Raw genomic sequence first — 124,030 nt, 5'->3', positions numbered from 1 at the left:
TTATTAAGGTTATGCTCAGTCTGGGGCGGTGGTGCACGCCAGTAATGCCAGCGACTAGGGAGGCTGAGGCAAGAGGATCACAAGGTCAAGGTCAACTTTGAGACCCTGTCTCAAAATAAAAAAATGTAAAAAGGGCTGGGGATGTGCCTCTATAGTAAGTGCTGCGAGTTCAGTACCGGGGATGGGGAGGGAGTCTTACTCCCTCATTCCAGGAAGTTTGGCACACACACAAACACACACGCGCACGCGCGCATAAGCCTCATCACAAGAAGAAAGCTAAGAAATCTTGGATGATCAGGTGGAACAAAGAAGGACCTTCTGGTACCCCCAGACATTTTGGGACTGGGCTGACGATGAACCTCCTTGGAGGCATTGCACTTCCTGGCGTCTCTTGGAGATTACTGGAGCATCGGGCAGATACTCTCAGTAGCCTGCTTGACCTGAGTGAGTCTCAGTACGCGCTGTCCGGGAGGTTGGCTTTTGACCCATCAGTACAAGGTCCCTCAAATGGCTCCTTCTTGTAGACGCACAATCTTTTTTTCTTTCTCACTTCCCCACACTCCACCCTCCCAAACTGGGGTTGAACTCAGGGCCTTGCACACGCTGGGCCAGTGCTCTACCAATGAGCTTCACCCCCAGCCCCACCCAATTTTCTTTCTCTGCACTGGTGCCCACACCCTTACTCTTGCCTTGCCTCCTTTCTTAATTTTTCACACATGCACTTTGTGAGCACATTGGCTTCTGCCACATCTCCAGGTGATATTATACCCTTTGGACAGAGGAAGGCATTGAGGATGGAGGAGGATCTACTACATGGCCAGGTCTTTGCAGCTCAGAAGCTCAAATGGGTAAGCCTAGATGCTCTGCCCTCTGATCCAAATGTAAGCAGCTGTTAAAGCAACAATGCACTGCAGTCTTTAGCCACCTGCTCTTCCAGAAGACACTTATTGTTTTTTTTAATTTATTTTTATTGTAAACAAATGGGATACATGTTGTTTCTCTTTGTACATGGAGTCAAGGCATACCATTTGTGTAATCATACATTTACATAGGGTAATGTTGTTCGATTCATTCTGTTATTTTTCCCTTCCCCCCACCCCTCCCACCCCTCTTTTCCCTCTATACAGCAGAAGACACTTATTAAGGTGAGGTTGGTAAATCCCAGCAGAAATAAAGGGGAAGGAGTGTTCAGCAATGTGCTCAGTAGAATAACCTGAAGTGTACATGCAACCACTGACTCCCTTCTAGATCTTTTTCTACACAAATATTCACCCAGGGGCTCAGGGAAATAAGTGTGAGGATGTTTGTGGAAGTACCATCACAGCAGGAGAAAACTGCAGGTAGTGTTTGTGGAAGGGGAGCCCTGCGCCCTACCCTGGATGTTTCCTTCCTCTGGAGAGCAACCATTGATATAATCCTCCTGACTTCTTTTACCTCTTTGTTAACATGTCCACACGCACACAGGTGTCCACGCACACATGCACACATGCACAGAAGTGAGGCCAGCTCTGCATGACTGCTGCATTTGGGATAAGGAACTGGCAAGAGTTCTGCCCTCTCTTTTCTCATGCCTTGGACAGCTCACCTTCCTACAAAGACCAGTAACTGGATTACACAAGCTGAGACTAACTGGTAGTCAAGGCTCTGCCCTGTCCTTTTTTCCCAGTTATTGGTCTAATACCCTCAGAGAAGGATGGCTTGTCTATCTAATTCTTGGATTTAGTGTTAGATACCCTGCTTGCCTACAAATATAAACTACACCCTCCAAGACTAACTTGGTTACTAGTAAAAGTGATATTTTGTGCTAGGTGTATAGGTCAGTAGTAAGTAGAGCACTTGCTTAGTGTGCACAAGGCCCTGTGTTCCATCCCCAGCCCTTCAAAAATGAAAAACAGAAAAAGAAAAGATCTTTAGCCTCATCTGTCTTACTTTTATTTCTGAATTGATTCAAGATAAAGACTGGAAAAAATATTATTTTCTAGGCTCCTTGTATCCCAACCCCCAAATGTGCATCGAAAGTACATGAGACAGAGACTTGCAAGTTGTATATAGACTTCTATAGACTTGAATGTTTTCTGTAACAACTCTGGTTATCAATTTTTCAATTGAAATAAATAAAAAGGAAACACCACCAAAATGTAATCTTTGCTCTACATCATAGCCCTATGATGTCTCATAAAAGAGCAAAACAACATTTGTTCTGGACAATTCAATAAACATTTGGCCTGTGGCAAGCCATTCATCCTTAAGCAGGAAGCTCCATCTCTCAGAGAGTTGAGAAAAGGTTTGATGCACTCTGTGAAAGTCCCTTCTACACACCGTGGATATAACCAGTGACTTTGTAAAATCTGCCTGGGAAAACAATTTCATCATAAGGATAGAAGGGAAGGAGTGGGATGCTAAGAATATATTTACCAACCATCATGTGCTAGGGAGTCTGGAAATTTGGGTGTGTGTTATCATATCCGGTCTTCCAAGACTATGGTGGGTGGGAACTGGAGGATGAGGGAAGGTGAGCACTCACCCCACTAGCACAGCTAGCAAAGAAAGAGGCCAGATTTGATCCTGGAATGAGACCCAGTCTGTGTCCCACACACTGCCCTAAAGTTCCCCTCAATCCTGAAGACGACTTCCTGGTCCATGGGGCTTCCAAAGTGCTTTTGCATGAATTTTCTCATTTCATTATACCTGCTGGTAGGACCAGCAGTCAGGGGCCTGGAAGAAGAAGGAGAAACCATTGTTCATATGAGTTAATGAAAGTACCAGGCACATAGAGTAGACAGGAACCAGTGAGGGTCAGTGAGGCACCAAGAGTCACTTATAACATCCCTGAAGAGTGACAGAGACTCTGCCCTTAACCAAACTTTAGCCAGGCTCCTGAGTCATCTTCCCCAGTGGGCCTTCCCCATAGCCCCTTCCTGTCATCATTCTCCCCAGCCTGGTCTTAGCAAGAATCCTACTAAGTTAATTAATAAGAACTCCAACCCTACACTCGATATCTGGTCACCATAACTGATGATTGCTCCTTATCTCTTTGTATACAAGTGCTTCGCAGGATGCTATTTAGCAGGGTTAACAAGAATCCCCCCACCAGCTGTGATATCTCCTCTCAGACAGTTTCCATCCACTGACACCCTGCCCTGCTCCTTGGCTATAAATCCCCAGTTATACTATTGTATTTTTAGTTGAGTCCCGCCTCACATCCCTATTGGAAAACCTCCATTGTAATAGTCTTGACTAATCTAGCAAGTGTCAGAATAAATTTTTCTTTAACAATGGGCAAGAAGCAAAATCAGTGTTCCCAGAAGAACTGTCTTTGAGAGAGGGGTCACCCATAAGAGCTTGACCATAGATGAATGAAGCCACTGTCAAAAAAGTGTCACTTTATTCTAGCAAGTGATAGAATAAATAGCTTTTCTTCTCCTGGGTAGGCTTCTGTGATTGTCTTGACAGGTTTTTTTTGTTGTTGTTGTTGTTTTTCTATTTTTGTAGTGCTGGGTATTGAACCCAGGACCTTGCAAATGCTAGGCATGTGCTCTGCCTCTCATCTACACCCCCAGTCATTTTTTTTTTCCTTGACAAACACAAAAGCCTGCCCAGGTTCAAGGATGTAGACTCTGTGTTAGTCAAATTCCCATTATTATAATAAGTACACAGGATAATCAATGTATTATGAGACTCCCAGTTCTGGAGTGTCCAACCCATGATCAATTGGGCCTGTGACAAAGCAGCTCACCATGGTGGGAGCACATGGTAGAGCAAAACTGCTTACATTATGAGCCAGGTAGCAAAGGAGAAAGAGCTCAGGGTCCTACAACCCCTTCAATGGCACTCCTGCAATGACATAAAGACCTCTCACTAGGACCCACCTCCTAAAGGTTCCAATTTCTCCCAACAGCAATAAACATTTGTTGGAAGTCTATGTTCATTTGATGAATATTTGCTGATCACTTGCTCTGTTCCAGGTGCTGTGCTAGGATGACAGAAGCCTATGGAAGTTGCCTTTCATAGCCTCAGCCCCATGCACAAGGCCAAGGTGCTGTGTGCACCACCCAGGAGGCCCAGAGGCCCAGAAAGATGACTGGGCTGCTACGCAAGACTTGTATCACCACACATTGAACAACCTATTGCTTGGCTGACACAGCAACTGCAGAATATATGATGAATGATGTTGCAAATTGTGGTAGACTCTAGAAGAGCCTACAGTAAAGGACTAGACAGGTGAATTGATGCATAGCTTGAGTCCTTTCAGTCACCATGCTTGCAGGCCAAATGCATTTTAATATCAACATTTTTAAAAAGGTCAAGCATATAGGCATGTGTTGGTTTTGCTTGTCTAGCCTCTGTTCCTTCTTCTGGTACAAGAACCTTCCCTGCCCACTCTCAGGCCACATCATTTGGGTGAGGATTTAACCAAGAAGAGTCCCAAGTGAACACATGACCTAGACCTGGGCAAGGAGAGCCACCATCACCCCCAACTAGCCATAGTGATTGGTTCAGGGATCGGCATGGGACTCGACCTGGGTCAACATGAGTGACACCAACAGAACCTATATGTTGGCATTACAAACAGGCTAATAGCAAGATGGCAATCTTTCCACAGGGTGAAGACCCTGACTGAGCATGAAGCCAGCTTGGACTGGAAAGATTCAAGAGACAGAGAGAAGCAAAATTGTCACACCAGTATCTGGCACCTGAATGCAGCTGTAACTGAGGTCTTGAAGAAGCCTCTTTCAATCTCTCTCTCCACCCGCCTTGTGTTTGACTCTATTTCAGACACTTGCAACTGAACGAGCTCTGTCTTGCACTTGCTGACAGCTTCCCTGAGGAAGTAATATTTGAGCTGATTTGTGGGTGTGGAGCCAAGGAGAGTCCTGGGGGCGGGGACTGGGTGTCTGAGAGAGAATTGCCTCTGGGTGTCTAAGGTTGTCACCAAATGACCACACAAATATGGATAAAGTGCTGTGCCCCTTCGGGTATGGAATAAACCCAGCAAACAGCCCCGTCCTTCCCTAAATGTCAGTTTTACTGGGAGGTGAACTAATGTATTATTGATGAGCCATAAATAATGGGGCAAGAGTGATTTCCTATTCAGTCCTGAAGTACAAAGGTATAACGCTGACATTCTAATGAGGTTTTTATGGTCCAGGCTCACTGTTTACACTCTGGAAATGTAGTCTGGCTTTCTCAGGAAAGCAGTTATTTTCTTTGCTTTTCATATTTTCCTCCTTCATTTGTCAGCATCCTTTTGAATATTTATATTATAGTTAAAGCCGATCAAATAAAAGAGAGCAAATAAAACCATATCTGAAAGACGATGTTGCTAATGTTTCCAAGGCCTTATCTTCACTACATGGAGCAAAGGAAGGTCAGGTGCACCCCAACCTTCCAGAGGCTCCTCCCATTTCTGCCTGGTAAAGGCATTGACATAAAGAAAAGAACGCTGTCAAGAGACAAAACTGAGTTCAAATCCTGAGTTAATCATCAGTTAACCTTGTGACCTTGGGCAAGTTACTTGAACCCTCTAAGCCTCAATTTCTTTACCTATGTAATGGGGAAAATAATACCCACCTTTCAACATTGCCATGAGATTGAAATAATTCAGAGCATTTAGATGGTTGCCCAAAAGCCTTGTTCAGGATTCCAGCTTAACATCAACTCTCAGATGATGCCTTCAGATGATGCCTCCAATTCTTCAGATCTTCCAACTGGAGCCCCAGACATCAGGGAGCAGAAATAAGCCCTCCCTGTTGTCATCTGAATTCTCCTATCCCTAAGAAAACACAAGATAGAAAAACTTTTTATAGTTTTCTCAAGTTGCTAAATTCGGAAGTCATTTGTTATGTAGCAATAGATAAGAAGTGCAACAGCTGGGCATGGTGGCACCCACCTGTAATCCCAGCAACTTGGGATCACAAGTTTGAGGCCAGCCTCAGCAACTTAGTGAGGACCTAAGCAACTTAGTGAGACCCTGTTTCAAAACTTTATTAAAAGGGGGCTGTAATTTGGTTCAGAGGTAAAGAGCCTCTGGGTTCAATCCCTGGCACCAAAAAAGAAAAAAGAAAGAAATGCAACATAATTTTTTTTAATTCTGCAATTCAAAAACCTCTAGCAGTGCAGTCAAATGACAAACCTGGAAGGAATTGAGAATTATCACAGAACAAATGGCTAGCATCCCTAATATGTAAGGAACTCCAACAACTCAATAAGAAAAGACCAAGAATCCAATGGCAAAATGGGTAGAGGATAGTAGGAGTAGAAATTAACACAACTTATTGAGGATAACTTGGCAATAATTATCAATACTACAACTTCACAAACCTTTTGACCAAAGCACTTACACTTTGGGGACTTTTCCTACAGATATATTCATGTTTATGAATAGACATAAGCACAATTTTGTAGAAATGTACAAACTTGTATAACATACTTAAATAACATACATTGTTTATAATAATAGCATAAGATAAGAAAATAAATATCTAACAATAGAGACTGGGTAAATAAATTATAGAATATTATGCAGCCATAAAAAAGAAAGAAGAGGTACTTTATGTACAGATATGAAATGATCACCCAGATAAATTTTTCAGTGCATAAAGAAGGGTCAGAAGAGTGAGCTATCGGGCTATTGAACAAAGGGTAAAGGTCTTACAAATACAATTGTTCACATATATATAAAACATAAACCTAAAAGATAACTATAAATCTGGTAACACAAATCACCTCTGAGAAAGGGAACTTGATGGCTAAGGGACAGATGAAGAAGGAAGGGTTTTTTTACTTTTGGAATTCTGAATCATATGACTAGCTTACTCCTATTCCAAATACACATTTAATTTAACATTTAGGAAGCACTGGACATAACTCAATGACTTGGTTCTATAAATATCGCGTCCCCTCTGGCCGCAGAGAGAGACACGACAAATGTCTGAAGCTTTGGAAGTTTATTGTGCACAGTTCCTCTCCTACGCTTCTCTTACCCCTAGCTTCTGCGCACTCCCAGCTTCCCTTCTCCCAGCTTCTTCCAGCTCCCGCGTACTCCCTGCTTCCAGCTTGGCTTCAACCTCCGCCTCCACCTTCGCCGCTTCTTCCGCTTCTTCCGTCCCCGCCGCTTCTGCCTCTTCCTCAGCTTCTCCCCCCTACTCTCCCACCCACCAGGCTTATATACACTTCAACCAATCAGGGGAGAGTACACGAGATAAACGCGGACAGCTGCAAGCATAGGATGGGTACACGAGGGGGGCATGCTCTAGCCTCATCGTTAACTAGCCAATCATTGGAATTCGCTGGTTGTTTACTGTATAGCTGGCCGCCTCTGGCTCAGCGTCAGGCGCCATCTTGACCATGCCCAAGGCTGGGGGTCCCGGGAACCCCCACATATAAACACCTGTGAGGCCCCCGTGTGTGGCAGGCAGCATGCAAGGTGATGAGTGCATAGTACTCTGCTGGCCATAATGGTCCTTCATTGACCTTACAGTCCAGGGAGATGGAGGTCAAAGAGGTCAACTCACCAGTTATGCCCTCAGTGTATATTCCCAAAATCCTTATGCTGACATCATGGTCCAAAGGGGTTATGATTAGGTCATAGGGACAAAGTCCTCATAAATGGAATTAGTACCCTTATAAAAGACTCCCTGGAGTCTTCTACTCCTTTCCACCATGTGAGGACCCACAAGAAAACACACTGTCGATGACCCAGGAAGTGAGCCCTACCAGACAAGGAAGGTGCTGGTGCCTTGTGATCCTGGACCTCCCAGTGAAAACTTCTGTTGTTTTATAAGCCACCCAATTTAAGGTATTTTGTTATAGTAACTACCACAGCTATGCAGGGAGTGAACACAGTACTGTGAGAGAGGAAATAGATGGGACCCAACTTAGAAAGCAAGCCAGGGGAAGCCCCTCTGGGGAAGGACTCCTTTGGCCAACTAGGAATTGGCAAGTTTCTGATTATTTATTCCTGCAGCCATAAGCTGCCATACCCAAATATTGAGGTTGAAAGAGCAACGCTTTCTCTATGTCTCACAAATGTTGGGGTCTGAAATTCAGATGGAACTTAGAGACTCATTCAGACCCAAGGGGAGGGACAGGGATCCCACTTCTCCAGGAGAGCAGTGCGTGCCAAAGGATCTGCCATCTGTCTACCCACCCCAGCAGGCAAAAGGGAGGTGGGGGACACAGTAGAGTAGGATGAGAAGGTGGATGGAGGTGCTGGCAGCCAAGTCTCACCAAATCCTCAAAGTGCACTAAAGACTTTGAATTTTATTTTCTGTACAATGTGAAGCAGCTGAGGAGTCTTAAGCATGGAAATTAACAACTTCCCCCATTCTACTGAAGCTTACAGCTTATAGCTTCCTTGCCTGTTGTCACACACATGTCATTGCATTCATTTGGAGGAGGTTGGGATAGCTACAAGTCCTACTCATTGCAAATGCCAAGTGAAATAAATGTGGAATATGTACATCAACACATTGATTTAAAACAATATACTTGAAGAGCATCCATCAGTTACATGATTCTCAAACTTTCATGCACCTATGAATTGCCTGGGGGAATCTTATTAAAATGCAGTTTCTGAATCAGTGGGTCTAGGAGAGCTGGAAAGTCTGCCTTCCTAACAAGCTCCTGTGCCAGAGTGCACACTTTGAGTGGTGACTGTTCAGAAATGTCAGAGGTTTTCAGTTGCAAGAAAGAGATAATGAAATACAGGTACAAACAACCATAGGTGAAATGATGTCATCCAAGCCCACGATCCTATTCCTATCTTCTTGCTCTTTTGTCCTTGCCACCACTTTCAGTCTAATGCTAGCACACCTTTGATGGCTGCTGAAGTTTCATGAATTATTCCAGACACTACAAAATCCAGAAAGAGAAAAATACTCTATGTGTAGCTTCTTTGCAGGGAGAAAGCATTCCTCAGAGGTCTACCAGAAGTCTTTCAGAAGTCTGCCTGATGTCTTTGTGGTCAGAATAGGATTATATATTCAGCCCTGAATCAATCATGGGCAAGGAGGGCTGGGGGATTGGAAATTCCATATTGATCTAGATGAATCTATGGCCAGAACTGGCAAACAGGGGAGAAACTGAGCAAAGCTAGGGTTCTGTTAGAAAGTGGCAGCAGGCAACCAATGGTATACACAAAGTATGATGTACAATTTGGTTAATTGCTTATCTAGAGCTCTATGTAGAATCTTCATAAAAGAGGGAATTTTTTTTCTTAAGAAAAAAGTTAAGTACAAATTTGAAAATGTTACCCAACACCCATTAAAAGGCATATGGAAACAAACATGATCATGATTTGAGCTGGTGTGAAAAGGTCTGGAACAATGGCAAACGTGGTACCTGTTCTCCTGAAATCTACAACCTTGTTGGGATAACAAAGCAGAAATAACTAAAGCAACCTACTAGAAAAACGAAGTTTTTCACTCCATTGGTCAAAGGTTACTGAGGAATTGCTATAGACGAAAAACTGTGTTGAGGGCTTTGGGAGACGAAGGTAGAGTGCCTTCCCACTAAGAGTCTTGCAGTTTAAGACACATATGTAAATAATGATGGGCGCAGCCTATAACAATATAAGTACTATAAAGATGGTGGAACGCTCCACCTTCTGTTCTGGAAGGTTATGAGGAAGGTAGAGGGTGTATCTTATCTAGTGGTTCACTTGAGAGAGGGGGAGGTTTTTCACAGGCAAAAACGTTGGTGGTGAGGGAGGAGTCAGAGAATGAAAAGATGGAAGAGAAGAACATTCCCATTTGGGAGGGGGTATACATGCAGCATCGATGACCATGAAGTAAAGCAGTCAGTCCCATTAGACGCCCATTATAATCTCTTAACAATATAAAGCCATAAATAATATCAAGTAAATGCCGAGTGATACACGGAAGGAGCAAGATGATGTCTGAAATTTTCTTCAAAATAATAGAGCGAAGGAGAGATGCTGATGAAATAAGATGGGACATGATTTGATCATGGTTGCAGCTGGATGGTTCATCATACCATTCCACCCTGCCTTTGTATAGGTATGAAATTTACCATAACAGAAAATATAAATCAAACTGTAAAAAAGTGGGGCAGCGGGAAGCTCCACCCACTGCGCTGGAGGCCCCGCCCCCTCCCGTCCTCGCTCCCGCGATCCGCTCCTGCAGGTTCCAGTTTATGGTGTTTGCCGACTTTCCCATTCCTCCTCGAGAATCCATCAGCTCTCCCCTCTTCCCATACTATCAATCTCTCTTTAGATTCTGCCCCGAGCCCGGTAGACGGCTCCGCGGTCCCCGAAGTTCCCCGCGGCCTCCTGACCTCGAGCCGCTGCTGCCCAGCTCCCCCACGTCCCGGCAGAGTTTGGTCGCGTCCGCCGCCCACCCGGGAGCGCGTCCGCGTCGTCATGGCGACGCTGCGAGCGGGTGCGGGCGCCGGCCGAATCCGGCCCGGGAACCACCTCCTGTGAGCGGCCTCTGACCTGGGGCTGGGGGTGACTCAGAGTCCACCGCCGAGCTGCTAAGGAAGCTGAGTCCCGAGCAGGTGTCCAGCCCACCTCAGTGACGGCCAGGGTCCTAGGAGAGGTCGGGACGGATGGCTAAACGATGATGGGTGGCGCATGGGGCGGAAGGCTGGAGTGAAAGGTCCCTGAGGGAGGAAGTGTTTCTCCTGGGTGGAAGGGTCTGGACGCTAGAGGAGGGGCTCAGGCCGTGGGGGGTGCGACCATAGAGACAAGTTCAAGAGGGTGGGAGAGCTGGCATGAAAAGTGCTTCTCTTGCACCTGCCTGAAGTACAGGCGGGGAATTGGAAGAACAGGAGGAGAAGGAGGGTGAACTTGGGGCAGGAGGACCAGGTTGTGCTGAGGAGTGGGCAGCCTTCAGCGATGATGCTAGCGAGAGGGGATGCAATGGGAGGGGAAAGCAGAAACTTCTATCTGAAAATGATTAACCCGCCCTTCAGAATATTCGTGTCTTTTGCTTGACACTATACCTGGAACTCCAAAGTCACGGGCCTTCTGGGGGTGGGGGAATACACACACACACACACAAAGATACACACATGAGTTTACAACCAGTTTCAAGGACTTCACAGAGCAGCCCCCTAGCCCCAAGTTTAGAGAATAAGTTGTGGAAGATATAAGAGAAAGTGGGATTTGTAAAGTACTGTTACAAGACAATAAATTACTGGAGGTTTTTTGTACTGATAAATTTATTATGATTTAAGTTAAGGTTGAGTTAAAGAATTTAGGGAACATAAACATTACAAGGCAATAAATTATTCATGCCAAATGAGCAGTAGAAGCAATAATTGCTACAAAAATGTTAAAGGATATTGGGATCAGCATGGACTTCATGAAGAAAGTAGAATTTCAAATGAGCATGTTAAGGGAAGGCAAGTCTGACAAGATGTACAACCTAAACTGAGACCCACAGAGGAATGCCCCCAGGTTTCTATATCTGGCAGAGTATAGTCTTCACTATCTCCTCATTGCTCCCTGTTAGCAGAGAGTCCAGCCCGGGAAGGTGACTCATAATTGCCACACCTGCAAACAGTTAATACAAATCTTGAAGAAATTCATGGTCACATACCTCTGAGAAACTGCTTTGGTGAAATTTCAGAAACAAGAGTCCTATTTAACTGTATACTTTAACATTTTCCAAACTTATTTAACTATGAAGGTCTTTACTTCTCCCTTCAGGTATGCAAGAAGCATCTCAGTAGAACATTTTAGAAAAAGTGCTTGAGGCTTACACAAGGGTTTGGAGCCAGAGCACCATTACTGGGTTATGATGGGTGATGTAAGAAGATTAATGGGACAGCCTGTGTGGGAATGTAGTGGTCAGCACAGACTAGAGACAGGGAGGGCCTAAACCACAGTAAACCATGCAATGACAAGAGGTACATTTGTCAAGAATGGAGAAAAAAAAATGTGCGTGGTTTCTCACGGATGATTATACTACTGCTGTGTTCTCATCAGGAAACGACCTTTGGTTCTAGAAGGAAGACTTCATTTCTCATGAAAAAATGGCAGTGGTGAAAACCCCCAGACAAGAGCAGAAGAATGCTGAAGAACCCTTTAATAATATATCGCCCCTTCTTTTGAAGAGCCTAGTAGAGGAGCCCAAGAAAAGAACAGAAGTGCCTAATCACCTCCTTGAATCAAGTAAGCAGTTAAAAAACAGTTTTCTTTACAAAACCCACATCTTCTCAGTGGATTCAGAGTCCAGAAAGCATAATGGAATTATTGGTGATGTTTTACCTGTATTGTTTTATAGGCTCAGCATAGTTTTTACTATTAAGAACAATCATCGTATTTAGATCTAGCTGCTCCACTGGTAGATTTTGTGGTGTAAATTAGTCAGCAAGTTCTGTTACTTCCGCTTCCTCCAATGTCTTCGCTGCCTGTCCCGGCTGCCTATGTCTCGCCCTCAGCAGTGTTCTGCTGGTAGAACCCCGGGTCCAGCTCTCCGTCATGTTCATTTGCCCCCTACTCATCCCATCTTAAATGTTAGTAATGTAATATTTTGGTTTGACTCTTTTGTCACTATAGAACAAACATGACAATTGCAAATTGGTATAACTTCACCATTTCTGGACATTAGCAGAAACATGCTAGTTTTACATCTACTTTGTGACCCTAAAAAAAAAAAATCCTTTGGCATTAAAAAATAATCATTGTATAATGGTAATTTGAATATTTGAGAAATGATCAAATAATAACCTACAGAGATCGCTAGTCCCCTTTCACACCATCCTCACCCTGTTCCAACCCTTCGATTTGGCCCCAACATTGACAGCTCCCCTGGTCAGAAAAAAACAAAGGTGTCACACCCACTCCAGACATATCACAGAACCACAATGGGCAAAGACTGGGATGCAGGTGTCTGTGGCTCACAGGATTTGTATGTGGCCAAAGTAAAAAAGGTTATCATTTGTGAAAAATGAGACAGTACATGCATTCTGAGGGAAGCAGGTGAGTGGTTGGAATCAGAGAGACCTGGGCTTGATTTTTGACTACCAATCGGGGGCAAGTTACTTAACCTTGTTAAGTCTCAGCTTCCTCCTCTGCAAAGTGGAAATAATAAAGCACAGGGTTGAAACAAATGTGCGTGGCACACTGACTGACCCAAAGCACCAAGGAAGGCGTGGACTGGATCATGCAGTGGGGTCTCAGCCCCTTCTCCACATGCCTGCACTCTGGCATACAGAGAGAACAAAGTTCTACAGAGCTGAATGTTTTTAGGAGCTCAGCTGTTTTAACTTTGTCTTCAAAACTTAAAAGAGAGAAAGAGACAGAGACAGAGACAGAGGCAGAGGCAGAGAGACAGGCCCTCACATTACAACAAAAGCAATTCAAGGCTTTACTGTCCAGAGCCTCAGGATTATTCAGTGTCATGTTGTAATGCTGTGCAGAGGAAATCAAATAATAAAGTTAAATACACAGTAATAAAATTAAATCCTTGGTGTTTGGATACTTTGAACTGGATAATTATCATTTAATAAGTAATCTCAGCATTAGCACAAAGATAGGGTGTGTGGGCTTTACCAGTTGATGTCTTATGAGAAAGACATGTGCAACATGTGTAAAGAGCAAATTATTTTAATGGTAATACGTACAATGTGAACTTGTTGTGATAGGAGCATCTCCCAAATGATGCTTGAATACAGAAAGGAGAAGCAGTCCAGCTTCTTCAGAGCAGACAGACTTGTTGACAGCTGCATCCTAAATTAAAGAAAGCCCTAAAAAGTCCGTGTTTAATAGGATCTTGTTTAACATAATATTTCCTTTGAAGTCTCATGATATTCTTATCTACCTTGTTTTTACAGAAGTTTATGCCAAGCTTCTAGATAATAAAGTCATACAGGCCAGACCTGGTATAGTGCATTTCGGAGGCTATCAAATAGAAAAACAACACCAACAGATTCTGGTAGGTACTTTTTAAGAACGATAATTAATCATAATAGTAAAATGACGTGAGTATTCCACTCTCATATTTCTCATTTACCTGAAGAGCAGCATAAACCACTGAAGTGCCTGGCCAGAAGTGTAGTTTCATGATGGAAAAATTCTAAAGTTGCATCAGCATGCTTAGACAAGTAACTTCCACTCTGCCAGAGGCACTCTTCCAAATACATGTCCCTGCTCAGCCACTCTTAGGGAAGATACTGAGCTTCTTGTTTACAGTACTGCATCTAGTCCTCATATCAGCTTTGTGAAGATTGTGTTAGAGCTCTCATCATATAGATGAGAAAACTGAGATTCAAGCACATTGAGCTACTGAGAGATAGAAACAGGACTTGACTCTTAGGCTGCTTTTCTCCACTGTGGTTCCAATTCCAGGAAAGGGGTCTGCCTTTCCTAAGAGGTCCCAACCAGGATTCAATTTAACTTTTGCCCATGCCTCCCTCAGTCATTCTGGACAAAGAAGATTTGTCGACCTCTAGGGAGGCAGAGGCAGCTCCACTGAACAGGTTCCTTAAGAGACAGAGACGGGACTGAAAAGTAGCCAGAGCCCTGGAGAGCCATGTGGAAGCTCAGTCTTTCTGGGTCCCTTTCATCGACCTGAATGTTGACCAGGGTGGGCTTTGTGTGACTTCAGGGTCCTATCTGTACAAACCTATATGAAATGTATTTAAATCAGCTTTCCAATCTCAGTCTTCACCACTGTCCCCTAAAGTCACAATGGACAGAACATCCCAGACCTGTTCCACACTGAGTCCTAGATCTGACCCATACAGGTCTCTGAGCTGTATTGGGTTGGGAGCAGAGGTAGGTTCTCTTCCTGTGGACCCTCTGAGAGCCTGCCTTTGCATGTGATATTCTCCATCTGGCACTGTCCCCAACCACCACACAACTCTACTTTTAGATGTAATATGTTCTTAGAAGTCATGCCTTAAAGTGGATCATTTAAGAAAGTGTTCTGATTACTGTGTTAGATTTTTCAGTGTGAGGTTGAATCACTGGAGGAAATTGACAAATGGTGAAACTGTCAGAAAGTAAAATTAGATTTCTATCAGGCAGTCCCCAGTGAACAGGGGAGAATGCAGTTTCTGTGAATCCTTAATCAACAAAGTGGGTAGAGAGAGAACAGGTCTGAAAAGGAACCTGTTAGGGGCCAAGTATTTTCTCTGAGGAAGAGGGCTAGGATTTAAATGTGGTTAGGCACTTCACCCACCAACCTCCAAGGAGACCTTTCTTAGAACATGGCATCAAAGACCAAAGTTAATTATTAATTTTGGGGACTACTTTTCCTTGTTGAAGTTTGCTGTTCTAGGTTAGTGTAGGATAGTACTAAGGTAATTATTATTCAGAATTACTGTTCATTTACTAAATCATACCAAAAGCTTCAATAGAATGTTATTACTTGCTTTTTTTGGGTTGGTGGGGCAGTACCAGGAATTTGATCTCAGAGGCACTCAACCCCTGAGCCACATTCCCAGCCCTTTTTTGTATTTTATTGAGAGACAGGGTGTCACTGAGTTGCTTAGGGCCTTGTTGTTGCTGAGGCTGGCTTTGAACTCGTGATCTTCCTGCCTCAGCTTCCCAAGCCACTAGGATTACAGGTGTGTGCCCCTGGACCCAGCTATTATTCCCTTTTTTTATATTTTTATTGAAATAAAATTCACATGCTGAAACTTCACCCATTTATAGTATACATACAATTTAATGATCTTAATAAATTCATAGATTTATGCAACCATTTCCACAATCTAAGTTTAAAACATTTATCACCCCAATAAGAAATCCCACATTTGCTATCAGCCACTCCCTATCTGACTCCCTCATTTCTCCCATACCCTCACCTGCCTCTCCTCCACCCTCGGCAACCCACTCACATACTTCCTGTCTCTATAGATTTATCTATTGTAGATATTTCATATAAATGAAATCATATAACATGTGGGTGTTTTAAGACTGCCTCCTTTCACTTAGTGTATTTTCTATTTCATCCAAGTAGTTGTACAAATCTGTACCTCATCCCTTTCTAAGACTGAGTAATGTTCCATTGTATGAATAGACCACATTTTGATTATCCATTCATCAGTTGATGGGCATTCAGATTGTTTCCACTTGAGAACTGTTGGGAATAATGCTGTTCATGTACATGGTACATGTTTTTGTATGAAACTTTCAGTTTTCATGAATATATATACCTAACAAGTGGAATCGTTGGAATCTGTGGTATGTAAATTTTGGATTGCTTCCATAACAAATTACCACAAATTTAGGGTGTTTAAAAATCAAAATTGACTAGGGATATAGCTCAGATGGTAGAGTGCTTGCCTTGCAAGCACAAGGCCCTGGGTTCAATCCCCAGCCCCACAAAATTAATTAATTAATTAATTTAAAAATCAAAATTTATTCTTTCTCAGTTCTGGAAGCCAAAGTCCAACCTCAGGGTATCAGCAAGGTTGCACTTCCTGCACATCCCTATGGGAGAATCTTCCAGGTTCTTGTGGCTCCAGAGTTTCCTTGAATGGGGCCTACATTACTCCAGTGCTGCCTCCGTCTTCACATGACCTTTTCTTATGCCTCCCTGTGTCCTCTTCCACTTGGAAAACAATACTTGTCATTGGATTTAGTGCCCACTCAGGTAATCTAGGATGATCCCTTCTGACATCCTTAACTTTACATCTGTAAAGACCTTTTTTCCTATAAGGTCACATTCACGGTCTCCAGGGATTAGAATCTGGGCATATCTTTTTGAGGACACTATTCACCCATTTTATTTGCAATTTTCTAGTGCCTAACTCTGTTTGGTGCCTTTTTATGAGCTTACTGCCATTTGCAAGTTCCTTAGAGAGATATCTCTTCAAATCCCTTGCCCATTTTATAATTAAGTGCTTTTTTTTTTCCATTGGTTTTAAGAGTTCTTTATTCTAGATACAAATTATTTATGAGACATGTGAGTTGCAATTATTTTATCCCATCCTATGGGTTATTGTCTTAACTCTCTTGATAATGTCCTTTGTAGCACAAGTTTTTAATTTTGATGAAGTCCAATCTGATTTTTCTCTTGTTACTTCTGCTTGTGGTGTCACATCTAAGGACACATTAACAAATCCAAGGTCATAAAACTTTACACCTGTTTTCCTCTAAAAGTTTTATATGTTTAGCTCTTAAATTTAGATATGTAGTTCACTTTAATTTTTGTGTATTGTGTGAGGTAGGGATCAACTTTAATCTTTTGCATGTTCACTGTTTTTGTTAAAAAAGGCTATTTTTCCCCATTGATTGGTCTTGACACTTTTGTTGAAAAATCAATTGACCATTGAAAATCAGTTGTGCTACTCCACCAATCTTATTCTTATGCTAATGGCATCACAGCTCTCGGTAACTGTAGCTTACGGTAAGTTTTGAAACCTGGCAGTGTCAATGCTCCAACTTTGTTCTTTTTGAAGATCAGTTTGACCACTCTGGTTCCTGGCAATCCCATATGAATATTGGGACTAGCTTGTCAATTTCTAAGGGAAAAAAAAAGCATAATTCAGATTTTGATGAGTCACATTGAATCAGTTTGGGGAATATTGCAATCTTAATATTAAGTCACAATTCTTTTTCTAGATGTTTCATAACTTTTGTTGCTAGCTTTCCACCTTTATGCATGCTATAGGGCAAAAGGCTTCACCTTCTGTAAAATAGAATCACATAAAGGCTAGTTAGTTTGCCAGGATTCCCCTGGTTTCAAGAAATATTGAATTTCCTTACTGCATGACATCATGAGAGTTAATAATTACCTGGTAATTTAAAAAGTTACTATTCCAAAAAATTAACAACAACATGATTCTTTTAAGTCATAGAACAGCATTTTTAAACTGACTTTGTATGTGGGCGAGGGGGTGTGTTTAGAATAATGTCAATGATTCTAATAATGTCACTAAATTTAAAATTGTTTTGCCCTCTTTATAATTTTAATCATATTAAGTATATACTTTAATATTCATTTCTCCGATTGATCTTTTTGCCTATTACTTTATCTCCAGTGAAGTTTTTTCTGTTTGGAGTACATAATTATGTTTTTAGTAGAATTGAAAATTTTCTTATGTTTAATTCCACATGTAGTAAGAGCATCTGTTATATGCTAAACAAAGTATTGCACTATTATGGGGAAGGTTAAGATGCACAAAATCAAGTTTTCCAAGTGGTAGAAGGTATTAAGAAAACAATGAAACAACTTAGTAGCCAGGCAGCAAAATGAGAGTGAGGGGAAGACATTCAGGATGTGGAGAAAGACGTGCAAGAAGTTTAGGGTGAGCTAGCGTGTGGCATATTTGGAGGCCAGTATACAATCTGGTTTACCTGAATTTTAGGATTTGTGGAGAGAAGTAATGATGTAGAAGGTGGGGAATGTGGATTTGGAGGAAAATAGAAATAAAGAGTATGATTGTAATTTTTGTAGGAGGGGAAGTTAAGTATTTTGAGCAGAGAAACAATGCACTTAAGAAAATTGAGATCAGTTCCATAGAATTTTAGAGATGAATGTGGTTCTCAACATTTTCCTTCATTATCATCCCCCAAGGAGACATTAATGAGAGAAATGAAATATTAAGGAATAAGATTTTGTCAGGTAGGGTTGAGCTTTGGAAGATCCCAAGCCACTGTAATATTTACCTCCCAAGGATCAATTTTTACTCCTCTTGTGGGTGATCTCACTCCCACTGAGAATGCCTGGGAACCAAGAGAGTATGATTTAATTGTTGAAAAAGATGAACTCTCAACTCTGCTTCACTCTGCTGAACAGAGGCCATGTCCCTCTTCTGTATTGTGACTTCCCCAGTACCCAGAACAGTGCTTCACGCACAGAAGGCAATGTACCCTTGTGAAGAAATGCTATTGAACTCTTTTTCTTGGAAGAGATTTATTACCCTGTAGGGGTGCTGGGTTCCTTGCCTCCATTCAGCAAAGAATTGAAGAACAGGACACAGAGGTAGCAAATGAGCAGTAGGTTTATTGCAAAAGCCACAGAGACAGACTTCTCTGAAGACAAGGGGGCCCAGAGCTGGGAATCTATTCGGGGAGCTTTGACCTGTTTTTTTTATGGCCTCTGGAATTTCCTCCTTTGCTTATTTCCTCCCCTGTCCATGCTCTCCTTGCTATTATTGATTGGTCCCTCTGTCCATGCATCTGTTTTAGTTTTTCTAATGGATCCCCCACTTAGGAGAACAAGTATGGAAGTGTCTGTCTTATTGGGTCCCCAGCTTGTATCCATGAGTACTTTCATCAACCAGGAAGTTGACCTCATGAGAAGACCCTCTCCATGCTCCCTTGTTCTGACCCTGTCCCCAACCTCCTCATGAGCCATCTTGCCCTGGCTGCCCAAGCCCTTCTACATCTCCTTAAATGGACTTGGCAAAGGCTCACTAATTCCTAGCAAATATAGTGTAAAGTCTAAATGATCTTACCTCTTGTATCAGACATTAAAACAAACAGAACTAGGTAATGGATACAAGTACAAAATGACTTCATCATAATAACATTCTGGGAGATATTGGAACTGCAAGCCTCCTATTTCCACCAGCAAAGTTAAGAGGAAGCCTAAGGCAATGACCTTGAGAGTCTCCCCAAACAAAGAGGAAAATCCAACAATTGTGCTTTTATCTTAGTTTTCTAAAGGAAACTATGCAAATTGCCTGAGACTGGAATGATTGAATGTTTGTTTAAAATTCATACTAAATTGTTCATTAACAGTTTGAGATCCATGCAGATCTGGTTAAAGGATTTGAAACATCTCATTAGCTTTCATATTGAAATCAATGCTTCAATTTGCTTTGAAATTTGAAATAATGGTCCCAGTTTTCTTAACACCATGACCCTTTTCATTCTTTTTCCTCTCTGTGGAGAGATTTTTGCCTGGAAAATTATACTTATGAAGTAAACAATCCATCAGTTTTCCTAGCAGACTACTAGTGTTCCTGTTGCCAGCCATAAACAAAATCCCTAGCTTATAAAACCCCATCTTAAATAAATGAAAAGTTCTTTCTAGAATAATATTAGTTTTCAATTTCCTATTACACAGTCTTTAAAGATACCTACCCCCAAGCAAGATCTTGCTTCTCAAAGTTAGGGCCATGAACCCCAATGGCTTCTCCTCATTTTATGGGGATAGAGAGTTTTGGAGTCACAGAAAAACAGTCCTTTCTAGAGTATGAATTTTACTCCCACAGTTTATAGAGAAGTACAGTATGGAACAACACGCATTTTAAGATAAAACACCTTAAGAAACTTACAAGACTGCTTAAAATTGGCCCCAGATCCCTGGGGTGAGAAGCTTTGCCGCAGAGGAAGTATAAAATGACCCTATCTTGGAGACTGAGAGGTTGTGTTTAGAAACATTCTTCCAGAGATGCTTAGGGTTGAAGGTTAGCCTCCACCCACCCAAGGGCAAGACTTTCCTGGAGGGCAGGTTCTTCTCTTCACTGCATTGGGAGAAGCACAGACTCCTGGATGGGATGCAGAGGGGACTGTGATGCAGGTGAAGGAAAGGGAGTGAAGAGAGCTCTGAGCCCTTCTGGGCTGAAGAAGGATGTCGCTTCCCCTTCCACCATGGCGGTCTGCTGACAGCCAGCCCTGTCCTCTACCAAGGAAACCCTGTACCAGACCCTTCAGTCTCAACTAGTTTCCATTCCACTTTGAATCTCCAGAAGCTGAATTCTTTCTTCCTCTTCCTGCATGCCTTTTACCTAAATACTAACTTTTGAGTTTGTTGTTTCTTTCTCTATTGATCCAAGTGAATAATTCCAGATCAAGACTCCCTCAAAGGTAAATATGGGAAATTGTAGTCAAGTAATGTATCTTTTGCTACCATGAGTGGAATCTATATTTTTTTTTTGAGAAAATCATCTAGTGTTTTCTTATTGCTATTTTTTTCTAACTTGCTTAATAGTACAGATATCATCATCTCATGAATCCTAATGTCCCACCTTCATCTTCAAGGGGTAGTGGGTGTATTTGGATTTGCTGTGCCACACTCAGGCTGCAGGAAGGGTCAGGTGTTTTTATTTTTCTAAAACAAAACTTGCCCATCAGTGCTGGCTCATCTCCAGTCTCAGGGGCCCCAGTTCCTGCCTCCCTTGGGACCATTCGGGAATACTGGGATAATTGAGCCAGCCCAGCAGCCTTGAAGACAGATCTCTGTTCTTTACCTGTGATGTCACTTGTTGTAAACTGACCTAAACTGGTAAAGTTACTTGTGATTGTTGTGTAGATATTGGTAGTCTGACCCTGAGGGGAGGGTTATAGGTCCCCTCTGCAACAGCCTTGCCACCCAAGGCTCTGAGTGTGATGGGCCCAGACACCTGTCCTCCCAGGCTCTCTTGGAAGGACTGCTCTTGTGTGTTGGCCCCTGGAAGCCCACCCTTCACCAAGACTGTTCCCTCTGCAGGCCTCTTGAAACTCAAGAGAGCCATAGGAAACATATTTTTAGGCACTGAGCATGTTTTAAAAAGAGAAAATATGACAAAACAGGGTCAAAATTGTGGCACTTGAAGGATGTTCCCATGTAACAGGTAACCATCTCTTATACCATTGTAATCTTGTCAGAAATAATGTCTGATTTAGGGCCTTGATAAACATGAGGACTCAAGCAATGGGCTTGAGAGCCCAGAGTCCCAGTGACAGGCCAAACCTCTGACTTAGACCTTGACCCCAGAGTCAGTGGCATATAATTAGGCAACCTGTGCGAGTTGGTGCCTGGCTTCTCTGCTCAGGTGACTTCTCAGGACCAGACTGAGTGCAGCAGAGAACTATCCAGGATTAAGGGGATGTGTAAAGGACAACACATCTCAGGGGCTGCAGGTTCTGCTACTGTTCCTAAGTGGGGGCGGCAGGCACATTGTCCTACTTTATTATTAAATGGTGTATGACGTATTTCGAGTCTATTTATTTATTTGTTTGTTTGTTTTGGTATCAGGGATTGAACCTAAGGTGCCTTAACCGCTGAGCCATATCCCCAACCCTTTTTTTTTTTTTATTTTGAGACAAGGTCTCACTGAGTTGCTGAGGCTGGCTTTGAACTCACAATCTCCCTGCCTCAGCCACCCCAGCTGCTGGGATTATAGGTGCGTGCCACCACGCCTGGCTATGTCTTTTTAAAAGTCAAAAATATATAAGTCCTCAAATCTCCTTAAACAAGATGAGGCATAAGTAATCATAGAGATGGATATGCAATAAATGAAACACTGTCCTAACTGCCCTGTCTCTCGCCAGCACCTGGTCAATGTTTCTGATGAAGACACGCACGTTCATATTTTACCCCCACAAACCAAATACTTCCAGATCAGCTATGTGAAAAAGGTAAGCACTGCATGGTCACCTGCCCTCCCCACACTCTTCTTTGCCGGGTTGCCATTTCCTGTCTCTCTAGCTTGCTTGGGAGGAGCATAGCATGTTGTCAACATGGTGCTACTGTCTATGAGGTCTGGTATTTGTCCCAACAAGAGCCCACCTGATTTCTAGGAACACCGCCTTGTCCCTGGCTTGTCCCTCATGGTCACCATTACCTTTTCTCCTGATGAGTGGCGATACTATTATGACTGCATTCGCATTCACTGTAAGGTAAGTTTCTTGAAATTGCTTTTTTGTTGGGATGGGAAGGGGTCAACATTTATATCCTCAAAAGAGGAAGAAAGAGAAATGCAGTGACCAGTCAGAGCTTTCTCAGCCTCAGGTGGGCAGCCCAACTGGCCAGGAGGGAGTGTGGCCCAGTGATGGGCACCCCAAGTGGGTGGACGTGAGGCCGCTGAGAACCTGGGCAGGTCGAGGAGACACACGCACTCCCATGGCCTGTGTAGAAACCTCGCTTACTGTGTGGGACTGGGAGGTGATAGAGACTTGAACATACTCTTGAAAGTGCTAGGCTGAAAAATTAGCACACGCCCAAGTTGTGATCATAAACCTTGGTGACTGGCTGGAGTCTACATAGGCAGCCCTGGGGGCCTGTGGGGAGGTGCAGCCTGGTGGCCTGACCCCCAGGTGGCTTTGTGGTTTGTTCATATGAACCTGTTTTAGGTCTTCTCATTCACCCTTTGGCCTCCAGCCAGAGCCAGCTCTGCATGTTGTCCATTCTTTTAAAACTCGCCTCCATCCTACTCTTTTTCTATACTGCAGAGAATCCTGGAGCTCGGAAAGACTCAAGGTTAAGAGCATTCTTCATGTTTCAAAAGTAAAATGGAAGAGTATGATTTGGTAGTGTTGAAGTTCCTTCTTTTTGTTTTTCCTTTTTAAGCAACATTTTTATTATTTACTATCTGTACCAAAAAGTGACTTATCTTTGGTTTTCCTTATTGAAAACAGAATGAAAATTTGCCAACTTAATTTTTATAAATGGATGACGTTACCTCTTGAACTCACGTCATCATATTGGAGAGGATTTCCCAAGGTGGGAAAAAGAACCTTAGACCCAAGACACCACAAATATTTCAAGTCAAATATTTTAAATCAAGAAACACATTTCCTTAAGATTGTGACAAACCATTGCTGTTCTTTGGAGTTCCATTTAAAAAAAAAAAAACATAAAAATGAAGCCAGAATATTGTTTTCAGAAGGAATATTCTGTACCCAGCAGAAGAAAAATTCCTAGAATGGGCACCTTACAAAGTGCTAGGGCACATTTTCTGCCACATATAATAATGCTAATAATAATACCTCATATTTATGTAGTACTCCTAATTTTGAAGGTTGTCAAATGCTTTAATTCTTAGAAACACCTTTGAGGAGAAGCACAATTGTCTCCATTTTGCACAGGAAGAAACAGATCTGGAGAGAGTAAAGATCTTGCTCAAGGTCAAACATTATGCAGAACTGGAAGCAGGTCTCTGGGCCTTCTTATCAATAAATTGCTTATTATTCTGTAATGTTTAGATCAGAAAATTCTGTGCTGGTTTCTTTTTCTCTTGGGCTGCCAGGGAGTGCCTTTGCTTATAATTATTTTGAGCTAGAAGCAGACAGGTTATTGTCATTATTTCTGTGTGAGGACATGATTATCTTTAGCTTTCTTGGTAATAATGAACATCATTTCAATGAATTTCCTATGCTTTGTTTATGGCTAAAAAAAACTCAGTATTTCTAATGTTGCACTTACACACTGAGGTTTCTTAAGGAATTATTTTAGATGATAAAAAATGAAGTAGGAAATAAAGCATCTTCAAGTCTGTCTTTAAAGGTTATAGTTTTCAGAATGTCGAATTTGACTTTCTTCTTGTTAATTTTAGGGGGATGACACTTTGCTTGTCCCTATCCATGCCTATCCTGTCATGAACACACTGGACTTTCCCAAGTTTATAAGTCTATCAAATGTTCTCCTTGGTAACAGGTGAGTTACGAAAAGGAACCAGCAAAATGTCATACAGTTGAAAAGTTAAGAGATGCTTACAAAAAGGAAAACTTAGACTTGTGTTGTTGTAGTGGAAGTTCATCTTTCTACCTGAATTAGACTGAACTTTTAGTTACAAAAAGCGAGAACAGACCAAACCCAAAAAAAAAAAAAAAAAAAAAAAGTCAAATTATTGTAAGAAAGAAAGGGAATGCATTGGGTCATTTAACTGAAAGGTGCAGGGGGATTTTCAGGCATGGCTGGATCTAGGGGTTTAATTTGTTTGCAGGAACCTGTCTATCCCAATGTCCTAGTTCTGTTGTCCTCTGCTTCCTTCTCAACAGGCTACCGCTCATGGGGGCAAGACAGCTCCTGATCCTAGCCTGATAACAGGGGAGATTGGAGGGGATACAGGAGTTGGGTTAGTCAATCAGAAGCTCAGGATTGAGTCTTATTGGACCAGCTTGGATCATATGCCCAACTATTAACCAATCTGCTTTTAGATGAAGGGAAGGCAGAAACAACAGAAATTCACTATAGGAGCCAAATCTCAAACTCTCCCTTCTTGTTGGGAAAAATGGTTAGTGATTCTACTTGTAGTTTAATTATGTCTCATTTTCAGTAAATACTTACTAAATACCTACTACCAAGCCTAGTGCTCTGTCTCTAAGATATAAAGAAGATGGATATTAGCTGCTGGATATTGATGTATAATGGCCATGCCAGTTGCTATAATATCAAAATGCTTCTGATACTAGTTGAAAAATAATACTGTCCTGAGTCCCCATCTTTTCACCCAGCTGGCAGCCTCTCCCCTGCCCCCCTACCTCCCAATGATTCAGCTACTAAGGAGTTAACGCCTTTGGGGGAGTGACTTGAGGACAGGGGCAGCGTCTGCAGTGCTGGGCTCCAGCCTTAGATCCACTCTGACCCGTGGCTGCCAGTGAAGTGCTGATTGGTTGATATTTGAATATTACCCATGATAAAAGAATGACTGTTCTGAAGGTCTCTGAGTCTAATAGAAGCGAGACCTGTCGTCATTCGATCATGGCATGCCAAGTGCTGTGGTAGAGACACACATAGGGAGCTGTGTGGGCCGGAAGAGGAAGCACTCAGCCGACTGAAGAGATACAAAAGTCCTGAGTGGTACAGGAAGTGACCTCTGGGTTATCCTAGGAGTTCCCCATTGGCTGGCAATGCAAGGATGGTTCTCCCAAGTAGGGCCAGAGCATCTATGAAGCCATGGTGCTGCAGAGTATGGGCCACATCTTGTAGGTGATGAAGGGCCCTGAAGGGTTATGATTCATCCTGTGGTTGGTCACAAGCCTAGAGGTGGCCAAAGTCTGTGGGCTTCAGCAGGCCTGGGGGACGGAGCAGAGACATGTGAGCTGCAGCATGGAGAAAGTACTAAGCACTGAAGGCCTGGGGAACCCATTAGAATGAGGAGCAACGGACCCCTGTGAGTGGCGGTGGACTTCTGTCCAATGCACATGAACCGTAGTGTCCTTCTTACTTTAGTACCACCTGTTGTGCTAAGTGGAACGCCAGAATTTAGCTCTTGTGGGATTCTCTTTTCTTCCCCTACCCTGCACCTTCTCAGTGGGTTTCTGATTTAGCATCTCTGTTTACTTTTGTTTTAAAACAACTCCTTAAAAATTGTTAAGTGAGGGCTGGGGTTGTGGCTCAGTGGTAGAGCACTTGCCTAGCATGTGCAAGGCCCTGGGTTTGATTCTCAGCGCCACATATAAATATGTAAAATAAAGGCCCATTGACAAGTAAAAAAACAATTTTAAAAAATTAAGTGAATAATACATTGCAAGAGTATGATAATCTGTATTCTTTAAAGAATAAAAAGAATGAATACTTATTATTAGGCATAAAACATGACCAGTAGCCTTGTAGTCACTATTTTGAATCTTGTGATTCAAAATCTTATGTTCCTGGAATTTACTTCAATAGTTTTGACACGTGTGTCCCTAATAATGCATTTTTTAGCTTTGCCTGTTTTTTATCTTTCTGCAAATGGAATTGTACTATGCATAAGTTCTTCAGTAACTTGCAGTTTTCATCCATTATATTTTTGTGGTTTAGCTACATACATATGCATAGCTATAGTTCACTGTGGTATAGTGTCACCTGTATGAGTCTACCACATTTTTTTCCACTCTACTGCTATAGATTATGGTTTGTTTTTCACTGTTTTTTTTTTTTTCTATGTTGAACACTGATCTTGTGTACTTTTGCACGTGGCTTATGGGGCACATGTTCTGGAGTTTCTCCAGGTCATATACCTAGAAATGGAATTGCAGGTCACAGCACAGGTTCACTGTAGGTGTGCAATGCCACTGTTTTCCAAAATGGTTATGTGCATTGATACACCCACTCAGTACATGAGAATTCTCATCATTATAACATAGTTACTCTGTTGGTCAGCTTTTTATCACTGAGACAAAATACCTGAGGAAAGCAAATTGAAGGAGGAAAGATTTTCTTTTGGCTCACGGCTTCAGAGGTTTCAGTCCGTAGTTGGTCAGCTCCACTGCTTTGGGCCTGAGTTGAAGCATATCATGGTGGAAGGGTGTGGCAAAGGATTGTTGCTCAGCTGGTGAAGCCAAGGAACAGAGAGAGCAAGAGTCAAGAAGAGACTGGGACAAGAAAGACCCTTCCAGGGCATACTGCAAGTGACCTACCTCCTCCAAATAGACCCACTTCCTGTGTTTGCTGCCACCTCCCAATAATGCCATTAGCTACAAAGCCATCAGTAGATTAGTCTATTGATGAGGTCAGAGCCCTCATGATCCAGCACTTCCCAATAGCTCATCTCTGAACATTGCTGCATTGGACCAAGCCTTTAATACATGAGCCTTTGGTGGACATTCCAGATTCAAACCATAGCAATCGCCAACAGTGAGTATGATCAGACTGTCACAGGCCTGGTGACTTATATGTTCTTGGCTCCATACTCTTCCATTTTCTATATATTCCCCCAAAAACATTCTGGAAGAACTCTATCCCACTACTTCCTCCATCCCTCTCACCACCCTTCCTGTCTTCACCAGCTCCTTTTCAGGTTAAATGATCTCTATAGGAATCCAAAGAACCTAAAAAGGTGAATCTCTCCTTGCAGGACCCATGTAAGACCAAATAGCTATTTCCTTAAAGTGAATAAATACAGCAATTTTTTATTAAAATTAAAGTTTCAGGAAACAACTGACTTCCTAGTTCATTAATTATTCTTTCTTCTTTTTTTCCTCTCCACAAAGTACTTTTTGTTTAGGTCTTAAGCCAGGCTTATGAGTTGGAAAAATGGTTTATTAAATTGGTAAAAATAATATGACTTATAATGCAGGCGTCATCAGTCTCAGGCTCTTAAAACAAAACTGCCCACTTCCTTGGGACCTTCCCCAAGCTATTTTGTACATAATATTTTTCACTCGTTATCAGAATGAAAATTTCAGCTAAACAGTTTATTTGACTAAGTTACTATTTATAATGGTGTAATATTTTAAAAAAATAAGAACAAAAGATAAGAACACCACATTTTTCCTCCAACCATTCTGGCAGAAGGCAGCTGAACCCAGACTTCATGCCCTTTACATAGTGACTCTTCATCAACTTTTAACTACTCAAACCTTTCTATGCTACATTCCATCCAAAATGTGTGGGAACGGAATGGGCAGTATTTGAAACAACTTTCACCTACAATAGTACCTATTAATCCTTGGGGGTTGAAGGTATTGTTTGGATGGTTCTTTATTCAGCATTCATTTCATTCATTCTCGCATCAAATGCTTGACATGGGCCAGGCACAGTATTAAGTACTTTCTTAGAGCCTTTTCTGTTACTGTAACAGAACACCTGAGACTGGGTGAGTTATAAAGAATGGAAGTTTACTCTGACTCAGATGAAGGGAGGCTGTCCAAGACATGGCACCAATATCTACTAAGCTTCTGTCATGGCAAATGAGCAAGAGTCTGCACATGGAAGAGACAAAGCAGAAGGGGTCCCCTTGCTTTATAACAACCCACTCTCATGGGAACTAGCCAGTCCGGCAAAAGCAAGGACTTGACATGGTGAGAATTAACCCAGTCCCACAAGGAAGACATTAATCTCTCTTAACAATCTATTCACTTCTTGAGGCCCCATCTCCCAATTCTGCCACAATCAAATTTCAGCATGAGTTTTGGAGGGGAAAAATGGTATTCCAACCATAGCAGTTACCAAGGATGCAGAGAAAATTAAGACCTGGACCATATTTAAATGGGCAGTTCCTATCAGTCTTCTGAGAAAGGATGCTTAACCAGCCTGCTTGAGGTAAATTGGGGGCAGGGGGATAGGGGCACTCAGACAAGATTTCCAGGAGGAGAACATGTCTGAGCTGACTTTGTAGGATAACCAGAATGGAGCCAGCCAAAGAAGAGAGTGGAGGCGCAGTGAAGAACAGGTGTTCCAGGCAAAGCAGTAGCATGGGCTGAGGCAGAGAGATGAAATGGCACAGCACGTTTGAGTTTATCCAGAACATTCTATGCTGAGGCATGGGAGGTAGGGAAAAGGCTGAGTGAGGAGGGCTTCGTAGGCTTTTCTGGGAAATGCAGGTTTAACCCTGAGCCCATCACTGAAAGGTTTAAGCAGAGAATTAGCCCAGGCTTATCTGCATTTTAGAAACCTCTCTCTGATGACTCTGTGCATAGAATTGATTTGGACCAAGTTATCAGAAGTCACAGAATTTGTGTTTAATATCACTAATTTTGCTGTCATATTTTGGAGCTGCTGGCAGAGCTCTTTGGGGATGGGTGGCACTTGGCTCCATTTTCTATAAGGTCCTGAAGTAGATGAGTTTATATTCATCAACTGCAATTTCTGTGGTTGGATCTGATGGCTGTACATTTTTCTTATTGAGATAAAATGTCATATGGATACTTGCCAGCTACCTATAAACAACTTTGGCGGCTTCAGATCTGGTAAAATGTACTTTGACAGCCTCTATAAATAACAAAACATTCCATTCCATTTTCTGTTCAACAGCTCTGAGTCAAACACAGCATGGTGGGGGGTAGAGGACTTGCAGTTCTTGTTCCCTTTTGCAGGCTGAAACTGTTTTGTAACTGAATAAGCCTCACCATGGAGGCTTGCTAAATGCACTAAAAACGCAGTATCTTAGAGTGTATTGTAGATAAAACACAATCTCACCTTTCCTATATATTAGAGGTAAACAAGAACATGCTTACATGAGATATGGAAATGTTATATCATTCCATTCCCACAGTTTTGAAAAGACTTGTGCTCACCCATCTTGCTCTCTAATTTCTACAACAGTATCTCTCGGTACTAAATAACTAGCTGAAATCTTCAGCAAATGCAGTTAGTTGACCAGTTATTCCCCCATCAACCGATCTCCCCTACACCAAAGTAACTTTGGTGATCAGCTGGTTAGTGTGATATAGACAAGTGCACTTGAAAGTCACCCAGGGAGGGGAGGACAGTCCAGGAGGGGACCCACTCTGAAGCTGGTTCATGGACCCCCACAGCCGGCCGACCATGCACCATCTCAGGGCAGCAGTAGCTGCTTAGGCCACAGGGCCATATTAACATCACTCAGAGAACGTCTCTGGCTACTCCATTCCAAAGCCAGAGTATTTTGATTCCTGGAACGTTTAAGTCATATATTTAGGAATTTACCAAAAGATGCTTTTCCTTGAACAGTGAACCTGTGGCTCATTTTAGAAAGCATGGAAATCACCAAGATCAGAATGTGATGCTGGAATTCCACTGAGTTCTCTTCCTGCCCCTGAATTTTAAACAGTTGGGCCACATGGAAATGTGCACTCTTAACTGGCGCTGAGAGGGAAGACTGATGGGACGTTCTGCAGAGCCCAGCCCACATGACAGCCCAGCCTGTCTTGCACTGTGCCGACTGTGAGCTTTCATGGGAGGGGACTGAGAACCAGCTGTAACTACAGTACAATGAAGGCATCGGGAGAAGACTACAACATTGATACGCAAGAGTTTTTCAAGGCCTCCTGATGTGAAGAGAAGTAATTGACATTTTTCAGTTGGTCAAGGGAAGCATGCTTCTTACTCTTTTCATGTGTTCCAAACTCAAAGTTGATTGGAAGAGCAGCAGCAACTTATGAAGGCATGCTAACAAGGGTGATGTAAGCTTATCAACACCCTGTGCTTCACTTCATCTGCTCCCTGGGTCTGTGCAGCAGTAGTGAGCTTGTCTTCCAAAATTACTACTTGAATAAAACCATCACTGTCACTGAACATCAGCCTGAGTTTTCTCTATATGAAAAACTCTCCCATGCTTTGTAGTTAAAATTTATTTAATATCTTTTTGCTGACCAAGTGTATTAGGGTTCTCTAGAAGAACAGAAGCAACAGGAGAGGGACTTATCAGATTGGCTAATGCAACCAGAAGCTGGACAGGCCCATGATGGCCATCTGCATGGTGGAGAGCTGGAGGAACTAGTAGCTGCTTGGTCCTGGTGGTTGATGCCTTAGAACAAGAGGGAGCCACCTCAAGCTAGGACCTTTGGCCTGGGAACTACCTGGAGAGTCCCTTTAGAAGAGTGAAGGAACTGGAGTCTGATGCCCTCCGTTGATCACAGCAGCAATCAAGGCCCCATTCAAGAAGAACGGAGCTTGCGAGCTTGTGTCTGCAGCTGCTTCCTTGTTCTTCCAACTTTTATTCCATCCAAGCCTCCTACCTACTGGACTGTGCTTCCCACACTTAGGGAGGGTATCTGCTTCAGTTTGCTGTCCCACATGCCAGTCATCCCTAGACCTCATGGAGACACCCAGAAGCCTCTTAATCTTAGGCATCTATTAATCCAATCAAGCTGACAGTTCAGATTAACCATTACACCAAGTATCCATCCAGTCAGTCATCTCCACCCAGTCTCTTTTTATGAATTTTATCAGGAAAATGAGATCATCCAATTTCTAAACTGTAGGGATCTATATTGATAATAATGAAAGGGCATAAATGCCCCCTTTCATTTAGCAGAAGTGGGTTCCAACTTGAGCTGGTCAGCAAAGGGAGTTCCATGGAAGATCTGGGTTAGTTTATGTTCTTTTTGTCTTCCTCACAAAATTCTAGACTTCTCACTCTTGGAGAAAGCAATGGAAAGACTGAAAATGTAAAGTGGGGAAAGCCATTCTTGATCCTATGAAAGCCTGGCTCGAGCACAGTAACGCTCGGCTTTTCTCCCTTGGACTTTGTACAAAGCTTTCAATTGGTCTGCTTGCAGAGTGGAGTGGCACAGATGTATGATTGGCATCAGGAGCAAATTAATGTATGTATTGGGAGTTAAAGGCGGAGCATTCTTGTATAGGGTCTTCTGCATATGAATTCTTGGAATGATTCATTGCATTCAGCAGCATATGCATATTTTGGCTTATATGAAAACACCAAGCTTGTAGCATGTACTAAGCAGTAAGAAGTTTGAAATTATTGTTAGGAAAAATATTCTCAGATGGATTTCCAATTCCAGTACTTAAGGATATAAGATAATAAATTTCAGTATCTATCCAGCATGTTCCTGGGAAGAGCAAAGGCAAAAATTGTGGATTGTTTTTGGTTCTGGAGAGACACTGCTAACTTGAGAGTGCTTTCTGGGTGCTCCTCTGCCTTGCTTGGTTTACACAGCTGTCCAATCCAGCTCCTAACACCACACAAGAAGCCATGTATGGTCACTGCTGCTGCTGCAGCATGACAAGTTTGTGGTACCTCTACACACATGCACAGGCACATGTACACGCACATAGGTGCACACTCACATGGTCAGCTTGCCTTTTTTTGGTACTAGAGATTGGACCTAGGGGCATTGACCACTCAGCCACATCCCCAGCCCTTCTTATTTTTTATTGAAACAGGGTCTTGCTGAGTTGCTTAGGGCCTTGCTAAGTTGCTGAGGCTGACTTTGAACTTGCAATCCTCCTGCCTCAGCCTCTGGAGACACTAGGATTACAGGCATGTGCCACCATGCCCGGCTTCAGTGTACTTTCTATAATATGATCATGTAATGCTTGTTAAAATACTCAGCACAGAGTAACTAGCAACCAGTCAACAGAATTGTATAACTTCTTAAACAACTGTTCTCCATTAAATATGTCAATTTCTCACCCAAATTCTTATATGTTACAATTTCAAAACCAAAAGTGTTTGAATTTAAGTTGATTTGCTTTAAAAAATTTATTCCTTATTTCACCAAAAAGTGAACTTTTTGTATTAATAATTGCTGGTGGGGATCCACAAGGTCTGGTACACTGGCCGCCGAGTGTCCTGCTGGCTGCTTCAGGCCAAACAGTATTAAAGGCCATGCTGGGAGGAAGTGTGGTTTGAATCTGGTCAGCATGTGGTTTCTTCAACGCCCTGTTCTAAAAGAATAAGAGGCTGTTGGTAGCTTTTCTGTGTCCTCTGATCGTCCTCCAATAAATGCTATATTTTTCTCAATTAAAAAAAAGAAAAAAGAAAAAAGCAGCCAGGCTGCAGGAGGTTTTTTCGGTCTTCACATCACTTTACCTGCTTTCCCTGGAATCAGCTCCATTCTGCTGCCAGCTCGTCCTGTTCTCTGGGCTCCAGCCACAGGCCCTGCTTGCCCCTCCCAGGAGCCATCCCTGAACTTCACTCTTTACCCGCACTAGTGCACATCTGCCACGCTGGGAAGAATAAGGAGCTATTTCCTCTCGAATATTGTTTTTTTTTTTTATTATGACAATACCAACAAAAGGACTTTTATTTTTTAGAAATAGTTACATAATTTTTCTTTTCAATTTCTTTTTTTTTTATTGTAAACAAATGAGATACATGTTGTTTCTCTGTTTGTACATGGAGTAAAGGCATACCATTTGTGTAATCATAAATTTACATAGGGTGATATTGTTTGATTCATTCTGTTATTTTTTCCCTTCCCTCCCACCCCTCCCACCCCTCTTTTCCCTCTATACAGTCCTTCCTTCCTCCATTCTTGCCCCCCTCCCTAACCCTAACTCTAACCCTAACACTAACCCCTCCCACCCCCCATTATGTGTCATCATCCACTTATTAGCGATATCATTCGTCCTTTGGTTTTTTGAGATTGGCTTATCTCACTTAGCATGATATTCTCCAATTTCATCCATTTGCCTGCAAATGCCATAATTTTATCATTCTTTATGGCTGAGTAATATTCCATTGTATATATATATACCACAGTTTCTTTATCCATTCATCAATTGAAGGACATCTAGGTTGGTTCCACAATCTGGCTATTGTGAACTGAGCAGCTATGAACATTGATGTGGCTGTATCTCTGTAATATGCTGATTTTAAGTCCTTTGGGTATAGGCCAAGGAGTGGGATAGCTGGGTCAAATGGTGGTTCCATTCCAAGTTTTCTAAGGAGTCTCCACTCTGCTTTCCAGAGTGGCTGCACTAGTTTGTAGCCCCACCAGCAATGTATGAGTGTACCTTTCTCCCCACATCCTCGCCAACACCTGTTGTTGCTTGTATTCTTGATAATCGCCATTCTAATTGGGGTGAGATGGAATCTTAGGGTGGTTTTGATTTGCATTTCTCTTATTACTAGAGATGTTGAAAATTTTTCCATATGTTTGTTGATTGCTTGTAGATCTTCTGTGAAGTGTCTATTCATTTCCTTAGCCCATTTGTTGATTGGATTATTTGCATTCTTGGTGTAGAGTTTTTTGAGTTCTTTATAGATTCTGGAGATTAGTGCTCTATCTGAAGTATGATTGGCAAAGATTTTCTCCCACTCTATAGGCTCTTTCTTTGCGTTGCTGGTAGTTTCCTTTGCTGAGAGAAAGCTTTTTAGTTTGAATCTATCCCAATTATTGATTCTTGCTTTCATTTCTTGTGCTATGGGAGTCCTGTTGAGGAAGTCTGGTTCTAAGCCGACATGTTGAAGCTCTGGACCTACTTTTTCTTCTATAAGATGCAAGGTCTCTGGTCTGATTCCGAGGTCCTTAATCCATTTTGAGTTTAGTTTCGTGCATGGGGAGAGATATGGGTTTAGTTTCATTCTGTTGCATATGGATTTCCAATTCTCCCAGCACCATTTGTTGAAGAGGCTATCTTTTCTCCATTGCATATTTTTGGCACCTTTGTCTAGTGTGAGAAAATTGTTTTTATTTGGGTTTGTGTCCGTGTCCTCTATTCTGTACCATTGATCCACCTTTCTATTTTGGTGCCAATACCATGCCGTTTTTGTTACTATTGCTTTGTAGTAGAGTTGAAGATCTGGTATTGCGATACCCCCTGCTTCACTCTTTCTGCCAAGGATTGCTTTAGCTATTCTGGGTTTTTTATTCTTCCAGATGAATTTCATAATTGCTTGCTCTATTTCTGTAAGGTACATCATTGGGATTTTAATTGGAATTGCATTGAATCTGTATAGCACTTTTGGTAGTATGGTCATTTTGACAATATTAATTCTGCCTATCCAGGAACGTGGGAGATCTTTCCATCTTCTAAGGTTTTCTTTAATTTCTTTCTTTAGTGTTGTGTAGTTCTCATTGTAGAGGTCTTTCGCCTCTTTTGTGAGATTGATTCCCAAGTATTTTATTTTTTTCGATGGTATTGTGAATGGGGTAGTTTTCGTAATTTCTCTTTCTGAAGATTCATCACTTATGTATAAAAATGCCTTAGATTTATGTGCATTGATCTTATATCCCGCTACTTTACTGAATTCACTTATGAGATCTAAAAGTTTTCTGGTGGAATTTCCTGGTTCCTCTAAGTATATAATCATATCATCAGCAAATAGGGATAGTTTGAGTTCTTCTTTTCCTATTCGTATTCCTTTAATTTCTTTGGTCTGTCTAATTGCTCTGGCTAGAGTTTCAAGGATGATATTGAAAAGAAGTGGTGAAAGAGGGCATCCCTGCCTTGTTCCAGTTTTTAGGGGGAATGCTTTCAGTTTTTCACCATTTAGAATGATATTAGCCATGGGCTTAGCATAGATGGCCTTTACAATGTTAAGGAATGTTCCCACTATCCCTGTTTTTTCTAGTGTTTTGAGCATGAAGGGATGCTGTATTTTATCAGATGCTTTTTCTGCATCTATTGAAATAATCATGTGATTCTTGACTTTAAGTCTATTGATATGGTGAATTACATTTATTGATTTCCTGATGTTGAACCAACCTTGCATCCCTGGGATGAAACCCACTTGATCATGGTGCACTATCTTTTTAATATGTTTTTGTATGCGATTTGCTAAAATTTTGTTGAGAATTTTTGCGTCGATGTTCATTAAGGATATTGGTCTGAAATTTTCTTTCCTCGATGTGTCTCTGTCTGGTTTAGGTATCAGGGTGATATTGGCTTCATAGAATGAGTTTGGGAGGGTTCCCTCTTCTTCTATTTTATGGAATACTTTGAGAAGTATTGGAATGAGCTCTTCTTTAAGGGTTTTGTAGAACTTGGCTGAGAACCCATCTGGTCCTGGACTTTTCTTTGTTGGTAGGCTTTTGATGACTTCTTCTATTTCATTACTTGAAATTGGTCTATTTAAATTGTGTATGTCCTCCTCGTTCAGTTTGGGCAATTCATATGTCTCTAGAAACCTGTCGATGTCTTCGAAATTTTCTATTTTGTTGGAGTATAGATTTTCAAAATAGCTTCTAATTATGTTTTGTATTTCACTCGTGTCTGTTGTGATATTTCCTTGTTCATTCTGAATTTTAGTGATTTGGGTTTTCTCTCGTCTTCTCTTTGTTAGTGTGCCTAAAGGTTTATCAATTTTGTTTATTTTTTCGAAGAACCACCTATTTATTTTGTCAATTTTTTGTATTGTTTCTTTTGTTTCAATTTCGTTGATTTCAGCTCTGAGTTTAACTATTTCCTGTCTTCTGCTACTGTTGGTGTTGGTCTGTTCTTCTTTTTCTAGGGCTTTGAGCTGTAGTGTTAGGTCATTTATTTGTTGAGTTTTACTTCTTTTATTAAATGCGCTCCATGAAATCATTTTTCCTCTAAGTACTGCTTTCATAGTGTCCCAGAGATTTTGATATGATGTTTCTTTGTTATCATTTACCTCTAAGAATTTTTTAATTTCCTTCCTAATATCTTCTGTTATCCATTCATCATATAATAGCATATTGTTTAATCTCCAGGTGCTGGAGTAGTTTCTGTTTTTTACTCTTTCATTTATTTCTAACTTCAATCCATTATGATCTGACAGAATACAAGGTAGTGTCTCTGTCTTCTTGTATTTGCTAACATTAGCTTTGTGGCATAATATATGGTCTATTTTAGAGAAGGATCCATGTGCTGCTGAGAAGAAAGTGTATTTGCTTTTGGTTGGATGGTATATTCTATAAATGTCTGTTAAGTCTAAATTGTTGATTGTGTTATTGAGATCTATGGTTTCTTTGTTCAATTTTTGTTTGGAAGATCTGTCCAGTGTTGAGAGAGGCGTGTTAAAATCACCTAGTATTATTGTGTTACAGTCTATTTGGTTTCTAAAATTGAGAAGGATTTGTTTGACATACATGGATGAGCCACTGTTTGGGGCATAGATGTTTATGATTGTTATATCCTGCTGATTTATGCTTCCCTTAAGCAGTATGAAATGTCCTTCTTTATCCCTTCTGACTAACTTTGGCTTGAAGTCCACATTATCTGAAATGAGGATGGATACTCCAGCTTTTTTGCTGAGTCCATGTGCATGGTATGTTTTTCCCCATCCTTTCACCTTTAGTCTATGGGTATCTCTTTCTATGAGGTGAGTCTTTTGCAGGCAACATATTGTTGGATCTTTCTTTTTAATCCAATCTGCCAGTCTATGTCTTTTGATTGATGAATTCAGGCCATTAACATTCAGGGTTATTATTAAGATGTGATTTGTATTCCCAGTCATTTGGTTCTTTTTTTAAATTTTATTTATTTATTTATTTTTTGGACACAACTTGGTTCCTCCTTTATTTGACAGTTCCTTTAGGATAATTCCTCCCTTTGCTGATTTGCTTCTTTGTTTTTCATCTCTTCCTCATGGAATATTTTGCTGAGAATGTTCTGTAATGCTGGCTTTCTTTTTGTAAATTCTTTTAGCTTTTGTTTATCATGGAATGATTTTATTTCATCGTCAAATTTGAAGGTAAGTTTTGCTGGGTATAAGATTCTTGGTTGGCATCCATTTTCTTTCAGAGCTTGAAAAATGTTGTTCCAGGCCCTTCTAGCTTTTAGGGTCTGGATTGAAAAATCTGCTGATATCCGTATTGGTTTCCCCCTGAATGTAATTTGGTTCTTTTCTCTCACAGCCTTTAAAATTCTGTCTTTATTTTGTATGTTAGGTATTTTCATTATAATGTGCCTTGGTGTGGGTCTGTTGTAATTTTGTGTATTTGGAGTCCTATAAGCCTCTTGAACTTGATTTTCCATTTCATTCTTCAGATTTGGGAAATTTTCTGATATTATTTCATTGAATAGATTGTTCATTCCTTTGGTTTGTTTCTCTAAGCCTTCCTAAATCCCAATAATTCTCAAATTTGGCCTTTTCATGATATCCCATAGTTCTTGGAGATTCTGTTCATGATTTCTCACCATCTTCTCTGTTTGTTCAACTTTGTTTTCAAGGTTAAATATTTTGTCTTCAATATCTGAGGTTCTGTCTTCCAGGTGTTCTATCCTATTGGTTATGCTTTCTATGGAGTTCTTAATTTGGTTTATTGTTTCCTTCATTTCAAGGATTTCTGTTTGGTTTTTTTTCAATATCTCTAACTCTTTATTGAAATGATCTTTTGCTTCCTGTATTTGCTCTTTTAACTGTCAATTGGTGCTATCATTCAATGCCTGCATTTGCTCTTTCATCTCATCATTCAATGCCTGCATTTGCTCTTTCATCTCATCATTCAATGCCTGCATTTGCTCTTTCATCTCATCGTTTGCTTCCCTGATCATTTTAATTATGTACATTCTGAACTCCCTTTCTGTCATTTCTTCTGCCGTACTGTCGTTGGATTTTATTGATGTAACATCTAGATTTGTTTGGGACATTTTCTTCCCTTGTTTTCTCATATTGTTCATGAATCAGTGGGTCATTAAGATTTTGCAGATTTCCTCTATTGACTTATAATGTCCCTGAAGATTGCTAGTATATCCCCTCTTATCCTTCAGTAGCCTGCAGTCTTGGAGGAAGTTGATAATGCGGTGCTCCACAAGGAAGCTGCCTCTCTAGGGTTGGTGACCTTCAGGTGGGGTATATTCCCTGATAGTGGGCAGAGATGCCTCCACTTGTTGACCAATGGTCATCCAAAGGGGAACTAGGCTGCGGGCTGAGGCAAGGCCTGTTTGAGCCTGTGTCTCTGGTTTTACCGTCCTTGTGGGAAAACCTCACCCAGCAGGGAAGACTCACCCAGTGGGGAGGTCTCGCTGGTCAGTTCCCCTCCTAGAGGTTCCCCTCAATCTACAACTACCGCCTGGGCTGGGCTGTCTTCCTCTGCAACGTTCCCAGGGGCCCGGCCCTACCTCCTGGGCCTGGGAGCCTCACTCTTCACAGATGAGTCTCCTTAGGCTGCCTCTCCTCAGAGAATCTGCCCGCAGTCCTGGAAACTTCGCTCCGCCCCTAGGCGTGTCTCTGTGCGGCTCTTCCAGCAAGAAGCCGCCTGGGTCCTGGGACCCTGCTCTGCACCTAATCACCTGGCTATGCGGCCCCTCCTCTGAGCCGCCACCTGGAGCCCTGTACAATAGCTCCGAGACCCAGAGACCCGCCACATACCTCCTCCTCCGGACAGCGGCCCGGTTTCCAACGCAGTCACTAGGAGTCCAAGCAACTCACTTCGCGTCTCCTCCTCCTGCCAACTGCCCGTAGCCCTAGGCAGTCACTCTGAGTCCAAGTGACCCGCCCTGTTCCTCCTCCTCCTCGGGGTAGCCCCCTGGGTGTTCAGGAGCTGTCGCTCGGAGACCAAGTGACCCACCGTGCTCCTCCTTCAGGCAGGCCACCGGTGTTCAGGAGCGCTCGCTTTGAGTCCAAACAACTCACCACTTGCCTCCTCCTCTGGCAACCTCCTGTGGCTCTGATGCAGTCACTCCTAGACCAAGTGACCCGCCAAACTTCTCCTCTTCCTCCGGGCAACCCCCCAGTGTTCAGGAGCGCTCGCTCTGAGTCTAAACAGCTCGCTGCACATCTCCTCCTCAGACAGCCACCCGGAGCCCCAGTGGTTGCTCCGAGTCCAAGCGCTGTGCTGAGCCGCCTCCTCTATGATGATCCCAGTTGTCCGTGTTTACCGCTCCAGCAGGGGGAGGGACGTCTCGCCGGGCAACTCTACTTCACAAAGTTCCCTGCGTTATGGGACTACCACTCCATCCAGGACGCCTCCCCAACGGGAGAGACTCACCCGGCAGCTTTGAGTTGGTCCCAAGTCTCTCACTATCTCCTCTTTTGAATCCTGCGTCCTGGAGCAACATGAAATGCAGCCACCCTCTAGTCCGCCATCTTGAAAAAACCCTTGAATATTGTTTTTATTAGTACTTTTGTGTTAATATTTAAATTAAGGGAATTTTATACTGTATGATCCCAGTGATATGAAGTACCTAGAGTCATCAAATTCATAGAGACAAAAATCAAAGAGTGGCTGCCAGGGGCTGGGGGTGGGTTGAGGAACAGGGAGTTAAGTATTTAGTGGGGACAGTTTTGCAAGATGAAGAGAGATTTGTGGATGGGTGGTCGTGATGGTTGCAGGACAGTGTGAATGGACTTAATGCCACTGAACTACACACTTACAATTATTTCAGTGGTAGTAAATTGTATTAGAGTTTTTAGAGGGTGTTTTCTGTTCTGTTTTTGGTGCTGGGGCTGGAACCCTTGACCTCACACATGCTAAGCACCTTCCGAGCTACATCTCCCTGCTAAAAGGGGACTTTTCAAACAGGAACTGGCCACATATTATCTCTACAGATGACAGATATGTTCTCTGGTCCCTTCTACCTTTTTCTGAGGCTGATTCCTTTCCAGCCCCCAGAGAAGTGCTTTCCCTTCTGTTAGCAAGAATGGAGATGTGACCTCACGGCACTCAGGTTCCCTCGTGTTTTCACTAGGGTCCTCCTTTTCCTCACCTACTGGGCAGAGTGAGAGTGAGACTGGGGCAGCTTCACCCACAAGAAGGACCAAGTAAGGGTGAAGAAAGAACTGAACCAGGGGCATGGAGGTAGCTGAAGGCCGGCCTCCCTGACACGGCCATTCCCTCACCTCTAACGTGGGTCTAAACTTAGTCTAAGATGCAAGTGGTGTTTATTCTCTAAGTGCAAATGATAATTACATGCCTAATATTTGATCCTATCGCCATGTAAATTTGTTTTGGTCTTTGTGCGACGATGTCATTGATAATCATGGTTTGAGGTCCCAATTCCAGTGACATTAATTATGTCTTTGAAAAAATCATAATCAACTTTTGGAAGTTCAAAAGAACTTAAAGTATTTGAGATAAAAGAGCATTTTTTTGAAATTTGAAATGTAATTTGCCCTCAGTTCTTTATATCTTTTCAAATTGTTGCCTGTTTGGAGGTTGGAAGTTCGATTTATCAGACAACTAACAATGTGTCTCATATCCATCTGTTTGGTTGGATATATTTTAAGTATAGCAATTTATATCTTAAGCTGAAGTGAAAATAACCTGCCAGTTCCCAGTTTCCTTCTTTCTCCCTGTATGCATGCCAAACTTCAGAGGAGATTGGTAACATTTAGGAAAAATTCTTGGAATTTGTCATTGCTGAAGCTGCTATAAGAAATTACCAGAGACTGGGCAGCTTAAACAACAAACGTTTCTCACAGGTCTGGAAGTCCAAAACCATGGTACCATCAGGTTCTGTGAGGTCCCTTGTCCAGTTTTCCTCACATGGCAGTGTAGGATGGTGGTGGTGGAAAGCTCTGGCCCCTTCTTCCCTTTAAAAGGACTCTAATCCTATTCAGGGCAGCCCTCCTGACCTCATCTAAACCAAATTACCTCACAAAAGCCCCATCTCAGTCATGGAAACCGGTGTGTTACCATATGTATTTGGGGGACACAAACAGTCTAAGTCTAGCAGGAGATGTTACACAGGACTTTCTTGAAAATTGCTATTGAAAGGAGATGACTTCTAAAAAGCTCAACAACAACAAAACACAGAAGGATCAGTTTCAGGGAAGGCCAATAGAGAAGAGAACTATTGCAAACAATGTGATGTCATTAGCTGTCCCTGAACATTGGAGGGGTGATGCAGCATAGCAGTTAAGAGCTCACAATCTGGAGACCTGGCTTTAAGTTCCACTTCACCATTTATTAACTGTGTGACCTTGGCCTTCCCCAGAGTTCAGTGGATGTATCCATAGGTGGGGATGACAGCGTTACTTACCACGGGTGGTTAAAATGTAAACAGCTGTAAACATAATGGCCGGTATATCCCAGGGCTAGTATAAGGAAAACAAAAAACAAAACAAAAAAAAAACTTCAAAACTGCCAAATTAAGATAGTAAACAGAATGGAATAAAATAATCATTCTCTGAAGGATAAATGATGTGGGAAAGAGAGAATGCTATTTGCTTCTATTTTTTTCTGTGTAATAAACCACCCCAAAAGTAGGGCTTAAAAAAACAATAATCATTGATTTTGCTATGGATCTTCAACTTGGACTTTGTTTAGCAGGGAGGGCTCTCTCTGCTCCACGCAGAGTCAGCTGCTCTACTGGAGGCTGGAAGATACACTGCCAAAATGTCACGCACCTGCTGGCTATTATCTGGGAGCTCAGCTGACCTGAGGGCCAGGAGCCTCGGTTCTCACCTTGTAGGTCTGTCACAGGCCGCTTGAGCTTCCCTCCTTGGGGATCAGAGTGGGTATCCCAAGAGAAGAGGAAGGCACCAGTTTCTTAGACTTTGTCCTTAAGAAACAGGTACAGCTGGGTTCAGTGACTCACACCTGTAATCCCAATAACTTATGGAGGCTAAGCTGGAAGGATCAGGAGTTTGAGGCCCATCTCAGCAACGTAGCAAGACTCTGTCTTAAAATTAAAAGAACTGAATGTAACTCAGTGGTAGAGCACCCCAGGGTTCAATCTCCAGTACCATGAACAGAAGGAAGGAAGGAAGGAAAGAAGGAAGGAGGAAAGGAGGAGGGAGGGAGAGAACGAAGGAGGGACACACCATCATTTCCACAGTGCTCTATTTGTTTGGTAGTGATGGAGCCCAGGATCAAAGGAAGGAGGCATAGACTCTACCTGGTAGTGAGAGAATGTCAGAGTTTGTAAATGTGTTGAAAACTGTCATAGTGTGTAACCCAGCAACTTGCCCAGACTCGGGGTTGTTTCAGTAGTTTTGGGTACATTTGGAAGGGAAAGATGATACACAGATATATCACTTTTGTCCACCTCTTTCACTCTGTGAATGATTTCCATATCAATGAGCAGTTGAAAAAGGAAAAGTTCCTACTAAGTTGACTTCACCCCAAAATGATTCCACTGGGCGTCCTAGCTACAGGCCTCACTTGGCTTGGATCCCACCAGATGCTATTGCCTGTGTTATGCTCACCTTACCCCTACATCCCTGCGGCAAGGATTCCCTTTATCTTGATCATCTTTCCCTCAGATTCTACACAAACATAGTAACTAATGGTTAATGTATTGTGGCTCCCAAGTCAAGTCATCTTGGAAGTAGCTAGCATTCATTGTGCTTTTTGTCCCTTACCTTTCATTCTCCAGAAAAGGAGCCAGAACCTGTTACAATCAGGTAGCCTGTTCACCACACTCTCCAGAGAGTAAGGGCTTTGAATTAGAAAGTATATTTGATTTTATGTTATCTCCAATAAGTTCACAGAGCACTCAATCTCTCAGAAAATCAGAAGGGACAAGGAATAAATTGAAATTTATTTCATTGCATTTACTTTCTATAAGGCAAATTTATGATCATAATATAAAAGTTTAGGGGCTAGGGTTGAGGCTCAGTGATAGAGTGCTTGCCTAGCATGTGTGAGGCCCTGGGTTTGATTCTCAGCACCACATACAAATAAATAAATAAAGGTTCATCAACAACTAATAAAAACAAAGTAACATAAAAGTTTAGTATTTAAATGGTTTGAACTGAATTTTATTCAAAAATAAAGAATGATTCTTTAAAAGTAGTTAATGTGTCTCATACGTAGCCCTAACATAATTGATAAAATATTTAAGTAATAAAGTGACAGGGATAAAAGTTGTGGTTACCTCCAAAAGTACTAACTTGTAAGTACAAGTTTACTTTTTAATTCCTATAAGTTAAAGAACTCTAACTTAAGCTCCTCTTTGCTTCTGAGGAAAAATGGGCGCAGCTATGGATTTTAGTGTTTCCTTACTGTAGATCTTTTTTTAAATATTTTTTGTAGTTGTAGATGGACAAGATACCTTTATTTTATTTATTTATCTTTATGCGGTGCTGGAGCTCAAACCCAGGACCTCACACATGCTATGCAAGCACTCTCCCCCTGAGCCACAACCCCAGCCCCTGTAGATAGTTTTTAATGGAATGTAGCAAGGAGAATTCACTTTAGAATTTTTATTTCCATACAGTTCTTAGTGAGATTCTCTTTCTTCAAATATGAGAACCTTCTAAATAAACTTTGTGTTACCTAAACTTCCTGTTGATCCAAATCCATCTGAACTGTCCGTCCATCTGGACTGTGTGGTCCTCACCAAACCGACATCCGTGGTAGGAACAGAAGCAGCGAGAGCAACGCCCAGCCGTTCCGCTGAAATCTGGAATTAGGATGCTTTCTGCCATTAACTCTCCCTCTGAATCATGGCACTTGGAATTCTGTGCCCTCAAGGAGTTGTTTATTGTTCCAGACTGGTTAATGCATCAGAAACTTGGCTTCATGTAATCATTAAACAAAGAACCTTGACACCTTTTCTATAGGAATTATCAGAGCCGTGAAGTTAATTGAAAACCGTATTTATGACCAGTGGGAAAATCTCCACGAGGGTTTTTTGATTTATTTTAGTCCAGGAAAATGCAACCATGCAACTTTTAGCAGAAAGTCCTGAGCATAAGACTGCACTTTGCTGGGACAGCTCTGACAGAACCTTGGGGATGCTGACCCGCAGGTGACGCAGCCCAAGAGTCTGTGCGAGGCCCCCTCCTAGTCTTCAGGGAGCACACTTGCGCAGGTCAGGGCTTTGCGTTGTCCGTTACCCATGCATACTACACCTTCAGGGCTTATGTAACTTGTGAGTTTAATCTACCCAGCTTGGGTGAAGTAGCTGACGCCAGTGAGGCCTGAGTGTATTAGGTTGAATTGCCTTGAACATGAATGACCTTTGTATACTCTGCTTTTCAGATTTAGGGTGCATCTCAGAGAGTTAAAATTGACTGGCTCCCTCTATCAGAACCGGATTTAGGACTATGAACTTGGTAGAAAAATCTATGAAGTGTTCATCTCACTGCCAACTCAAAAGAAAACTCCATCGGTAACCCTCACCTAGAATTTGTATCAGAAATGTCGGACCTTGGGCACGATCGTATGAAGTCTGGAGTAGGCCTCTTGCTTATTGGGGATCTCAGGTGCTCACAGGACAGCCACCCTTGGCTTACAGAGATATCGCAGCTAAGGAACACATTATATGACAAGTGAAAAATGAATAGAGGCAGGAGATTGCCTGGCAGGCATTAGGAACTCTGCATTCCGAGTGCAGGTCTCTCAAAAGTGTGTGAGAGACATTTGGTCAAGATGAAGCTGAGAGTTTGTGCAGCCCCTCTTCTATTTCAGACACCTATTACTGACAAATAAAATATCAAAAAAGAGACCTTCAGAGAGACACTCCCAGGCTCAGTGACAAGGCAAACAACTCTGTGGAGCAGGACAGAATAGAAATGCCAAGAGGGGAGCAGGGTACAGTCACAGCCCACAGGCTGCAGGTTCTGAAGTAGGCAGCAGCCGTAGAGCTCACGCACGTGGGGTCAAGGAGGCCACGTGGCTCATGGATTCAGGGGATAGCACCTGGCCTGCTGCTTGAAGCCAGGGGGAGAATGGGGCACTCCTCCTTAAGGCCCCATGGAAGAGAGGGGAAGTCCACTGCTCACCCATTGCCCAGGCATGGGCTTCATACCCAGCCATGGACAGAGGAAAGTGGAAGACAGTAAGAGCCAGCTTGTGACATGGAACGGAGCCACGCTGCCCACTGGCACAGTGACTGACTGCACAGTGGCACTAAAATAGCTGCCTGGTAGGAACCCCAATTTACAGTCACAAAACTCAGCGTGGATTAAATATTTTCACTCAAAATGAGCTTGCAAATTCCAATTTTGAAACACCAGACTAAACGTCATGATAACAAAGGTAGCCAAAACCCAACCATCAGAATATAGTTGAGCAGATGAATGGATAAAGAAACTGTGGTACATATATACAAAGGAATATTACTCAGCCTTAAATAAGAATGAAATTATGGCATTTTTAGGTGAATGATTGGAACTAGAGAATATCATACTAAGTGAAATAAGCCAATCCCAAAACACCAAAGGCTGAATGTTTTTTCTGATAAGTGGATGCTGATCCACTGGGGGCAGGGGGTAGGGAAGAATGAAGGAACTTTGGATTATGCAGAGGGGAGTGAGTAAAGGGGTGGGGAGGTGGGGATGGGAAGGACGGTAGAATGAGACAGACATTATTACCCTATATACATGTATGATTATTACACTACCCAGTGTGACTCAGCACCATGTGCAGCCAGGGGAATGAGAAGTTGTGCTTCATTTGTGTACAATGTGTCAAAATGCATTCATGTATAACCAATTAGAACAAAAAAAAAGCTATAAAAAAGAATATAGTTGAGAACACAATATAATTGAAACTTTAAAATAGGTACATTTAGGATCCTCAATGAGATAAATGAAACAGCTTCCATCTAAAAATGTCAAGAAATTATAAAACAAAAATAGTTGGAAAGTTTAAGATCAAGTATATATGAAGAATCCATTAGAAATTGTAGAAATTAAAAATACAGATGTTGAAATTTAAAATCTCAAACAAACTCTACACTTGAAACAGTTAAAGAAAAATTAATAAACTGAAAGATAATACTTAGTATTTTACCCAGAATTTAGTATAAAGAGATTAAATGTAAAAGGAAAGGAAATTAAAAGGTATGGAATCTAGACCAAGAAACTCTGACATATATATGTAATAAGAGTTCTGGGCCCGGGGCTGGAGCTCAGTGGTAGAGCACGTGCTTAGCATGCACAAAGTCCTGGGTTAAACTCCCACCTCCACAAAAACAAATAAATAAGGGGTTCTGTCAGAACAGAGTGGGGGGAATTGCAGACAAATAATGTGTGCTGTTAATAGTTGAGAATCTTCTGGAATTGAAACTAAAGATAAGTATGAAGCTTTAGAACAGTGCACTCAAGTATCAAGTAGGATAAAGATAAATTCCCACCTTCATACATAGGAGTCAAACTGCAGCGCATCAAAGATGAACCCTCAAAAGCAACCAGAGAGAAAAGAGGGAATATAGAATCTACAAAAGGATGACAATACCAATTCTTCATCAGCAAGAGACAATTAGGGAAAGATGTAGAGTAAATATTTTCAAAATGTCAGGGGAAATTATACAGTAAACCTTAATTTTTCCCAGTTAAATTATTATCCAAGGAAAGAAATAAAAACTAATTTTATAGACATAAGCATTTTTCACACCCAGCTCTCACTGAAAGCAATTTTAAAAGACATGGCAGGAGGAAGAAAAGAATATCCAGAAAGGACCCAGGGGAATCCAGAAACAAAGGCAAATGCCAAAGCTGACCCTACATGTCGGTGAAATTAATTAACGATGAACTGTTTCTTAAATCAGTGTTTTTTGTTGTTTGTTTAAAATAAGTTAAAACTAAAACTCGACATAGAATGACGATGGAGGGGGAAAGAAGAGCCCTCAGCTGGTACCAGGGCCACCGTGCTGCCTGGACGTAGGAAGACACGCCAGATGCACTGAGAATGTACTGGAAACCTTGTAGTTAGTGACATGTATTTTTTTCCTAAATGAAGGGCAGTAATTAAAATAATAGAAACGCAGTCTATAGCTGCCAAATCATAGGAGGGAAAAAAGAAGAAATGTAAAAGCAATCAGCCCAGCAGGAGCCCAAAGGACAAAAATGAAGCAAAGGTGGTGTTTAGGAAACACAAAATAAGATGGTTGAAATACATTCAAATATATGTATTTGAGTACATTAGAGTATTTTCAACACAGTCAAAATAAGAAAATGCTTCCCTCTGTCCTCTCCCACTCAATATTATACTGGAAGCCATCATCAGGGCAAGGACAGGGCCGGGTGGGCGGGGGTGAGTTATATGAATTGGAGAAGTCAGCAGGTAAGATCCTGTGTTTGTTTCCATATCACCTCATTTCCCCATAGAAAAATCTCAGACAACCTACAAATATGCTTTTATAACTCATAATAGACTAACGTGGTTTTAGATCAATATCAAAAATAGTGTTACAACACACTAGTAAATACTGAACTATAAAAGGGAAAAAAAAACATTCACAATAGCAAGAGAAGCTATAAGATCCCTGTGCTATGATCTAAATATTTATGTCACCCCCACCCCCAACAAAATGCATGTTGCACTATAATCCCTGAAGTGACGGTGGGAGGAGGCAGGCCTTGGGGCCACAAGAGCAGAGCTCTCATGAATGGAATTAGTGTTCTTATAAAAGAGACCTGGGGAAGCTCCCTGGCCCCTTCTGCCACAGGAGGACAGTGAGAAGATGGCCATCTGATATGAACCTGGGAGCAGCCCTCACCAGACATTGTAAATCTGCCAGCACCTTGATCTTGGACTTCGCAGCCTCCAGAACTCTAAAAAATGAATTTCTGTTCTTTATAAGACACCCAGTCTGTGGTACTCCATCACTGAAACACTGAAGACAAGAGATCTAACCAAATGAACAAGCCTTATATGGAGAACCTTATAAACTTTGAAGGACTAAGTTAGAGGCAAACCATATTCATAAGTTTGGAACAGATTTCATTCCCTCCAAAATAAAGACTGACAAAGCTGACTACTATAAAATTTAAAACTTCTATTCAACAAAAGGTACTATAAATCAAAAGATAAACTATGGGTTGGAAAAGACATTTGCAATGTATGTAATTGACAAAAATTAGTATTAGAATTTGCAAATGAGTACCAGAAGAAAAGAACCGAATCAAAAAAATGGGTACAAGATCTGCACAGGCAATTTGTATAAGAGGAAACCCAAATGGTTACACAGTGACAGAAACTCAACTGCGAAGGAAAGAGGTTTAAAATAAACAACTGAGGTTGGCAGAAGTTCAAATGTCTGAAAACCCTAAAAGTCGTGAAGCAGCAAAATTCTCCTGTGCTACGGATGACAGCATAAATGTGTGAAGGGCTTTGGAGAACACTGGCCACACCTGCTAGTTGGTCTTCTCCCTTACTACCAATCATCAACTCCATCTTTCAGTCCTACTATAGTAGCTCTGCTACAGATGCTGAAGAAGTCATGCACAAGGATTTCCACTGCCACCTTGCAGTAGTGAAAAAGTGCAGCAGCCTCAATGCCCACCTGGGAGAGCAGATGGATAGTGTGCTACAGTCAGGTGGTGGCATGTGACGCGAGGTGATTTGCTAGTTCAGATCAGTGGCCAGAACTTCAGTGTCATCATAGGTAGACCTCAGAGTGTTGAGCAAAAGTAGCAAGATTCAGGAGCTGGGGCTCTAGTTCAGTGGTAGAGCACTTGCCTAGCTTGCACAGGCCCTTTGATCCCCAGCACCACACACACACACACACACACACACACACACACACAGCAACTTTAGAACAAGAATATTGAAAATAAATAATACAATATTATGTACTTTCTGAGTATATACAAATGCAATGATATTATCAAATACTTGACAATGAATATAGGGTATGGCTCATCCCTGGGAAGAAAAGAAGGGATAGGGGTGAACAGGGAGCTTCAACTTTCTGTAACATTTTATTTCTTTGAAAATATAACATTAATGTACCCCAGGTGAAAGGTTTAATATAGCTTGGTAATGAATAAAATGCTCTTCATTTTATTGATGTTAATGATGTTATTGATGTTATTTATTTATTCATTCTATTTTGTGACTTTGGGGATGGAACCCAAGGCCTCACACATACCAGGCAAGCACTCAGCCATTGAGAAACACCCCCAGCCCAATACTTCCCTTTATATTTGAAATATTTCACAGGTTTTTAAAAGGCAATGAATTTCAAAGCCAAATAAAAATGCTTTGGGCACAATTTTTTAAAACCACATTTATAATCCCCAAATTTCAGAAAGGGATTATTATTTCACTTTGCTCCAACAAATATTTGCTGAGCGCTTAGTCTGTGTGGGATTCTGGGACAGTGCTCAGGTTACTCTGGAGACACGAGTGGAGTCAGACTCTGCCTTCACAGGACTTGGTCTCCAAGGAAGACAGGCCCAGGCAGGTGAGGGAGCAAGCTGCGATGGCGAATCCACAGGCAGATAAGGTCGGGCAGGTGCCTCCCAAGAAGGGAGGTGCCAGCTGGCCCTACAATATCGCTTCAACTGTATTGCAGTAGTGTTCTCCCAGGAGCATGACCTGGGAGAAGCGAGGGGATCCTCGTGGGCAGAGAGGCCACCATCTGACAGGCGAAGAGGTAGGGACCAGCCCTGAGACGAGAAGGCCATGGCGGGCTGTGATGGGCCATGAGGGCTCGGGAGGTATAGGGTAGAGAGAGAGGAACAGAGTTGAGGAGAAAGAAGCCCGCTGGTGGCTGGAGGAAAAGGGCAGAGGTGAAAGAAAACCAGGGACTCCACTGCCTGCTGTTAAAAGGGGACCAGATAGCCTGTCCCAAGGGCTGCATGGGAACCAAGTGGTCACGGAAGAGCTTGGCTTCCCCAGGTCTCACTCATCTTGCAAACTCCAGCTGACTTGGGCTGGCCCCATGGAAGGACCACACTATGTGAAGTAGAGGACTACCTAAGAAATGCCACCTCTGCCACAGCTCCTGTGGTGCTGTGAGTGACAACCCCAAGCTTGCTTGGAAGTCTCCTTGTATTTGGGTGACAGGGCATTTCCCTTTGTGGGCCCTCTTGAGGCTGCCAGACCACTGACCAAACAGAGGCTCTGGAGAGCTCAGCCCAGAGCATGGTTTCTTCAGCACTGAGGGTTCCAGGCTCTGCAAAGGCCCAGGGCTTCACTGGCTTTCTGTTAGTCCTGGCTATTCCCTGTTCCCCAGGTTCCCTGAGCCTAGTTATGTGATAGGGACTTCCTCTTCCCCACCACTAAGTCTCTAGGAAAGCCCAACAGCAAACTCCAGGCAGCAAAGACAGTGGTCTTAGGAGTCTGAATGCCAAGGACTGAGGACCTGCCTCACATCTAGTTCTGCCACCAACTAGCGATGCTGCCTTGTATGGAAGGCTTGGTCTCTCTTGTGCCTCAGTTTCCTCTTCACAAGAGGGGATAACCATAATGTCAAAACACGCTGATAGCATCAAAACAGTCAATGATGCACAGGACAGCTAGCTCCTGGCACACAGAAGTGCTACATCAGGGTTGACTGTTGCCATTGTTGGTGTTTATTATGCGACTTGCATAATTATTCCTTGCTACCAAAAGAACTAGAAAAATATGTTTAAAATTCTCTCTCTCACTCTTTTTTTTTTTTTTCAGCAAAACTTACATTATCCCTTTACAGTGCAGCTGCCCTGTGGATTTTGAATTCCACATCACTTTGTCTCAGTCTCATCAAGCCTTTTCTATTGAGCCAACATCAGGTAAGGACAATCAAGATTTCAAGTTTCTAATTTCCTTAGAGTTCTCAGATCCAAGTCAGGATTTGGAAAGTAGGTCTCCAAGAAAACAGAATACACCATATTTGAATGTATGATCATATTTTTAAATGTATAACAATAACAAACTTTGCATATCTGACATAATGTAAATTGAAATTGGACACTTGGGAATAAGGACACATTGGGATAATTTGTATCATGCAGATAATTTATAATAATGTCCAGGTAAATTTCTTCTAAGATCAAAACTTGAAATCAGAAGTTAATCAAGTCTAATTCTACTTTTGGCTCTTGGTACATCCTTGATTTCATATTCACCATCTAATTCATTTTTAAATAAAATAGCAATATTGTGAGGTGTGGTGGTACATGACTGTAATCCCAGCAACTGGGAGGCTGAGGCAGAAGGATTGCAAGTTCAAAGTTAACCTCAGCAATTTGGTGAGATCCTGCCTCAAAATTTAAAAAAAAAAAAAATTTAAAGGACTGGGAATGCGGTTCAGTATTTAAGCAACCCTGAGTTCAATCCCTAGTACCAAAATAAATAAGTAAATAAATTACAATATTATTTCTTCCCAAGATTTCAGAATCTTAATAAAGGGTTTTGTCTAATAAATGCATTTGTCTAATAAATGCATTTTGTCTAATAAATGCATTTGTCTCATGTGTGGTATGAACAATCTGTCTTTACATTCCCTAAAGGACATAGATCTGTCCCTTTAAAAGTGGCATCCCTTATATTTGAAAGTTAGATTTTACACCAGAAATGATTTCTATTTCCTAGTTTCTGTCTCTTGATATTTGGGTTTGGGATTTAAGTATTTGTAAACAATAGTGTTCTGTGAGTGCTAAAATAGTTCATTTTTTTAAGTTTAGATATTTATTTATTTATACCTCTTTCATCATCACAAGTACATCTTTTGTCTAATATGAGTGTTTAAGGCAGAAATTTTGGAATTAATTCTAAATCATGACATGCATATAGATTCTTTTTATTTTCCTTTTTTTTCTGTACTAGGGGATTGAACCCAAGCCTCACATAATGTTGATTATTTTCTATAGAACTAGGAACAATTTTGAAATTTGTAATAAGGTAACTATACTTACATTGCAAAAAAAAACAGAACTTTATTCTTTTTCCAGAGAAAAGAGTTTTATTATTTTCAACTGTTCAGGCCTTAAAAAGAAAGGAAAACAAAATGGTTACTAAAGTCATACCAAATAAGATAATATTTCAGGTATATAAATATATAATATAAATTTATATTTATGTATAAATATATAAATATAATTTACATTCTCATAATAAACTTCTTGTTAAAATATTAACACCTGCTTTGAGGTTATGTTCTTTTAGGCACTCTTCTAAGAGAGACATATAAACTCCTAATCTACCCCACAACCAGTCAGGTCAATGCTGTTACTTCTGGTTTACAGACATAACTGTGAGGCACAGAGGGGTTAAATACCTTGTCCAAGACCACATCCTAGTAAGTGACAGGATCTGAGTCTGTTCAGTCTGGCTCCAAAGTCTATGCACTGCCTCTTAAAGTACAAATTGAATTTTCACCTAAACTGAAGAAGTTATAAAATCTGCGCCCAGGGTGTGGCAGTAAAGTGAGCCAGCTCCTTGATCTTAATTTGGATGACTTAGAGAAGCAGAGATTCTAGCAAGCAAAAGCAAGCATTCTTGCACCACCCTGGGCCTCTGATGTCACTGGAGCTCTAGAATTGTCCCTGAGAGCCACACTCCAAGGCAAATCTGTTAGTGTGAGTAGTTAGCCAGAGGTGAGCAGCAATGAGAGAAGGAAAAGGTGGGAGAGGGGAGCAACTGTAATTGACCCAGAGGAACCAGTCTTCCACCACATTCCAGAAAGAGGCCCAGCACGGTCTCCCATAGATTTACAGGTCACATTGTGGTCCCAAGGTCACGCATATACCCCCAAGCTGCTCTGATGGTCAGCTGGCCATTATGTGACCTTCTGCCGATGGTACCAGGCCAAAAAGGACAACATGACCCACAGCATAGAGATGTGACTTATGACTTCCCCCAAATGAGCAGCAACAACTCCACAAAGCACCAGGCCCTAAGAGGCATGGCCAAGATTTCACAAATCCAAGTTCCCACCCTGCATCCCACCAAAAGGCCAAAGCTTGATTATTTAGGTGCACTTGGTCCTTAGCCAGTCTGCTGGCCCCAACCCCTGAGTGTAGCTCCCTTTCTCTTACCTTTCCTTGCCTTGTAACAAACCTGCCCTGAGCGCTATCTGCCTCTGCCTCACTGTATACTTCTGTGTCTGCACCAAGAGAATTGATAATCTTAGACCAGTATACCCAAAGACCAAGACACAAATCACAGTGCTCCACAGCTGACTCTCAACCTCTGGTAACAGATCCTGATTAAGTCCTGGGGATGGACATCAGGGTCATATCGAGGAACTGGTTAAGCAGGTTGAGAACTGGTGAGATGGGGCAGCAGAATCCAGCACCCTAGAGGGTGGACCAGGTCAGTGGCCCCAAATGTCGGCCACTTGGGAAAATAGCCCAGGGCCCCTTCCCTGGCAGTTTGGGTTTAGTAAGTCTGGGAAGAACCTGGTTTGCAACTCTACCTGGTTCTCATAGGACATTCTGAAAGTGTTGTTTGAGAACCCTGTGTTAGTTTGATCTGTGCGTCCTGTCCCACCTGAAAGTCTATGATTCTGTTAAGTCCCACAGTCAGTTGGTTTAGACAAGCCATGGTAGCCGCAGTGCACTAGGTGGGTTTAGTAGGAAGCCAGGAAATCATGGTGCTGCGATGAAGTAATCTTGGCCTGGGGAACCTGAACTGAGCTGGTGTCAGCAACAGGGAAAAAAAAAGTCAGAGAGCTGATGGCCTAGTCAAACTTCTCTAAAAACCTATGCCCTCAGGTCAAAAGTATTAATATATCTAAGAAGTTTTATAACATAACCTAGTCAAACCTAGGAAGTACAGAGATAAGCAAGTACAATGTTGAGCAGAGTTCACCAATCACTGTACATGAAACAAAACTACTCAGATTATAAAGTGCAGAGCCACATAATTCAGACAAACGTGCGATCCAGGAGCTGCTTGGTCTGATTTGTGGTTGTTCCAGTGCTTTGTCTGTTGCTTGTATTTTAAATTCCTCCATTAAGTGAAATTAAACTAAATAAATATACCAGGTTGGAAATGAAAGAGGTGAGACTAAGGACATAAATTTTGGCATCACCTGGGTGTTGATGAAGCATTCAGTCATGGGACAGGAGATGAAGTCACTCAGGGTATGAGTGTGGACAGAGAAGAAGGACGGAGCCCTGAGCACTCAGGCACTCAGAGCTCAGCATGGGAAGCGGTCCAACAACAGAGTCCAGGGAGGAAGATCTGGAGAGCGTAGTGCCAGAGAAAACTTAACGAATGAACAAATGAAGGCGAGCCAGTGCCCTTGAACTCTGGGGATCCCTCTTTTGCCATTTTAAGTTATCTGCACTTGTGGCTGGTGTTGCTGACTTGGCTTTACCAACTAGGGTGTGATTTTATGTGGCTTAACCCATCTGTTGGTCCAACGGGTCTCTTAGGAATTTTCTTGCTCTGTCTTCCCACTTTCTGAATGTACCAGCGCATCTGTGGCTCTTATACTTTTGAGGTTATAGAATTTAGTGATGACTCATCGGCTGCATCCAGAAGGCCCTGGCTGCCTGGACAGTGATCACAGGTCAGGCTGGCGCATCTCCCAGGCAGACTTTGCGCCAACTGGCTTTCCTGACTCAGCAGGCATCTGACCACGGGCCTTACACTGGGATGAGAGTGGGTAACTTTTTGGCTAGTAAGGCATTATTGCTTGCAGTTTACAAATCGTGCCCAGATAGGCTGAGAACCACAGGCTAATTTTACACAATTCACATGTATTTGTAGACAAGTGTCTTTTAGGGACACCTGTAATCTGTGAGGTTATGATGCTGCATCTCTGGGAACTGGAAGCATCATCTACCCAAATCTTACCAAATAAAAACAATTTGAATCAAGCTTATTTCACTCATAAAGTCATGAATCTGAAACAATGTCTTTAACTTTAACTCAACCATCCATTGACAAAAAAACAAAAAACAAAAAACGGTCCACTGTGCACCCTTAAGATGCATGTGTGCACTATTGCTGTTAGATGCTAGACCATCTGGTCATGCCAAAATTTTCCCAAGTTTGGGGAAAATGAGCAAAGGATTTTATGACTTCTTGCATTGCCAAAAAGATCATATGCAACTAAAACATCAAGAACAATCTGTTGATAATTTTGGAAAAGGTAGACATTTATGACTTTGACCAAGATCTCGCTAGTGTTAAAGACGAGCCTAGTGCAACAACAAACTGTTGAACTTATTACTTGTGACCATTTTGAGATCCTAGGCATTCACTTGGTGTCACATACACTAAGGTGGAATGCATCCAATTCATATAAATGGCTAATAGTAGCATTAAATATCTACTTAGTCAAGAATTGCTGGTACCCAGAGCTCATATGTCAAGTTTAAATACTTTGATTATTTTCTTTTTCAGTTATGAGGAATTTTTAAGCCACTTACAAATAATTTTATATTTCCTTCCAAAATGTAAATCTCTGATAACTTTTATCAATTTGGGAGTGATCCCAGAGCCCCTACCCTTGCTTTGGCTTCAGGCCACTTGTGGTGCTAGGTATTACCCGCAGGGCACAGACGCACCAACCTAGCAGGCAGCACATCGCATTCTGTTCTTCCAGGTCACACACCAGGACACCAAGAACACTATACCCTGAGTGTCAAGGTCCAAGGCACTTTCATGCACCTGCTGTGGGTGGCCAGTCTGGACTTCACCTCAGTCCAATCACACCATCTCGGTTGGGCTCATTCTTATTCCGGGAAATACCTGCCCGCACTTCAGCATTTACCCATTTGGGTTTTAAAAAGAGCACGTGTTAACTTCTTTTGCCTCTTTTTTCCAAATCTCCCTGGCCCCTAACTGAGGTATGTTATCACCAATAAGTGTCACCTGAAGAATGGTTCAGCCTTTGTGAAGCCTCAGGCAGAGCCATTCCTTCTAGACAGGACTATGAATAGGGAAAGTGGCCCCTGCTTCTCTTCCAGGTCTCCCTGTGCTTGGGCAGAAGACCCCCAAGCCCCAGCATAAGCTGCGCAGGAGACGGATCAGGATTGTTGGTGGACAGGTAGGACCTTTGGATCTCCAGCACACAATCAGGGCTTCATCAGATGTTTCCCATTGGTGGGTAGGACCATGGTGCGAGGCCTCATCCCAGAAAATACTACTGATCATCTGACTGTGTAGAGAAATGGTGACTCACAGAGCAGGGTTCATTTTAAACAAGTGATAGAATTGAATGAGCTGCAGCAAAGTGCCACTGGTTGTGTTCCAGGGGTCCTGTGCAAGGTTAGAAAAGAATGTTCATGAAAAGGAAAATCAGCAGTCAGTAAATGGGATGGCATCAAACTAAAAAGCTTCTTCGCAGCAAAGGAAACAATCAAGAGCATGAGAAGAGAGAGCCTACAGAATGGGAGAAAACCTTTGCCACCTGTACCTCAGATAGAGCATTCATCTCCAGGATACACAAAGAACTCAAAAAACACCAAAAGAAAAAAATAGCCCAATCAATACATGTGCAAGGAACTGAACAGACACTTCTCAGAAGAAGAAATTCAAATGGTCAACAAATATATGAGAAAATGTTCAACATCTTTAGCGATTAGAGAAATGCAAATTAACTACACTGAGATTCCATTGCCATTCCCATCCGAATGCCACTGCCAGTCAGAATGGCAATGATCAAGGATACAAGTAACAAAAAATGTTGGTGAGGATGCGGGGGAAAAGGAAGGCTCATACGCTGCTGGTGGGATGGCAAATTGGTGCAACCACTATCCAAAGCAGGGTAGAATTCCTCAAAAAATTAGGAATGGAACCAATATGACCCAGTTGCCTCACTCCTCGATGAATAGCCAAAGGACTTAAAATCAGCCTACTACAGTGACACAGCCACATCAATGTTTATAGCAACTCAACTCACAATAGCTAAGCTATGGAACCAACCAAAGCACCCTTTGACAGATGAATGGATAAAGAAAATGTTGTATATATACACAATGGAGTATTATTCAGCCATAAAGAAGAATGACTTTATGATATTTGCCAGTAAATGGATGGATCTCGAGACTTTCATGCTAAGTGAAATAAGTCAGTCCCAAAAAGCCAAAGGTTGAATGTTTTCTCTGATATGTGGAAGCTAACCCACAATGGGGGTAAGGAGAGAATAGAAGTTCAGTAGATTAGATAATGGGGAATGAAGGGAAGGAAGGGGATCTAGGAAAAGAAAATACAGTGGAATGAATCTGACATAATTTCTTATGTGCATATATGAAAACATCATAGTGAATCCCACCATCATGTATATCCACAAGAATGGAGTTCTAACTAGAATAAGACATACTCCATGCCTGTATAATTATATCAAAATAAATTTTACTGTCATGTATAACTAAAAAGAACTAATACATTTTTTAAAAAGATCAAATTTTTCAAAAATATTTTCTGAAGTACCATACTTAATAGTGAGAAAGAGAGAACAATTAGGGATAGTTAATGTATTAGATGCAAATGAGTTCCCTAACTTCTGAAGAACATAGGTAATTAATTTTTTATTAATTTTTTTATTTGTTCTAATTAGTTACACATGACAGTAGAATTCACTTACACATTTTGATAAATCATACATAAAAGGAGTGTAATTTCTCATTTTTCTGATTGTACATGTTGTAGGATCACATTGCTCCTGCAGTCATATGTGTACATGAGGTAATAACGTCTGTTTCACTCTGCTATCCCTCCTACCCCATGCCTCTTCCCCTCCTTCACTCCCCTCTACCTAAAGTAACTCTATTCTTCCCTAGCACCCCCACCCATTGTGAATTAGCATCTGCATATCGGCATCCTTAAAAATGAAGGAAAATCTGGACAGGCAGGTGGCAACTCTGTGCATAGATCCTAAGCAGCTCTGCCACATTGGTAGCAAAGATACCTTTCCCTCAGCCCTCAAAATATCCTTGATGGTGGCCATGGTGGCACATGGTGTGACTTGCAGTTTCATAATTGCTCTGATTTACTAACTGCCAGTCACATGTCAGGCCTGCGTCTTCTCTTGCCTTCAGTGGCACTCCAAATCTCCTGTTCAGGACAAACATTTGGTGGGGTATCTGTCTGGGCTGGTTGAGTTCAGGTGACCACAGCAGTGGTCAGAGAACTTGACCCATGGTACAATGCCATTCTTGACCACACTGCTACTTCTACTACTCACCCCAAAGTTCTGGTCCCAGTGAAGCCCAGGGGACCTCAGGAATGAAGACTTGTTCCAACCCTTCTCCCTGCTTGGAAAACCTGCCTTACAGAAGGCTCAAAGAGAATTCCAGCTTCCATTACAGGAGAGCTGGCCCTAAGTGGGTCTCAGCGCTGGACTGCGGTAGGTGCCATGCTGAAAAACAGGCAACAGCAATGGAGGAGAAAAACAATAGCTCTGGGAATAAATGAATACAGGAGAAACACTGGGCTAAGCAAACACAATTTTTTTTTAAAACAATGACTTTATAAAAATGAAATATATGTATTATTGAAAATTAAGACACTGCAAAAAATGTACAAAATCTACATTGAAAAAAAAATTACTCAGAATCTCACCACCCCAGAAATAACCATCATGAATGTTTGTTGAACATCATTGCAGACACCTCTCCTTGCTTATGGACAAAGAGAAGGAAGAGGGAGGCCAGACGTAATGATACAAAGACAGATAAAACCATTAGAAAAACTGAATTGCTTTTGTTGCCTAATATTGACTGAATAAAAGCAAGTGAAGCAGAAGAAATTGATGAGCTTCCATGATATTCATTCCTAAAATTAAGAAAAGAGATGATAAAAATCTTAGGAGGGCAGAGCCACCATCTCCTTCAACATCATGCCTCAACTTCACCCAGAATCTCAGCAGTGGAAGCTGGGAAATAGCACACCACCTCACGCCAGCACCCCTCCTTTCAACTCCTCGTTCTATTATGTCATTTTATGTTGTCTCTGGATCTGTAGAATTGACTTCCTGTCTAATGACCATAAATTTCCCATGGTTACTTAGTTTCAATCAAAATGTAGCTAGGATTTTCACCTCCATTCTTTATTCCATATTCTCTCCATTCCCAGATTCTTTATATCAATTCTTTTTCCGGCTATCTGGATTTTGTCACTGAGTGGCTTGTTAACCAAAGTTTCCTGGGGTCACATGCCTAGAGTGTTTGCCTATTTGATAATGGCTCTCTGATGCCTGTGATCTTAAAGGACAACCTGACTGGGTGTAAAAATCTTGATTTATGACTTTGTTTGCCTCCGAACTTTGTAGATATTGCTGATTGCTCTCTGTCTTTGAATTTGCTACAAATTCAGAAGCTGGGCTTCATGTTTCCTCATTGAAGGTGAATTCTGATTGCCTTTAAGATTTTCTTTCTTTTTTTTTTCAGCTTTGAGGTTAATTTATGTATTGGTATTGTTCTGTATCATTTTGTTTTCCTATGATCTGGAGAAAAATGTCCCATTTTAGGAATTTTTTCAACTATCAGAACTTTACATATTTTAATGTCCTACCTGCTTTATTCTACCCCTCAGGGATACCAATTATGTATATATATTGGTTCTCCTTGGTATCTCTTACCTTCTTTAAAATGATTTTATTTTATGTGGATTTCTCATTTCTGTCTGCCACGTCCCTCCCTGTGTTCTCAGAGTGTGTGACATCTGTGTGCACATGTGCTTGTGTGTTCATGTCTATGTGTGTCTAGTGTTATTCCTTCCCCTGCAGTTTCTACCTCAGTGACAGTTCCTTTTCTTTTTTGCATTGTTTCCTGAGCTCCACAAGCTGTCTTTCATCTCTAGTGTGTATGTATATTACTTCCGTGAGTTCTGATGACTTCCTGTGACAAGGCCATGTCGCCTGTAATTTCTTTAAGACTCTGGCGAGCCACCCATGTTCTCAGATTGTCCTCTTGGGGTGTGCTGTATCAGATTTTGCTTCTACTCCTTTCCTCCTTCAAAAAGTGTTCACTTTTAATCCCACAATTGACATACATAATGCCTGTGTTGGTTTTATTCAGCATTTGAGTCAACTTTCAATAGGATCTGCAACCACAGAACAATGTGGGTCAATGTATAAATAATAATAATAATAATAATAATAATAATAAATTAAGAACCAGTTTTTATATGGTGCTTAACATGTGCCAGTCACTACATCAGATGCAGAACTCACTTAATGCTCACTTTGTAATTCTTATAAAGTAGACTCTCTCATTGTGTCCACTTCTCAGATGGGGAAACTGAGACACAGGGTGTTTAGGTAAGGGGCCCAAGGGCTAAAATTGGTAAGTGGCAGAGCTGTTATTGGAATGCAGGAAACACAATCTGTGTCCTGTGTTCAAGTATCCTGGAAGAATGTCCCCATTGCTGCCCTGAGCTCACAGGAGAGCCACTGAGTCATCCTGCTATTATGTGCCAGGCCCCCAGACTGCCCTGGGCTTGCTCCTAATGTCTGCATTTTAGATATTCAACGTATAGGGATGAAAGGAAACTTAGTACATTCCAAAAATCTTCAGTTACTACCTATTTCTGGTTCCAATTTAAAAACTTGCAGAGGAAGGAAATTAAAGATTAGAAGAATATTTCTCAGCCCAGACCCTAAAAGCTAGAAGGGTCTGGAACAATATATTTCAAGCTCTGAAAGAACATGGATGCCAACCAAGAATCTTATACCCAGCAAAACTAACCTTCAGATTTGAATACAAAATAAAATTCTTCCATGATAAACAAAACTTTAAAGAATTTACAAATAGAAAGACTGCACTACAGAACATTCTCAGCAAAATATTCCATGAGGAGGAAATGAAAAACAATAATGTAGACCAGGAAAGGGAGGTACTACCTTAAAGGAAAAACCAATCAAAGGAGGAAGTCAAGCTAAAAACCAAAAATAAGCCCAAATGACTGGGAATACAAATCATATCTCAATAATAACCCTGAATGCTAATGGCCTAAACTCATCAGTCAAAAGACACAGACTGGAAGATTGGATTAAAAAGAAAGACCCAACAATATGCTGCCTCCAAGAGACTCATCTCATAGAAAAAGACATCCATAGACTAAAAGTGAAAGGATGGGGAAGAACATACCATGCATGTGGACCCAGTAAAAAAGCAGGGGTCTCCATCCTCATATCAGATAAAGTGGACTTCAAGCCTAAGTTAGAAGGAATAAAGAAGGACATTTCATACTGCTTAAGGGAAACATGAATCAGCAAGACATAATGATCACAAATGTTTATGCCCCAAACAATGACGAATCCATGTACTTCAAACAAATCCTTCTCAATTTCAGGGAACAAATAGAACACAACACAGTAATACTGGAAGACTTTAACACACTGCTCTCACCACTGGATGGATCTTCCAAACAAAAACTGAACAAAGAAACTATAGAATTAAATGATATAATCAATGATTTAGACTTAACAGACATATGTAGAGTATTTCATCCATCATCAAGTGAGTATGCTTTCTTTTCAGCACTCATGGATCCTTCCCTAAAATAGATCATATGCTATGCCACAAAGCAGCCATTAGTAAATACAAAAAGTAGAGATACTACCTTGTATCCTATCAGATCATAATGGAATGAAATTAGAAATCAATGATAAAATTAAAAACAGAAACTACTCCAACACCTGGAGACTAAATAATATGTTATTGAATGTGCATGGATAACAGAAGACATCAGGGAGGAGATTTAAAAAAATCTTAGAGGTAAATGAGAACAATGATGCAACATATCAAAATCTCATGGACACTATGAAAGCAGTATTGAGAAGAAAGTTCATTGCATTGAGTTCATACATTAAAAGAATAAAAAATCAAGAACTAAATGACCTAACATTACAGTTCAAAGCCCTAGAAAAAGAAGAACAGATCAACACCAACAGTAGTAGAAGACAGGAAATAATTAAAATCAGAACTGAAATCAATGAAATTGAAACAAAAGAAACAATTCAAAAAATTGACAAAACACAGTTTGTTCTTTGAAAAAGTAAACAAAATTGATAAACCCTTAACCACACTAATGAAGAAAAGGAGAGAGAAAATTCAAATTACTAGAATTCATGATGAAAAAGGAAAGATCATGACAGACACCATTGAAATACATAACATATTTAGAAGCAACTTTGAAAATATTTCAACAAAATAGAAAATATCGAAGACATTGACAAATTTTTAGAGACATATGATCCTCCCAAACTGAACCAGGAACACATACACAATTTAAAAAGACAAATTTCAAGCACTGAAATAGAAGAAGCTATCAAAAGCCTACCAACCAAGAAAAGTCTGAGACCAGATGGATTCTCAGCCAAGTTCTACAAGACCTTCAAAGCAGAACTAATACCAATACTCCTCAAAGTAGTCCATGAAATAGAAAAGGAGGGAACCCTTCTAAACTCATTCTATGAAGCTAATATCACCCTAATACCAAAACTAGACAAAGACACACGGAAGAAAGAAAACTTCAGACCAATATCCCTAATGAACGTAGATGCAAAAATTCTTAACAAAATTTTAGCAAATCGCATACAAAAACATATTAAAAAGATAATGTACCCATGATCAAGTGGGTTTCATCCCAGGGACGCAAGGTTGGTTCAACATCCAGAAATCAATAAATGTAATTCACTGCATCAACAGACTTAAAGTTAAGAATCATATGATTATTTCAATAGATGCAGAAAAAGCATTTGATAAAATACAGCACCCTTTCATGCTCAAAACACTAGAAAAAATAGGGATAGTAGGAACATACCTCAACATTGTAAAGGCTATCTATGCTAAGCCCATGGTCAACATCATTCTAAATGGATAAAAGCTGAAAGCATTCCCCCTAAAAACTGGAAAAAGGCAGGGATGCCCTCTTTCACCACTTCTATTCAACATCGTCCTTGAAACACTAGCCAGAGCAATCAGACATACCAAAGAAATTAAAGGAATAGGAATAGGAAAAAAAGAACTAAAGCTATCACTATTTGCCTGTGACATGATTCTATATTTAGCGGATTCAAAAAACTCCACCAGAAAACTTCTAGAACTAATAAATGAGTTCAGCAAAGTAGTAGGATATAAAATCAACATGCATAAATCTAAAGCATTTTTATTCATAAATGATGAATCCTCTGGAAGAGAAATTAGGAAAACCACTCCATTCACAGTAGCCTCAAAAAAAAAAAAAAAAAAAACTTGGGAATTAGTATAACAAAAGAGGTGAAAGACCTCTACAATGAGAACTACAGAACACTAAAGAAAGAAATTAATGAAAACCTTAGAAGATGGAAAGCTCTCCCATGTTCTTGGACAGGTAAAATTAATATTGTCAAAATGGCCATAGTATCAAAGGCACTGTACAGATTCAATGCAATTCCAATTAAAATCTCAATGACTTTCCTCATAGAAATAGAGAAAGCAATCATGAAATTCATCTGGAAGAATAAGAGACCTGGAATAGCCAAAGCAATCCTGAGCAGGAAGCGTGAAGGGAGGTATCACAATACCAGACCTTAAACTATACTACAGAGCAATAGTAACAAAAACAATCTATTTTGGCATTGGTACCAAAATATTGGTACCAAAATAGATAGACCAATGGTACAGAATAGAAGACACAGACAAACCCACATAAATTCAGTTATCTCATACTAAACAAAGGTGCCAAAAACATACAATAGAGAAAAGATAGCCTCCTCAACAATGTTGCTGGGAAATCCATATGCAGTAAAATGAAATTAAACCTCTATCTCTTACCCTGCACAAAACTGAATTCAAAATGGATCAAGGACCTAGGAATTAGGCCAGAGACCCTGCATCAGATAGAAGAAAAAGTAGACCCGAATCTTCATCATGTTGGCTTAGGACAAGAATACCTTAACAAGACTCCTAAAGTACAAGAAATGAAAGCAAGGATCGATAAATGGAATGGTTTGAAACTAAAAAACTTTCTCAGCAAAGGAAACAATCAATAATGTGAAGAGAGCTTATAGAGTGGGAGAAAATATTTTCCACACACACTTCAGACAGAGCACTAATCTCCAAAATTTATGAAGAACTTAACAAAACTTTACACCAAAATTACAAAGAACCCAATCAATAAATGGGCTAAGGAACTAGGCAGACACTTTACAGAAGAAGATATACAGGTGATTAACAAATATATGAAAAAGTGTTCATCTCTAGTAATTAGAAAATGCAAATTAAAACAACTCTAAGATTTCATCTTACTCCAGTTAGAATGGCAATTATCAAGAACACAAGCAATAATAAATGTTGGTGTGGATGTGGGGAAAAAGGCACACTTTTATATTGCTGGTGAAGTTGCAAATTGGTGCAGTCACTCTGGAAAGCAGTATGGAGATTCCTCAGAAAATTTGCAATGAACCCACCTTTTGACCAGTTATCCCACTCCTCAGTTTATACTCAAAGGACTTAAAATCATCATACTACAGTGATGCAGCCACATCAATGTTTATAGCAGCTCAATTCACAGCAATTAGATTGTGGAACCAACCTAGATACCCTTCAATAGATGAATGGATAAAGAAACTGTGGTATATATACACAATGGAATATTACTCAGACTTAAAGAAGAATGAAATTATGGCATTTGCCGATAAATGGATGGAGTTGGAGAATATCATGCTAAGTGAAATAAGCCAATTCCAAATAACCAAAGGCCGAATGTTTTCCCCTGATAAGTTGATGATGATACATAATGGGGGTGGGGGTGGGGGTAAGAGAACAATGGAGGGACTTTGGATTACGTAGAGGGAAATGAGAGGAGGGGAAGGGGCGAGGGGTATGAAAGATGTAGAATGAGACAGATATCATTACCCTATATACATTTATGTTTACATGACTCTATATGGTGCACAACCATAGAAACAAAAAGTTGTGCCCCATTTGTGTACAATGAATCAAAATGCAGTCTGTAAAAATTTTTTTAAAAGATTAAAAAGAAGTGTTGGGGATCATTAGCTGTCCAGGGGTCCATACCCTGTGACACTTCATCAGCTGAACCTAAGCAGGAGTTGATTCTTCCAGGGAAATTCAGACATGAATGTGTATCCAAAAGCTGCTCTTCACAGTACATCTCCAGGCCTAACTTTTAAATTAGACCAATCTAGAGTCAGACCTGGCCTTGTGCTCATTTCTTGGTACTGGGAATTGAACCCAGAGGTACTTAACCATTGAGGCACATCCCCAGCCACATCCCCTCACTAAATTGCTGAGGCTGGTTTTGAACTCCCGATCCTCCTGCCTCAGCCTCCCAAACTGACTCACTGGGATTACAGGCGTTTGCCCCCACATCCAGCTGGCCTTGCACCTTTGTGAAACAAAAGGAAAGAGCTGAGCTTTGGGAAACTCACCCAGTAACTTGACCTCAGGAAGCAAATGCCTCTTCCTTTTTAAGAACTCAAATAACTTAAGCATAAAATTTTCAAAGAAATATTTCCTCTTTCTGATGTTTTAATGATTTTTTTAAATTTTTGTTACTGGGGGTTAAATTCAGGGGTGCCTTACCACTGATCTATATCCCCAGCCCCTTTTTATTTTTTATTTTGTGACAGGGTCTCAGCTAGTTGCTGAGTCTAGTCTTGAAACTTGAGATCCTCCTGCCTTGGCTTCCCAAGTTGCTGGGATTACAGGTGTGTACTATCACACCCAGCCTTTTTAACAATAATTTAATCAACAATAAATTATTACTTTATGTCACATAAATTCTGTGAAAGAGATGTTTACAGAATGTATGCTACATACCAAGCATATCTCACACACTTTTTTTTTTTTTTTTTTTTTTTTTTTTTTTGCGGTGCAGGGGATCAAACCCAGGGCCGTATGCTTGCAAGGCAAGCACTCTACCGACTGAACTATCTCCCCAGCCCCTCACACACTGTATTTTAACAGATGAGAAAAGAGCCTCAGATAAGGTGTCCAAACTAAATCAGAGTTAAACAATGTACAGGGTCTGTGTGGCCCCTGGGTCTATCTTCTTACCCGCACACCTTGGGCAGTAATGGCGGCCTGTGGTTCTCAGATGTGAGTCAGAGAGTACTCCCCGCTCCCAAAGACCTCCATTGGTAATCCAGTGAATCAAAGGCATTACTAGAATTTGTCAACAGCTCATTCATGGATGATTTTTAAAGGGCATAGCTATTTAAATTTCCCAAATGAGATTTAGAGAGATGAAGTAGTTTACCCCAAATCCTGTAGTTAGTGAGACCCTAAATCCTAGAAGGTTAAAACTAATCCTTACTAATCTTTACTGAAACTTCAAGCATGTGGGTTGAAAGACCCTGTGACAATTTAGGAAGAATAATCTGTACTCAGATGTTTAGAGGGAAAGTTGTTAAAATTTTTAACAATATTCATGATGTCATTCATGTGAAATCTAAAAAAGTTGATCTCATAGAAGTAGAGTGAAGAACAGGTGCAAAGTCACAGGTGGGGTATATGTTCTGGTGTCCAATTGCACCTTAGGGTGACCATGGTCAATGATAATGTATTATGTACTTCAAATTGGCTACAAGAGAGGATTTTTAAATGATAAACGTTTGAGGTGATGGATCCTCTGATTACCCTGATTTATCAGTATACAGCTATGCATGTATCAAAACATTGCATTTGTACAATTATTATGTGTCAATTAAAAATAAAATGAAACTTAAAATTATAATATGGTATATACATATAAGAAAGAAGAATTTTTTACCAATTATCCCCCTACCGAGCTTCACTCTCCTAAAAAACAATGTGCTTTTATTTTTCTATCTCCTTTTAATAACTGCCCGTATTTAGGCACATGTTTTATATAATTGTTATCTAGGCAAAGACATAGTGGTATTGCCCGGTGGTGACTTCATTCATTTTTCAGGGTGGTACATTTTCGTCGTAATACTCATGGTATTAATAAGCAAGGGTTTTCTTAGACTTTAGTTTATTTCTGAGTTTTGTCCGCATCTCCCTGTCTCTGATCACCATCCTCCCAACATTACCCTTGGTCCTGTCAAGGATAGTGATCTTAAATCAACCCCAGGTGAAAATGGACTGGATAGATAAAATAGTGGTTTGTTTTTTTTAAATGAAGCAACTTTGGGGGGGCACTTTTCTCACTTTCAAAACATGAAATTTTTTTCTCCTTAGTACCACCATTAGTTTTTGTCAAGCAGGAAGCTATGACTACTTGGCACATGTTTTACAGCTTTTAACATTTGATAGCCAGCTACCACCGTGTTCTGGTAACAGAACTGGTATCCCTGCTAATGGAAAAAGTGGTTTACTTTGGTTGCCTAGACGACACCTCTGTAGTGTGCTTTGTGTTTTAGGTCCAGGCTGGAAGTACTTAAAAATAAATCAACCTGGTCAAGGCAAACATTAATCCCTAATCCAGAGCTGCTTCTTCTTTTTTTTTTTTTTTAATTAATGAGCTGCAACAGAAGCCACAGAATGTTCAGTTTAAAGGCCCCAGTAAATTGTGGGTCACCCAGTGTATATTCTCTGACCAAGTGGGTGGTCCAGGTATGCCGTTCTGAATGTCATGGAGAACCAGGGATTCTGCTCTGCAGGTCTTCAGTTGGCGGACAGACCCCAGTTATTCTGCTGATTCTTTCTGCCCTGCCCAGGGATCAAGGGTCTCTAGTGGGTGTCACTTAACAAATTTGCCTTCAGTGCTTGAGGAATTGACCAATACCTACTTTGGAGTCCTTGCAAGAGACTCAGGTAGACAAAAGGGTAGGGGGCTGGTGTCCACCTTTGGGGCTTGCATATTTATGCTGGGAGGTATAAAGTCTGAAAGGCAATAACTCAAGTGGAATAGGATTCCATGGGGTGGGGCGGATGGCAGGTTAGGGGAGTGAAGCTTCCGGTGGGTGGAGAGGCAGGAGGGGTTTCCTGTAATGTGTAGGTGGAGGGAGGCTTCATTCACTCATTCAGCAAGAATTTCCTGAGTAATTTTCCCAAGTAAGGTGTCTGCTTTCCTAAAATTTACATGCTAGTCTAGGGGAAGATAGACTAGAAACAAGATGATTCTAGGGAGTAGGAGAAGCAGCTCAACGATCAGGAGGAAGCAAGTACAGAGACCCCAAGGCAGCAGAAGCCAGAGTTGGGGTGTTAGAGTCAAGGCCCTGTCCTCTCAGCTCTGCTCCAGCACCTCCTCACCAGGGCCTTTCTGTCCCCTGCCCCACTTCATTTATTTGTGCTCTTGCTGGTGGTATTTATGACTTGACTTTGTATATATTCGTTTCTTGTTTGCCATCCCCAACTCCAATGTGAACTCCATAAGACATGGGGCTTCGCTTTGGTTATTGCTATATTTGAGCCCCTAAAACAGTAGCAGGCCACAGCATGTGTTCTCATTCATGCCACCTGAGTGGCTGCGTGAATGGCTCATGTGGTTGAGCACAGAGAGAAGGGAGACAATGTTACAAGATTCAGAAGAGGGTGAGGGCAGGGGGGACATAGGCCTGCAAGCCTCTACAGGGATATGGGAAAGACCAGATGCACGGAGGCGGAAGGTCTCATCTAGGAAGCAAACCAAAGAGCCCTCAGTGGAAGTCAGAGAGCACTGGCCCTTGTTGCAACGAGTACATCAGTCTTCCCTTCTTTCTATTTTTCTTCCCACCTTTGTTGAGCATTTACTATGTTTCAAGCCTCATTGGTACCAGAGATATAAAGGAAGACTAAGGCACTGATTTTGGAAGGAATAGCAGTTCATTCTCAAGATTCGAAGGGAGAGGACTGGGGGCGTTGCTCAGCAGTAGAGTGCTTGCCTAGCATTTGCAAGGTCCTAATTTTGATCCCCAGTATCACCAAAAAAAAAAAAAAAAAAAAAAAGTAAGTATATATCTGAAAAGAGAGAATCAAATTACATACAAACTTAGGGAGCTGCATTATCTGAACATAAACTTTGATGCGTGTTCCTAGCTTTTCCTTGTTACTTGCAATATTAACATTGACTTCTGGTAAATTTGTCTGAAGATTAGAGTTCTGGGAATTCATGTTTGAATCACTAATGCAGATTGATATGTATATATTATATAACTGACACAACTGAATAATTATTATAAAGGATTGATGTAGCAATTGATAAATAAGATCCATGTAAACAAACAAAAGTTGATTCATGGATATTTAATGAAAAGACTATACAAAGATCATAGAAATACTTGTGCCTACCCCAGGAAGAATGTGTTTGCGCACGTGTCTGCCTCTTTGCACCTGACAAAAGGGATTATTACCGTCACGTTTTCTCCTTTCTTTCCTCTCAGGAATAATTCCAGCTAATGGGAAGGTGAATGTGACTATCACATTCACACCCTTTCAGTACGGGACTGCACAAATAAAGATGCAGTTGTGGATTTCGCAGTTCAACTCCCAGCCTTACGAATGCGTCTTCACCGGAACGTGCTACCCCAACATGGCCTTACCGTAGGGCTGCTTTGGAATGTTTTTGTTTATTCTTAACACTTTTCCAAAAAATCCCAAGTCTTTCTTCCTTTTATTTTGTCTCTTTTTCTTGTACCAGAACACCTTCAAAAACTTATGTTATATGGGGGTATGGTTTAGCGGTAGAGTGCTTGCCTCGCTTGCACAGAGCCCCGGGTTCAAGCCCCAACACCAAGAAATGAATGAATGAAAAAAAACTTACATTAAATGACCAGCCTACACAGAATACACTTTATAACATAACAGTGATGCCTAGAATATCTCTATGCTGGTAGCAGAGTTGCTTCTGCTGAGAGGGAACGTACTGACTGAGAAAAAGGGACTCGTGAGGATTGCTTCTATGGTTTCTGTTGGTGTGCTGTTTGAGTTTTTGACCATATGCATGCTGTAATGCCTAATCAAAAGTTTAAATTACACAAAGCCAGAATGACAACTATTTTTAAAGTTTCCATGTAACATTACAATTGAGTGCAAGCTGTATGCAGCATCTGTTGCAAAGCCACATGGGAAATGGCCCATGTTCTCCCAATGCCAAAATAAGTCACTTACTAGCAAATGATGTCACCTAAGGCAGCAATGTACCACACAGGGTTTCTGGTTTTTTGTTTTCGTTTTTTGGAAAAGTGAGGATGTGCAATGGGATTAACCCTTACTTCATAATAAATCTTTCCTGAACTTCTATTTCCAATTGAATATGAGCTTGTATTTTTACATCCCAATATTTTCAATCAATATTATGTTTTTATAAGCATGCATGATTTTTATAAAAGATAAAAGGAAAGATTACCATAATATAAATACTAATCTTGGAAGATCCTGACAATTTTTTTGGAAATGATAAAAATATCTTGATTTTTTTCCTCCACTGCTCTTTAGGCATGGATGCTCATCCATAAGCATATTAAAAATGGGGGAACAGAGGCTGGGGTTGTGGCTCAGTGCTAGAGTGCTTGCCTGGCATATGTGAGGCCCTGGGTTCGATACTCAACACCACATATAAATAAATAAAACTAAAAGATCCATTGACAACTAAAAAATATGTATTTTAAAAAATGGGAGAACAACTTGCTTAAATATGAACTAACTCCTTGATTTATGACATATTTATATTGTGATTTTTTTCTTCATAAAAATTCAAAGCAACTTAAGTCAAGTGTGGGATATTAATGTGGGCTGTTGCACCCAAATCTTGCAAACAACTATACTAGAAGTAAAATCACTCAGGCAATAAATAAAATTGGTTCAAATAAAACTACAAATTTTCCCAGTATGTCAGATGACTGAAAGCAAAATGCCATTTGCATCTCAAGTCACATGCTTCTGTACTCAAGTGACTTTCTTGAAGGCATCACTTGAGTGGAATTTTATTTTTATATTATCCCATAAATATATTATTATTTTCTTTTTATTTTTGTGGTGCTGAGGATCAAACCCAGGACCTCATACATACCAAGAACTCACTGCTCCCCAGCCCAGGTGTGCTCTTAAATGCATGAGAGCATGGTATGATAGAAACACCATCCAAAAGCAGGCATACACACTATTTCTAAGCAAGTATGCTTTGCTTTCCAAGCCAGGGTTTACTGTCTTTTTTAGTGCACTGCTGACATTTTCAAGAAGTGTAACTCAAGACCTGCATGTCTCTCCAAACTGCAAATGATACTGTAACATAAATTCCACCACAGCAGGAGAAAAGTTATACTGACTGTAGTGTTCCCTGCAATTTTCCTAGATTGCTTTCTTTGTTTCCGTATGGGATGAGATGATTGACTTACTCATGTCCTTATTTTGACACTGCCAAATTCTATTTGTAACTCTGGTTTATCATGTTCTTAGACTCATTTCCATCACCAACACTAACAATTAGGGATCTTTAGGAGATTATTTTCTTGACACCCCCACAAAAGTTTCCCAATATTTATAGCATGGATGATGTCAAAGCTGTGTTGAGATGAGGATACTGAGCCTTAGCTCACACTCTAGCTAAGCCCTGACGCTTGACATGGAACTATGTTAGTCAATGTGCATCTTACCAGAGGACAGGTGCTCCCATGCAATGGCCCTTAAGGACACTCTCACGTAGGGGGTTGTTGAATGTGAGATGGCCAGCATGTGTTCCATGTAATGCCACCAGGCAGTCGGTGCTCAGCCAGTGCACATTGACTATCAGCATATTAATATGTTCTTACCTAATTCCTGAAATGTTTCTGGAAAATAAGTGTTCATCCTGGAAAACAAGGGTACACACATTCTTGCTTAAAGAAATAGCATTTCTGACTATAATATCTCATAATAAATCATCAAAATAGATTCTGCAGGCTGCTATCTGCATTGTCTCTACCTGTGTATATCAAAAGTCAGTTTTTAGTTACAGAAGATCCCAAACCTTAGTCTGACTCTCTTTTTGGACAATCTTGTTACCAATAATGGGAATAATCATTCTTTTACCAAGAAGATTAATCAAAGTACAATTTTTAAAATGTAATAAATTTAGTTGTTGAAAACCAGTAGCCTAGAAATAAATTACACTAGAGCAGAAGAACACTTTTAGCATGTTGTTTTCCACTCATTATATTCCTTAAGAATGCAAGAGAAAAACAACCATTCATGAACTATTCTGATATATATGATTATGGGGTAAAATGCTGACATTGCATTTATTTTAATAGACCACTGTTTGGGTATGCAGATTTATTTTCAGTTTAGATATAATAATGGACTGCAAGCCATGATATTATCAGAAGGAACATAAAAATAGAAACCTTGAGTTATTGGCTTATATACTAATTTAATATGTGTTTTCAAATATAGATTGGAAGAGTTCAAAAGATTAAATACTCTTTCCAAGAAAGTCAGTGTTCCTTCAGAAAAAACAATGACACATATAAATTTCCATGGACGACCAGCAAAGACAAGGCCTCCAAAACTGAAGGTAGAGTGGGGGCATCATTCCTGATGCGATGGAGAGTGAGTGATGGAGAAGCCAGACAACTAATTTTCCTGCCCATTCGGTCTCTCAGGAAATTGAGTACCAGAACCTGAGATTTCCAGTAGATTTATCAAATCCATTTGCTGTAGCAACTGTTTTAAACCAAGAACCAGGAAAAATGAAGATTAAAGAATTAAAAGAAGGTAACCGGTTGATCCACCATAAATCAGCCCCAGGGCAACATAAGAAAGAATTATTTCTTGTCACGTTTATTATTTATGAACAATAAAAAAACCCAGATCCCTGTTATGCTTCACCGTTAGAAATGTGTTTTGCTCTCAGCAAATGATTCTGATTTGATTACTGATCTCATCGTTGTCTGCTCCTGCCTTCAGTTCTGGACCAAGGCACTGGGGTTTCAAAAACAAGACAGATGAAGGAGGCGCTCTTTGAACAGAAAGTCAGACAGATTGCTCATGAAGAGATGGAAAATCACCTCAAGTGGTAAATACTGAGCAATTATTTATATCAAAGTGGCAGTGTGATTGTTTTTAGGAGATGGCCTTTTATACATGAGATATAATGAAATGTTATTACATTTTTATACATTTTTATACCCTTTGGAAAATTTGATTAGTCTCTCTCCTCCACTGGTCTTTCTCTTTCAGAATGAGTTTCTATTAGGAGAAATTAATGTGACCAACCCATTTTGGTTGCTAAGCGTGGTCACAGCACAAAACCAGAGTGAATTGTGGGAGAGGCTGGGACCCTCTCCCTGCCAGCCACTGCTACCCCCCATGTGCACACTCCAAGACAAATCTATCCCATCACCTCTTCCCTGACCATGAGACCCTGTGCCCTGTGTTGTGTGCCCCAGAGACCTGGAAAGTTCAGCAGTTGTGGGGGATAGGGAGGGGTCCCTGGTGGTTAAAATTCAGACTAGGAGTGCTTGTCTTTCTGTGATCAAAGTGAGTTTTTTAAACCAGATCATACCTGGCATGTCCACACGCACAGATCTAGCTAAAGTAACCTTGCTTGTTATTTTTTTGACTTTTTTTTTGTGTGTGTATGTGTTTGTGTGTGTGGTGCTGGGATTAAACCCAGGGCCGAGCACTCTATTTGCTCTTTTTGAGACTCTTTGCCATGTTGCCCAGGTTGGCCCTGACCTCCTTGGGCTGAAGTAATTTTTCGGCCTTAGCCTCTTCAAGTAGTAACTTGGACTACTGGTGTGTGCCCCCTCACCTGGCTCTAAAGAAAACTTTAGAGACTCTTGAATTGAGCCAGAAAAGAGTCTCTTGGAAAGTGTACTTAAGAGGCTGCCTAATCCACATCCAGCCTCCACACTTCCCACACACATGAGAACACACCCCTACCTTAAAGACTCTAAAGGTGTCTACCAGGCTGAGGCCCTACTTTAATGGAAACATGGCTTTTGTTTCTGATGAAAATCCCTTCTGTTTCAGCTTAAAGTTGTCTTCTTGGTCCGGCCTCAGTGAAATGGGAAACGCTCCAAGTAACTGAAGATTTTGTTTTTAAAAATGTTTTTCCTATTATAAAAAATGGATACAAAAAAAATGGATACATTGTCACTGTAGGAAACCTGAAAAAATGTCTTTGTAAAGCTATGAAGAAAGAAGTCAAACACAATGGTGCACACCTGTAATCCCACCAACTAGAGAGGCCGAAGCAAGAGGATTGAGAGTTCAAAGCCATCCTCAGCAAGTTAGGGAGGCCCTAAGCAATTTAGCAAGACCCTGTCTCAAAATTAAAAAAATGAAAAAGGTCTGGGAATGTGCTCAGTGGTTAAGTGTCCCTGAGTTCGATCCCCAGTCCAAGAAAAAAACTATAATTAAGGAAGGGAAAAAATCAATGCCACGGCTCTGCAGTGACCCCTATTAAGACCCGTGCCTTTCCTTCCTTCTATGCTTCTTTGTAACATACTTGAAATTCCGTTGCAAACCACCTTCTGAATGCTGTGCTGTCCACTTAATGTTATTTTCCCAACATTTCATGTTGAAAGATTTTAAACCTGCAAATAACCAGCGATACCCTTGGCCACAGTTCATGAATTGTTAGCACTGAGCCACATTTACACTCTGCACACAGGGCATTCCCACTAACATGCACACACCACCCACGTGCTTTTTTTGCTGAGCTGTTTGGAGTTAAGTTGCAGACATTGGAAAGCTTCACCCAAAAGTACATTCACCTGTAACTCCCAAGAACAAGGATATTCTCTGACATCACCATAGTCATGTCCAAGGGACCTGACACCCATGGAATAATGTGATCAAGTAATTGATTGGCACACTTACCCAGATAATGGCCTTTATACCTGGGATATTTTTGGCATCCAGGGTCTTATCAAAGGTCATACAATTTGTATTTCATTTTTGTGACTTCAGTCTCTTTTAATCTACAACAGTTCTCCAGACACACACACACACACACACATCACTTTTAATATCATAGCTATTTTGTATTTTGGACATGTCCCAGGTTCCATACTGGACATATTACATACTAGATTTTTAAATTTTTTAAATTGTGATAAATTCACATAATATAAAATTCTCCATTAAAGTGTATAATACAAACATTTTAAGTATATTCGCAGTGTTGTGCAACCTTCCCCACTTCCTAATTCCAGAACCTTCTTATCACTCCAAAAATGAAACCTCAAACCTATTAGCAGTCACCGTGCATTCCCTTCTCTCTAGGGCCCCTGGCAATCACTCATGTACTTTTTAGCCTAGGAATTGCCTGTTCTGGATGTTTCATGTAAGTGAAATTATATAATTCATGATCTTTTGTGACTGGCTCCTGTCACTGAACACATTTTCAAGGTTCGCCCATATCACAGCATGTGTGAGTACTTCATTCCTATTTATAACTAAATATCCTTTGTATTATAATAAATACATTATTATGAATATACATTCTATCATTAACATAACATTGTATGGACATATCACATTTCGTTTATTCATTCATCAGTTAATGAACATTTCAGTGGTTTCCACTTTTCCGCATTGTGAGTAACGCTGCTATAAGCATGTGTATGTGAGTTTTTCATCTGATCCTATCTTTTCAATTCTCTTGGTTATATACCTAGCACTGGAATTACCATGTCCACAGTAACTCTTCTTGAAGAGCCACCAAACTGTTTTCCAGAGTGGCCACACCATTTTCCATTCTCACCAGCCATCTACAAGGGCTCCTGTTGGTCCCCAGCCTCAGCAATGTTGGCAGTTTTCCACTATTTTAAAATCATTGTTATTATCTTAGTCATGGCAGTGGGCAGGCGGTGGTGTGCTATGTGACTTTGATTTGCATTCCCCTAATGGATAACGATGTCACGCATCCAGATCTTTTTATTCATGAACAATTTAACATGTGTCACTAGAAGATAAGTGTCATTTCACGGGACATGTTATTCATCTTCGAGATGTCGAAGCCTCTACGGCGTCTCCCTCAGCGTGCCTCCAACAATGCCTTAGCACCCTCTTGAGTTGTGGAATGGAGCAAAGACAGCCATTCCTCCGAAAGCTGAAGCATTTTCTGATGGCTTCTGAAACTTGGATTTTTCTCTCCAGGCAGGTGCACCTTGGTAAAGATCATGTATCTCTCAAACTTAGAAGAGAGCTTAATGAAGAGCGGCAAGCAGCCAAGGCCAAATACAAGGTCAGAATTACTGCTCATTTGAAATTATTTGTTCACTAAATATTTTGAAATCCTCTTATATGCAAGATACCAAACCAGGAGAAAGAAAATGTGAAGTTGAGTTGAGAGGGGAGGAGGTTGGTGACAAGTGAATTGTTAACTCTAAACCAAGTGTGGCTATAAATGCTAAAAGAGACCTTTACTGAGTATCATAGAGGATGCAGAAGCCAGAAAGGAGAGAACTCTTCTACTTGGAAAGACATAGTACAATGTTGAGAATTAGGATAGAGGACTTGCGCAGTCAGATGGAGGCTCAGACTCAAGCTGTAATTCTGGGCATATGTGCAACTGCTCTGTAATCTAAGGGACATGAAGAAAAGATCCTTCAGGTGCTTGGGAGCCACATCAGAGCCAGATTCAAGTGAGGGTACCAAGTCAGAGACTCAAAGGGACTGAGCAGAGAGGGTGAGGTAGAGTTGAGGGACATGGGATATGGTTCAGGGACAGAAACCATGGGACTATGCAACACCCAGGACCTTACTGTGGCATGGAGGTAGAAATTGCATGAGGACAGGAGCAGTGAACCCTGGGGACATGTCCATAGTGGTTGAAGCACAGGACATACATGGGCAAAAGTAGGCAGAACTCGGCTGGTGCTCCATGTTTGAGGGGTTTGGACTTAACCAGTAGGACTTGCAGAATCTTCACAGAGTGTATGAGTTTGCTCAGCAGCTGTAACAAAGAATCACAGGCTGGGTGGCTTAAACTAATTACAATTCTGTCCCCAGTATTTCCCCTTCCCTTCCTTCTCCCTCCTGTTCCCCTACTACTGATCTTTCTGCTATTTACTTAGAGATTTTTTAGTGTCTTGTGGATGTGCATGATGGCGAGGTTCACTGTGGTATATTCATACGTGTACATAGGAAAGTTAGACTGGATTCATTCCAGGGCTTTCCCTATCCCATCCCTCCTCCCTTCTTTCATTTCCCTTTGTCTACTCCTCTGATCTTTCTTCTATTCTTTTTATCCCCCCCACACTTATTTTGGATTAGCTTTTGGATAAATCCTCCCTCTTGGCTCATAGACACTGTCTTCTTGCTATGTCCTCACATGGTCACCCCTCTGTGTGTGTCTGGGTTCGAATCTTCTCCACCTACAAGGACACAAGTCATGTTGGATTAGGACCCACTCTAATGACCTCATTTTTGGCTGATTGCTTCTTGCGGTTCCTACCTCAAGATACAGTCGCATGCTGGGATCCAGGAGATTAGGGTGTTGGTGTATGACTTGTGAGAGACCCAGTTCACTTCATAACAGATCCTGGGCTTAACAGTATGAGCTCCAGGGAAACTAGCCTGGCCTCAGAGTAGCAGGGAAAGCATGTCTTGTCAGATATCTCATTCTTCTTCCTATATTTGGAGTCCAAACCAGATGTTTGGATAAATCTGCCTTTATTTTTCACAGGACAAACAAAAGAGTATAAAATTACTACATTAATAAATCTTCATATTTAGGAAAGATATGTATTGAGATTGCCATTTAAGTGTTGTTGCTTCTGTGGTTCAGATTCTTTGCAAGCTATTTTTAAAACACAATATCTAGTATTTTCTGTCAACCCCACCATGGAATGCTATTTTCTATCTTTGTTAAAGATGAAGGTGATACAGACATGCCACAGCCAGGTCACCATGAGCAGTTAAGCCGTGACTGCCAGCGTGTATAGGAGAGGAGCAGTCAGGGCTTAGTGTCAGTCGCCAGAAGAAGCAGGAGGATGAAGCTGTGGGTTACAGGAGACCAAGAGCTGCAGGGACCCTGTGTCCTATGTTCAAGGGATTTAGTCTGGCAGCTGAGGGTTGTCAGGTGACCCCACAGCAAGGAACACTGGGAGGTCTGAGCTTATGGCAGAAAGCTGAGAAAAAGAGATGGGGGCAGGCAGAGGGAGCTGACATCATAGCCGATGGCACAAAGCCTCAAGGGTAAGGAGCCTGTGCGGAGGGAGACCACAGACAATGTTAAATTCGGATTGTCCACAATAAGTAAACAGAGTCTCAATAAAGATATGAGAAATAACCTGGTCCTTTATTCTAGCTACCAACCTTTTTAACAATCCCTCCTTCAAAATGCCTGTTTTATTTTACTTTTAGTGATGGGTAGGGGGCATCTGAGTCTTTTCCCATGAACTCTGAATTTTGAACTTGAGGTCCATGGTCTCAAACTCAACCTACTGATACATGCAAATCAGATAGACAGCTCACCACCCTGGTGACGATAGCACTCCCATTCTATTTCAGAATAGGGTATTAATGTGAATAAATTTCTTCCAATCAAGTCTTTTAAATGACCGTTAACAGTGTACCTAAGATCCCATATAGTGTTCCGGGTTACCTAACCAACAAGTAATAGAACCCAGAGAGAATCAGAAGTGAACACGACTCACAGTGCGCACAGTCCCCTTTCCCTGGAGCAGGTGTGTACAGACACCGGTCCAGCTCCGCCAGCCCACCCCTGGAGTCACCCATGGCTCCTGGGATTAGGAAACAGGGTCCAGGGCCTTCGAGAAGAGGGAGGTGGGGAGGAGAGCAGCCTGGGGACACTGCTCCAGGAAGGTCCAGTCACTGTCCAGTCAGAAATACCCACCAGCCTCCACCACCCAGGAGCGGGGAGTCATGTGTGCCTTGGTTAAGACCTGGCACGTGGATAATCAACGCGGAGGAGCTTTAAACCTGGGACATTTCTTCCTAATGAAATCTGTATTTTACATTCTCCAGTCCTTTCATGGTTTCCTAAAATCCTTTCTGTGAATTTTAAGTGCCTTAGAAATCATTTCCAGAGTCACTAACCCTAATTTTACATATGTGTGTGTGTGTGTGTGTGTGTGCACATAGACATATATATATGCATGTTTTTTGAGTCTGTGCTTCCATAAAAGCTTAGTGTGTCTAAATAGTAACTGTAATTATAATGAGCATTTTAACCTGCTGGTGTATCCCCCACACCCAGCCAGAATTTCACAAATGGATTTAATCAGTTGCTCAATGCGTTTCTGTGAGTTTTAAAGAGAAACAAAGTTTCGTGCATTGTTTTCAACTCTACTATTTTTTATGATTAAAAAAAAAAAAAAAAACAGATCGATAGAGAAGAACCTGTTCCAAATGAGGAATATGAACGACTCAAGACAGAAATTAACCATAAACGCCTTATTCGCGATCTAGAAGAGGTGAGTGATTTTCCTTTCTTTGGAATCTAACTATTGACAGTTCTTTAAATGCTTATTTTAAAAACCTTAAGAAATTTTATAGAAGTTCCTTTACCAGGAGGTAGCTATAGTCGTTCATATGCTTCCAGAATGTTTTTTATCTATGCACTTGCAAGTGAAGCATCGCGTTTCTCTTGAATTTGACAGTGTCGTATTGTGGCTTCTCTTCCTGCACTTCTGCTTTTCCTTTCTTGGTCTCTTTTTTTGATTCCCTGTGGTCTCTGACCCGGTCTGCAGGTGCTCAAGGTGGGTCCCTAACCTCTGTTCATCTTGGTGAGAAGATGGCAAGATCGGAAGTCAGAAGCTGGAGTTGTGATTGATAGGGGACCCAGGGGACCCAGGACAAGCCTCTTAGCCATGATGCCTTAGTGCCCTCAAGTGTAAAATGGGGACTGTAGCCTGACTCCATCACGTGACAGTTTCCAGTTAAGACCCCACCTTCAGCAATGGAAACGTTCTTCGCAACCGCGCCCTCTCTCACTCTCACGTTTCTCTAGGAGCCTTGCTGCATCTGAATTATTTTTACCTCTTTTTCCTCCCCCTCACTGAATCTAGCCAGAGTCTAGCTAGGAGCTCTTCCACAAGGCCATCCCCAAGTCCAGCCTCCCAGTCTCACTTTGATCCCGCAGTTCTGCCCCACCTCACCCCCGCCCACCCCAGGCCACTCCTGCATAGGCCAGTGTGATACTGATCCACCTCTGGAGACTGTCTTCGTCATGCTGTTTCCTGCTCAAGAGCCTACCAAGCCTGCAACTCCAGTGCCCCTGTGAGCCAGGCACTCTGTCCTATTTGTTCAGTCCCCGGCCTGTGCACACTGGACCCAGGACATGGCAGGCCCACAGGGCTGAGCAGAGTGCCCTCCTTCCCAGCCAGGGACCTCAGTCTGCTTTTCCTCTGGACACAGTGCCAGCCCCTGCCCGTGGGACTCATTTCTGTTTGACTTTATTCTTCTTCCTCAGTCACACGCGTCTGCTTGGGTTGCCCTAACTAGACACCCAGATTATTAAAGCCCAAACCCTGTCTTCCTCTTCTGACCCCCAATTCCAGAAGTGTTCCCCATAATGCTGTGTCCACTACCAAGTGCTTAATAAATGCTCACTAAATGAAAGAACAAATAATAACTTAGGTTCAAACTCTAAAACATTTTTATTAAAAGCTTAGGTCAGATGTTAGAATTAAAATGTAAAATAGGCCTATGCTTTATATTTGCAGGATATGCCAGAATATCACCCTCATTTTGATCCACTCATAAATAATAATTGGTTTGTCAGGTTCAGGGCGCAAAAGCGATTTCAACAAGCAGCACGCAAGGTGAGTCTCAGAACAAGGTGGGAATTTTTTATTTGTTTCATCATCAGCACAAAGAAATCAATCAATGGACTTTTTCAAATAACAACATAATTGAAACACAATTCACACTATAAAAATCACCTTGTACCGTGTCCAGCTGAGTAGGTTTTTAGCATGTTCACAGAGTCTGGAAGTCATCATCACCGTCTAATTTTAGAACATTTTCATCACCCCAGAAAGGAACTCAGTACCCATTAGCAGTCACTCCCCATTCTCTCCTTCCCCCATCCCCTAACAACCACGAATCTACTTTCCATCCCTCTGGATTTGCCATTTCTGGACATTTTACTTATTTGGAATAATACAACATGTGCCTTCTGTAGCTGGCTTCTTTCACTTAACCTGTTTTCAAGTTCACTAGTGTTGCAGCTTGTATCAGTACTTCATTCCTTTTTATGGCTGTATAGTATTCCATTGTTTGGATAGATCACATTTTACCTATTCATCTACTGATAGACATTCCAGTTGTTTTCACCTTTTGGGTATTATGAGCAATGCTGATACAAATATTTGTGCAGAAGTTAGTAGACACATGTTTTCAATTCTCTTTTAATACCTAGAAGTGGAATTGCTGGGTCCATATAACTCTAAAACAATGGGATTTTGGTTCTATCCAAAGAGAACAACTGAAAACTCCAGTGGGACCTTGCCTCTGACACCAGGCTATGGTTTCCCCTTCAAAGGCATCATCTCCTAACTGTGGTTTTAACCCTCATTCATGCTGGTCTTCCACCCAGTATATCTCTAGCCTCTAGTGGCTTCCTTTTTGAGGATAAAATGAAGACTTCTGGCCTGCAGTGCCAAAAAAGGGTGTAAGGTCTGACTGCAGTCATCCCTCTTCAGCTGCCCCCGTCCTTTCTCTTGTCACCATCATCTTCCAGACACATTGTGCTCATTCCCAGCTTTGAACCCATGTTTCTATGCCTCACCATTTTGCCTCTCCATCTCTATGCCTTGGATCCACACCTGACTTTTGGGCCAGCTCAAGTCTACCTGTCTTCCAAGAAACTACACTTAAAGATCACATCGGTGCCCCTTGCTTTTTATGCTGCCTGCAGAGTTCTTATGCTGCCCTTCAAGTGTGGCTTCCCTATGGGACAGAGCCACACCTCAAGCAAGGGAGAGCAGTGATTAAGATATGGTGTGTTAGTTAGCTTTCTGTTGCTGTGATAAAACACTTGAGATAAGCAACTTTATAAAGAGGAAAGATTTATTTTGGCTTACAGTTTCAGAGATTTTCGTCCATGGTGGGTTGGCTCCATTGTCTTTGCACCTGTGGTGACCAGAACGTCATGGCAGGGAGTGCATGGCAGAGTTGCATATCTCAGGACAACTGGGAAGCAGAGCGAGAAAAAGAAGAGGAGACCAGAGTCCCAATATCCCCCTAAGGCTATACCCCCAATCGCCTACTTCCTTCCACTAGGCCCCACCTCCTAACAGTTCCACCACCTCCCAACAGTGCCACAGGCAGAGGCTATTATCATACAGGCTTTGAGAGTTGGGGACATTCAAAATCCAAACCACAACACCTAGGCTCTGGAGCCCGATTGTCTGCACTTAATTCCTGGTGCTACTTCGTGAACTTTCTGAACTTGGATAAGTAACACGACCTCTGTGCCTTAGTTTCCTCGTCTGAACTCAATAGCACCAAGACCTAGGTTACTCATGGGTTACTGTGAAGATGAAATGAGTGACCGTGTCTAAGGGACTCCAGAAGTTTCTGCTGCGGGCCGTCCTTCAGGCAGTACTCAGCCTGGACTGGTTATGCTCACAGCACTGGGTGACCTCCTCACTACCTCCGAAGCCCTGCAGAACCAGCGTCCCTGCTGTTCCCGTTGTCTGTATATGTGCAGAGGTAGCCACAGGATGCTTGGGGAAGGGAAGAAAGAGGCGGCACAGGGCTGTACTCAGAGGGAGGAAGGCACAGCTGTTGACCGTGTGCAGACACCAGCAAGAGACTGGTGTGCTCCCCAGTCCCTCTGCAGAGAGCCCGCCAACCTGGAGGGATGTGCTTTGTTCCGAGTGATGGCTCACTCTCTTCCTCGCATGCCCCAGAAGGCACTGTCAGTTCTCTGTGCCAGTAACACTGCTCTTACCATCTCCTTAGTTCTAGCCACAGCCCAGCATCTCTCACCTGGACCACAGTCACAGGTCTTCCAAAGTACAGTCAGAGGAATATCTGCAAAGCTTACAGCTGACCATACCACTCCCCTGCTAAGACCTTCCAAGAGCTTCCCATCCCAGTCAGCATTAATGCACATTTTTGTTAACCAAGACTGTAAGAACACACTGAAGTCTTCTCTGTGCCATAAGCTCTTTCCCTTTGTTCCTGCATCAGGATCTTTGCACTGGCTGGTTCCTTTGCTCAGAAGTCTCTCCAAGATCCTTCCATCACCATCTTCTCCTCATAACCTCGAGGCTCGCTTGCTCAGAGAAACCTTCCCTCGCCACCCGCCATCAGCCTCTTCAGTCATGCCCTCGCGCGGTCGCCCCTTATCTCACGTGGCATTCATCTAAGCGTTTACCGTCATCCACACACACACACCTTTGCAATGTCAGCCCCACACAGGGCAGGACACGTCTTTGCTCCTCACTGTCTCTCCAGAGACTTGCACAGAGCTGGGCACAAAGTAGCCACTTCATATTTGTTAGATGAAAGAGTTCTTTAGAGAACAGAAAGGAGCGCTTTTCATGGAAGGAACGATCCCTTCTGCCATAGTGATGTGCACGGGGGACCCTCCCCTGCAGCAGCAGCACTCTGAATGCAAAGCTTGCTGGTGTAGGCAGCACTGCAGTGGTCCCAACCCTGTGGCTGCAGAATCACCTATGTAAACAGCACGTGGAGCATTACTCTTCAGGTACATCCAGAAGAAGAATGTAGACTCAGGGCTCATAAATCGGGTGGGCCAAGACCAGATGACAACCTGATATCTTTTTCAGTGTCCAGGCTAGTCCTTATTCACTAGACCCTGAAGTTCCTGTGGCTTCAGTCCTGGGAAGCTTGCCACTCTCCCCATGAATTCCCCTTAGTTCTCCCTGTGAATTCTGCCCTTAATTGTGATTGGGAAAAGTGAATTAAATTGACTGTCAAATTCAACATTATCAATTAGTAATTTGAGATCATTCTTCTTTCCAATTCAAGATCTTGTTCGAGCGGCGGTTACTCAATATGCTAATTGCTCTTCGTGAAATGGACAGAGATAGTATAATGAGAAGGCTCATGCAAGTAAGACAATCAATAGCACAAGGTAATGTGTAGCTGTGAAGAATAGCAATGCTGAAACCCATGACCCCTCTGAGCTCAAGTCTCCTTTATAATGAAATTAGCTTTGGCAAAAATACATATATTTTCATAAATTGCATGTATTAGTTTCTTGTTGCTGCTGTAACAAACCACCATAAGTGTAATAGCTTCAAACAACACAGATCTATTTTTTCACAGTTCTGGAGAAGCCTAAAATCCAGTTGTCAGCAGCTGGTTCCTTCTGGAGGCTTCCTGGAGAATCCATTTCCTTGCCTTTTCCAACCTCTGGAGGCTGCCACCTTCCCCTGGCTCATGGTCCCTTCCTCATGCCACTCTCATGTCTTGATTCAGTTGTCACATATCCTCCAGCCATGCCCCACTGCCTACAGTTACACCCAGTCAGTACACTGAAACTAGAATGGACTGATTAGATCACAGCTTTCATAATCTAATTATTGTGCTTCTTAATGTTCCTGGAGTTAACAGGAGTTTGGGGGACACCTCACATTCAAACCATAACAACTCATATGCAGGTCCACAGGCGGCCCTGCTCTCCGCAGGCCTTCCTCCCCGCCTGGCCTGAGACTGAGTACTTACCACATCCTCTAACCTCTCCGCCAAGATTCACATGTGCACTTAGATTCCCAAAACATCGTATAGTGTTTTAGCTATTCTTTTCTACATCTTACATTATTTTTATTTCTGGTATTGAGGTTTCTAATTACCTCCTTTTTAATGAAGAAAAAGTGAAATTTACCCAGAAATCGTGTATGATCATCTATAAAATTGTTTTTCTTTGAACTTCTTTTTTGTTGAATTCATCAGAAATATTTTATTTAAGAATTAAGAGTTTCAGGGGGTAGAACAGTGATTACTCAGGATTGGGAATGGGTGGGGAGGAGAAAGGAGAAAAGGGGAGGTCAGATTTTGTGAGTGCATTCTATATGCACACGTGAAAACATCACACTGAACCTCACTAACATATATAATTAATATTAGTTCATAAAAGTTTTTAAAAGAATTATAGTTTTTGAAGCAAAAAAATAAAATAGAGGTAAAGAATACAGGAGAACTAAAAATGGAAATAGATGTTATATATGCATATCTATAGATATAGATATAGATATATATACATAAATATTCTTTTTGAAATGGCATGTGATAAATGTGCAACTAAAAATGGTAGTTTTGCTAAAAAAAAAAAAAAATACCTTAAGAACAGTGAAGTACTGTTTTGATTTTCCCCGTAGACAAGCATTCCAGATACCTGCTGCCACGAACCACTCATGACGATTGCCGGTTCATAGTGTCATCCAACAACGTGCTGCCTTTTGCCTTCCCATCCTATAGCCCTCCCCAGGGTGACAAGGAGCTGGTGGGTACCATAAGGCTGTGGGGTGGGGGCCAGGCATGGTCTCACGGTTGTAGGGCACATTATTGGAAAAGCCCAGCCTCACCCCCTTCGCCTCCTCAGAAGACCTCCGGGGGAGACCTGTGCCCAGAAAATTATGACCAGTGGGAAACTGGAGACCATCTACTGCCACCTGCTCTTTACCTGGTACTTCTGGTATACCTGATACGCCTAGTATAGCTGTATACCTGTGCAGAGCTCCCTGGTAACCCAGACTGGAACCCAGCATGGGCACTGAGTCCTACCCAGCTACTCTGGAATCAGGCTGAAGAGCAGATGGGCAGATAAGGACAGAAAGGACCACCTGGCCTGGGGAGGCAGGCTCTGCTCAGCTGGGCCTTCTGCTGACAGAACAGTAGTCCCTAGGTCTGGGCCCAACCTAGTAAAGAAGATTCTTATCCCAGAATCTGACAAGCTAACACATCAGACTCAGAATTTCACTCCCTCACAGGCACAATAATGCATTATAATAAAAATAATAGTCAGTTAACTTAAGTTGCACCTAATCCAAGTGTTTCAGGTGTATGACCTCATTTAATTTTCAATGAATCTATTATGTGGTAGGTTTATTGTTTTACAGATGAGGAAACAGGTACAAGATCACATAACTAATCACACAATGTTGCTCAAATTCACAGTACTAAAATGTGTGCTGAAATACTTATTGCAAAGCGCATGTAAAAAATGATTTTTAATTTTAAAGAATAAACCTGCTATTTATATTCCAAAATATTTCAGATTAATTTACTCAAGAATTATAGGGAAAATTTTAGAAATTTCATGTTTCTGATTTTTATAATTAAGTGACTTTAAAAATTATACTATTTAATTCCTAGGAAATAACAAATCTGTGATGATCACAATCTGTGATGTTCACATGATAAGAATTATCTGACACTCGATAACCAATGGAGCAAAAAGGGTGCTGGGGTGAAAAGAAGCCATCAGGGTGCCATGGAGCCCGCCCCATTTTTTTGAATAGGTCAAAGCTTGCACATTTCCTTTGTTATTTAGTTAGTGCTGCTGGGACTTCTCTGCTGTTCAGGGTTGATGAAAAATGGAGAGCTCAGCACGCCTGTCTATAACAAGAATTTATCAATTTCTCCCATAAATATAGTATTTCATCAATTCTAAGATGCACTTTTTTTTACATTTAGCATCTCTGAAATTGGGAAATGTCTTACAAATGATATCATAGTAACATTGCATCATATTAATTGAATGGTAGTGTCTCGGACTAGGTGAAGTATGGTATTTATTGAATTCCTATCATAGCCAGGCCCTGTTCCAGGTTCTCTGAGTGTGGCAGATGAGCATGCAGGAAGTACTCTGGGAACCAGCCTCTCTGAAAGGCCGGCACAGGGAACAGGAGTGGACAGAGAAGTAGGACTGCCATCTATTTTGGCAAAGGCCTCCGCTGAGGCCACGGGGAGCTCTGAAACTGGTCTGGGGTGAGAGGACCCTGCCTTTGCACCTTGGCTTCAACCTGTCATTGGAGGCAGGCTGCCAGGGAAGGTCCTGTGACCCTGAGTCAAGGCAACACATGAGGAAACGGACCCTGACTCTTGTTTCCGTCAGCAGGACCTAACAACGGGGGTTCCAGGTAATATTTCGTAGCCTCCATGACACTACTTGACTCACATACTCTGAGATACATAAAGAGGGGATGACAAGGGCTGCCTTTGTGTCCCAGAGATCAAGTGGCAACTGTGGTCATGAGAACGGTTGCTTCGAGAGTAGATCTGTTCGATTAAAGTTTCAAAATGCGATGGAAATAGAAGCCTATCTGCTTTTGCTTAGAGTTGATTTTCCTTTTTTCTCCCCATTATTTTCACTTTTTAGGCTCCTGACGGTCTTGGACTAGTCCCAATTAAGCCTTCAGATGTTCAAATCAAGCAGAGCTATTCCTTCTTCAAATTGCAGGTCAGACCTATCATAAAATTATTTAAATAATTATTTAGTTTTCATATGTGGAGTGAACAAAGTATTCTTGAATTGAATTATTTTATTAGTTTTGATCTATTATAGGTCATACTGAGCATTTTTCTGCTTTTATTTGACAGTATGTTAGAGATTTTTTTCCCCTAACGTGGCTACAGAAACCAGGGTCTCTACTCTATGGAGACATGCCCTCTTACATGAAGTACCTCAGCTACATCTGTTAGAAACTTCAAGACAAAACAGGATGAAGCTGCCACTGTGGCCCATGCCTGTAAGACTCAGGAGGCTAAGGCAGGAGGATCAAAAATTCGAGGTCAGCCTCAGCAACTTGGCAAGACCCTGTCTCAAAATTTAAATGGGGAGGGAAGCACTGTAACTCAGTGGTGGAGCACCCCTGAGCTTAATCCCTAGTGCCCCAAAAAGAAAAAAATCCACAAGACGAACTGAACACAAGTTAGTCAGCCTTATCTTGAGGCATATGACCACTTGTGCTTTTGAAAATGAAAATATTTTGATGTGTTTCCACAGTTAAGTCCTGCGGTACGAGAAAGTAGTCATGAACACTGATGTGACCTAAAATAGGGCCCTAATGCCTTTCCAGTGCTGGTCCAAAGGTTGCCATAACCGATGGCTACAGTGTGCGCCTATTTCACCTTCACCACTGACAGCTGTGTTGAGAGGCAGATTCCCACCAAATGGTACTTTTGAGGATATTCAATCAGTTGTCTTCTTTCACCCTCAGGTTCCTCAGCTGTACAAAATTAAGGGTTATCAGCCATTCTCAGTCCATGATTCTTCAACAAGTTACAAACCCCAAAAACTTGCTCGAGCCCTGAAGCAAGGAGCTGAGGTAAAATGTCCCCACCTTCAAGAATTTCTCTCACTTTTCCTTGTTGTCCTAGCAACAAGACTAACAGGCCACTCTTGGTCCTCATATGTATAGGATGAAGTCACCACCATCATAGCCCTTCCCAAACAGGACTCCACACCTCAGCTCTCTGGAAAATCCTCAATCTTGAATATGAAACCACCTGAGACCTTAACTGTGTGCCCAGAATATGATCCACTTTATATTTTTGTAAGTAACCATTGGCAAAAGTCTTGTATTCTGTGTTCCTTTATTTTAGCAATTACTCTATAAGAAAGCAGGGAATAAGGGATTTTTTTTTCTCTTGGGAATATCAAGTGTTAAACAATATCTGAGCTTGCTTATCATTGTTTATTATTTGGAGAATATTAGTGTTTCTGTCTCTTAACAAATCCAGCATTTATTTTTTTGACAATAGCTTACTGATCTTTTCTACTTCTGTGTGACATGCATATATAGGCCAAAGAAGAAATCAGAAGAAAAATTAAAAGTATTTTTAACTGAATGAAAAATGAAAACAAAAAAAAAATTATAGGAAAGTTATTACTATAACTTTCCCACTACAGTGGGAAAGAAGAAAGGTCTCAGATTAATGTCCTAAGCTGCCCCTTTAGGAAGTTAGGAAAAGAAAAGCAAAAGGAACCCTGACTAAGCAGAGAAAAGAAATAATAAGGATCAGATTGAAAAGTAATGAAATAGAAAACAAAAAACTAGACACATATTTCTTTTAAAAGATTAATAAGATGTATAAATCTCTAACCTAGCTGATTAGGAAAAAGATAAAAAAACAAAATACCAATATCAGGAATGAGGGGACATCACTTCAGATTCTATATATATTAAAAAGGTAAGTTAATATTATGAAAAACTTAATGCCAGTGAATTCAAAGAATAAGTTAAATGTGCAAATTTATTTAGAAGCACAAACTGTGAAATCTTCAAGGCGAGATAAAGAGCCCCCAATAGTTCTGTATCTATTAAATAACTGAATTTATGGTTAAAAACCCTTCCCACAAAGAAAACTCTAGGACCAGTTGCCTTCAGGAGTATTCTGTCAAATGTTTAAAGAAGAAATTATACCAAACTTGAATGCTTTTCCAGAAAGTTACAGAGGAGAGACTAATCCTGAATTTATTCTAGAAGCCACTATTACTCTGATACCAAAGCTAGTCACAGACAATACAGCAAGAAAAAAAAGGACAATATCTTTCATGAACAGACATCAAAAATCTGTGACAAAAATGATATGATCATCTCAATAAGTACAGAAAAATTATATATCAATTCCCAATAAATAATCTCACTGAGTAAGGGATAAAGGGGACTTTTTCAACCTGATAAAGAACACCTTAAAAAAAAAAAAAAAAAAAAAAAAAACCTAGAGCTAACATCAAACCAATAGTAAATGACTGTCTTCCCCTAAGATCAGGAATAAGATAAAGGTGTCAGATCTCAACTAATTCTGTTCAAGGTAACTGCAGCCAGTGCAGGCAAGAAAAAGAAATAAAAAAGGCACCCAGATTTGCAAGGAAGATGCAAAATTCTTTTTATGCACAAACAAAATTACTGGCTATTAAAAATACAATAAGATTCTTTAAAAATTTTTTTACTAAAACCAAAAAGTAAATTTAGCAATACATAGGATGCAGGATCACCATATCAAGGTCAATTATGTTTCTATATACTAACAACAAACTATATAAAAAAAATTTTAAGTTTATAATACTGAAAAATAGCATCAAGGGCTAGGACTGTAGCTCAGTGGCAGAGCACTTGCCTAGTATATGTGAGGCACTGGGTTCAATCCTTAGCACCACATAAAAATAAACGAAGGCATGCTGTCCATTCACAACTACAAAAAAATAATAATAAAAATGGCATCAAAAAATATAAAACATTTCAGGCTAAATCTGACAAAAATGTATAAAAGCTGATATACTGAATATTAAAAAATATTTCCAAGGGAAATCAAAGAAAACCTAAATAAATAGAGATGTATGCAATGTTGATCAGAAAATTTAATATTGTTAAGATATCAATTCTTTCCAAACAAATCTAAAAATTCAACACAGTCTCAAGCAACAAAAACCCAACATCTTTTTTTTATAAATTATTATAACAACCTTATTCTAAAACTTATGCAGAAATTCAGATATATTGGAATGCTTTTGAAGCAAAATAGAGCTGAAGAATTTATACTACCTGACTTCAAAGTTTATTGTAAAGTTACAATAGTCAGAATAATATTAGCTTAGAAATAAACAAATAGATCAATGGAAGAGAATAGAGAATCCAGAAATATATTCATTTATACATATTTGACCAACTGATTTTTGACAAGGGTCTAAACAATTCATTGGAGAAAAAATAGTCTCTTTTAATAAATAGTGCTGGAACATTCAGCTATCTATTTAACAAAATAAAAAGAAAGATAAATAATTCATTACTCACATCATTTATAAAATTAACACAAAATGGATTGTAGACCTAAATATGAAACCTAAAATTATCAAACTTCTAGAAGACACATAAGAGAAAATCTTTGTGATCTTATATTAGCTAAAACACCAAAATCACAATCCATATATTTTAAAAATATGGATTAACTGAACTTTGTCAAAATTAAGAATTTCTCCTTCCTAAAGATGCTGTTAAAAAGGGAAAATATAAATCACAAACTTGGAGAAATCACATATCTGATAAAAGATTTATATCTAGGATATATTATGAACTTGTTGCTAAGCCAGGTTGTTCAGTAGGTTAGGTATAATAGATGTATTTTTTACTTACGATATTTACTCTTGACTTAACAATGGTTTTGTCAGGTTGTAACCTCATCAGAAATCAAGGAGCATCTGTAATCAGACTCAGAATTAAAGAGAAGAATGTTTGGCAGAGATTGAGGGGAGAGGAAATGGGAAGTTACAAATTAGCAGGCATCAAGTTTCAGTAAGGAAGATTATTGAAGTCTAGCAATCTACTGTACAATGTCATATTTACAGTCAACAATAGTGAATGTTTAAAATTTTGTTGAGAAGAGATTTTGAGCTAAGTGCTCTCACCACAATAAAATAAAATATCTTTAAAAGAACTCGAAACTCAATAAGAAAACAAACACTCCAACTTTAAAATGAGTCAAAGACTTGAACAGACATTTTACCAAAAAAGATTTACAAATTATACACTTGAAAAGATGCACAAAATAATGGATCGTTAGCCAAATGCAAATTAAACCCACAATGAGATAACTTTGTTATAATATCTAAAATTAAAAAGACTGCAGGTGGTAATTTAAAGGATATAACTAGTAGAAAGAGTTTGGCAGTTTCTTACAAAGTTAGTAAACATACGCGGACCATATGATCCAGCCATTCTACTCTTGAGTATTTACCCAAGATAAATGGAAGCATGAGACTTATGCAAGAATATTCATTGCAGCTTTATATGTTGCCAAAAGTATGTGTGTGGGGGGAGGTGTATGAGCAGGTTAATAGATAAACAAATTATGGTGTAAACATACAATGGAATACATTTCAGTAACAGAAAAAAATGAACTCTTCTTGATAATATAACAACATATATGATTCTCAAAATGTTCATACCGAGTAAAAGAAATCAGATAAAAAAGAGCAAGTACTGTATTTTCCATTTATATTAAAGTCTGGAACATCTATTCATAGAGATAGAAAGCAGATTACTGGATGCCCAATGATGGATTAGGTGGACAAGTATGAAGAGACAAGATGTGGGAAAGAAGGGATGACAAAAGGATAAAGTAACATCTGGAAGGGTGGAACTGTTTATTATTTGCATGGTGGGATGGGATTTTGAAGGCATAACTTATGTCAAAACACACCAAATTTATTTAAATATGTGCAGTTTATTATATGGAAATTATATATCTATACAGCAACAAAAGAAAGTATTAGAAAACCCAAAGAAAAAGAAAGAAATACTGGTGACAACCAATAAAATATTATAGTGAGAACTTGGAATGTATATATGCAAGGAGCCTATAGGAGGGAGAGTAAAGGACTCTGGTGAAGAGGTGTCTAGAAAAGGGGTCTCCACACATGACTGGTGCAGTTAAGAGAATGGAAACACCCAAGAATTTTACAGAGGTGCATCATTCAAGAAAAACAAAGGCAATTATGAACTCCAGGTGGAAAAAAACAACTCAAAATCCATATGTGTTCCAAGTAGGAAACCAAAGTTCAATGTGATTTTTTTAAATGCTCATGGAAAATTTGTTTTTTGAGATTTTTTTTATTATTGTATACAAATGGGATACATGTTGTTTCTCTATTTGTACATGGAATCAAGGCATACCATTTGTGTAATCATACGTTTACATAGGGCAATGATGTTTGATTCATTATTTTTTTCCCTTCCCCCCCACCTCTCCCACCCCTCTTTTCCCTCTATACAGTCCTTCTTTCCTTCATTCTTACCACACTCCTTATCCCTAACCCTAAACCTAACCCTAACCCTAATGCTAACCCCTCCCACCCCCCATTATATGTCCTCATCCGCTTATCAGCGAGATCATTCGTCCTTTAGTTTTTTGATATTGGCTTATCTCACTTAGCATGATATTCTCCAATTTCATCCATTTGCCTGCAAATGCCATAATTTTATCATTCTTCATTGCGGAGTACTATTCCATTGTATATATATGCCACAGTTTCTTTATCCATTCATCAACTGAAGGGCATCTAGGTTGGTTCCACAATCTGGCTATGGTGAATTGGGCAACAATGAACATTGATGTGGCTGTATCTCTGTAGTATGCTGATTTTAAGTCCTTTGGGTATAGGCCAAGGAGTGGGATAGCTGGGTCAAATGGTGGTTCCATTCCAAGCTTTCTGAGGAATCTCCATACTACTTTCCAGAGTGGCTGCACTAATTTGCAACCCCACCAGCAATGTATGAGTGTTCCTTTTTCACCACATCCTCGCCAACACCTGTTGTTGCTTGTGTTCTTGATAATCGCCATTCTATTTGGGGTGAAATGAAATCTTAGGGTAGTTTTGATTTGCATTTCCCTTATTACTAGAGATGTTGAACATTTTTTCATATATCTGTTGATTGCTTGTACATCTTCTTCTGTGAAGTGTCTGTTCATTTCCTTAGACCATTTGTTGATTGGATTATTTGTATTCTTGGTGTAGAATTTTTTGAGTTCTTTATAGATTCTGGAAATTAGCGCTCTATCTGAAGTATGGTTGGCAAAGATATTCTCCCACTCTGTAGGCTCTTTCTTCACATTGCTGATAGTTTCCTTTGCTGAGAGAAAGCTATTTAGTTTGAATCTATCCCAGTTGTTGATTCTTGCTTTTATTTCTTGTGCTATGGGAGTCCTGTTAAGGAAGTCTGATCCTAAGCCAACAAGTTGAAGATTTGGACCTACTTTTTCTTCTATAAGATGCATGGTTTCTGGTCTGATTCCGAGGTCCTTGATCCATTTTGACTTGAGTTTTGTGTAGGGTGAGAGATAGGGGTTTAATTTCATTCTGTTGCATATGGTTTTCCAGTTTTCCCAGCACCATTTGTTGAAGAGGCTATCTTTTCTCCATTGCATATTTTTGGCACCTTTGTCTAGTATGAGAAAATTGTTTTTATTTGGGTTTGTGTCCATGTCCTCTATTCTGTACCATTGATCTACCTGTCTATTTTGGTACCAATACCATGCCGTTTTTGTTACTATTGCTTTGTAGTAGAGTTGAAGATCTGGTATTGCAATACCCCCTGCTTCGCTCTTGCTACTGATGATTGCTTTAGCTATTCTAGGTTTTTTATTCTTCCAGATGAATTTCATAATTGCTTGCTCTATTTCTGCAAGGTACATCATTGGGATTTTAATTGGAATTGCATTGAATCTGTATAGCACTTTTGGTAGTATGGCCATTTTGACAATATTAATTCTGCCTATCCAGGAACATGGGAGATCTTTCCATCTTCTAAGGTTTTCTTGAATTTCTTTCTTTAGTGTTCTGTAGTTCTCATTGTAGAGGTCTTTCACCTCTTTTGTGAGATTGATTCCCAAATATTTTATTTTTTTTCGATGCTATTGTGAATGGGGTAGTTTTCCTAATTTCTCTTTCTGAAGATTCATCACTTATGTATAAAAATGCATTGGATTTATGAGCATTGATCTTGTAACCTGCTACTTTACTGAATTCACTTATGAGTTCTAAAAGTTTTCTGGTGGAATTTCCAGGTTCCTCTAAATATATAATCATGTCATCAGCGAACAGGGATAGTTTGAGTTCTTCTTTTCCTATTCGTATCCCTTTAATTTCTTTGGTTTATCTAATTGCTCTGTCTAGAGTCTCAAGGACGATGTTGAATAGAAGTGGTGAAAGAGGGCATCCCTGCCTTGTTCCATTTTTTAGGGGGAACGCTTTCAGTTTTTCACCATTTAGAATGATATTGTCCATGGGCTTAGCGTAGATGGCCTTTATAATGTTAAGGAATGTTCCCACTACCCCAATTTTTTCTAGTGTTTTGAGCATGAAGGGATGCTGTATTTTATCGAATGCTTTTTCTGCATCTATTGAAATAATCATGTGATTCTTAACTTTAAGTCTGTTGATATGGTGAATGACATTTATTGATTTCCGAATGTTGAACCAACCTTGCATCCCTGGGATAAAACCCACTTGATCGTGGTGCACTATCTTTTTAATATATATTTGTATGCGATTTGCTAAAGTTTTGTTTAGAATTTTTGCGTGGATGTTCATTAAGGATATTGGTCTGAAATTTTCTTTCCTCGATGTGTCTCTGTCTGGTTTAGGTATCAGGGTGATATTGGCTTCATAGAACGAGTTTGGGAGGGTTCCCTCCTCTTGTATTTCATGGAATACTTTGAGGAGTATTGGAATGAGATCTTCTTTAAAGGTTTTGTAGAACTCGGCTGAGAACCCATCTGGTCCCGGACTTTTCTTTGTTGGTAGGCTTTTGATGACCTCTTCTATTTCATTGCTTGAAATTGGTTTATTTAAGTTGTGTATGTCCTCCTCATTCAGTTTAGGTAATTCATATGTCTCCAGAAATTTGTTGATGTCTTCGAGGTTTTCTGTTTTGTTGGAGTATAGATTTTCAAAATAGCTTCTAATTATGTTTTGTATTTCACTCGTGTCTGTTGTGATGTTTCCTTGTTCATTCCGAATTTTGGTAATTTGAGGTTTCTCCCTCTTTCTCTTTGTTAGTGTGGCTAAGGGTTTATCAATTTTGTTTATTTTTTCAAAGAACCAACTATTTATTTTGTTAATTTTTCCAATTGTTTCTTTTGTTTCAATTTCGTTGATTTCAGCTCTGAGTTTAACTATTTCCTGTCTTCTACTACTTTTGGTATTGGTCTGCTCTTCTTTTTCTAGGGCTTTGAGCTGTAGTGTTAAGTCGTTTATTTGTTGATTTCTACTTCTTTTGTTGAATGCGCCCCATGAAATAAATCTTCCTCTAAGTACTGCTTTCATAGTGTCCCAGAGATTTTGATATGATGTGTCTTTGTTCTCGTTTACTTCTAAGAATTTTTTTATTTCCCTCCTGATGTCTTCTGTTATCCATTCATCATATAATAGTGTATTATTTAATCTCCAAGTATTGGAGAAGTTTCTGTTTTTTATTCTGTCATTTATTTCTAATTTCAATCCATTATGATCTGATAGAGTACAAGGTAGTATCTCTATCTTCTTGTATTTGCTAACAGTAGCTTTGTGGCATAAAATATGGTCTATTTTAGAGAAGGATCCATGTGCTGCTGAGAAGAAAGTGTATTTGTTCTTTGTTGGATGGTATATTCTATATATGTCGGTTAAGTCTAAATTGTTGATTGTGTTATTGAGATCCATGGTTTCTTTATTCAATTTTTGTTTGGAAGATCTATCCAGTGGTGAGAGAGGCGTGTTAAAATTGCCTAGTATTATTGTGTTGTGGTCTATTTGATTTCTGGAATTGAGAAGGATTTGTTTGACGTACATGGATGAGCCAATGTTCGGGGCATAGATATTTATGATTGTTATGTCTTGCTGATTTATGCTTCCCTTAAGCAGCACATAATGTCCTTCTTTCTCCCTTCTGACTAACTTTGGCTTGAAGTCCACATTATCTGAAATGAGGATGGATACTCCAGCTTTTTTGCTGAGTCCATGTGCATGGTATGTTTTTCCCCATCCTTTCACCTTTAGTCTATGGGAATCTCTTTCTATGAGATGAGTCTCTTGCAGGCAGCATATTGTTGGATTTTTCTTTTTCATCCAATCTGCCAGTCTATGTCTTTTGATTGATGAGTTCAGGCCATTAACATTCAGGGTTATTATTGTGATATGATTTGTATTCCCAGTCATTTGATTCATTTTTGTTTTCTGATGTGATTTGGTTTCTCCTTTATTGGGCTACTCCTTTAGGCTAGTTCCTCCCGTTGCTGATTTGCATCGTTGCTTTTCATCTCTTCCTCATGGAATATTTTGCTGAGAATGTTCTGTAACGCTGGCTTTCTTTTTGTAAATTCCTTTAGCTTTTGTTTATCATGGAAGGATCTTATTTCGTCATCAAATCTGAAAGTAAGTTTTGCTGGGTATAAGATTCTTGGTTGGCATCCATTTTCTTTCAGGGCTTGGTAAATGTTGTTCCAGGCCCTTCTAGCTTTTAAGGTCTGGACTGAAAAATCTGCTGGTATTCTTATTGGTTCCCCCCTGAATGTAATTTGATTCTTTTCTCTCGCGGCCTTTAAAATTCTGTCTTTATTTTGTATGTTAGGTATTTTCATAATAATGTGCCTTGGTGTGGGTCTGTTGTAATTTTGTATATTTGGAGTTCTATAAGCCTCTTGTACTTGGTTTTCCATTTCATTCTTCAGATTTGGGAAATTTTCTGATATTATTTCATTGAATAGATTGTTCATTCCTTTGGTTTGTTTCTCTAAGCCTTCCTCAATCCCAATAATTCTCAAATTTGGTCTTTTCATGATATCCCATAATTCTTGGAGATTCTGTTCATGATTTCTTACCATCTTCTCTGTTTGGCCAACTTTGTTTTCAAGATTAAATATTTTGTCTTCAATGTCTGAGGTTCTGTCTTCCAGGTGTTCTATCCTATTGGTTATGATTTCTATGGAGTTTTTAACTTGGTTTATTGTTTCCTTCATTTCAAGGATTTCTGTTTGTTTTTTTTTCAATATCTCTAACTCTTTATTGAAATGATCTCTTGCTTCCCGTATTTGGTCTTTTAACTGTTGATTGGTGCGATCATTTAATGCCTGCATTTGCTCTTTCATCTCTTCATTTGCTTCCCTGATTGTTTTAATTATGTACATTCTGAACTCCCTTTCTGACATTTCTTCTGCTGTGCTGTCATTGGGTTTTATTGATGTAGTATCTAGGTTTGTTTGGGACATTTTCTTCCCTTGTTTTCTCATATTGGTCAGCTGTCAGTGGGACCCTGAGAAATTGCAGATTTCCTCTATTGGCTTATAGTGTCCCGGTAGATTTCCAGTGTATCACCTCCCAGCCTTCAGTAGCCTGAAGTCTTGGAGGAACTTGATAATGCAGTGCTTCCGAAGAAAGCTGCCTCTAGCCCCCTACTGGTTCCAGGGCTTGGAGCTGGCTCTGTGCGGAAAGGCTCTCACTGGGGGCCTGCACCGTGCAGCTGGCCGTGTGGGAGGAGCCCACCGCCGGAGTGTGGAATGCTACCTGGGGAAGACTCTAGCTGTCCTGCCCTGCTCTGATAAGCCACCCCTATCTGTGCCTGCCGCCCAGGCCAAGTTTCGCCCAGTGGGGGAGACTCATCCCTTGACTCTATTTTTGTCCAAGTCTCTCAATGCCTCCCCTTCTTGAGTCCTGGGTTCTGGAGCGACTGGAGATGCAGTCACCCTCTAGGCCTCCATCTTGGATCGCCCCGTGGAAAGAGCCTGCGTCCAGCGTGGGCAGAGCCGCCTGGAGAAGTCTCTGGCTGCCTGCCCTGATCCCAGAGGCTGCTTGCGGATCGAAGCTCTCCGTTGGCTCGGGGACTTGTGGTTGGCTCTATGTAGAAAGGTTCTCCCTGGGCAATCTGTTCCGAGAAGCTAGCCTTGAAAGACACCTCCCTCCGCAGGGGGCCGGGCTGCTTGGGGAAGTCTCTGGCTGCCCTGTCCTGGTCCCTGAAGCCGCTTGTGGGCCAGAGCACGCCGCGCTGGCTCCAGGACTTGGAGCTTGTTCTGATCAGAAAGGCTCTCACTAGGGGGCCTGCTCCGAGAACCTGGAGAAGCTGGCTGTGTGGGTGGGGCCCACCGCTGGAGTGCGCAGGGCTGCCTGTGGAAGACTCTAGCTGCCCTGTCCTGCTCCGATAAGCCACCTCTATCTGGGCCTGCCACCAGGGCCGAGCTTTACCCAGTGGGCAGACTCACCCATGGCTCTATTTTAGTCCGAGTCTCTCAATGCCTCCCCTTCTTAACTCCTGGGTTCTGGAGCAACTGGGGATGCAGTCTCCCTCTAGGCCGCCATCTTGGATCGCCCCGTGGAAAGAGCCGAAAATTTTAAAATAGAATCTATTTAGCCTTGATACTAGAACTCTTCTCCATCAGTACCATGGACCATGATATTAATATTGAACTGGTTTTTGTTTTAATGGTGCTGAAGGTCCAAACCAGGGACTTCCCATATGCTAGGCAAGAGCTCTGAGCTATAACTCAGCAAGATATTCAACCATCTCATACACACACACACACACACACACACAATCTATAATATGAGTCTCTACTTGGCCTTGCAGAGAAACACATTTACATGGTTAAGACAAAACAAATGCTATTTATTCATTTTCAACTTTTAGAAACAACCTGGAACTATGAAAGTCTTGGTTGTGGGTCCAGAATGTGAATATTCATTTCAATAATACGAAAATTGTGGAAGAGAGAAGAAAAGGTACAGGAAAGCACAGGAATGATAACATGTTTATTTCACCTGAAGAGAAGTTAAAATACTCAACTGAAAATGATGAAACAAGAAATAGGGGTGAGCTGGGGGTCTGCTCATGGTGGAGCACCTGGCTAGCATATAGGACGCCCTGGGTTTGATCCCCAGCCAGCACTGCAGAAAAAGTACAAAGCGTGTCATGTCAAGTCACAGAGGTAAGTTACGAAAAGCAGCAATGTGCTTTTTAGAATTGGAAAGAAGCTTCTATGAGGTATTCATATACACGCACCAAATCCTTACCTCATGTAACAAAGATTCGATATTGTTTGAGTTTGTTAATCAAGAAATAGAAGAATAAGTATAAAGTTTAGAGTGAGAGTCATGACCATCAGAGGCACGAAACCCAGAAATAAAGAAACTGCCTCTGGGATGTGGACTTGAGCACAGGAAAGTACCACAGGAACCCATAACTTGTCATTGAAAATCCTTGCAGCCTTGGTGAGACGCCACCATATGCACCCGTAACTTTGAGGACAATTAAAATCATCATGGGATGACCACTCAGATCATTTAACTCTGATAGCTGTGGCCCTCCAGGGGGAGTTGAATTTGACAACGATTGGAGACAGTACTATTGCCATTTGCAAAAAGACCACATTCATCACATTTGGCGCAAAACAGACTAAGAGAGCTGGCCGCACACAGCTTCTCATGTTAGCACAAAAACAGAGACTAGGACAAGTGCAAACTCCACGGATCAGCTCTTTTATTCAGGAACGAAGTCTCACACAGGAACGGGGGTGCAGGCATGAAATGGGTTTGTGGAACTCAGTTTCCTGGTGGAAAGTGAGCCCCCAAACAAAGGACTGGATTTATATAGGTTATTCTGAGTGTTGGCCTAGTGAACATATATCAGTTTTGCTTCGACACAGGAATGTGGGCCTTTCGGTCAAGGTCTGTGGACAGTGCCTAAAAAAGGATTTTGCTTTGGAGGAGACAACGCCTCCTAGAGACTGTTTTCTTTTGAAGCTGATAAAACATCCTCTGCCTGCTGCCAGCATCTGGAAAACATTCGTCTCAGTAGCTGAGAGCTGTCAATGCACGGCCTTTATTTTTACTCCCCTTTATTTTTCCCAGGTATCCCACTTCTGGGAATTTTTATTCTCCTTACCCATTATTTCATGCCCTCCATTGACCACAGTAGAGACACCCCTGAAGGCCCGAGGTAATTTTCCCTCTGCCCTGTGCCCTCACAGCTACACTTACATTTGAACCCTAACTCTTGACTCAACTGCAGGTGCTCACAGAGATGGGTGCTTATTTCTACATTATGTGGGCATTGCAGACACCCTCTGTGGGCTTCCCGCCTCCCCCACCTTTGCAACCGTGCACTTAGCGGAGAACCCTCTCTGCTCCTGCCCCAGGCCCTCATCCTGGCCCAGGCTGCTGGTCAGCCTCTCTGCACCCACAGCCCACAGTTTTTCCGGTGTTGTTCACTCCCTAGCACACCACATCTGGGCCTTCCCATGCCTTGCATCTTGGAGTTGGAGTACCTCCTAGTCTAGCTAGGTGCCATTTAAGTTGTGAAGGGACATTTGTTTCTAGGCATTGAGATCAAGTTTCCATAAGTCAAGTGAAGTTTGGGTTTGGTCTGGTGTTTTGTTCGGTTTTGTTTTATTTTGGGGGGAGTACCTTGGGTTTTTGTTTGTTTGTTTGTTTGTTTGTTTTGTGGTGCTGGGGGTGGAACCCAGGGCCTTGCACACACTAGGCAAGTGCTCTACCACTGAGCTACACCCTCTGCCCTATATTTTTTTCATTGTTATAAAATATCATACAAATAAAATGAGCAAAATCTCAGTGGTGCTTTAACATCTGAGATTAAGCAACTGTGAGGGGGAAAGCGATGTTGTGGTTTGAGACAAGGATAGGGGATTTATTGCTCAAGCTCTGGAAAGAACATTAAAAGGCTCTGTATTTTAATATTTTGATATAATCGCTCTGTGCATCCATTAGTTCTGCTAGAAAGTAAGTAGCAAAACAAAACAAGATCTCGCTTAAAACCAGATACTATATCCCAATGGAGCTTTCCTGAATTAAAAATATTACCAAAACAATGTTAAATAGTGACGTTTCCTGGTATATCAAACGTCACCCTCTTCTTTGTCTTCTCTTTAAAGTCATTTCTAAGAGGCTATTTTTATTTTCAGAACAAGAAGTTTTTTTACTTTTTAAAACCAGTTTGCTTATTTAATAATTCCCCCTAATTTATCATAGTTAGAAACAAATACTTTAAGCCATTTTAAGCTGTGATTTCAATTAGACTTGTTTCTATGTGAGGTTGGTAAGTCCAAATGGTATGCAGTGAAGCTCTTAAACCAGAAAAGTGGCATTTATGGATAACTGTGACATTTTAAAATGCTGCCAACTTGAAAGCATGCTGCTTTCCCACTTCTGTTTTCTGGACGAACTGACAGGGAATCACAGAGTGTTAGTGCTAGTCGGAGCCACGGAGAGCATCAGCGGACGCCTGTCCTGGGCCTGGCTTGGGAACAGATAAACAAAAGCTTTTCTCCTCTTTCCTGCAGAATCCCAGCCCAGGATTATTTGCCGTCAAGCACCCTCTGACCTACACAGAAACGTCGATGGATTACCACCTCTGCCCTCACCCCAAGTACAGGTTCACCAAAGAGTGCCACAAGGGGTCCAGCATTCCTCTCACCCAAAAGCAGTTTCTCCATCACACGGTAATGTCGTCACCCAGCCCCCTGGCACAGCTGGCCCTGGGCTGTGGGGAGGGGCAGGGCACAAGGATGGAGAGGCACCACTGAAATGAAGAAAAATAAGGCTCAGCCACAGCTGCAGAGCAAGAATGGTAACAACGTTCCTCATAGGCCAGCACTCAAGGGACGTGGGTGGAGCCTCGACCCCACTCTGGGCCTGTCCATACTCACTTCCTGGGTTACCTGCTTGCCCTTTTTTCAACATTCTCACCGTTTCCCCTTAAAGGTGATGCATGTTCGCCCATTCCTATTCCATCCACGTGAAATTGGTCCCACGGTTTACATAACCCCATGATCTGACCTCCTCTTACTTTTGCCCCTACAAGTGTAGAAACATCAGGACAGACAAGAGGGAGACATAACAAATGTACAGTAAAGAAGTGGTTCCAAAGAATTCCTTCTACCCCTGTGATCAACCTGACCTGAATATCCAGAGACACCTCTTCAGGATTACCCTAAGGCCCCTCAAACTCAATAAATCCCTAACTTGGGTCATTATGTCTACCTGACTTCCACCCACAACATTCTGAGGTGCCCTCACTTGCATTTGGGGTGGGGGTAGAGTATAGTAGCCAGGATTGAACCCATGTAGCTTTACCACTGAGCTACATCCCAGCTCTTTTTCATTTTTTATTTTGAGACAGGGTCTCACTAAGTCACAGAGTCTGACCTCAAACTCGTGATCCTCCCTCAGCCTCCCAAGTGACTGGGATTACAGGCGAGCACCACCACGCTCATTTCCCACTTGCCTTTTTGTTCCATGGAATGTGCATAGAACTCAAGTGGTCCTTGATCCCTCCCTCTTGCTCAATCCCCTATCCAACCAGCCTGCCTCTTACATAACCTGCCACTCTCCCCCTAGCTTCCCCAATGGCTCACCACTGCTGTGATCAGGCCTCCATATACATATCTTCCTTTGATTCAAATTCGATCATGTCAGTTCCTGCTTGAGCACCAGGGCTCTGCTGCCTGTGTGAACAGCTCCTCACTTATTAGCTAGGCCCATGAGGCCCATGGTGACCTAGCAGCCTCTTCAGGTGTGCCCTATCATATGCCTTGTATTCAACTGAGCTGATGGTCTCCTGACAGCACTTGGCACATCACCAACACATTTGCACACATGATGTCCCTGTCTGTCTTACCATCCGAAGAACAACCCATCCTCTTTGATTGGGGCATCCATAATCCTCAAAGCAGGTCGTAAGGCCACATCTGCCCTCCATAATAGGGACAGGAGGAGGGGCACTTCCATTCCGTGTTGCCCTTTTTGCCTTTACAATCACAAAAGAAATTGTCCTTTTGCTTCAGCAAAATTAAGTCCTACTTAATGAAATGATAAGCCTGGAGCTGACATTTTGGGATTTTAAATAGCTGAATGAAATGAAGTCCTTCTAGACTCTGCCCACCAACCAGTCCCTTCCATGCTGAATCCCGGAACCAACTTTGATCACAGGACATCATTCCTGGAGTCATGCACTGGAAGCGGTTCCAGTCCCTGGTGCTCTCGTTCTTGCCTGAAACCTCTAAGATGGAGCCCACCCAGAGGTAGGCCACAGCACGTCTGTCTGTCACACAGGGGGAGGTCTGCCCCTCAAGTCACAGAGGCCAAGACCCCCAGAAGTTGAATGCCAACAATGTGTCAAATTGTACTTCTAAAACACGGGGGAGGGCTTGCTGGTCCCAGAGCTGTGGCGACATGTAACTGATTTTCACATTTTGAAATTATCTCGAGACACACTATTTAAAAAGTGACATCCTAGGTGGTCAACTGGCAATTCTTTAGTAAAAGCAGACCAACAATCTATATAATTCTGCTGAAATACTCATGGTCAATTTTTCAAATTTTTAACTTGCCAAGATCACCTTCTGCACCCTATATATCCAATTCTAAAGAATTCACTTCTTGGGCTGGGGAGATAGCTCAACTGGTAGAGTGCTTGCCTCGCAATCACAAGGCCCTGAGTTTGATCCCCAGTACCGCAAAAAAAAAAAAAAAGGAATTCACTTCTCACTTAGCCTGGTGCTCATGGGAATCCCACACTATCCTCAGACAGACAACTTGGCTCCATATACAGCTTGGAGCTCAGCCACAGATTCAGAACAGGTAGGTGAGAATATTGTTGGCCAGTGAAAGAAGAAAATTAAGGTAGTCAAATTTCCACCAATATGCCTATTTAATATCTCTTCAAAATCCTAAGATAGCAAACAAATGGACTAATACCTTTTCTTTAGACTCCATCAGGTCAACAGCCCACTCCTGAGCCCTTGAACTTGCTTCTTCAGGTCACTGTCCTTCTAAATGTAACTAAATGAGTTATTGGTAAGCAGACGTGACTAATGTCCCACAATGATTATTAGCTGTCATTTTCTGTTCAAATCCACTGATCCAGAAGGAGGCCCACCCAAGGTGGCAAAATCCTAAAAGTATCCAGGAAAGCTGAACCCTGCCACTGACCAAGGTCAGCAGGGACTCTTTACAACCCCCCATCCAACTCCCACCAGTGTGTCCAGCTCCTCTGACTTAGAAACATGGAGAACCCCACAGGACCTCATCTGTCCACTCAGGCACCATTCTGAGTCCTCTTGTTAGTAAAACACAGAGACTGAACTTGTGAGGGTCCTTCCCAGGTCCTTCTTAGCCTTGGCATCACATTTTTAGTAGGAGTAAGAAAGCTCTCTGCTATGATCTGGATGTGGTTTGTCTCCTCCAAAACTCATGTTGGAGTTTAATCCCCAATGTGAGATGTTAAGAAAATGGAAACCTCACCCAACAGTAGCACCTAGAGGGGGAGCCTTTGGAAATCAATTACGATTAGATAAGGGGTGAGCCTTCATGATTGAATCCTGAGAGTTTTATAAGAAAAGGGACAGAGACAGGAGGACACATGCCTGCACTCCCTGTCTCACCGCATGATGCCTGGTGCCATTCCTGGACTCTGCCAGCAAGAAGGCCACTACCAGAGGCAGCCCCTTGACCTTGGACCAGAACTGTGAGCCAAAATAATCCTTTTCTTTATGATTTACCCAGTCTGTGGTATTGTGTTGTTAGCAGCAGACAATGGACAAACACTTACCCAGAAGGCAGCTACCCCAAGTCCACTGTCCATCCACCTGCCCCTCTCCAGGGACTGGAGAAGATTGTTGGAATCGTTGTACCTCTAGGACTTAATTTGACTTCTTCCTTCATTGCCAGCAGGAGAATCTTCCTGAGTTATAACTGGTGCAGCTGAACTTCCAGACGCTTCTCCATGTGCCATGTTTTGGATTATTTCTCTGGGGCTTCTCCACTATTTGCCTTTTTACACAAGATAAACAAAAAACCTGAGGCAGGGGATTCAGGACAGGGCAGGAGCTCAAACATGCCTGTCAGCCCTCATTCAGCCTGTTGCCACTCAAAATGAACCCAGCATCTTTCTTCTTTATATTAACATACTTTTAAAAAATCTAAATCCTCCAGAATCAGGGAAACAGTGGCAGAATAGAAAAAGGGAAAGCCTGGTGTCAGAGACCAGCCTCTGTAATTTGCTGGCTCTGTCACTAACTTTCTATAGTTGGGTGAGTCACTTCTTCACTGTAGACCTTTATTTCCTCACCTGTGAAGCAGGGGCAAGTGAGGAAATGAAAGACTGATGGGGTCCTCACAGGGCTGTTTCAAGAACTGAAATAAAATGATCTTAGTGATCATATGGAGCAATCCAGCATGCTGCCTGGTGCATGCTTTGGTGACCCTTCTCTTCTCCTTCCATCCTGCATGTTCAGTCACTACGTGGCCACCAGATGGTGCCATCACCACCTCAGAACACTGCATTTTGCCGGGCGACCAGGGCCCATAAAAATGACCCATGTTGTTAGGTATGACGGTACAAGACTGTAATCCCAGCAACTTGGGAGGCTGAGGCAGGAGGATCTCAGGTTCAAGACCCGCCTCAGCAACTTAGCAAGGCCCTAAGCAACTTAGTGAGACCCTGCCTCAAAATTAAAAAAAAAAATAAAAAGGTCTGGGAATGTTGCTCAGTGGCAAAATGCTCCTGGGTTCAATCTTCTGGGTTCAGTCTGGGTTCAATCCCCAGTATTGAAAAATCAATCAGTTAATTAATTAATTTTAAAAAGACCCTTGTAGTATGAAGAGGGCATAGCTCAATGGTAGAGCGCTTTGCTAGCATGCTAAGGCCCTGGGTTCAATCTCTAGCACCAAAATAAATAAATAAATAAATAAAACTCACCCATATAATCAGTAAACCAAACAGAGCTTTGTCTGGGATTCTGTCATGAAACTGAATAAGCAAAATGAGAAGGGGAATACAGCTGTGTGCACACACAGTTCCCAAGAATTAAGAGAAAACATCCTTTATTTCCAAACCAATGTCCTTGGAAAAATCCCCTGAGGCTGTTCTTTCCACAAGCAGTCAGTAGGCAGTAGCCATGGACTTGAACAATCATGAATTAAACATGAATTCTACATGAATTAAAGAAAACTCTCCACCATGACTTGTTACTTTCAGCTTCTGTGCCCAAATGCTCTGTTGGGCCAGTTTGTTTCAAAATAAACTGCAACTGAATAACAGTTTAAACATCAAGAGAAGATTCTTTATTTTCTTATCATGGATTCCCACTGGTTGCAGGATTCTAAGTCATGTGTTATTTCTAAATGCAGTTATAAAATAATAATAGTAATTCCTTTTTTTTAAAGTTCTGTTTTAGTCCATTCAAGTTGCTATAACAAAATGCCACAGGCTGGTGTTTTAATCAGCTTTTCTCACTGCTATGACTAAAGGACCCCACCAGAACAACTGTAATGAAGGAAAGGCTTATTTAGAGGTTTCAGAGGTCTCAGTCCATAGACATCCAGCTTTATTCTTCAGGTCTCCAGGTGAAGCAGAACAACATGGTGGAAGAATGTGCCAGAGGGAAGCAGTTCCCATGATGAGCAGAAAGCAGAGAGACTCCACTCTCCAGATGCAAATATAAACCCCACAGACACGCCCCCAATGAACGGCTTCCTCCAGCCACACCCCACCTGCCTCCAGTTACCACTCAGTTAGTCCCATCAGGGATGACCTCACTGATTAGGTTAAGGCTCTGATCCAATCACTTCTCCTCCAAACCTTCTTGCTCACACATGAACTTTTGGGGGACACCACATCCAAACCATAATAGCTGGGTAGGTTATAAACAACAGAAATTTATTTCTCACAGGAAATTTATTTCCTGGCTGTAAAGTTCAGGATCAAGGCACGGTGTCTGGCGAGGGCTCATGGATGCCGTCTTGCTTTGTGCTCATGTGAACGGAGGAGCAGGGCAGTCCTCTGGGGCTTCTCTTCCAAGGGCATTAGTCCCATTCATGAGGGCTGCACTCTCATGACCTGATCACCTCCCAAAGGCTCCATCTCAAAACACCATCGCATGAGGAGTTAGGTTTCAGCCTATGAGTTTGCGGAGGACACAAACATTCAGTCATACACATCCATTAACGAGTTTTCAACTTTGCAGACATTTTTCTTGAATAAATTACCTTCTAGTACTATGAGTTTTCCTTTGTATCTTTTGATCCTGAGATTCATCTGCATCTTGCTAAACCATATAATACAATTGCTTAACATTTATTTGTTTATTCCAAGTCATTTTTGTATCTTTGTGAATCAGAGCAGCTCATTGATTTCTTTACCTTTTAGTAAATTCAGAGAGAATTTGTTGACTTTCTATGGACTTCCTCAAACTCTGAGAAGTGAGCGTCAACCAAAGAATTTATCTCATCCAGTAGTCCTGGACTTGCAGATTTTACAGAAAAGTGAAAAGTTTAGAAAAATTGGGGCAACTGAGTTAGGGTTGTCAGAATTTTACTTTGTCAAGTAAGGACACTAAAGTAAAATAATGCAAAACAAAGAATACCCAACCAAACATCACCATCTCAAAATACAAAATAGGGCAGGGTTATGGCTCAGTGGTTGAGTGCTCCTGAGTTCAATCCCTGAATCCAAAAACAAAAAGAACATATTAATACAAAAAAAAAAAATCAGAGGAACATAAACGGAGAATTTACAAATTGGACTCATTTCATTTCATGAAAATCTCTTGGGGCAACGTCATTACATTGCCCCAAACCAGGCTGGTCTCTGCAGAGTGGTCCAGCTCCCTCTTCTGAGTCCCTCTTCTCAGCAGGATTCCTCTCAGACTACACACATATTCAAAAGTTTTGGTGGAACTTTTAGTGAGAACCCAGATTCTTTGTCATGAAGTCAATAAACGGCTAATCTCGAAGAGTGGGATCCAGGGTCTTTTTAGAGGGGAATGGAATTAAGACAAAAATCTGAGGGATAGGTGCGCATACTGCTACTGGGGTGTGCTTGTAGCTTGGCCTCTTGTGCAAAGCCAGAGGTGTGCAGACACACACTTCACATACACATAGACACATACATACATATATGTACACATACGTAATATAAACACACATACATACACGCATTTTAGAAATCGTGAATCCACACCAAACCCTACAGTTCCAGTTGACATCCAGGCATTATTGCTTGCTTCCCACTTTCCTTTCACTGGGAGAACCCTGGCTCCTAGCACATTCACTTGCTTACTCGACTTCATAATACATCCAGTGGTTTCAGAATTGACTCATCCATGATCACTTTAATAAACAAGCATAATAAATAGAGCTCAGATTTATTTGCAATTCTTCCCCTACCCTGTCCCACCCAAGATAATGTGGGTATGTGGGTATAGTCTCACACTATAGAAGTTACTTCTTCTTTTTCTGCTATTTGAGTTCTTTCTTCTTTCTCTTTTCCCTCCCTTCCCCACTCTCTGCTCCCCATCTCTCCCTTCCTCTCTCTCTTTCTCTCCCCATCCTTTTCTTTTTCTTTCTTTCCCTCTATTGTGATTATGGAATTATTTGTTTGAGTTTGCTTCTGGTTTTATAAATTTTTCCTTTCGTATTGACTTAATCTTATGTTCTCAATCAGTAGAACATCAACACGTCTTCCAAACTCAAAACTACACAAAAAGGCATGCCCAGGGAGGTGTCCCTTCCTCCCACCTCCCTCCAGCCCATTCCTCCCCAAGGGAGGGAACCAACTTGGTCTTCTGCCTTACCTTTCCTGTGTTTGTCTTTGCGGGGCTAAGCATTACAAATGCATGTATTTTTCCTGTTTTCTCTTCTTATACCAACAGTGGCACTCTAGATATCTTCTTCTGCATTTGCTCCTAGAAACCACAGCATTTCCGTTCACAGATGCCATTCCCATTCTCTTTCCCTCTGTGAAAACCATGGTGCCGTAGCTCCTTTCTAGCCATTCTCCATACATGGCAGTCAAGTCCATTTTTACACAAAAACAAACCAAGGATAAGAGTCTCATCTCAAAGGCTTGTACATACACAGAGGAGCTTCAGGTTCACCCGTTTTCTACTCCTGCTCCTTCTGTCTGTCTTCAGCCTGCAGCCTTTCCCAGTCTGGGAGGAGGTCCCTTTCCTTCCATCTGTGTTCACATACCACATTTTGCTCTTTTTCAGGACCCAGAATACTTCCAGGCTTCTGGAAATTTCTCCCACCAAAATCGTTGAAAAAATTTATCCACTCATGTCCTTTGCCTGTTCTCTTTGCTGTTGCATAATCAGTTTTTATTCCTTCAACGTCATTTAAAAGAAAAGGTTTTTAAGGAAGGAGTTGAGACCAAAAAAAAAAAAAAAAAAAAAAAACACTGAGTACTCATTTTGCCATCTTGAAACAGAAGTCTGCTGCCAACGTTTAAATAATGATATATTTTTTCTCCCTATCTCAATTATTTTAATGTCCTCAGTACTCAGGAAATTTCATATAAATCTCTGTAGGTATAATGCCAAACAGTACCTAATGGGGTAGGGAAGAAGGTTTGAAATTGGATCAAATGACCGAGAAAGACTATGAAGGTGGGGAAAATGCCAAGAACGGAAGTAAGTCATCTAACTAGCCTTCCCTCCCCTCCCAGGGAATGGCGTGACTTTAGCCTTGCACACACTAGGCAAGTGCTCCACCACTGAGCTGTCCCCCACCCGTCCCCTCTGTAACAGTGACTTTACACTCCAGGAAACAGCTCAGGGCAGCATTCTCCAGGGTGTGACCAGGGCCTCTCACAGCTCCCTGCCTCTGCCTTTTCCAGAAGAATTGGTGGGTGTTCCAGAGTGAGGGAGGGCAGAGGAGTAGAGGGCCCACCAGTGGTAAAGTTGAGGTGCTGTAGGAAATCACATAAAGACCCCCAAACTGCTAATGTGATCATTTATCCTGGGGTTGCATGTGCAATTTTTTTTTTTTTTTTTTTTTTTTTTTTTTGCTACAGCTGTGATTCCTACAATCCGATTATACTTCCTATAAACACTCCTGCCCCTCTTGAGGACTTACCGGAAGAAGACAGACTGGAAACTACTGAACGGTATTTATTTATTTATTTATTTTACCTTTAATCTCTAATGTGATCTGTTTTCCAAAACTCTGCAAGGTACTGTGAGGGATTTCAGAAGAGCACGCAGCACTTGATCTTGCAACTCAAATGAGCAGATAAGTCTAACGCTCAACCGTACCACCACCTAAATGAGATCCCAACTTGCACTGGAGAGTAGACAAGGTCTGAAACGTGCTGGTGGGTAGCGGCTCCAGGAGCACAAGGGAAGGAAGAGCAGAGATGGTGCTGATGGGCGGGAGAGGTGCCATAGTCATGTGGACTCAGGTTAGTGCAGGAAATAGGGGTACGATTTGGATAGGCATAAAGAATAAGACTGGAAACAAGATGCTTACATTTTATTTTAATGATCAGCAGCCAGCAGCCAGTGAAAATATGTCCTTGAATCTCCTGTTTCCATGCCCATTTAAACCTGATAGCAAGAGACCCTGAAGCAGACCCAAGAATGGGAAATCTGAGCCAAGCAGAACCTGTGAACTTGTCTCAGAGCAGCTGCTCATCATGAGCACCTCAGGCACACACGTCCCCAGCTGAACCACTTGCCAGTGCCCCATTTGCAAATGCCTCTAGATTGCAGTCATTGTTCTCTCCTTTTTAAAATATGTTTAGCTCTTGATTAGATCACTGCATAACTTCAGGGAGAAAATAAGAACTTCCATATGTTTTAACAAGTACTTTCTACCAGGTGAGGATAAAATACACTTAAATTTTCTAGTTTAATTAACCAACAAAACAAAGTTTTAGCCATATCCATCTATATTAGTCCATTTGCTATTACTATAACAAAATACCCAATGCAGATTAACTTTATAAATAAAGAGGGTTATTTACCTTACAATTCTTAGAGTTCAAAGGCAAAGCCCCAGCTCTCTCTGTTAAGGGCCTCATGGTAGATGGTGTCACAATGGTGGAAGCACATGGCAGAGCAATTCAGGGTTCAGGCTCACTCTCACAAAAACTCACTCTCTTGAGAACTAACTCTAGAGTCCCCAAGAACTATCTTACTCCCTTCTGAGGGAATACCTCAATAATCTAACAAGTTCCCACTGAGACACCTCCTCACATGTCATCACACTGGGGACCAAGCTTCCATCATGAAAGCCATTTGGGAGCAAACCACATCCAAACCTTAGGGCCATCTTTCATTAAAATTAAATTCTATCACAGTCAATCTAGAGCATTTGAGATGTTGCATATCATAGCCGTGAACGTGCAGACTGTGGTTTCAAGCCCCCACTCTGCCACTCACTCTCAGTACACCTTGGACAAGTGACCTCACCCCTCAGTGCCTCAATAGCCTCAACTTTTTTTGGTTTTTAATATTCTTACAGGTGGTATAAAGGAGCACTTGGATGTGTTGCTGCATCTGTGTTTGCAGCCTTAGGGTATGGCACAAGGAAGGCCACCAGCCTTACATGACAAGATCGTGGCACATTAGAAGACCCACGGCCCCGAATCTCCTCCCGCAGTCTCTATTTCCAGACCTTCTGTTACTGAAGATCCCCTCTTTAGCTCTGTCCCTACTAAAGCACAGATGCCTCCAAGGAGGGAACCCTGGGGAGTCTCACCTGTCAGTCAGTGTAAGTCTCTCGGAGCCTTTTTGGTATTCAGGCTTGAGGAACAGGGGCAGGAGAGATGGGAAATGAGAGAATACCTCATCCCATGAGGAGACCAAGGGAACTATGGCGAGGAAAAGGGTGAGAAGCTGAAAGCACATGTTGCTGGCTTAGGCACGTACCAAAGACCCAATGGCCCTGCATGCCTCCATTCAACTGGAGCGCAGTGTCAGCATGAAGAGTCCAGTCTCTGACCACCATTCAGCCAAGTCCCCATTCTGGGCCTGCATGAGAGAAAAAGAGAGAAAGGCTGGGGAAAAGATAAACCCTTCAAAGAGGAGATTTGCTTTGGGCTCCTGGGCCGTGACAGTTACACTGTCAGGCCCACTTTTAAATGCTTGGTCCTCAGCTTGGTTCTGTTGGAAGGTGCTGGAACCTCTGAGAGTGGGGCTTCATGAAGTTAAGTCACTGGGAATGTGTCCCTGCAGGGGATTTGGGGACCCTGGTCCTTTCCTGTCTCTTTTTTCATCCTGGCTGGAGTGAAGTGAATAGGCTACTTCTGCCATATACCCCCACCATGATGTACTGTGCCACCACAGGCCCAGAGGCAACAGGGCCAAGTGACCATGGACTGAAACCACTGACACTGTGAACTGAAATAAGCCTTTCTCCTGACAAGTTGATTACCTCAGGTATTTTGATGCTGTGATGGAAAGCTGAAACACACGGGATTGCTTTGCCTCGAAGTGAGATAACTTCATTTCTTCAACAAGACAGATGTCTTCATTTTTATTTGAAATATGTGGTGGTGCTGGGGATTGAACCCAGGGCCTTGTGCTTGTGAGGCAGGCACTCTACCAACTGAGCTACATCCCCAGCCCTGCCTGGAATACATTTTTACTGTCTTTATATGAATTGCTCATTTCAGAAATGAAACTCTCATTTGTAACTCCTGTCACTTTTCGAAATACTAAAGAAAGTCATTTATCAATATGTTTTTCTGCCTCTTTGGCATCTGCAAAAGTTCTTAGGTCTAGTCCAGTGAGGCAGAACACTTGTACAAGTCAGGCAAAGCAGATGTGTTACTCACAGATTCACACAACAAGGATAAACAGAGGCTCAGGATCTCAGTGTGAGCTGGTTCCCTGTGTTAGTCAGTTTTTTATTTTTGTGGCCTAAAGCCATGACAAGAGCAACTTAGAGGAGGAAAAGTTTATTTTTGACTCACAGTTTCAGAGATTGAGTACGTGGTTGGCCAACTCCATTGCTCTGGACCTGAGTTAAGGCAGAATGTCAAGGCAGAAGGGCATGGCACAGGAAAGCTCATGGCAGCCAGGAAGCAGAGAGAAAGAGAGAGAGAGAGCTGGTGCGGGGGAGATAAAACCTTCCAGGACACACACCCCAGTGACCTACTTCCTCCAACTTGGTCCTACCTCTCAGTAGTCCATTCAGTTATCTGTGGATTAATTCGTTGATGAGATCAGAGCACTCATTTCTGGAAAGCCTCACCTCTGAACCTTACTGCATTGGGGACCATGCTTTCAGCACGAGACTTTGTGGTGGATTCCAGATCCATACTATAACTTTCACTCTTCAAGGTAGAAAGCTGCCCAGGGTGGAGGTAGCCGCACTGACAAAGGCCCCACATACTTTGCCACTGAGGGACCCTGAAAATGTAATAGGGAATGCTCACTCCACTCTGCTGCTATGCCTGAGTGTCACTTGGATCACTGAGCTGAAGCATTGCTGAGAATACTGTTCAGGGAGGAATAAGGGCATAGCCCAGTTCTGGACATTTCCTCCTTATTTCAGGATGTTGCATCCTCAGGATTTTCCACCCAGGAATTGCAATCAATGGGAAGACCAAAATCCAGAGAGACACAGTCCCAAATGTCATTATTCCAAATGTTGAAATCTCAAAAAATCAAAATCCCTGAAGTTTATAGTCCTGAAAAAAAAAAACAAACCTGAAAGATTAAAATCCCAAATGTTAAAATCTTGAAAACCACAATTCCCATGTTCTACATAAGAAGGACAGGAAAATCAAATTCTGGAGAAAGGATTTGTCATGTAACACAGTGACGACAAAAACTTGAGTTAAAAATGCATCATTAGTCTGCATTGATATTCTTTCCACTGGTGAAATTTCAGAAGCTTCTAATAAATTAAAACCACAATTGCCTGAAGAATTCAGCAATGTTACCCACTGGTTCAAAAATAATGATGTACTGTGGTAGGATAAGAAAGTAAGTTAGACAATAGCATTGCTGTTTGATTGCTGGTATTATTTCCACCAAATTTGTCATCTGTACATGAGTGCATGCAGAATGGATTTGTGCATTTCCAAACAATGGGAAAATTGAATAGGGGAAAGCTCATGTCAGTATGTATTGAATCACAGAAGAGTTTCAAAAAGAGTAGGAAAAGTGTAGGAAATTGATGTAAACATATTCTCTGAGGAGAGGCATGACCTAAAGAAAAACAAAGTAGCTATTCATTGTGAGCCAAGTCTTAAGAAGATGGTTAATGATTGTGAAGGTCAGACGCTCCCACAGACTACCTTTGCATCTACCCTTCATCTAGCCCTGCCGCACACTTCTTCATATGTCAATTTTTCTTTTTAGTTTTTTGGGGAGAGGGTTAGTTTCTTTTTTTTAGTTTTTTTTAACCCCACTATTTTATTTATTTATTTATTTATTTATTTATTTATTTATTTATTTGTATTTGGTGCAAGGATTGAACCCAGGGGTGCTTAACCACTGAGCCAAAATAAAAAGGGGCTACCCCAGCTCTTTTTATTTTTTAATTTGAGACAGGGTCTCACTGAGTTTCTTAGGGCCTCACCAAGTAGCTGAGGTTGGTTTTGAACTTGCAATCCTCCTGCCTCAGCCTCCAGAACCACTGGGATTACAGGCATGCCCCACCATACCCAGCCACCCTCACTGTTTTAAATTGTATTATTTTTTTACATTTTTTACATTTTGCTATGCTATGTATTTCATCTTCACATCATTTCCAATATGGAGGTATAAACTATGCAGAGACTGTCAGAGTTCTGATTCTTTTTTTTTTTTACAAATTTGAAAATTTTTTGACCTGAAAGTGCATGAAAGTGCATTACCACATTGACTTCATGTGTAAGCATGCATCCTTCCTCCATAAATGAAAAGGTATCCTTTTTGTACAACTGTGTTTGTGAAAGATAAAATTTCTTGAGAACTTGGTTCTTTGGGCAACTGCATATGCAGAGAGTGACCCATCAAAGTTTTGATCAATCTTATCCCAAAACTTGGGCTGTCCATCATGGTATTTCAGATGACTGCAGTCCTAAAGCTAGGTGCACACAATTACCAATCACAGGGTTGTGCATGAATACATTCCACGTTTTGACCTAGTCTTACAAGTACAATTTGTCTACTCATACCTCTTAGACCCTTGTTACTGTCATTAGCATACCTGGAATATTTTATGCTTGCAAAAATATGTATATTATTGCCCATTTTCTAGTGTAAATGGTCTATGAAGTGTTTTGTCACTTTGTATGTTTTTCAAACAATACCTTTTTAGAATGTAAATAATTATCTTTTAAAGAAATTTTAAATTTTTTGCAGAATTATATTTTTGAGATTTTGATCGTGGGGATTTTAAACTTTGGGGATTTTGACATTTAGGATTTCAGCATTTGGAATTATGGCCCAAACCTTGTAAGCAGGATAGGGAAGAGTTGGGTTGGCCAAAGCCATGGGGGACCTGCCCTCCTATAGTGCCCTTGTGATTTGTATGCCTTAGCTCCATTATTCAAAAATGTTTTCATTCTTTTGTAGAGCTAATTATGTTTTTCCATATTTTATTAGTGCATTATAATAATACATAATAGTGTAATTCATTATTACATATTTGTACATGCACACAATATAACAATATAATTTGGTCAACATGAATCCCCGTTATTCCCCCTTTCCCTTCCTCCTCCCTCCCTCTGGTCCCTTTCCTCTACTCTACTGGTCTCCCTTCTATTTCATGAGAAAGGTTTTCACGCTTAATAAATTCAAACTCTCATATTCTAAACTATACCATTTATGATGAAACAAAGAAATCCTGATAACTCGAGTGCTGATAACCATTGATCACTGCCATGGTTAGACTAGGGTCCCTGCCAGCCTGCTCTGTGATCACAGGAAATGGCTTGGTACTTGCTAGACAACAGCATCCTTCACACGGTATGTACTTAAAAAATGAGTATTTGTGGCATACAGTTCCTATTTCTTTTATAAACACATACTATATTAGTACTTTCAGAACATTTTTTACATGTAAATAATCAATTAGTGAAATTCTAAATATCTGAGGCATATATCCAGTTCTCCTAAGACCTGCCCACCTGCTCTGAAACTTGGCAGTACTTGAGCATCTAAGCTTGGAATCCTGATCTTAAAGGAAGGTTGAAGTGGCTTCTAAACAAACCACCCCATGGGGGCATTTCTAGAGAGTGCCACTGCTCAGGTAGGATGATGCATACTTGGTATGGGTTCAGAAGAACAATCCTGCCTGGCCAGCCCACCAGGGAGACATCAGCAGACTAAACCAGAGGCAGCCCCTCCTCCATTAGCTCTGACGGGCACACTGTTGTGATTCAGCTTCCTCATCTTTGAAAAGGAAATAATAGTACTACTTAGTAGGGAGTTATCAGAATTAAAGGAGATAATTGATGCTGTTGAGGAGAATAGTAATTAAAATAACTAACATTTACTGAGCACGAAACCTGTAACAGGCAGTGCTTGGAAAGCAGTCTCATGTAATCCCCACAGTGAGGTCCTATTATTATGCCCACCTTAGAGATGAGGAAACTGCTCTGGGAAGATGATGCCTGCAAAGCACCAGCATGGTGATTCACAAATAGCAGCTGCTTAGTAAACATTAGCTTTCAGCCTTGTGAGACTAGAACCACTTTTTGCAGTTGTCTAGGGTGTTCTCCTTAACAGAAAACTGCCGTGATCACCTGTGCTTCTGTAACACTGCTGGATCAAGGGTGTTGTTTATGATCCCAAATTTTGAAGACTTTGTTCATCTTGGAAACGTTTCACTTCAACTGAATGTGGTGGAGAAGGCTCTTGTCCATTCATTGCCCTTTTTTTCTGAAGCCACAGAGTTGTGGAAACTAGAGGCTAAGTTCCCCGGCCTCCCTAACAGTTAAGTACTCCATTTGATGAGGTCTTTGCCAATGGGATATTGGCAGATGAAGTCAGGAACCTGGACAAAGTAAGTGTGTCTCCTCTACACTCTTCCTCCCCACTTTTCCCACTGAAATCCAAATGGCAAGTGACTCAGCTTTAACCATCACACAGCAAAGCTCTAAGCCTCAGGTTGGCAAACTATGACCCATGGCCAAATCCGCCTGACACCTGTGCTTATCAAGTTTTGCTGAAAGGTAGCCACACCCATTCAGTTATTACCTATGAATCCTTTCATATTGTAATAGCAGAGTTAAGTAGTTATAACTGAGACTATGTGTCCTGCAAAGTCTTTATAGAAAAAAATGTGCTGCTCTAGGGAAAGTACCAAAAGATTAAGCTAGATCCCTTGAATTTCTTTCCCCATGGACTATTTAAAACCCACCAAATTATGTTATGTCTGTGTGTGAATATACCACAATGAATCCTACTTATGTATATAATTATAATGCAGTAATTGAAATAGTAATAAAACAACAACAGAAGGGAGATCAGTCAAGTAGGGCAAGTGGATCAGGTGAAGAAAGGAAGAAAGGGGAAGGGAAGGTACTGAGGACAGAAACTGATCAAATTATGTCATGTGCATACAAATATGACACAATGAATCCCATCATAATGTATAATTATAATGCCCCACTAAACTTCCTTAAAAGAACAAAAAGAAGAAATATAGCATTTAATTTTAAAACCATTGTGAATTGTACAGTTATTCTTTGCAATTGATTTCTATTCTAATTCCATTGTGGTCAGAGAAAATAATCTGAATGATTTCACTCTTTTTGTTTTGATTTTTTTAAGTTATTGATGATCCTTTACTTTTTATTTACTTATTTATATGCAGCACTGAGAATTGAACTCAGTGCTTCATACATCCTAGGCAAGCGGTTTACCACTGAGCTATGACACAAGCCCTGAATGATTTCACTCTTTTGAAATTATTTAGGCTTTCTTTATGGCCTAAGATAGAGTTCGTTTTGGTAAATGTTCCATGTGCACTTGAAAAGAATATGAAATCTGTGGCCCCATTTCTAAAAACTGCTTTTTATTCTCTGGTTATAAATAACTCCCTACCATTGTTTGCTGGCAGAAAGCAGTTTAGCAGCCTTATGCTTCGCCAAACATAGACTCAACAAAAGTAGATGTCTAGGACTAATGTTGCAAGAACAAGGAATGCGTAACTCCTCCATGAACACAACAATTCGTTCTATTTTATGTTAGGATGGAAAATCAATTCTCATAAACATCTTATTGCTTTTCAGTGAGCTCTTTGAACATAACATAGAAGTGATGTTGACTCCAGAAATGATTCAAGTGGAATTCCCTCTCTTGGAAATTAAGGACACCAAGAAGGAGAAGTAAGTGGATGCTTTTGGGCCTTATTAAGAGTTAGCCTCGGATTAAAACTGTCATTTTTTTATGATAGACAAGGCTAAATATCTTCAGCTTTGAAATAGACACATTTTTGTTGTTTCATATATTTAAATGTATATTTTATGCACAATTAGCCCCTTGGTTAATAACTGAAACTTTAAAAATTGAGTCCAGTGTTTTCATTTGCTTACAATTCAGCTTCAGAGATGTGTTAGTTTATTATTAATAGCTGATGGAGTTTCATTCAATATAGGGAACCCTTGCTCTGGAGGCAGACCAGACCTGAGACTGAATCTCAGCTCTACCATTTATTACATATGAGACCTCAAGTCCAGTCACTTATCTTCTCTGGGCTCAATTTCTTCATCATTAAGATGTAAAAAATACAGTCCCTTTCATAGGGCAGTTGTGAAGATTGATGGAGATGCCACATGTGAAAAACATTCTTTCTTTCATCTCTCTATCAGGGACTAACTAGCTAAGCTAGCATCATCTTTTTAAAAACTGATTTGGAAAAATATTTTTGTAATTGTAAGTAATTGCTTCGAACTCATATAGTTTAGAAGTTTGAAATTCCATGTATCCTTTTTGTTTAAAAATTCCATGTAATTAAAAAATCAGATACAGAAAAATATAATAAGAAATATAATTCTATCACCCAAAGGTAATAACTTGCATATTTTGATTTGTGGACTTCCAAATATGTTTCTGTAGACACACACACACACACACACACAGTTTTAACAAAATTAAACCATATTACATATATATATATATATTATATTTTGTTAGAATATGTAAGCGTATTTATAAATATAGATAGGCATCATTGTATTTCATTGAGTAGATGTTTCATAATTTATTTTACCAACCCTCTACTAATGAATATATAAGCTCTTCAAATGTCTTGCTGTTGTTAGTCAAGTCGCAACAAATACCCTTGTGTCATGATTCCTTGAAAACTCATCTGATTCTTTTTTTTTTTTTTTTTTTTTTTTTTGCGGTGCTGGGGATCGAACCCAGGGCTTTGTTCTTGCAAGGCAAGCACTCTACCAACTGAGCTATCTCCCCAGCCCACTCATCGGATTCTTTTTCCTTCAGATAAATTCCTAGAAGCATAAATACTAGATCAATGTACATTTTAAGGTTTTAATATATATTGCATAGTAGCCATTCATACCTCCTACCAGTAGAGGTCAGGACTGCCTGCATCCGAACGCCCTGGACAACATGAAATTTGATCTTTTGGGGGGAATTAGTTTGGTTTTGGTTTTGTTTGTTTTTTTTTTTTTTTGTTTTGTTTGTTTTTTTTATTTTTCATCATTATCAATGGGATAGATTTTTTTAATTTAAAATTTAAAAAGGCCATCTCATTGTTTTAACTTTAATTTCTTTTTTTTTAATTTATGCTTATCAACTACTTTTTATTGGCCATTTTTGTTTGTGACAAGCTTATTTTGCCCATTTTGCCTATGTTTATTATTTATTTGTAAGGCTCTCTCACATATTAAGGACAATTACTCTTTCTTATGTGTTGCAATTTTGTTTCCTTAGTTTATCTTCTAACTCTATTTAGGTTATTTCAGGGACCCTGGCTTTTCCAAAAGACATTCTTAATGTTTCCGGGCACTATGGGGTTTCTCTGCTTGTTTGTGACAGTTTCAGAAGGTGCAGCAAGCAACATTTCTCAGAAAATAGATGGGCAGTTTGTGGTAAAAGAAAATTTAGGAAATAAAATTTCTAACAGTGAGCACCTGTTTTGATCAGTTAATTAACTCAATAAAATATCATAATACACTACACAGAAAAAAAACCTCTTGTACCTAAACAAAGAGGGCCACTTTGTATTTTGTTTCAAGTTTCAAGCAGTTGACTAAGAATTTTTAATAAAAACCTTTTCTTCTATTTCAAAAATTACAAATGAATGTAGAATGACTTTGCCCATGAGCTAGGTAATAGTCAATACTTTTCCATTTCTCTTTCATGTGGTTTTTCACCCTTTATACTAAAGAGCTAATGTTGAATGCCAATTGATTTTGAGTAAGTGAAGTAGGAGTTATTACTTTCTATGTTTACCCAAAACATTGCATCATTTTTTTCTTCTTTTATATATTTTGGCTACTTTGCAAAAAAGTAAACTAAAAATGAACTCTGAAAAAATTTTGTGCATCAAATTTGCTTTTAATTTTTACTAAAAATTTATTAAAATATTTATATGTGTGCATTTTACACATTTGCAGTACACATTCCCAAATTCACCTTTTTCACAGTTATTATTTATGTATATGTCAAAATTGTCAAGATGATTATCATTTTATGGGCTACATAGTATTCTACTAGGTTAATATCCCATAGATCATTTTCCAAAGATTTTTTTGGTCCTGAAATTCTTTTTAACTCATATCAGGTGTTATTCTCTCCTTGAGTTTGTTTACTCTATCTTGCCCTATATATCTCCCTCACCTCCTCCAACCTCAATCAACCAGAGCTTGGACAGAGGGGACAGAACAAAAAGAACACATGAAGGATGTTTAATTTCCCCACCAAAACTGCTGTGTAGGATCAGGGGTGCAGCTCAGTGGTAGAGCACTTGCCTCCATGCACCAGGCCCTGGGTTCAATCCCCAGCACTGCAAAAAAGCAAAAGCAAAACAGAATAAACCATGTGCTGCTTTAATATTTATTTTCATGAATGTAAAGAGAATCACCTGTTCTCCAGTGATGGCTAGAATTACCTGAACAGATTCTTTGCTTACTGGAAAATAGTCTTTTTTTTCTCAAGACCCATTAAGGGGAATCATATTGTATAATGTCCCGGAAACCGTACAAGAGGCTTTAGTTGCTGACACATCATCCAACACTCCTAAGATTATCACGATGTTACTCAATCATTAGTATCTTTAGGGCTGGGAATATAGCTCAGTGGGTAGAGTGCTTGGGTTCAATCCCCAGCACTGCAAAAAAAAAAAAAAAAAAAAAAAGTCATTAGTATCTTTAAAAGGACTCATGATCTGTACATTTTAGGCTGATTCCATAAAATGGTGCCAAATTGATTTCTTTAATCTCATGCATTAGGGAACATTTCAGTTCTCCAGTTTCAGATATTTCTAGTTTTCCAAAAGTGTAAGGCATTTGCCACACATCACTCTCTTTAGACAATGTCCTATAATTTTATATTGGATTCCCCTATTTCCCAGGCAGACATATGGCTGAGTTCACAATCTTTAAAGGAACACCTATCCTTCCCACCAATACACTCATCATTTCCTCCCAGGTATCTGAATGGTGGGAAGCTCCACAACAGCCTCTCTTGGCTGTCCCGCTGCACCTTCACCCTTGGCCTAGCCCCCAAAAGGCAAGGTGGACCCTAGGAAACAGATACCCCCCAATTCTCAGCCTTTTGTCTCAGACCCTATGACATCCCTTAACTGACAGCCTCTTTTTATCCCACATTGGGTTCAAGTTCTACCCAGCAACCCTTGACCACATGAACCACTAGACCAAGTGAGTAACCCACCTCTTTCTTTCCCTTTTCCTGTTTTTTTTTTTTTTTTTGGTTGTTCCTGAGATTGAACCAGGGTGCTTAACAACTGAGCCACCTGCAAACTTAAGGTTCTCACTGATTAGTAAATTGCCACTAAATAAAATTTAAAATCTTCATATGTTAAAACAAAAAACTTCAACCTTCACTGGCATTGGTGGGTGATTTGCATGTTTTATCAAGTGCCTAATATGCCCTTATTGTGCTTTCTAATATTCAGAGACACGAAAGATCAAGCACAAGCAACAGAGAAAGCAGGAGAAAGGGTTCTTGAGGAGATGAAAAATCTGCGGGCCAAAGCTCTCAACGCATACCTGATTCTAGAATAAAAATCCCCAGGAAGTTGGTTCCTCTTGTTTGCTTTCTGCAGATCACTGTGGTCCTTTGTGTCCATTTACGGACTGACCATGTTGGGAATTAAAGTTTCCAGAAGAAAAATATTGACATGTGGATGTATATAAGTTTAAATTATATTTTTCTTTCTAAAAATAAAATATCATTAGTATGATGACAATTTTGAAGCTTCTTGATGCAAGATTAAGTGCCGGAATGCTGGAACAGAGCCTTCTTGAGCAAGATATGAGCCACAGTGACAAGGGACCAAGAGCCAGGGGCCACACTTCAACTTTCCCATGTGCAAAGACCAGCTTCAGAGTTCACATGGGGTTGTGAGGAATCAATAGGAAATGGGCAAAGTATGCCTGGAATAAAACAGTAGTTTAAAAATATGAGTTCTGGGGCTGGGTTGTGGCTGCCTGGTAGAGCGCTTGCCTAGCATGTGTGAGGCACTGGGTTCCATTCTCAGCATCACACATATAAATAAATGCATAAAACAAAGGTCCATCAACAACTAAAAAAATATTTAAATAAAAAAATAAACATATGAGTTCATCTTAACTCACAGGGCAGGATCAAGGCACTGTTAATTTTCAAAACTCTTTCACTTTGAAATAATGTTAAACTTAAAGAAAACTTGCAAAAATAGTACAAAGAGCTATTATCTTACCCAACTTTCTCTAATGTTGATACCTACTATGATGCATTTGTCAAAAACAAGAAATTAAAACTAATAAGTCTCATTGACTAAAGTCCCTTGTCTGTTCCAGAAATCCACATCGCATTTAGTCATGTATCTCCTTAATCTCCTTTAATATGTGACAGTCCCTCAGTCTTTTCTTATCATTGATGACCTTGACACTTTTAGACAGTTGCTTTGTAGAACATCCCTCACTGTGTGGATTTATCTAATGTTTTCTCATGATTACACTGACGTTGTACATTTTTTAAAGAATTCCACAGAAGGGATAAGTCCCTTTTGGTGCACTTTATCATGGGCTATGAGATGTCAATATGGCATTACTGGTGATGTTTTACCTTGATCTCCTGGTTAAAGTAGTGTCCCTTGGTTATTAGTTCTCTGTAACTGTGATAAAATGCCTGAGAAAATCAACTTATAAGGAGGAAATTTTATTTTTGACTCACAGTTCAGAGGTTACAGTTCACAGTTGGCTGACCCCATTGCTTTGGGCCTGTGGCAAGACAGAACATCTTGGTGGGGAGTGTGCAGCAAAGTAGAGCTGTTTACCTGGTGGCATCCAAGAAACAAAAAGGAAGAAGAAAGGGCTGGGGCCCCATAACCCCTTCAAAGTATGTCCCCAGTAACTTAACTTCCTTCCACTAGGCCCCACCTCCTAACAGTACCTCTGCTAGGGACCAAGCCTCCAGGACATGAGTCTTTTAGGGACATTCAAGACAGCGGCTTGGTCGGAATTGTGGCTCAGTGGTAGAGCACTTGCTTGGCATACGTGGGCCCTGGGTTCAATCCTCAGCACCACATATAAATAAATAAAATGAAAGGTCCATTGGCAACTAAAAAATATTTTTAAAAAAAGAGACAGCTGACTGC

The 124,030-nt window shown here is 41.0% G+C and overlaps 1 protein-coding gene and 1 non-coding gene across 6 annotated transcripts; one reads left to right on the top strand and one right to left on the bottom strand.

The window, feature by feature from the left end:
* The first annotated feature begins 10,231 nt into the window (after positions 1-10,231).
* Cfap221 (cilia and flagella associated protein 221) lies at positions 10,232-122,894 on the top strand. 5 transcript variants are annotated; one of them, XM_047547371.1, is made up of 24 exons: positions 10,232-10,518; positions 11,974-12,139; positions 13,804-13,904; positions 22,184-22,270; positions 22,433-22,531; positions 24,187-24,287; positions 50,927-51,030; positions 69,474-69,633; positions 72,463-72,583; positions 72,672-72,783; positions 72,976-73,084; positions 76,177-76,264; positions 79,371-79,460; positions 80,712-80,810; positions 83,992-84,097; positions 85,344-85,468; positions 87,347-87,427; positions 88,188-88,295; positions 88,389-88,523; positions 101,794-101,952; positions 103,442-103,533; positions 110,307-110,399; positions 118,473-118,568; positions 122,345-122,894. In XM_047547371.1, exons 2-24 carry the CDS (start codon positions 12,001-12,003, stop codon positions 122,451-122,453), a joined length of 2,514 nt encoding a protein of 837 aa, XP_047403327.1. In that variant the 5' UTR covers positions 10,232-10,518; positions 11,974-12,000; the 3' UTR covers positions 122,454-122,894. The 5 variants fall into 5 exon arrangements, 4 of the variants coding, with proteins under 4 accessions (XP_047403327.1, XP_047403326.1, XP_047403325.1 ...); XM_047547370.1 differs by having other exon boundaries at positions 11,954-12,139; XM_047547369.1 differs by having other exon boundaries at positions 10,232-10,559.
* Positions 112,786-112,858, bottom strand: Trnav-cac (transfer RNA valine (anticodon CAC)). Its single transcript has one exon. It is a non-coding gene; the product is annotated as a tRNA-Val (tRNA).
* Positions 122,895-124,030: the final 1,136 nt, after the last annotated feature.

This window comes from Sciurus carolinensis, chromosome 3 (assembly GCF_902686445.1).
Source record: "Sciurus carolinensis chromosome 3, mSciCar1.2, whole genome shotgun sequence".
NCBI classification, from domain to species: domain Eukaryota; kingdom Metazoa; phylum Chordata; class Mammalia; order Rodentia; family Sciuridae; genus Sciurus; species Sciurus carolinensis.
This window is presented reverse-complemented; position numbering and strand designations above follow the sequence as displayed.

What these genes read in the sequence shown, in the direction of transcription:
- Cfap221 (XM_047547371.1), top strand. Translation starts at nt 12,001, where the DNA reads ATGGCAGTGGTGAAAACCCCCAGACAAGAGCAGAAGAATGCTGAAGAA. An exon ending in CAGCCAAGGCCAAATACAAG is followed by an intron (nt 76,265 to 79,370) that starts GTCAGAATTACT and finishes AAAAAAAAACAG; the next exon opens with ATCGATAGAGAAGAACCTGT. An exon ending in CCCTGAAGCAAGGAGCTGAG is followed by an intron (nt 88,296 to 88,388) that starts GTAAAATGTCCC and finishes TCATATGTATAG; the next exon opens with GATGAAGTCACCACCATCAT.